This window comes from Hevea brasiliensis, chromosome 15 (genome assembly GCF_030052815.1).
Source record: "Hevea brasiliensis isolate MT/VB/25A 57/8 chromosome 15, ASM3005281v1, whole genome shotgun sequence".
Classification (NCBI taxonomy): Eukaryota; Viridiplantae; Streptophyta; class Magnoliopsida; order Malpighiales; family Euphorbiaceae; genus Hevea; species Hevea brasiliensis.
This window is the reverse complement of record NC_079507.1, coordinates 72,428,952-72,572,392: the sequence shown is the minus strand read 5'-3', so window position 1 is coordinate 72,572,392 and position 143,441 is coordinate 72,428,952. Positions and strand designations below refer to the sequence as shown.

At 33.6% G+C, this 143,441-nt stretch overlaps 16 protein-coding genes across 20 annotated transcripts in view; 7 read left to right on the top strand and 9 right to left on the bottom strand.

The window, feature by feature from the left end:
* LOC110669813 (ATP sulfurylase 1, chloroplastic) overlaps positions 1-1,727 on the top strand; it is a 4,169-nt gene extending 2,442 nt beyond the window's left edge. Inside the window, exons 2-5 of the mRNA XM_021831611.2 lie at positions 113-518; positions 712-972; positions 1,076-1,162; positions 1,336-1,727. Coding sequence (XP_021687303.2) covers positions 113-518; positions 712-972; positions 1,076-1,162; positions 1,336-1,473 — 892 coding nt within the window. The 3' untranslated portion in view covers positions 1,474-1,727. The remainder of the gene's footprint in view (positions 1-112; positions 519-711; positions 973-1,075; positions 1,163-1,335) is intronic.
* Positions 1,728-3,433: 1,706 nt separating this feature from the next.
* Positions 3,434-5,134, bottom strand: LOC110670229 (putative calcium-transporting ATPase 13, plasma membrane-type). The gene has a single exon (XM_058137199.1). The coding sequence runs from the start codon at positions 5,132-5,134 to the stop codon at positions 3,434-3,436; it is 1,701 nt and encodes a 566-aa protein (XP_057993182.1).
* A 17,917-nt stretch (positions 5,135-23,051) lies between these two features.
* On the bottom strand, positions 23,052-26,884 carry LOC110652289 (putative calcium-transporting ATPase 13, plasma membrane-type). The gene has a single exon (XM_058136866.1). The coding sequence runs from the start codon at positions 26,181-26,183 to the stop codon at positions 23,169-23,171; it is 3,015 nt and encodes a 1,004-aa protein (XP_057992849.1). The 5' UTR covers positions 26,184-26,884; the 3' UTR covers positions 23,052-23,168.
* Positions 26,885-40,113: 13,229 nt separating this feature from the next.
* LOC110651793 (putative calcium-transporting ATPase 13, plasma membrane-type) lies at positions 40,114-43,420 on the bottom strand. Its single transcript, XM_021807205.2, has one exon. The coding sequence runs from the start codon at positions 43,328-43,330 to the stop codon at positions 40,271-40,273; it is 3,060 nt and encodes a 1,019-aa protein (XP_021662897.2). The 5' UTR covers positions 43,331-43,420; the 3' UTR covers positions 40,114-40,270.
* Positions 43,421-48,914: 5,494 nt separating this feature from the next.
* LOC110651794 (putative calcium-transporting ATPase 13, plasma membrane-type) lies at positions 48,915-52,259 on the bottom strand. Its single transcript, XM_021807206.2, has one exon. It carries the CDS (start codon positions 52,138-52,140, stop codon positions 49,081-49,083), a length of 3,060 nt encoding a protein of 1,019 aa, XP_021662898.2. The 5' UTR covers positions 52,141-52,259; the 3' UTR covers positions 48,915-49,080.
* Positions 52,260-62,596: 10,337 nt separating this feature from the next.
* On the top strand, positions 62,597-66,797 carry LOC110634795 (uncharacterized). 2 transcript variants are annotated; one of them, XM_058136665.1, is made up of 5 exons: positions 62,597-62,691; positions 62,816-62,875; positions 62,962-63,159; positions 63,355-63,516; positions 63,712-66,797. In XM_058136665.1, exons 2-5 carry the CDS (start codon positions 62,833-62,835, stop codon positions 66,372-66,374), a joined length of 3,066 nt encoding a protein of 1,021 aa, XP_057992648.1. In that variant the 5' UTR covers positions 62,597-62,691; positions 62,816-62,832; the 3' UTR covers positions 66,375-66,797. The 2 variants fall into 2 exon arrangements, with proteins under 2 accessions (XP_057992648.1, XP_021639628.2); XM_021783936.2 differs by having other exon boundaries at positions 63,313-63,516.
* Positions 66,798-67,626: 829 nt separating this feature from the next.
* Positions 67,627-69,124, bottom strand: LOC110634826 (calmodulin-like protein 11). Its single transcript, XM_021783970.2, has 4 exons — positions 68,926-69,124; positions 68,684-68,841; positions 68,508-68,588; positions 67,627-68,005 (listed from the first exon to the last, which is right to left on the bottom strand). The coding sequence occupies exons 1-4, from the start codon at positions 68,999-69,001 to the stop codon at positions 67,868-67,870; spliced, it is 453 nt and encodes a 150-aa protein (XP_021639662.1). The 5' UTR covers positions 69,002-69,124; the 3' UTR covers positions 67,627-67,867.
* Positions 69,125-79,935: 10,811 nt separating this feature from the next.
* On the top strand, positions 79,936-80,572 carry LOC110636509 (S-protein homolog 29-like). The gene has a single exon (XM_021786243.2). The coding sequence runs from the start codon at positions 80,017-80,019 to the stop codon at positions 80,443-80,445; it is 429 nt and encodes a 142-aa protein (XP_021641935.2). The 5' UTR covers positions 79,936-80,016; the 3' UTR covers positions 80,446-80,572.
* Positions 80,573-81,534: 962 nt separating this feature from the next.
* On the bottom strand, positions 81,535-84,729 carry LOC110636214 (2-methyl-6-phytyl-1,4-hydroquinone methyltransferase, chloroplastic). 2 transcript variants are annotated; one of them, XM_058136399.1, is made up of 4 exons: positions 84,570-84,724; positions 83,759-84,187; positions 83,063-83,369; positions 81,535-81,964 (listed from the first exon to the last, which is right to left on the bottom strand). In XM_058136399.1, the coding sequence occupies exons 2-4, from the start codon at positions 84,145-84,147 to the stop codon at positions 81,809-81,811; spliced, it is 852 nt and encodes a 283-aa protein (XP_057992382.1). In that variant the 5' UTR covers positions 84,148-84,187; positions 84,570-84,724; the 3' UTR covers positions 81,535-81,808. The 2 variants fall into 2 exon arrangements, with proteins under 2 accessions (XP_057992382.1, XP_021641495.2); XM_021785803.2 differs by having other exon boundaries at positions 83,759-84,729.
* Positions 84,730-86,613: 1,884 nt separating this feature from the next.
* On the bottom strand, positions 86,614-90,701 carry LOC110636206 (protein LIKE EARLY STARVATION, chloroplastic). The gene is made up of 4 exons (XM_021785791.2): positions 89,980-90,701; positions 88,669-89,324; positions 87,795-87,985; positions 86,614-87,134 (listed from the first exon to the last, which is right to left on the bottom strand). Exons 1-4 carry the CDS (start codon positions 90,512-90,514, stop codon positions 86,750-86,752), a joined length of 1,767 nt encoding a protein of 588 aa, XP_021641483.2. The 5' UTR covers positions 90,515-90,701; the 3' UTR covers positions 86,614-86,749.
* Positions 90,702-95,606: 4,905 nt separating this feature from the next.
* LOC110636197 (guanine nucleotide-binding protein subunit gamma 2) lies at positions 95,607-99,528 on the top strand. Its single transcript, XM_021785778.2, has 5 exons — positions 95,607-95,961; positions 96,084-96,282; positions 98,879-98,931; positions 99,077-99,121; positions 99,222-99,528. The coding sequence occupies exons 2-5, from the start codon at positions 96,145-96,147 to the stop codon at positions 99,304-99,306; spliced, it is 321 nt and encodes a 106-aa protein (XP_021641470.2). The 5' UTR covers positions 95,607-95,961; positions 96,084-96,144; the 3' UTR covers positions 99,307-99,528.
* On the bottom strand, positions 99,471-104,817 carry LOC110636179 (uncharacterized). Of its 2 annotated transcripts, none has more exons than XM_021785760.2 (3): positions 104,567-104,817; positions 104,174-104,368; positions 99,471-99,996 (listed from the first exon to the last, which is right to left on the bottom strand). In XM_021785760.2, the coding sequence occupies exons 2-3, from the start codon at positions 104,363-104,365 to the stop codon at positions 99,637-99,639; spliced, it is 552 nt and encodes a 183-aa protein (XP_021641452.2). In that variant the 5' UTR covers positions 104,366-104,368; positions 104,567-104,817; the 3' UTR covers positions 99,471-99,636. The 2 variants fall into 2 exon arrangements, with proteins under 2 accessions (XP_021641452.2, XP_021641443.2); XM_021785751.2 differs by having other exon boundaries at positions 104,174-104,380; positions 104,567-104,813.
* Positions 104,818-105,842: 1,025 nt separating this feature from the next.
* Positions 105,843-112,025, top strand: LOC110636171 (pyruvate kinase isozyme A, chloroplastic). The gene is made up of 6 exons (XM_021785740.2): positions 105,843-106,659; positions 108,053-108,143; positions 108,279-108,472; positions 109,766-109,887; positions 110,271-110,749; positions 111,292-112,025. The coding sequence occupies exons 1-6, from the start codon at positions 106,096-106,098 to the stop codon at positions 111,591-111,593; spliced, it is 1,752 nt and encodes a 583-aa protein (XP_021641432.2). The 5' UTR covers positions 105,843-106,095; the 3' UTR covers positions 111,594-112,025.
* A 7,838-nt stretch (positions 112,026-119,863) lies between these two features.
* On the top strand, positions 119,864-122,362 carry LOC110636157 (uncharacterized). 2 transcript variants are annotated; one of them, XM_021785730.2, is made up of 3 exons: positions 119,864-121,132; positions 121,258-121,447; positions 121,542-122,362. In XM_021785730.2, the coding sequence occupies exons 1-3, from the start codon at positions 120,710-120,712 to the stop codon at positions 122,102-122,104; spliced, it is 1,176 nt and encodes a 391-aa protein (XP_021641422.1). In that variant the 5' UTR covers positions 119,864-120,709; the 3' UTR covers positions 122,105-122,362. The 2 variants fall into 2 exon arrangements, with proteins under 2 accessions (XP_021641422.1, XP_021641415.1); XM_021785723.2 differs by having other exon boundaries at positions 119,868-121,132; positions 121,252-121,447.
* A 10,804-nt stretch (positions 122,363-133,166) lies between these two features.
* LOC110648686 (GDP-mannose 3,5-epimerase 2) lies at positions 133,167-136,804 on the bottom strand. The gene is given in 7 exon segments (XM_058136054.1): positions 133,167-133,596; positions 133,701-133,908; positions 134,404-134,536; positions 134,611-134,740; positions 134,849-134,942; positions 135,402-135,812; positions 136,653-136,804. Coding segments are annotated over 6 exon segments (1,137 nt in total). The 5' UTR covers position 135,812; positions 136,653-136,804; the 3' UTR covers positions 133,167-133,434.
* A 248-nt stretch (positions 136,805-137,052) lies between these two features.
* Positions 137,053-140,357, top strand: LOC110648685 (armadillo repeat-containing protein LFR). Its single transcript, XM_021803009.2, has 8 exons — positions 137,053-137,273; positions 137,370-137,533; positions 137,900-138,042; positions 138,130-138,386; positions 139,172-139,277; positions 139,363-139,501; positions 139,583-139,710; positions 139,838-140,357. Exons 1-8 carry the CDS (start codon positions 137,093-137,095, stop codon positions 140,091-140,093), a joined length of 1,374 nt encoding a protein of 457 aa, XP_021658701.2. The 5' UTR covers positions 137,053-137,092; the 3' UTR covers positions 140,094-140,357.
* The last annotated feature ends 3,084 nt before the right edge of the window (positions 140,358-143,441 follow it).

Sequence of the window (143,441 nt, the reverse complement as noted above, 5' to 3'; positions counted from 1 at the left end):
TTATAGTTTTATTCCTCATCTGCTATACCATATGTTAGTTCATAGATTATGCCAAGTCATTTTGTGCTAATCAGTGAATTCAAATTCTAATGTGCCCTTTTTCTTTTTTCAGTATTGAGATCTACAAGCACCCCAAAGAAGAACGGATTGCAAGAACATGGGGAACTACTGCCCCTGGTCTACCTTATGTTGAAGAAGCTATAGCCAAGTCTGGTAATTGGCTGATTGGTGGGGACTTGGAAGTTATAGAACCAATTAAGTACCATGATGGTCTGGATCGGTTTCGACTATCACCTGCAGAACTCCGTGAGGAATTCACTAAGCGCAATGCAGATGCTGTCTTTGCTTTTCAGCTCAGAAATCCTGTGCACAATGGCCATGCTTTACTAATGACAGATACTCGGAGGCGGCTTCTTGAGATGGGTTATAAGAACCCTGTTCTTTTGCTTCATCCATTGGGAGGCTATACAAAGGCAGATGATGTTCCACTTAGTTGGCGAATGAAGCAACATGAGAAGGTTGGTGACTTCAAATCCTTCGTTTGTTATTCTTGTAAACTATGCCAAGTTATCTTGTCATCTGATTTATTTATGTTTCTATAGCATTTGTGATTTCAGACGTTTTCCAGAAACCTATGTTTGCCAAGAAGACTTGTAGAGAAATGTTTTGGGCCATTACTGATTTTGTGTGTTAATGATAATACATTTCTAGGTGCTTGAAGATGGAGTACTTGATCCAGAGACGACAGTGGTTTCTATATTTCCATCTCCCATGCACTATGCTGGTCCAACTGAGGTGCAGTGGCATGCAAAAGCTCGGATTAATGCAGGAGCTAACTTTTACATTGTGGGTAGAGATCCAGCTGGAATGAGCCATCCTGTTGATAAAAGAGATTTATATGATGCCGACCATGGGAAGAAGGTGTTGAGTATGGCTCCTGGATTGGAGCGGCTAAACATCCTTCCTTTCAAGGTGCCTTTTGAATGCCATACTTTGTAAACTTATCAATATTGAAGTCTTTTGTTTAATAGGAAAATGAAAATCAAAGTTATTACTAAACTGGATTTCATTGCAGGTTGCTGCATATGATAAGACTCAGGGTAAAATGGCATTCTTTGATCCCACAAGGCCTCAAGACTTTCTCTTCATATCTGGTACCAAGGTATGCAGCTAACTAGAACTTTTGAATGATAGTACAAAGTTGGGGGTAAAAAATCCAAAAAGAAACTATACAGAGATTGATAAGAGCAGGAAGGACACATAAAGACATAATAATTTAATTTTTTTCATTTATATTCATGCTTTTTGCATATAAGGTTTGCTTGCATTTTACAGATGCGAACACTTGCAAAGAACAAAGAGAACCCTCCTGATGGGTTTATGTGCCCTGGTGGGTGGAAGGTGTTGGTTGAATACTACGACAGTTTGGCACCGGCGGACAATGGAAAAGTTCCGGAACCTGTTCCAGCTTGATGGACTTGCTGTATAATAAGTAATGCCATCCGATTGGGAAACCTTAAAACTTATTTACACTCTCTGGTGAATTTGTAAATATTCTGTATCCGGCTATCTAATAAAATCACGAGGCTCTGGTGTGGGTACAGAAAACTTGCCTCGATCTGCAATTAGGTTTGCTCATTGTGGGCGCTCTAGAGTGTGGGCGCCTTTTGTCATACTGTGTCGTGCTACACTTCTTTCAAGGAAGTAGGTTGTTGGGTGTTTTTGTATTTTGATTAGTTTAATTTTTCAGAAAATCATATGCATCGACACAAACTTGAAAGATAAACTTTTGATTGCCCATGTGCACAAGGAGATTCAAGGGGCAATTACTCGACGAAGGTGGTTTATATCATGAGCTTGGGAGTGTTTTTAGTCTTTGAAGTAGCATTAGCACCAAAATTATGTGAGGGATTCTTTCACTGAATTAAAAACCTAACATTCAAATGACAACGAGAGGGCCTTACTATTGTTTTCTGGGGCATAAGAAGTGAATATACATTTGTATTTCTTTGTTGATTCCAACATGAATAACAATGGCTGCTGCTATGTGTATATTTGTTGGTCATATTTGCTAGCAATGCAACTTTCACAAAGGAACTTTTTTGAGGAAGCGACCGCCTCCTCTCGAGTGTCCAAGGTTTAACGCGACGGACGAAAAAACAAGGCAAAGTAGAAGGAATGATGATACAGCCGAATAATAATAATAATAATAATTTTTGAGTTAAAATCTCATTTAAAATCAATTGGGTATATGTATATATATATGCAAAGCTCTCAATCGATCTCTTTCTCACTTCTCAGGGGCTAAGCCCAACTCAAGGGATTTGTGATCCACAGACTAAGGAAGAAAATAAGCAATGGGCATTATGGGCTTAAATTTTGTTCAAGAAAAATAAAACCTCACATCACAGGTTCGCACTTTGGTATGGATTATTGTATATAGCGGCCTCTTAGGTGAACTGGAGCCCACCAACCATTTTCCCCTGAATTTCCATTTTCGGGACTCGCCCTTCTTGGTAAAGCATTTAAGTTCTTTAAATTTTTATGCAGTTGGACCTATCGTTATTACTATCATTTGCCATTCTTTTATCCGGGTTAGCCTCTTTATGATTGCAGTTTGAAGTTTTTCCTTTTCTTTATTGCTTAATCATTGAACCCAGAAACTGCAGTAGGGAGTACCTTAAAACATTTTCTATCTTGTCGGACGATTCTATTAAATGTTTTAAATTATTCTATTTGCTTTCATTAAAAGTTGAGGGCTATATTGACATTTATCCGACCAATGATTGGGGCAATTTTGTGATCATCACACAGAGCAAGAAGTCGGGCGAGGAGGATACTGAAGAGGAGCGAAGCCATGGTGGGTCTGCTAACCAGAAGTTGCCCGGCATTCGACCAGGTCCATTTTCTCAGGTCTATTATTTGCCCGTTGTTTGATATTCTTAATCTTTGTTGTTTGTTTTGATTTGCGCCCCACTGATCTACTACTTACTAAATTAGTTAAATGATGCATGAATTTAGCTTTATTCTTCTATTGATTTGCTATTCTCGTTCATTGATCTCATCCTTTATGCTATCTCTTAGCAATACAATATGCTACGATTGCTTTGGCAACGAGTCTTTATTGTTGCTAGTAGGATCATATCGATACATGCCGTTGGAACTAGGCGTTCATGCAATGCCCAAATTCATTCTGTGTCTAATGATCTGCTTCTTTTGTCCTAGCAAAATCACTCATATAGCAGTGTAAAAAATGCCCTAAATTTGAGGAATCTAAACTATGTATTCATGAAATTCTACAAATCTAAACCTTATCTTACCTATACAAGAAGAGTACTATCAAATGCCAATAGAAGACTTAAATTTATCATACAACTATAAAACAGACCCTAAGGATTACAAACTGTATTTCTGAAGTACTAATTCTTCCACTTTAGATAGGACAAAATGATTTGTTTGGGATGGTTATCCAATTCACATACCAAGCAACTGGCCATGACATAGCTGCGATTCCAATGCTAGCACCCCATTGCCCCCAATTCAGCCTTTTTGTACCTGCAAACCTCTTTAGAAATTCCACTATCACGACTTGAAGAATAATTATTACCCCTATGATGCTTATAAACAATTTGTTCCTATGTATCCTTCTAAAGATATTCTTCTTCTTTAGCTCTCTTGCATTGAATTTATTAAAAACTTGACAAAGAACAAAAGTATTGAACATCTGAGTGTCCTTTACTTTGTCATCCACACTGAAAATTGCTCTGCCCTTGAACTGTATGGTCAATAGGATAGCTATGTGGTAAATAGCTTGGGCTAATATGTTTCTCCACATGATGTTGGTTATAAGAGGTTTTCCATCCACTTGACACTTCATGAGCTCCTTAGATGGTTTCCCAATAGCAAGAGCCAAAGCAGCCAATGTACCAATGATCAACTTGACCCACAAAACTTGTAGTGCTGCAAATGGGATTTCTCCAGATGAGATGGATGCTACAATTTTGATGGTCGGTGGCTCACTAGCTGAGACTGCTGTCACAAAGTCAATCACTAGTGAAGTAATGCTTACTGTGAGCTGGAACCAAGCAAATATCTGGATATGGTTAAACGCAGCTCTCCCCCATTTCAAAACTTTGACAACAGAAACAAAATCACCATCCAATATGGCTATGTCAGAGCTCTCTTTGGCTACATCAGTGGCCTGAAGCCCTACTGAGATGCCTACATCAGCTTCCCTCAAAGCTGCTGCATCCACCGTGTCAGTACCAATTAGTGCCACTATATGGCCTTTTTTTCTAAGACATTGCACCAGTAGAAGCATGTCAGAAGAAGAGGCACTTGCCATCACGCAGATTTTATCAACCTTTGCCATTCTCTCCTCTTCCGTGTAATTTTGAAATTCTGCACCTTCTACTACTTCACTATCCATGCTCCGTTCGGGCTTGAGTGTGCCACATTCAGTTGCTATTGCTCTTGCAATTAAAGCTTCTTCTGTTGTTATCATTTTGATGTTCACTCCAGCAGATTGGCAATCTTCTACAGCTTTTCCAACCCCAGGTTGGCACGGATCCTTTACACCAACTAATCCTATGAAAGTCAAGCAGTCATCTTCTAGCATTTGACAGGATATTCTGTTTTCATAAAGATCTATGCAACTTTTTTTATGTGCAAAAGCAATGCATTGAAGTCCATCAATTGCCATTGCTTGAGCTATGTGATTCAATTTCTCCCTTGTATCATAATCAATGGCTTTGACAATCCCTGTTGTGTCATAATATTGCGAACACATGGCTAGTATAGCCTCTGGTGCCCCTTTCCAATGCACGTGGATTGTGTTATCATCATTCTTCTTCATCAAAAACCCACCACGTGTCTTGACTGAATCAAATGCTTTGTCGTGTACAATGCTGCAGGTTTCCTTTAGTTCCTGAGTATTCATGCCCATCTCTTGGATGGCCCAACAAATGATCGCCTTTTCTGTTGGAGTCCAGCTGAATGAGGAAACTTTTGAAGGGGGTTGAGTTGTGTGCAGACTAACTGCTTGGTGGAGCAATTCAATGACTCTTGGCATAACCTGCGAGGAGGCACCTTGTTCAATGAATCCTTCCCCTAACCAAAACTTTGTAACTGCCATCTGATTCAATTTTGTGTAGATGGTGGTGGCTGAGGCAATTGCCTCACAGGCCGAATGTTTTCTCACAATAGCCTGATTGTTTGTCATACTCTTCATTGAATGAGCAAAGAGTGATTACGACAGCCAGTGGTAAGCTCTCTACAACTGCTCCTGCTGCTATAGCAATTACAGTGGCTAGGATTCCCACCATCTCAGAGACAACTTCATGAAATTCTGTCTTGCTTGGCACATATCCGTTTCTCTTATTCCCCGTGAAGTACTGAACCAACCATACCAGGGAAACCAATGAAGCTGCCAACAAGCCAATTTTACTGGTTAAAGAAGTTACTGTTTGCAGCCGAGCTTGTATAGGTGTTGTTTCATGTGGATCTTTCCATTTTGTGCTAAGCATCTTGCCCCATCTTGTGTTCATGCCAACACGTATGACAATCATTCGGGCATAGCCATCCGACACCATAGACCCAGAACACAAAAAGGGATTCTGTAACACCCCTATTTGCATAGCCTGGTATATTTCACTCTTCCGGTAACCGGTGTCGGTCCGAATAATTAAGGGGATTAGAACCATGTCTAAGATAACTAGATAAGCCCTGAACACAAATAACTAGTAATTGTCAATTAGTTAAGTATAAATAAGAAAAACAGAACACAAGAAGTTAAATGAGCCGAGAGTCACAGCGATGGGTGACCTTCTCGGGAAGGACTTCGAGGTCAATTTAAACTCAAATTTCGAACCATAAAATGTGACGCCGCGGTCCTTAGGACCATTGCGAACACAGTGGAAAAGAGAAAATTACAGAAAAGAATTGTTAAGCAAGTCAAATAATTAGGTCAGGGATCCGGAAGAAATATTGAATTAATTGCAAACCAGGTCGAATCGGCGAGGGGCAATTTGCTCAATTGACCCCTAGAGCTGACTCTTGACTTAACTGTCAAATAAAATCGGAGAAAAGAAAATTTCAGAATTGTGAATTAAATTAAAGAACTAATGGAAAAATAAATAGAAAAAAAAAAGAAAGAAAAAGGTGAAAGGTGAATGACATCATGCATGATCTCATGCATGATGCAATAACTATTATAATTAATAAATTTATTCAAATTAAATTATGGTCTTCCATAAAGGATAAAAATCATAAAAGAAAGAAAAAAAAATAAAAGAGAGTCATCTTCATCCCTAGCCGTGAACCCACCTCTCTCACCTCTCCCTCCCCACAAATTCCATTAAAGCTCATTTTTGAGCTTGAATATTACAAAATTCCACCATAGAAAAGTAAGCCACCATAGTTAAAACTTATTTTGGCAACTAGAAGAGGATCTTGAAGAAGAAAGAAAAAAGAAAGGAAGGGATTGCAAGGGAAAGAAATTCTGCATAAGGTTAGTAAGTAAACTTGACATTTTTAGTTTAATTATTGTGTTTGTAGCTTAACTAACTTAGAATTATTCTTAAAATAAAATGAAAATAATTGTTGAAGGACTGGAAGTAAATTCGGCCAGCTAGGGTTTGCTATGGATATGCTTGTGTTTTGATTGAATTCAATATGTTAGGAAGCTTAATTGAATGTGGAAGTGATATTGGTATGCTTAGAATTGATTAAATGTAATAAATATGTGAATTAGGGTTTTGGCACTAGGGTTTGGAAGACAAAAATGTGATAATTTGTTAAATGGGTCGTAGACCTTGTTTGAGGTGAGAAATGGTCATTTGTGACCAATTGAGGTATGTTGGAAGTGTTGGAAGTGAGAGGAGATTCGGATTGAATGTGGACAGTATGCAGGCAGCAGAACCAAGGTCCCTTTCAGGGATCAAAACTGGAAATTTACAAGCCCAATTGGTGTGAAGCCAATTGGGAATGAAACTAAACACAAAATGACACATTTTTCATTTAGGAATATGCTCAAAAAGTGACCAAAATCTAGTGAACAAATTGACCAAATCCGGACTTAGGCAATCTGACCTGTACAAAAATGACCAAATAAATAGGCCATAACTTGAGCTAGGAAGGTCTAAATGACCTGAAATTTTACCAGTAGAAAGATGAGATATAAACCTAAAACTTTCATGAGAACACAAACCCAAATTTTACCCTTAACCAAGCCATTTAGTCACCCAAAGTTAGTGACTTAAAACTGCCAGAACCAGTTTTGGTGCCTAGAAATCTGAGTTAAGTCCAATCCAACAGCCATAATTCAAATGGCTATAACTTGAGCTAAAAAACTCTAAATGGAGTGATTCAAGAAAGGAAATAAAGTTAAGACAATAAGGAACAATTTCTATGAAGAAAATTTAGCCAAAATCTAACAGCAACATGACTAATGGAATAGTGCAACATAAGACACCAAAACTGAAAATTTGAAATTTTGCCTAAAAAACTTAAGTTTTGATAAAACAACCAAAACCAACAAATTAGGTAACCAAAATATGGTATGTGGGTGAAATTAGAATTCCCATACCTATTAAGCCTTAGAAAGTCAACAAATTGACTTGAATAGTGTAGTGAATAGTAACCCCGAAAAATAAATTTTAAAGAACGTCAAGTTTAGCATATTAAAACTAGGTATAAGTAGATTTGAATTTATTTTTGGAATTTTGATAAGTTGTAATATTGAAACACTATGAAACTGTGTGTTTCAGTGAAAAAGAATACCGGGAAAGGACCCGAGGGATCGAGTCAAGGCCAAGAGGCGACTCGCTTAAGGTTTGTGCACAACATAAATATGCTTTAAAATTCATTTACAAAGTGCATGAAATGTATATTATACTTTTGCTTTGAATTGTTGAAAGTTTATTTGTATATGTTTGAAATGACAATAAATGTTTAGTAAATTGTTAAGATAAGTTTTGAAATCACAGTGTCATGACCATATATTTGAACACCTCACTAGCATGACTAGTGGGAGAAATCAGTTTCGAATTTTGATTCCTTCTCTGGCTGAAGTGTTGAGGCGTATGCCAGTAGAAGAAGAAAAAGAATGGGTTCCCATATATTTGAGCTAGCTAGGCTTGTGATGTGACTTCTCCTTAACCTCTGGCTATTGAGATTATATTTGTTTTGAATGGCATGATATAACTGTGTGTTTTATGAAATTTGTTTTGAGACTTTTGCAATGAAATTATTTGGATTAAAATCTTATAAATCATGTTTTGAATTTATATTTCATGTTCAGTTTAATTTTTGAATAAATATGATTTAAATTCTGCATAAAGATTATTTTAGTATGTTGTGCACCACTGAGTCTTAGTACTCAGCGATGGCTGTTATTGCTGTCGCAGATATAGAGACTAGAGGAGCAGCAAAGTAAGCTGTTGAGGATTGAGGAACTAACTGCCTTGAAGTCTATCAGGTATATTTTATACCCTGATTGTAAAAATTATTTTGATGTAGGTAAATGTATGTAACTGTATGGACATGTAAAATTGGTTATGAGCAGTTATATAAAGTGGTATAAAGTTATATAAAACTTGTGATAAATTTTGGTTTGGATTTCTCTTAATGTAAATTTTTGGAATGTTGTATATAAATTATTTTATCTTTAATGAAATATGAATGGAAATATTTTGTTTTAATTTGAATGAAATTAATTTGTAGTATTTTGATGATTGTTGAATTTTGACAATTGAGAAATGATATTGAAATTGGTTGGGATGGTTGTGAAATTGATGAAGTTGTTGAGATAAATCTTTGGAAGTGCTTTTTACAAGTATTTGAAGAACTGTTTTCTCAAAATACAGATGGCACTCTGCCAAAATTTTTATAAAATTTACGAAAAAATAAAATGGGAAAAATTTTTTTACTAGTTTTAAATATTCGAATAAATGATTTTAATACCTGTTAGAAAATGCTCACCACTTATAAAAGTAAGAAAATTATTTTAAAATCTCTTGTAGGGTACTTAATGAGTTATCGGTAGGTGAAGTTCAGTAGTTCATTAGGTATTCTACGGGATCATGTTATGCCTTACAGAGGGGTAAGGTGTAACATGTTTTAGTGGTATCAGAGCAAAAGTTTTTGAAGTATGCTTTACTTATGAATTTGTGTCTTTTCTTTGCTAAGTACAACTGCTCAATGTCCTTATTTGTTACATACAGTGCATTACATCATAAATATGAACTAACGGAGGGAATTCTCCTTGTGTTATTTGTTCAGGAGATACCCTAACTTCAGACTAAAATGGAAGAAGGGGATCGCTCTGTTGAGCAATCTGTTGAAGTTGAGACACAAGGGGAAGCCCCCAGCTCTACAAAATGTTAGTGGGTCAATGGCACTAGCTCCACAAATACCGCAGTTTCCTACACAGTTTGCACAGCAGATGGCTGTGATGTTCCAACAAATGGCGGGGGGTATGCTTGCTCAAGCTCCACCCCAGGCTGCTGTGGTGCAACCTCAAGCTTCAGTTAGACAGTATGACAAACTGTTAAAGTATGGGGCTATGGAATTTAAGGGTACAGTAGACCCTTTAGAGGCAAAGCAGTGGCTAGAGAGGATGGACAGAGTATTCAAGAAATTACACTGCCAAGATGAACTGAAGTTTGAATACTCCGTGTCATTACTGCAAGGGGATGCGTATGATTGGTGGAAAACTATCCCCACGACTTAGCGAGAACACGATCGACACAGGATGACTTCATCAGAGAGTTTAGACAGAAATATATCCCAGATGCATATGTTGATCAGAAATTGGAAGAATTTTTAAGTTTGAAGCAAGGCAACAGAACACTGGCAGAATATGAGAGGGAGTTCTCCCACTTAAGCCACGATGCTGGGAGTCTCCTTTCTACTAGCAAGGCAAGGTGCAAGAGATTTGAGACGGGTTTGAAGCCCAGCCTACGGATGCAAGTTGTGGGATTCAGACATAGTAATTTCTCAGAGCTTATCTCTCAAGCACTTGAGTTGGAAAGAATTGAATCAGAAGTGACCCCAGCAAAAGAAAAATCAGAGAAAGCTGAGAAATCAAAGAAAGATAAGGGGGAAAAGTCAGTAGAGCCAAGTCCTAGTGTTACTTCTGGTAAGATGAAGAAATTTGGTGGACCTAGCAGAGGTCGAGGTGGAAGGTTTGGAAGGGGCCGATTTTCTGGATACAGACCCCCTAGGTCTGGTCAACAGTTGAGCAGGGGTTCACAACCTCCCCGCCCCTGTGAGACTTGTGACAAGATTCATGGGGGAGAATGCTATTGGGCAATAGAAGCCTGTTTTAACTGTGGAGGCAAGGGTCATATCGCAAAAGATTGCACTAGTGCTCCTAGATTTGGTCCAGCTCTTACGACTGCAGAAGGATCTATTCAGAGTCCTGCTCCCAGAGGTTCACAACCGTTTGGCAGAGGAAGAGGCAGAGGTAGAGGCACTGCTTACAGCGATCGAGAACCTTGGTCGATCGGCCAAGGAAGTGCTTCAGCCAGGGTTTACACAATGAGACAGCGAGAAGAGGCAGAGACTTCTGATGTTGTAGCTGGTACATTCTCTATCTCTGATCAAGATGTATTTGTGTTGTTTAATCCGAGTTCAACCCACTCGTATGTTAGTGCTAGCATAGTCAGTTCACTTGCTGTTCCATGTGTCAAAATGGGTTTTGAAGTGCTAGTAACTAGTCCATTAGGACAAGAAGTTCGGGTCAACAGAATCTATAGAGACTGTCCTTTGGTGATCCATGGACATGATTTTCTGTCAGATTTGATTGAAATGCCCTTCAGAGATTATGATATTATCTTGGACATGGATTTGTTAGCCAGACTTTACGCCATGATTGACTGTAGACTGAAGACAGTCACTTTTGGTCTCCCTCTGTATGGTGATGTAGTAATACATAGGGAGAGGCATTTACTGCCATCAAACATCATTTCGGCTGCACTAGCAAGAAGGATGATCAGAAAGGGGTGTGAAACATACTTGACACATGTGATAGACCACCAAGTGAGGAGTCCAGCACTGAGGGACATCCCTACGGTATGTGATTTTTCGGACGTATTTCCTGATGAATTGCCAAGATTATCTCTAGAAAGAGAAGTGCAGTTTGAGATTGATGTTATGCCTGGTGTGGAGCCAATCTCCATAACAACATATAGAATGGCACCAGTAGAATTGAAGGAGTTGAAAGTGCAGTTGCAAGAGTTGCTTGACAAGGGCTTTATCCGCCCTAGTGTGTTACCTTGGGGAGCACCAGTGTTGTTTGTTAAGAAGAAAGATGGCACTCTCCGCTTATGTATTGATTATCGGCAGTTGAATAAGGTGACAATAAAAAATAGATATCCATTGCCCCGCATTGATGACTTGTTTGATCAGTTGAGGGGTGCAGCTGTGTTCTCCAAAATTGACCTGAGATCAGGTTATTATCAGCTAAAAGTACAAGAACAGAGTATTCCTAAAACTGCCTTTAGAACCCGCTATGGCCATTATGAGTTCTTGGTCATGCCATTCGGGTTAACTAATGCTCCGGCTGCTTTTATGGATCTGATGAACACTATCTTCAAACCATATCTCGATCAGTTTGTTGTGGTATTCATAGATGATATATTGGTCTATTCAAGGAGTGCAGAAGAGCATGATAGACATCTGCGGATTATACTACAGACTTTGAGGGAGAAACAGCTATACGCTAAATTGTCAAAGTGTGAATTTTGGCTGAAGGAAATATCTTTCTTGGGGCATGTAGTATCGGTAGAGGGTATCAAAGTAGATCCAAGTAAGATAGAAGCTATCCTTAATTGGAGGCCATCCAGGAATATCACGGAGATTCGCAGTTTTCTGGGTTTAGCTGGATACTACCGTCGATTTGTGAAAGGATTCTCCATGTTGGCATCTCCATTGACCAAGTTACTTCGAAAAGATGTGAAATCTCAGTGGACGGATAAATGCCAACAGAGTTTTGATGAATTGAAGAAATGTTTGACTGAAGCTCCAGTCCTGACTTTACCTACTGCGGGTAAAGAATATACAGTTTACAGTGATGCTTCTCACAATGGGTTAAGCTGTGTATTGATGCAAGATCGAAATGTCATTGTCTATGCATCACGCTAGCTAAAACAGCATGAGAGAAATTATCCGACGCATGATTTGGAACTTGCAGCTATAGTGTTTGCTCTTAAGATCTGGAGACACTATTTGTATGGAGAGAAGTGCTATATCTACATAGATCATAAGAGTTTGAAGTATTTGGGCACCCAGAAAGAGTTGAATTTGAGACAGAGGAGATAATTAGAGTTGATAAAAGACTATGATTGTCTGATAGACTATCAGCCAGAGAAAGCTAATGTTGTGGCTGATGCCTTAAGTAGCAAGACTATGGCAAGTCTACGGGTTGCTCCTTTGTCTATGGTACATGAGTTAAGATCATTACATGCCAGCCTAGAGATTAATTTGCATGGCATGTACAGTTAGTGTTGATTGATCAGATCAGAATGGCTACTCAAAATGATGAAATGTATCAGAAGTTGTTGGAAGAAGTCAGGCAGGGCAAGAAACCTGAGTTCTTAGTTAGAGATGATGGTCTACTGCTACACTAGGACAGAATGTGTGTTCCTAATGATGTTTATTTGAGGCAGATCATTTTGAAGGAAGCACATGAGTCTCCTTTTGCGATGCACCCTGGTAGCACAAAAATGTATAGAGGGATAAAGGAGCATTACTGGTGGATGGGTATGAAAAGAGATGGGGCAGAGTTTATTTCCAAATGCCTAACTTGTCAGCAAGTGAAGGCAGAGCATCAAGTACCCGCTGGGTTATTACATCCACTACCAGTACCAGAATGAAAATGAGAGAGAATAACGGTGGATTTTGTGATGGGACTTCCGAGGACACAGAAGAGTCATGATGCAGTTTGGGTCATTATTGACAAACTAACCAAGTCTGCTCATTTTCTGCCAGTTCGGATGGACTACAGTTTAGAAAGATTGGCCAAGTTGTACATTGATGAGATAGTAAGACTGCATGGAGTGCCAGTATCTATCGTGTCAGACAAAGATCCTAGGTTCACTTCTAGATTCTGGGGTAGTCTTCAGAGAGCCCTAGGAACTCTATTGAACTTCAGTACGACATTCCATCCACAGAAAGATGGCCAGTCTGAGAGGGTAATTCAGATCTTGGAGGACATACTACGGGCTTGTGTGATTGAAATTGAGGGCAGTTAGGACATACACTTGCCTTTGATTGAGTTTGCTTACAACAACAACTACCAATCAAGCATTAGGATGCCTCCATATAAAGCTTTGTATGGCAGAAAGTGCAGAACTCCCCTGTGTTGGGATGAAGTAGGTGAAAGGAAGATGATTGGACCAAAAATTATTCAGCAGACCGAGGAGAAGATCAGGTTGATCAGAGATCGACTTAATACTGCATCAGACCGTCAGAAGTCCTATATTGATTCAAAGAGAAGGGATATTGAGTATGCAATGAGTGAGAAAGTATTCCTCAAGGTTTTCCCTTGGAAGAAAATTATGAGATTCGGTAGAAAGGGGAAACTGAGTCCTCGTTTCATCGGGCCATATGAGGTTCTGGAAAGAGTGGGTCCTTTGGCATATCGTTTGGCACTACCTCCAGAGTTAGAGAAGATATATAATGTTTTCCATGTGTCTATGTTGAGGAGGTATCGATCAGACCCATCTTATGTATTACCAGTAGAAGAAATTGAAGTGAATCCAGACCTCACATATGAGGAAGAACCCATAGAGATTCTGGCTTATGAGGTGAAGCAGCTACGGAACAAGCAGATACCATTAGTGAAAGTGCTGTGGAACCATCATTCAGGCCAGGAGGCTACTTGGGAACGAGAAAAGGATATGAGGAGACAGCACCCACAGCTATTCAGAAATTGATACCAGGTAAAATTTCGAGACGAAATTTATTTTAAGGGGGGAAGAATTGTAACATCCTTATTTGCATAGCCTGGTATATTTCACTATTCCGATGATCGGTATCGGTCCGGATAATTAAGGGGATTAGAATCATATCTAAGACAACTAGATAAGCCCTGAACACAAATAACTAGTAATTGTCAATTAGTTAAGTATAAATAAGAAAAACAGAACACAAGAAGTTAAATGAGCCGAGAGTAACAGCAATGGGTGACCTTCTCAGGAAGGACTGCGAGGTCGATTTAAACTCAAATTTCGAACCATAAAATAAGTCGCAATCCTTAAGACCATTGCAAACACAATGGAAAAGAGAAAATCACAGAAAAGAATTGTTAAGCAGGTCAAATAATTAGGTTAGGGATTCGGAAGAAATATTGAATTAATTGCAAACCGGGTCAAATCGACGAGGGGCAATTTGGTCAATTGACCCCTAGAGCTGACTCCTGACTTAACTGTCAAATAAAATTGGAGAAAAGAAAATTTCAGAATCAGGAATTACATTAAAGAATTAATGGAAAAATAAATAGAAAAAAAAGAAAGAAAAATGTGAAAGGTGAATGACATCATGCATGATGCAATAACTATTATAATTAATAAATTTATTCAAATTAAATTGTGGTCTACCATAAAAGATAAAAATCATAAAAGAAAAAAAAAATAAAAGAGAGTCATCTTCATCCATAGTCGTGAACCCATCTCTCTCACCTCTCCCTCTCCACAAACTCCATTAAAGCTCATTTTTGAGCTTGAATATTAAAAAATTTCACTATAGAAAAGTAAGCCACCATAGTTAAAACTTATTTTGGCAACTAGAAGAGGAGCTTGAAGAAGAAAGAAAAAAGAAAGGAAGGGATTGCAAGGGAAAGAAATTCTGCATAAGATTAGTAAGTAAACTTGACATTTTTAGTTTAATTATTGTGTTTGTAGCTTAAGTAACTTAGAATTATACTTAAAATAAAATAAAAATAATTATTGGAGGACTAGAAGTAAATTCGGCCAGCTAGGGTTTGCTATGGATATGCCTGTATTTTGATTGAATTCAATATGTTAGGAAGCTTAATTGAATGTGGAAGTGATGTTGGTATGCTTAGAATTGATTAAATGTAATAAATATGTGAATTAGGGTTTTGGCACTTAGGGTTTGAAAGACAAAAATGTGAGAATTTGTTAAATGGTGTGGTTGACCTTGTTTGAGGTGAGAAATGGCCAGTTGTGACCAATTGAGGTATGTTGGAAGTGTTGGAAGTGAGAGGAGATTCGGATTGAATGTGGGCAGTATCCAGGCAGCAAGATCAAGGTCTCTTTCAGGGACCAAAACTGAAAATTTATAAGCCCAATTGGTGTGAGGCCAATTGGAAATGAAACTAGACACAAAATGACACATTTTTCATTTAGGAATCATGCCCAAAAAGTGACCAAAACCTAGTGAACAAATTGACCAAATCTTGACTTAGGCAATCTGACCTGTACAAAAATGACCAAATTTGGCCATAACTTGAGCTAGGTAGGTCTAAATGACCTGAAATTTTACCAGTAGAAAGCTGAGATATAGACCTAAAACTTTCATGAAGAATACAAACCCAAATTATGCCCTTAACCAAGTCATTTAGCCACCCAAAGTTAGTGACTTAAAACTACCAGAACCAGTTTTGGTGCTCAGAAATCTGGGTTAAGTCCAATCCGGCAACCATGATTCAAATGGCTATAACTTGAGCTAAAAAACTCCAAATGGAGTGATTCAAAAAGGGAAATTAAACTAAGACAATAAGGAACAATTTCTATGAAGAAAACTTAGTGAAAATCTAACAGCAGCATAACCAATAAAACAGTGCAACATAAGACACCAAAACTGAAAATTTGAAATTTTGCCTAAAAGACTTAAGTTTTGAGAAAACAACCAAAACCAACAAATTAGGTAGCTAAAATGTGGTATGTGGGTGAAATTAAAATTCCCATGCCTATTAAACCTTAGAAAGTCAACAAATTGTCTTGAATAGTATACTGAATAGTAACCCCAAAAAATAAATTTTAAAGAACGTCAAGTTTAGCATATTAAAGCTAGGTATAAGTAGATTTGAATTTATTTTTGGAATTTTGATAAGTTGTGATACTGAAATACTGTGAAACTGTGTATTTCAGTGGAAAAGAATACCAAGAAAGAACCCGAGGGATCGAGTCAAGGCCAAGAGGCGACTCGTTTAAGGTTTGTGCACAACATCGATATTCTTTAAAATTCATTTACAAAGTGCATGAAATGTGTATTATGCTTTTACTTTGAATTGTTGAAAATTTATTTGTGTATGTTTGAAATGACAATAAATGTTTAGTAAATTGTTAAGATAAGTTTTGAAACCACAGTGTCATGACCATATATTTGAACACCTCACTAGCATGACTAGTGGGGGAAATCAGTTTCGAATTTTGATTCATTCTCTGGCTGAAGTGTTGAGGTGTGTGCCAGTAGAAGAAGAAAAAGAATGTGTTCCTATATATTTGAGCTAGCTAGCTAGCCTTGTGATGTGACTTCTCCTTAGCCTCTGGCTATTAAGATTATATTTGTTTCGAATGGCATGATATAATTGTGTGTTTTTATGAAATTTGTCTTGAGACTTTTGCAATGAAATTGTTTGGATTAAAATCTTATAAATCGTGTTTTGAATTTATATTTCATGTTCAGTTTAATTTTTGAATAAATATGATTTAAATTCCGCATAAAGATTATTTTAGTGTGTTGTGCACCACTGAGTCCTAATACTCAGCGATGGCTGTTATTGCTGTCGCAGATATAGAGACTAGAGGAGCAGCAGAGTAAGCTGCTGAGAATTGAGGAGCTACCTGTCTTGAAGTCTATCGGGTATATTTTATACCTTGATTGTAAAAATTGTTTTGATGTAGATAAATGTATGTAACTGTATGAACATATAAAATTGGTTATGAGCAGTTGATTAAAGTGGTATAAAGTTGTATAAAGCTTATGATAAATTTTGGTTTGGATTTCTCTTAATATAAATTTTTGGAATGATGTATATAAATTATTTTATCTTTAATGAAATATGAATGGAAATATTTTGTTTTAATTTGAATGAAATTAATTGGTAGTATTTTGATGATTGTTGAATTTTGAAAATTGAGAAATGATATTGAAATTGGTTGGGATGGTTGTGAAGTTGATGAAGTTGTTGAGATAAATCTTTGGAAGTGCTTTTTATAGGTATTTGAAAAACTGTTTTTTCAAAATATAGACGGTACTCTGCTGAAATTTTTATAAGATTTACGGAAAAATAAAATGGGATAAAAATTTTTACTAATTTTAAATCTTCGAATAAATGATTTTAATACTTATTAGAAAATGCTCACTACTTATAAAAGTAAGAAAATTGTTTTAAAATCCCTTATAGGCTACTTAATGAGTTATCGGTATGTGAAATTTGGTAGTTTATTAGGTATTATACGGGATCATGTTATGCCTTACAAAGAGCTAAAGTGTGACAGATTCTAACTGCAGTTAATGGGCACGAGACCAGAGTTCACTGTCAGATTTGATTTACCAAATTAAAAATGAATGGCCGTGTAAGAACAATCCATGAGCCGGAATTTTATCCCCAACGCTTAGACAAACAACATCTCCCACAACAATTTGATCGACTGGGATCTGCTGCCTCCACCCATTCCTGACAACTTCCGCCTTGATACTGTAACTGATTTGGGACAACTTGTTGAATTGTTTGTTAGGCCAGAAGTTACTGAGGGGAGATGCAATGATGACTATAGAAACAGCGAGAAAATGCTGCCTCCATCCCTCCATCCTTCTGCCAGTCCATGCTTTCTAATGCCAAACCCAATAGAAAATGCACTGCGCACAACCGCAAGAATGATCATTGGGTCTTTGAAGGCCTTTAACACAAAGTAGAACAAGCCTTTTGCAGGTGGCTTTTTATAGGTGTTCGAACTAAAGGTTATTTCTCGATTGAAAACATCAGCATAATCACCTCTCATTCCATTCATTGCGTCACTTTTAAGAGCTGCAACAACACCATCAACCCCACCGAAACTTCTAAGTCGGTCAAGATTTTCATCCTCCACAAGCTTAGAGAGACTTGCTTCATCAATGTGCTCAGTCTCTGACTCGACATCAATTGCAGTGTAAGACAGAGCGCGTGATAGTTTGCCATTTAATTGCTGTTTTACAGCGTTTTTGGCAACATAGAGTAGTGTTCTGGAAAAGAAGATGGCGTCAAAGGCTAGGCGCCATTTTTTGCGGTGTTTGCCATAGCTGATAAGAGGCTTGGACCAAGTTGTCGTGAAGCTGGGTGCTCATTATTGCAAAAAGCACCCAAGGGAACAGAGATTGGTAGATTCTTGATATTCAACTAAACAAGAACAAATTGGTGAACAGAAAAAAAAAAAAAAAAAGAGGGGAAAGAAACCAAAGTTGAAGATTTGCCAATAACAGTAAAAAAAAGACAGGAAAGTAAGCGTCTTTTTGGGAAGCACTGAATGCGTGCCGACTCTAGCGTATCCAAACTATAAACCGCCGGATCTGAAAGAGGAAGAGAAATGACAAAAAGGACGCATTTTGGCAGTGGCACAGACGGACTTATGGTGCACGTGAGATACCAGAACCATGAGATTGCAAGCAAAACTCTCTTCTTTAGTTCCCCTCCCTATCTCTCATCGCCACTGTCAGGTCAGCCATTACTTTTTCTCCTACCATTTAAAAAGGGAAAAAGAAAGGGATTTTACTAAAGAAAAAAATAATAAAAGAACTTTTTTTTTTTAAATGAAGTTGATGTTGCAAAACTGCCATTATATTTGCAGTAGCATAAAGATGTGATTGTCAGTTGTCACCGCAAGTGTCCTGTAATTGCATACTTGTTTTTCTGTGTTGGTCATGGGGTAGCTTGGGAGCATGCTGCTCTTCTGAGGTGTCACAATCCTTTAGTTTTAATTTGCTTATTTGAATGGGTAAATGCTTGGGTTTATTTTAGTTTCTCTTTTCTTATTGGTTGTTCTGTTAATTAATTAAGGCCATCTTTCTTTTATTCTTTAAAACCGTGTAAATGGCCTATTGTTCATGCATTAATATTAGTACAGTGTTTTGTCGAAAATAAATTACTGAGTTTATTTGAAAAATAAATCATTTTTACATTAGTGCGTCTAATATAAATTTAAATTTAAATAAAAATAAATTTAATTCTAATTAGATTAAATATTTATATCGAGATATGTATATAATTAATTAAAATATATATATATAATATATGAATCTATATATAAAAATTCAATTTAATGATAAATATATTTATTCGTATATGAGTTTAAACTCTCCATGAATATACTCTCTATACATTAATTTTTTGAATATAGCCAAATTTGAATTTCATAGTTTTTTTGTCATTTAGTATTAATATGATTTGCTCAAAATTGAGTCAAACAGTCAATGCTTAATCACAATACTATATGAAAATCAAGATGGTGTTTAATTAGACTATCTTAATTTCTTTCTCTTTTATTCATATTGAACTTTTTATTGCGGATCTTCATTTTTCGAGATTAAGATTCCAAAATTGGCTGGACTGAATTATAATCAAATAAAAAAAAATGTTTTTTTCTGATAGAAACAATTGAAGGTATCCCTTATATGCAATTCGTCTGTATAGTTTTTTTTTTTTTTTTTAAGCTGGAAATCTCCAATTCACACGTAATCTGTTAGGATTTATAAATCAAAAAAAAAAAAATAAAGAGGCTTAAAGCCATGTGTGGTTTGAATATCTGTTAATGATATTATCGATTTTTATTTTGATGAGTGATGTTCTTGTAGGCACATGAGAATGAAGTGAAGACTATTTAATGGAAGTTGGATGGAATTTTCATGTATTTTGCCGAATAAAGAAAAGGATAAAATCGTATCAAATACTTTCTCAATCTAAGTCCAAGTCACTATTAACTGATTTGATTTAGTGTCTAAAAGTCGAACGCCATCAATCCTGTCCTGTAGTAGTTGAACCAAATTAACAAAACATCAGTATTATAAATTTATTACAAAAAAATTAAAAATTAATGAAAAAAATTAAAAATTAATGATTTTCTTATACTTAGTATAATATATTTATATATTAATTTATAATATATTTAATATAATTATATAGTATATAATTATATAGTATATAATAAATTATATAATATATAAAATTATAATATAATATATTTATTTAAGTTCATAACTTTTGACTAGATCATATATTTTTATCTCTTTATTTATTTTTCTCAACTTTTACTATTAATAATAAACACTTTTATTTTTGAGTTTTCATCATTACATAAAATTTTTCATTCCTACATTTTATACTTTGCTTTTCATTATTACTTTTTATTCAGTAGACAAAGGAGCTAACGAATTAATAAAATTAATTGTGAAAGATTAATATATATATTTTTAAAATATAAAAATTAAATTATTAATTCTAATATAGCCCATATAAATTTAGTAATTTACTCATTTATCATTATGAAAAAAGCGTCAAAAATCAAAATGGCACTTACAACCTCCTCTTCATATTGAAACTGACATGACCAAACGTTATCGTCAAAGTAGTCGATACATATTTATTTTCTATTGGGCGGAATTTTTTTAAAAAAATAAAATTTGATATTTTATTAATAAAATTAATAATTAAAATATTCTGTTTAGAGATAATCTGGATAGAATAACCAGAAAGTAATTAGTCCTTTTTTATTTTGGACAAATAAAGAAATTTTCTGAATCATGTTATCTCTGTAGCCCATAAAAGATATTAAACAACCAAATATTAATGGAGAAATAGGCCACACTATTAGGCTCCATCGATAAAAGATTTTTACCTAAATCCGAGTATCTAACTAAAAGAAATCAATAATCCATACTATATTTCGAAATGTCAAATAACTCATTCAAATATTGAGAAAATAAAACAAAATCTCATTATGGAAGAAAAACAAAACCTCAGAGAAACAGGACTCCAATACTGGAGAGGAACAGGACTTCAACAATGGAGAGAAAAAGGACCCCAATACTAAGGAGGGAATATCAGATCTATTTCTAAAGAATACAAAGTTAAGGAGACAAACTCATATCTGTTTCAAACGGACACAGATCTAAGAGTTTATAAGAAAAAACTAACAAAAAAACATTAAAAAGAAAGAAGAACGATTTAGGGGTGAATCACCGATGAGAAATTTATCGGTGGCGGCCAAAAAAAAAAATCTAAAAGAGAAAAGAAGAAAAAGAGATGAGAGGAGGAGAGAAGAGGAGCAAGAAGAAATGAATTATGTCTTATTATAGAGCGAGAAGAAAGGAGTTATTTCTTATTATTTAACTTTTTTTTACATTTTAATATTAAAGAAAAATTATAATTAATAAATTTTGAATCATGATTAATTGGTAAGTTTATATTATGTGACAACTTAATTAAATTTAATTTTCTTATTAATCTTAAAAATACCAAAAAATTAAAAAAAAAAATCTCTTTTTCCATGTAGTAAAAATTGGATGCTTTCTAAAATTCCCGTAAAATGAATGGTCACTCGCTTGCATTTCAAATTTTAATGAGGTTGTTAGAATTGGATTATATAGTGATTTGAGCTAAATATTATTATGAAAGAACTTTGTGTAAAAAGTCACGTTGCACCGTAAAATTTTAAAATGTTCTATTATATACTTCAACTTCTTAAAATTGGTATTAAGAAATCTTAACAATCTGAGTTAGTATGTTGCGTGAACAAATGCGTGATGGAGTGAGTCGAATACTTAACATATGTTGACATGGAAACTCAAAAAAAATATATAACGATAAAAAATCTCTCCCTAGGGATTTAAATCGGATTTGAGAATTAGGAATTTCACTTCGTCTACTATGTTTTTGTTCTTGTTCTTCTATTCTTCTTCTGCCTATTTAAATGGGATTTTGGTATTCTAGAGATTTAACAACACCCACATAATCAATAACCCAATAGAGCTCTTCAAAATAATGCTTTGAAATACTAAATCAATTAAAAAAGAAAGAAACTCAGTCTTCAATGCAAATATAAAGGAGATAGTTAAAATATGTCTTATCCACACCACGATGTTCTACGAATGAGAGAAAAGAGTGGCGTTATAGATGGGTGTGAAGCTAGAGATGGGTGTCCTGACAAGGAATTTGTTCTGCTTTGACCTATTGCCACACCACTCTTCAAAACATTTGGAATAACACACCCTAATTAAGCTCACAAACAAAAGAGAGAAAATTGAACGAAATTGATCTTCTGCATCCATGTTGGAAGCTGTAGCCTTAAAGTAGATGTAGGGTGTGTTTCGTGGTATTGCTGAACAACAAGGAAAGGGAAGATGACCTAGAACCAAGGAGGAACTGCTATGGGGCGTATAAGTTAGTAGTATCATCATGATTTAGAATATGGAAGGAATTGAGTTGAGCTGCAGGGGAGAGGTTTTGATTTCAATGGAGTTATAGATGGATTTTGGGGAAGTCTTTCCTCTAATAGAAGTTGGATGGATGAAGAGAACAGGAAAGTAGCTTTGAATAAATATAATGTGTTTAGGGTAATTTTATAACCTTAATTATTTTATTATATTTTTCTTAAGTATCTTATCCACATCAACGTAAATAATTCATGTCAGTATGCTTAGTATTCACGCTCTATAATTTGGGATCATAAGAGTATTTTAATACTACTTTTAAGAAGTTGATATGTGTGTAATAGAATGTTTTAAAAATTAGGGATGGTATATAAATTCTTTGTGCAAAGTTTATGGGTAAAATGATGTATTTGGGCATTGATTTATTTTTAATATGAAATACGAATTTTAAAATATTATTATTTTACCATTTCATACTATAGTTGCATTTTAAATTCATATTTATCTTTTTTTTTTTACAATTTAAAAGATTCGTTTAATTTAACAATTACAATCAATTGTGATTGACTCAAAAAATTAGCACAGAGAAGAACCGAAACATTGTCTAGGTCTTTCTAATAAGGATTAAAAAACTTTTCATCCTGAATAATTGATGAAACAAACAATTACACATGATGGACAAAATTTAAAATCTGATGTAAATACAACATTTTCTTACACGAAATTATAAGATCAATACAGGAAATGATAATCCGAACTTTTATTTATCCCAAGAAAAAAGAATAACATTAGAAATTCTATTTCCTCCGCTTGATATAGCTGAATATGGGTTTCTCCGGCACAGGTAAACTCTTGACAACCCAACCAATTGGCCAGGAGACGGCTGCCATACCAATGCATGCAACCCATTGGCCCCAATTCAACCTCTCTGTGTCTGCGAACTTCTTCAGAAACTCCACCATCAGCACCTGAAGGACTATGGTTACCCCAATGATACCCAAGAACAACTTGTTCTTATGTATCCCCTTGAACACATTCTTCTTCGCCAGCTTCCTTGCGTTGAATTCATTAAACACTTGGCACAGAACGAAAGTATTGAAGATCAGAGTGTCCTTTACCCTCTCTGCCACTCCAAAAATGGATTCGCCTTTGAATTGAAGTGTCAAGAGAACAACTATCTGATACAAAGCTTGTGCCAATAGATTCCTCCACATAATGTTGGTGATAAGTGGCTCAGTTCTGCCCACGGGCGGTTTATCCATGAGCTCTTTGGTTGGTTGTTCTGTAGCCAGAGCCAGAGCACCAAGTGTGTCCATGATCAAATTCACCCACAGTAGCTGGACTGCTGTCAATGGAACTTCACCAGCTGAAACCGCTGCCACGAAATTGATTACGAGGGCCGCAACATTTACGGTGAGCTGGAACTGAATAAATTTTTGTATATTGGTGTAGACACATCTTCCCCACATCAAAACTGTGGCCACAGAAGCAAAATTATCGTCCAAAATGACAATGTCTGAGCTTTCCTTTGCTACTTCAGAGCCCTGAATTCCCATAGACAGTCCAATATCTGCGTCCTTCAATGCTGGTGCATCATTAGTGCCATCCCCAGTGACTGCCACCACTTGGCCCTTTTGTTTGAGGCAATGAACCATGAGAAGTTTGTCAAAAGGAGAAGATCTCGCTATCACGCATATGCTATCAACTTTCTCCATTCTTTCATCAGGTGTATAGTTTCGAAATTCTTCCCCATCTACTACTGCTCCACTGAACATATCTTGATCAGGCTTGAGTATCCCACATTCAATGGCTATAGCTCTTGCTGTGAAAACATTGTCACCTGTGATCATTTTGATGTTCACTCCAGCATGTCGACAATCTTCAATAGCTTTCTTCACGCCAGGTCTACATGGGTCCTTTATACCTACCAGTCCTAGGAGGGTCAAGTTGTCCTCTATGAGCTTGCTCTCTTGTATTCCATTTTCACAATGGTTTTGTGATATTTGTTTATGTGCAAATGCAATGCAACGAAGGCTGCCAGCCGCCATGCCTTGAATTATTTGCTTGAAAATGTTCCTTTCACTATCACCCAGATCTTTAATTTTACCGGAAGGAGCATAGTAACTTGAGCACATTGCTAACATCATCTCTGCAGCTCCTTTCCAGTGCACATGGATTGTGTTATCTAGCATTTTCCTCATCAGGACCCCACTCCTTTTCTTTGTTGAGTTGAAGGCCTCAACGTGGAGAATTGTACAACTCTGTTTCATATCCACCATATCCATTTCCAAGTACTGGGTGGCCCAAGAAAGAATTGCTTTTTCTGTGGGGCTACCTGAGAACTCAAATTCAGATTCTGGAGTAGCTCTGTAGACACTGCCTGTTGTGTTGAAGGCAACTCCTTGTTTGATCAATTCAATAACATATGGGGAAATTGAAGAAGTGGTGCTCTGTTCACTTGAATCGAGGCCTAGCCAAAATTTTGTTACCTTCATCAGGTTCATTGTAAGAGTGCCAGTTTTATCGGTACAAATTGTGGTGGCAGAGCCCATAGTCTCACATGCAGAGAGCTTCCTCACCATCGCTTGATCAGCCATCATTCTCTTCATCGAAAAAGCCAGAGTGAGTGTAACAGCCAATGGCAATCCTTCTGGGATTGCAACTACAACAATTGTGACTGCAGCTGCTACAATTCCCACCACAGCATTCACTATATCATCTGCCTTTGTCTTGCTGCTATTGAACTCTTTATTACCATTCTCATCTTGTGTATTCCCTGTGAAGTAGCGAACCAACAAGACTACAAGAACAAGGAAAGCAACAGCCAGGCCGACCTTGCCTATTGATGAGGTCAGCTCATTAAGCCTCTCCTGCAAAGGTGTCTGCTCATTGGTGTCGCTGCTGATATGGCTCATCATTTTACCCCATGTAGTGTTCATTCCTACTGATGTAACGAGCATTCTGCCATAGCCATCAGCAACCTTGGTGCCGGAGAAGAGGAAAGGATTTTCGTTGTGATTAACTTGGACATTTTCGCTTTCCCCTGTCATGATGGATTCGTCAACTTGCAAGGAATGCCCACCTATGAACAATCCATCAGCAGGGACTTGGTCTCCAATGTTGAGGCAGACAACATCTCCGACAACAAGTTCAACTATTGAAACCCGTTGTCGCCGACCTCGTCTCACAACATCAATTTGGATATTTCTGCTGACTTTGGACAACTTGTCAAATTGTCTATTTTGCCTGTAATTGCTTACAGCAGAGACAGCGATGACAAGAAACACAGCAACAAAAATGCTGCCGCCATCATACCAACCTTCCTTCAGACCGTGTTCCTTAATGCCGAAGCCAAGAGAAAGCGCTGCACAGCCCAAGAGAATAGCAATGGTTGGATCTTTGAAAGCTTCTACCACAAAATGGAAAAAGCTCTTTGATGGCGGTTTCTTATACGTGTTGGAACCGAATGCTTCCTGCCGTTGGGCGATGTCCTCTGCGCCGCCATATATGCCATCCTCTACGTTTGTATGAATAGCAGAAGCTACTCCATCAGTGCCTCCAAATGTGCGCAGTAGCTTGTTGAGATTTTTCGTTTTCACGAGCTCAGTGAGACTATCTTGATCAAGATTGAAGTAGTTGCGATCGGGCTTAATATTTAGTACAGTGTAAGATGGAGATAGGGAAATTTTGCTGGCCCTTTTCTTGGCTAGAGAGTATATGGTTCTAGAGCAATAAATAGCGAGAAACGCTAAATGCCGTCTTTTGCAGGATTTGCTCAAGGTGGTAGGGACATCAAGCAAAACAAAAGACATTCTTTCAAATTAAATGGAGGAAATGAAAACCAAAATAAAAGGATTATGGACTTCTATAAGATGGGAGCAAGGATTTTTTTTTTTTTAATTTTTTTAAAACAAAATTATATAGAAGAGGCGGAAAGATTTACAATAAATAATTTAAGATAAATACATATTTAAATTCTCATCTTTACGTAACATGGGATAAACATTCAATCATTGAATTATTAACTTGATGAGCAATGACAAGATAAATAAATACATTTTGTTAAAAAAATTATAAACCTCACTTTGTTAAAAAGGATTTGAGGACCAACGAATGTGATTATAAAATGCTTATTTATAGAATATGAAGAAACTAGTGTAGCTATGAAAGAAAATAAACTGGGCAAAAATTGAACTAGAAATTTAAGCGAACCAACTTCATCTTCTTAGCTATAGGCAGGCGTGAAATCGACCTTATACTATTAGCTAATTATATCACGATATATAAATTGTCAAGAAATATATATTATTATTGTTATCTCAAATGAACTTTATATCAGAATTAAATAAGGAAATTGAGTGCAAAAACTTACCCAAAAGTAGAGATTGTATTGGATCTCAATAACGACCAAAGGAAGAAAGAATGGTGATATTCAGACAGAGGAATAAGAGTTTTAACTTGGATTATAAATTGGAAGAATGAAATCTTGGAATATTATTCGGATGACAGTCCAGTAAATGACAACCTCCTCGCTCCTGCTGATATTTATAGAAATGTTAAGTCGGCAGTATTTATTTTTTACTTATATTTTTTTAAAAGACAAAATTATGACTTCTATTGAAGACAAAATAAAAAAAAAAAAAATAAAAAGGTTATCAGCGATAGCTATCGGCTACCGAGAATTAAATTACAAAAAAGGGACAGAGGTTAGTGTGTTTATTTCGTGTTTGCCAATCTGCCGGCAGTTATATCATTCCCACGGGAATTCAAGAAAAAATCGACAAGCCGCAACCTCGAACTTGCTCATGAATTTCCATGTTCCCACACAAAAGTCTTTGAACAGTCAAATTAGATCTCCAAATCCACCGGACTATCATCCAAACAATGGATAAGTATATATATATATATATTCCAAACTTAAATAACATTTAACCCTTTAAGAATTAACCCAATAGTCATTTAAGCTCCATTAAATAAATAAATAAATTTAATTTTAAAATTTTTATAATTAAGTTTATAAATAAATTTTATTAATTTATATTTTAATAAATAAATAAAATGATTTTATAAAATCTTTAAAATAAATAAAATATTATTAAAAATTTATAAATAGTTAAATAAAAATTCATTGGAAATTAAAGTATAAAAAATTCTTCAATCAAGCATCGAAAAGAATTTAGATTTTTCTTTCTTTTCTCATCAGCCAAACAATAAATTTTAATCTTAAAATTTTCTTAAAAATTTTTAAAATACCATTAAAAATATATAAATATTATTTTACATGTAAGATAAATAACAAAAGCCATAAATCCACCTTGCTAAAACTCACAAGTCACAACCATCTCAAGTTAATAATAGCTCTCACAAATAGCACCCAACCTAAACTGCATATCAAAATTTTTGTACACCATACATGGAAACGGGAGATAAAAAACAGTGAAAAATAAAATGAAATTATCACTTTTTTTTATTTAAAAATAAAAAAAAATAATATTTATTTTATCCTTATTATTTTCTCTTGGATTTGAAGAGAAAATAAACTAATCAAAAGGAAAAACTTGATTGTGAAAATTACTTATATATCTTTATTTTTTCATTTAAAATTTTAAATAATTTATAAAATTAAAAATAAAATGATAAATTTTAAAAAATAATATTATTTATCTTATAAGATATATAATGGAAATTTCAGGAAATTAAACAAGCTGCAACAAGCACAAGCATCCACAACCAAAAAACATTTTTTTTATTCTTTTTAATGGACCAAATAACAGTTTTAATCGTTATTGTCAGAGGCGATGCCTCGTTAAGAGCTAGCGGCCCCTAAAATTTTTCAAAATTTATTAATTATATAATATATTATAGTATCATATAATTATTTTCAATATATTTTTTTATTGATTATTAAATTTATTTTATGATATTAATAAATTTTATTAAATTTTAAAATTTAATAAATAATAAATTATTTATATTTTTTAATTAGTTCATATATTCATTAGATAAAAAAGAAGAATTAATATTAATATTTTTTAATTTAAATTTTAAAAATTAAAAAAATAAATTAATTCAAATAAATTTTAAATAATCATTATTTACATATTTTTTATATCAATTAATAAATACCTATTACCTTATGACATATCAATTAATTAATATATTTTATTTAGTAATTTTTTTATTAGTTGGCTTATTCAAATTACTAAAAAATAATAATAAATAACTGATAAATAATATATTTTTAAATTAATTACTTAAACAGGTAATATTTATTTATATACTTGTGTGTGTGTTTTATTGGTTTGTTTAAAATTTAAAATATTATTAAATTATCATCTCATACCATATTTTGAAATGAAATATAAATTTCAAATTTAAATTTATTTATGCTTAAAAGGTATGTTTGATTTAATAATTAAAATCAATTGTGTTTGACTGAAAACAATATCTATGTCCTTCTAATATCTGCAATCATGTTTAAGAAAAGAAATTTCATATTGAATTATATATAATTGATGAAAAAAAACTCATTAAATACATGGCGGAGAACAAAAGTAATAAATTTAAATTTTAAATAACGATTTATAGCGACAATTGCATAAATTCATTTTAAGAATTGAGATTCAAACACTGAAGAATAAATATCAAACCAAATTAAAATTAAAATATTAAAAATTCAATATATATATATATATATATATATTGTAACAACCCTGAAAAAAAAAATGATGATATTGAAGGGATATTGGCGTGTGACAATGGATTTCCCATTGTCACAGCCAGCTTTTTTATTAAAAAAAAAAAAAGGTTTAAAAGTGGGAGGAGGAATTTCCCCCCATTTTTCTCTTCTCTCTCCTCTCCTTCCCTCTCTTCTTCTTCTTCCTTTCTTCGATGACCGGCCTGCGACATCCCAAGCGGCTCCCCACCAGCCGGCGACCCTCCGGCGACGTCCAGGACCACCAGAAACGGCGGCAAGAGAGGGAGAAGAGAGAGAAAATGCGGGCACAGTGGGCAGCGGCTTTCCGGGCCTATTCTGGCTTCGTCCGACGTCCGATCCAGGCGATTCAGGTGGCGTTGGAAAGCTTGTTCCGAGACCTTTCTTTTGATACCAATTTTGCAACAAATGGAGGTCGGATGAGTGAGATATGGAGGAGAGAAGTTTCGGATTTTTCAAGCTTTTTCGTCAGATCTACGAAGATCCGACCGTTGGATCGACGATCCGAGACCACCTATGGACTGAGGAAGAGGAGAGGAACATGGTGGTATGATCAGATCAAGCAAATGTCGCCGGCGATAGACGGCCAGCCACCATGCGCGGTGGTTCCGGCGGTGGCTCCGATGGGCTATGGAGATAATTCAACTTCCAAAGGCTTCCTCATAAATTTTTGGAATTTTTGAGACACAGATAAACTTTGGATAAGACAATTTTTATTATTTCTCTGTATGTGGAGCATAAATACAGTGTTTCTTAAACAGGAAAAATTGGAGAAAAATTCTAAGAAAAATATATGATGAAAGTAAAATTATTTGGAGATATTCTATGGTGTTTGTTGAATTTTTGAGTGATTGTAGAATATTTTTGAAAAATATAGATGGAATTTAATTAGATTTTTAGCATATGGGCATATAAGATTATTTGAAATTAAGATAATTAAATTTTATATAATTGGTTGAAGCTTGAGGATGGAGGTTTAAATATGTGAATATTTAATTAGGTTGAATTAAGAATATTTTAGATGTTGGAAACTTAGGAAATTGAGTAAAATTCTTGAATAAAATATTCATGGGTGATTAGAAAATTACAATTCATATTGCCATAGCCTTATAATATTATTAAGGACTGCGGGGTAAAATTTTAGAATTTTTAGAGCTTGTTTGAGTGGATTCTTGAAAAATGTCAATTATAGGGACTAAAACGTAATTTTTAAGATTTTGAGTATTGTCTGATTTGGAGGGCCCAGGAGGGGCCATGTGATATTGATGAGATGTGGTTGTGGAAATTGAGAATTTAGAAGTGTTATTTGAGCCTTTTTGCAGGTTGGGTAGGTCCCAGGTATAGGGGAAACTCTGCCAAATTTCCGGCATGAATTAGGCTGTCTATTGCCTCTTTAGAGTTTTATCTTAACTTAGTACTAATAAATTTATAATTTAATTATTAGGTGATCGATGTCAGCTATTTTTTTGCATCCAGCAGCCACAATAGACATCGGTGTACTGTGAATAAAATATTAATTTTAATTGTAATTTCGATATTATTATATGTTCAGGCATGCCCATGCATCACTTATATGTATGTATCTATGTAGTTAAACTCTAGGCACGTTTTATGTTGCATTCATAACTGTGAAAGTACCATGTATGTTGTGGTAATTTGGAGCAGTGTGCGTGCGTTGGCGTGCGTGTGATGTGGTGTGGACGATGGATAGGACGGGTAGACACAGCTTGAGATCTTCACTGGGACCCCGATTTGGTTATTAAGTGGAAGTCCGAGCTGAGTTCTTCGTTGGCACAGTTAGAATTAAGAGAGCTATATAGGGGATCAGCTCCCATATATTATGATTGCTATTATTGGGTGTGTGAGTGCTCCAAATTACCTTTTTTTGATGTTATGATGTGCAATTATTGTTGATGTTGCATTTCACTCTACATGGTGCATTAGCTTTAGATAGTTATAGAGATTATGGTTAAAATTGATATTTTACTCTCTGAGTCGAACGCTCACTCCTGTTCAATATTTTTCCAGGCTACAGAAGGAGACATTTTTCAGAATAACCTGTCCCTTTTCTCTCAGGTTATGAAAAGATTAATTAATTGTATTATTATTCTCCAAATTTGTAATTTAGGACTCCGCATGTACTAGTAGTAGTATTAATCCTGTCAGAGACTGCATGAATTTAAGTTTTTGTATTAATAAATGAAAAATTTTATGAGTTTTAAATAGTTTGTAAATGATGTAACAGGGTTGAGCTGGGCTCCCCTAATTTCAGTTCTGATAATTACTGGATTAAGTTGGCCCGAAATGAAATTATAACAGTTTGATTTAAATTATTTTATATGCATATTGGGCCTAAATTGTGGGCCTGGTTATGGATTTGAGAACAGTAAGGCTTACTACGGGCCTCGGGGGCTTTAGACTGGCACAGGTCCTAGTGCCGGTCCGGCCCATAGGTTGGGTCGTGACAAAGCTGGTATCAGAGCTTAGGCTCTAGATTCATGGGAAATAATATAATTGGGAGTGTAAAAGGAGTCTTGTTACGATGTTACATGCGGAATATAGGATTCTGTTTCGTCTTTTTCTGTAATTCTTTGTTTCTAGATTCTGCGTTATACCTCGGGAAATATAAAAGTGCCTCAGTTAGTGTCTTGATTTTCGTGGAGTACATAGAAATGTGAAATAGAGTTAGCAGACAGGTTGAGGTCTATCATGAGGATACGTACTCCAAGAAATGCTATGTTTTTGTCAGTATGGGTTTAAATGGTGTGCCCATTTCGTGCAAGGCACAAGTACATAAAGGTGAGTCTTGAAAGTACAGTTGCCCTAGATAAGGATGAGGATACCATCTTGGCAACATCGTGGATGACCCAATGCAGTAAGTTTATGATAATAGAAGATTCAAGAGAGATAAGAGATTAAGAGACCTAGTTGGTCGGGCGTATCGTAGTAACTATACAATGTTCTCGATGTCCGCTCTGTAGCTGCATTCTGATGCAGGCATGAGATTATTGTGTAGAGCTGCGTACTTCCCTGTAGTGCTTATGATGAGGATGTTGCAGGCAGTCTCTGTTTTGGTATACTAATACCAGAACAAAGTTCTATATCTGCAGAGAAGTTGGGAACTCCTGGTTAAGAGTCTAGAGTTAGAATATTGAAAGGTCACAGTTGGGTGATAATTAGAGTCAGTGACTCAGTTACCCTAGCATGAGCTAGAGTTACAGTAAAAGTTGCCATCAGACCAGAGGCTTCGGACTAGTTGCAAAGTAAAGGTGACACCTATAGAGTGAGATCATCAAGTCATCAGTATGGAATTTTGGATCATTTTTGTAGTACGACAGACGTTTTGCTTAGAGCTTAGTGAGAATAGTATATCTTGTGGGTATCAGTATGGAATAAAGTACAACCCTACTACCTAGAGAAGGTCGAAACTATGAATTGATGATTTACAGAGCTATGATATGATAAGAGAGACATTAATTTGACATGGTTTTGGGCAAGGTGGTAAATTTAGTATCTTTGTTGCAGCAAGTTAGGGTATAGTCCTATCTTTTCAGAAGGGATCGAAAGTTATTACTAATAATGGTGACCAACAAAATAGTACTTGAGATAGAGTGTGGTAGAGAATAGTTGGCTCGGGTATCTTGCAGAGGATACAAGTTTCATTATAGGAATCATATATAATCAGATCACAATGGATGTAAATCCTTTGAATTGGATGACGGGTTTGGGTGCTCGGAATCTTAAGTTTTGGCTAATTGAGTAAACATGGAAAATAATAATAATAATAATAATAATAATAATAATAATAATAATAATAATAATAATAATAATAATAATAATAATAATAATAATAATAATAATAATAATAACAACAACAAATAAATAAAATTGCTACAGAATCAGTTCTCGAGGTAATAAGGGTATTATGTAAGCTAAAGGATAAGAATAAAAATCATACGATAAAAGTATGACTGTAATTTCTTGAGTTCTTTTCTAACTTTATATTGTTCAAAACAATAGTATAATCTAATTATAACAGTGTTAAGAGAAATAAATTAGCGAAAATAAGTTATAGAAGGCCAATGGATAGAGAAAGTGCAGGATGAAGGTTTGGACAATTGATTGCAAATGCAATATAATCTAAATGCCAGTGGAAGTACTAGCTAGAGTGGTCAAAGGACCAAATCTGAGTAGCACAGATATGTGATAACGCGGTAGAGACTCTGAAAGATATAGTCAGCAAGTACAGCTGTCATGTTAGGAAGAGGAATGAAACCAGGGATAGAATAGTCAAGTTCTATTTTTGGTAAGACAAAGGAAATAAATGAAAGGACAACCTGAAGGGCGCGTAACAAAAGAAACAAAGTTAAGATATAGGGTAGGCTAAGTGTTATTCTTGGCAAGGAGAATGACAATGATGGAAAACCCAAAATGGGACCACATTAGTGAGAACAGTGATGGAGGTATGGAATACAATAATAATGAGTAAATGCTAGAAGGTGTGCGATGGTATTGCGGACTACCTAATTAGGTAGAGAAAGAGAAGTTAGTAAGCAGTAAGTTGAATAAAAGTCAGTCTAAGGGATCAAATAGGTATGATGAATGGAAAGAATGATAGATATGAATCATTGGTCGAGTATAAATAAAGTTAATAAATTATAAAGTATTATGTCAAGAAGGAAAATGGTACGGTAAAGGGTTCATGCAGATGATACCTTATAGGTAGAGCACAATTGTGCTAGGAGATGATGAAATTTGGAGAAAAAGACCAAGAAACATAGGTTAAACGTTGTTATATGGACAATCGGGCGTAATTAAATATAAGAGGATATTTTTCTTTCTTTTTAAGTTTAGCTTGTGCTTTTGGTTCTAGAGGGTTATATAAGGAACAGAGACTGAATCAAGGAGACCTAGTTATTTAAGAGTTTGGTAGGCATCGATCCATACACAATTTCCTGAGATGAGAATGACAGTAAGTGCATACTTAGTGTTAAGTATGAAAGGACGATCAGAGTAATAACAGGAGTTAAATCGAGCTAGTTACTAGGGCTTACAACCCTTTTGAACTATAAGCTGGAGGAAGTACTAATTGCTAATGAGTTACAGTGAATAGAATTGTTGCTAATGGGAAAAGTTGAGACTGAAGTTTGGAAAGCCACGGGCAGTATATGTGATTATATTAAGGAGAATGAACACGTGAAGTATCTTATTTGGAATTAAGGCATGACACATATTTTCCACAGCCGTGTTAGTTCAGATGGAACTTATAGTTTATGGGGCTCATATTCATCTAGGATAAGCAATTTCCTACTAAGGCTGGTAGGGAATGATAATGTTCTGATAGTTAAGTTGGAAAAAAAAAAGGGATACAATAAAAATTTTCTATGGTTAATTATAAGTGTTACAAAAGGTGAAGAATGTGCTGGTAGGAGAAAATCGTAAGGTTAGAATTCTCGAAGTAATAGAACTAGTAATCAAGATAAGACTAAGAAATAAAATGAAAGTTAAAGTTGATGATGGGATGGACATTCTTGAAGGAAAAGGTGTAAGGATGAGATAGGACTAAAATTAAGGAATAAGTACAGCAGGTTGAAAAGATATCAACAATACCAAAAATAGGAAAAGGGAAGTGGATAAGATGCAAAGGACAGGAAGAAAGCTCGATAGAGCCAGTTATAATGATGAGGATAAGGAGGAATAGGTATGCTAGGAACACACTAAGGCATGTTTAAAATAAGTTATTATGAGATGATAGATTAAAGGAGTAGTGGAGCCTCGATCTGAGTGCCAATGTGTCAGAAGTAGGCCACATACTAAGAAGCTAAAGGAAGAAGTCTAGATATTTCCATTCCAGAGAAGGGGTGAGAATTGATAAAGTCGCATGGATTGAGTTGTCAGAGAATATAAACACTTTTGTTACCTAGAAGGAGAGACCCAGTTCACTTTCCAATATTGATAAATGATACACTTGGCCCTTGGAGGAGACTCTACCTGACTGGTTACATAAGATGGACAGAGATTGGTTTAAGTACCTTAGTAATGACACAAAAGGAGATTAAAAATTTGAAATATCATGGGAGTGAGAAGATTTATAGGTATTGACCACTGAGGGCATAAGAAGAGTGAAGATCTCGAACAGGATGCCTAGATTAGGTGCTACAGGAAAGTTACTCATAAGATACCATGGAACAAGGAACATAAGTTATGTCATTGGGGAAAACAGAGATTATTGAAACAAAGGGATGAGGACTGAAATCATCAAGAGACACGTTAGGGCATAATAAAAGTGAGGTAAGCGCCAAAGTTAATTAAAGTTATCAGATATCAAGTCGAGAGTAATAGAGTTATAATGAATACCTGAGATGACAGAAGAATGGTCAATGAATAGCCACAAGATAAAAGCCCTCTAGAAAGAGATGATGACAAATAGGACACTATAGTAGAATCAGAGAGCGGTAGAATGTCATATATAATATACGAAGAGTTTGAAGAATAAATGTTTTACCAATCTCTGCATAGCTAGAGGAGTAATGATTGTGCTTGTTCTAATAATCTTCTTTTCCATATCTCTTGTTTCTTCGAAAATTCGAGGACGAATTTTTCTTAAGGGGGGAAAATGTAACAACCCTGAAAAAAAAAAAATGATGATATTGAAGGGATATTGGCGTGTGACAGTGGGTTTCCCACTGTCACAGCCAGCTTTTTGATTAAAAAAAAAAAATGGTTCAAAAACGGGAGGAGGAATTTCCCCCCCATTTTTCTCTTCTCTCTCCTCTCCTTCCCTCTCTTCTTCTTCTTCCTTTCTCCGATGACTGGCCGGCGACGTCCCAAGCGGCTCCCCACCGGCCGGCGACCCTCCGGCGACGTCTAGGACCACCAGAAACGGTGGCAAGAGAGGGAGAAGAGAGAGAAAACGCGGGCACAGTGGGCAGCGGCTTTCCGGGCAGATTCCGGCTTCGTCCGACGTCCGATCCAGGCGATTCAGGTGGCGTTGGAAAGCTTGTTCCGAGACCTTTCTTTTGATACCAATTTTGCAACAAATGGAGGTCGGATGAGTGAGATATGGAGGAGAAAAATTTCAGGTTTTTCAAGCTTTTTCGTCAGATCTACGAAGATCCGACCGTTGGATCGACGATCCGAGACCACCTATGGACTGAGAAAGAGGAGAGGAACATGGTGGTATGATCAGATCCGGCAAATGTCGCCGGCGTGGCCGCCACCGTCTTGTGATGGTTCGGTGGCTCCGGTGGGCTATGGAGATAATTCAACTTCCAAAGGCTTCCTCATAAATTTTTGGAATTTTTGAGACACAGATAAACTTCGGGTAAGATAATTTTTATTATTTCTCTGTCTGTGGAGCATAAATACAGTGTTTCTTAAATAGGAAAAATTGGAGAAAAATTTTAAGAAAAATATATGATGAAAGTAAAATTATTTGGAGATATTCTATGGTGTTTGTTGAATTTTTGAGTGATTGTAGAATATTTTTGAAAAATATAGATGGAATTTAGTTAGATTTTTAGCATATGGGCATATAAGATTATTTGAAATTAAGATAATTAAATTTTATATAATTGGTTGAAGCTTGAGGATGGAGGTTTAAATATGTGAATATTTAATTAGGTTGAATTAAGAATATTTTAGATGTTGGAAACTTAGGAAATTGAGTAAAATTCTTGAATAAAATATTCATGGATTATTAGAAAATTACAATTTATATTGCCATAGCCTTATAATATTATTAAGGACCGCGGGGTAAAATTTTAGAATTTTTAGAGCTTGTTTGAGAGGATTCTTGAAAAATGTCAATTATAGGGACTAAAACGTAATTTTTAAGATTTTGAGTATTGTCTGATTTGGAGGGCCCAGGAGGGGCCATGTGATATTGATGAGATGTGGCTGTGGAAATTAAGAATTTAGAAGTGTTATTTGAGCCTTTTTGCAGGTTGGGTAGGTCCCAGGTATAGGGGAAACTCTGCCAAATTTCCGGCATGAATTAAGCTGTCTATTGCCTCTTTAGAGTTTTATCTTAACTTAGTACTAATAAATTTATAATTTAATTATTAGGTGATCGATGTCAGCTATTTTTCTGCATCCAGCAGCCACAATAGACATCGGTATACTGTGAGTAAAATATTAATTTTAATTGTAATTTCGATATTATTATATGTTCAGGCATGCCCATGCATCACTTATATGTATGTATCTATGTAATTAAACTCTAGGCACGTTTTATGTTGCATTCATAACTGTGAAAGTACCATGTATGTTGTGGTAATTTGGAGCAGTGTGCGTGCGTTGGCGTGCGTGTGATGTGGTGTGTACTATGGATAGGACGGGTAGACACGGCTTGAGATCTTCGCTGGGACCTGGTCCTTCGAGGTAGACACGGCTTGAGTTCTTCGCTGGGACCCCGATTTGGTTATTAAGTGGAAGTCCGAGCTGAGTTCTTCACGCAGCTTGGAATTAAGAGAGTCAGATAGGGAATCAGCTCCCATATATTATGATTGATATTACTGGGTGTGTGAGTGCTCCAAATTACCTTTTTGATGTTATGATGTGCAATTATTGTTGATGTTGCATTTCACTCTACAGGGTGCATTAGCTTTAGATAGTTATAGAGATTATGGTTAAAATTGATATTTTACTCTCTGAGTCGAACGCTCACTCCTGTTCAATATTTTTTCTAGGCTACAGGATGAGACATTTTTCAGAATAACCTGTCCCTTTTCTCTTAGGTTATGAAAAGATTAATTAATTGTATTATTATTCTCCAAATTTATAATTTAGGACTCCGCATGTACTAGTAGTAGTATTAATCCTGTCAGGGACTGCATGAATTTAAGTTTTTGTATTAATAAATGAAAAATTTTATGAGTTTTAAATAGTTTGTAAATGATGTAACAGGGTTGAGCTGGGCTCCCCTAATTTCAGTTCTGATAATTACTGGATTAAGTTGGCCCGAAATGAAATTATAACAGTTTGATTTAAATTATTTTATACGCATATTGGGCCTAAATTGTGGGCCTGGTTTTGGATTTGAGAACAGTAAGGCTTGCTACGGGCCTCGGGGGCTTTAGGCTGGCCCAAGTCCTAGTGCCGGTCCGGCCCATAGGTTGGGTCGTGACATATATACACTAAAGTTAAAGCATAAAAATGATCTCATAAAATTATGTTATTTGACTTATTAATGTACTTAAATATTTATTATGTGTTACATTTTATAAAATTAATTATTTTAAAATTTAATTTATCCTCTTTAATTTTAAAATTTCAATTTTTATTTTTCTTCTTCCTTTTATCAATTTTATTTTTTTGAAGTTGTAATATTTTTATTTTTATATATTTTTTAACCTTTAATTAATATATAAATTAATTTAAAATATAATACAAATCATTTATCAAAATTTAAAATTAAATGGTATTTATTTCATATTATCAGTTATTATTAAATAATTTATTTATTAATACTGTAAAATAAATTTATTTCTTATTTATGTTGAAGATTGATATTTAATCTCTTTTTTTTATCTGTTTATATTAATAATTTAATTATTTTATATTTTTAAATTTTTATAATTATTTTTTAATTATTTATTATATTTTATTTTTCAAATTCATTATGTTTATGTTTATAACAGTAAACTGTTTTTCAAATATTTTTTTATTATGTGTATAATTATAGACTATATTTAAAAAATAAATATTCCTATAAAAGATATAGAATTTAAAAATCAAATAACTAGAATAAATAAATAAATATAAAATTAACTATATAACTTTTTAATAATTTATATAAAAAATAATTTTTAAAAGAAAAATATTAAATATTAAATAAGAAAATTAAACAATAAAAATATGTAATTGATAAAAAGTATAAAAAATTCAGAAAAAACAAATTTAAGAACTAAAAAAAGAGGAAAATAAAATACAAATCATAAATTAAAAAATTATTTGACACATTATTAAATTAAAACATTATTATTATTATTATTATTATTATTATTATTATTATTATTATTATTATTATTATTATTATTATTATTATTATTATTATATTACTATAATGTTATTATTATTTCTTGAATATTACTATAATGTTTAAGATTTTTTTAACATATTTATTATCATAGTTATTATTGACAAATTATTTCTAATAATATATTATACTCTAAAAATATAATATTATATCGTTACATTTTTTATGAAAGAATATTTAGAGAAAAATAATTGATAATCAATTTAAAAATAAAGATTAAATTTAATTTTAATAGAGATATAATTATTTAAAATTTTAATAAAAAATTTAATCATATTTAATACAATTAATTAAAAATTTTATCATTAATAAAATTTTATAATATAATTTTAAAAAATAAAATTTTATAAAAATAAATATTAAATTATATATTAAAATAAAAAATAAATAAAACCCGCATTGCGGGAACAAATAACTAGATAAAACTGAAACTTCGACCATATTCTATTCGATTCTGATTCTTAACAAAAATTGAAATCCAATCAGACCCACACACCTTTATATTGGAATAGACACAAGCAAACGTTATCGTCAGAAGTCGTCAATATTTATTTCTGCACCAACGTTTCTTTTCTATTGGGCTGCATAGATGGGCCGCATTGAACCCAAACAACCGAGTGGTGTTGAGCCCTCCGTGATTGCAATTCTATTGGGCTGTTTTCATGTTTTTTGAGCATCTGTTTTGTTTCCAGATTCACACGCGCAAAGAGACGCTGATATTGCATTGCTGATATTTAAGGTTTTACAGGTATGGCTTCTTCATCTTATTCTTCCACTTGCTTACTCATATATAGCAAATTATATCAAGAATGCAGATATTGCATTGCTGTGCCCAAGTTTCTGGACTTTTTTATGCTGATAGTTTCCTGATTCAAGAGTCGTAATCAGAAATTATAGATTTTAGTGTAATTCATACAAAGAACAGCTCGATTCCTTTGAATGCCTTGTCTAGGATTTGGCTATAACATACCAATAAATCAAATCAACATAACAATAAATCAAATGGAATATATTATATCTGCTGAGGGAATAAAAAGAATTTATACAATCAATATCCATCTCTATTTATTTGGTATGAATGGCTATCTATTTACCCTAATAAAAGAATAATAAAACGGAAAAAAAATAATCAACAAAAAAAAAATTCAATTTTCTGAAGCATACTTCCTCCAATTTAGGTAGCTGAAAATTGGCTTTTCTGGAACAGGCATGCACTTGACAACCCAACCGATTGGCCATGTAAGAGCTGCCTTTCCAATGCATGCACCCCATTGACCCCAATTCAACCTCTCTGTATCTGCAAACTTCTTCAGAAACTCCACCATCAGCACCTGAAGGACTATGGTTATCCCGATGATTCCCAAGAACAATTTGTTCTTATGTATCCCCTTGAACACATTCTTCTGCTCCAGTTTCCTTGCATTGAATTCATTAAACACTTGGCAGAGAACAAAAGTATTGAAGATCAAGGTGTTATTTACCTTCTCTGCCACACCAAAGATGGATTCGCCCTTGAATTGAAGTGTCAAGAGAACAGCTATCTGATATAAAGCTTGAGCCAATAGGTTCCTCCACATAACGTTGGTGATAAGTGGCTCAGTTCTGCCCACTGGTGCTTTATCCATGAGTTCTTTTGTGGGTTGTTCTGTAGCCAGAGCCAGAGCACCAAGTGTGTCCATGATCAAATTCACCCACAGTAGCTGGACTGCTGTCAATGGAACTTCACCAGCTGAAACTGCTGCCACGAAATTGATTACCAGCGCAGCAACATTGACGGTGAGCTGGAACTGAATAAATTTCTGTATATTGTTGTAGACGCACCTTCCCCACCTTAAGACTGTGGCCACAGAAGCAAAATTATCGTCCAAAATCACAATATCTGAGCTTTCCTTGGCAACTTCAGTGCCCTGAATCCCCATGGACAGCCCAATATCTGCTTCTTTCAATGCTGGCGCATCATTAGTTCCATCACCAGTGACAGCCACAACTTGGCCTTTTTGTTTCAGGCACTGCACCATGAGAAGTTTATCGAAAGGGGAAGATCTTGCCATCACACATATTTTATCTACTTTCTCCATTCTTTCCTCATGTGTGTAGTTGCGAAATTCTTCTCCTTCTACTACAGCTCCACTGAACATATCCTGACCACGCTTCAATATTCCACACTCGATGGCTATAGCTCTTGCAGTGAAAACATTGTCGCCAGTGATCATTTTGATATTCACTCCAGCATGTTGGCAAGCTTCCACAGCTTTCTTCACCCCTGGTCGACATGGGTCCTTGATACCCACAAGTCCTAGTAGCGTCAAGCTGTTTTCTTTGAGTTTTTTCCCTTCCATCCCTTCTCCATGCTGTTGTTCTGATATTTGTGTATGAGCAAAAGCGATGCAGCGAAGGCTATTATCTGCCATTCCTTGAATAATTTTCTTGAATACACTCTTTTGCTGATCATCCAAATCTTTCATTATTCCGGAAGCATCATAATAACTTGAGCACATTGCTAGTATCATCTCTGCAGCTCCTTTCCAGTGTACGTGGATTGTGTTGTCAAGCTTCTTCCTTATCAAAACACCACTTCTTTTCTTTTGTGAGTTGAAAGCTTCGACATGGACAGTGATGCAACTCTGCTTCTGTTCCTCCATACCCATTTCCAGATCCAGGATGGCCCAAGAAAGAATTGCTTTTTCTGTGGGACTACCTGAGAATTCGTACTCAGCTTCTGGATTTGCTCGGTAGGCACTACCCGTTGTATTAAGGGCAACTCCTTCTTTGATCAATTCAAGAACATGCGGGGAAATGGAAGAAGTGCTCTGCTCCATTGATTCTTGGCCTAGCCAAAATTTTGTTACCTTCATCAGGTTCATTGTAAGCGTGCCCGTTTTGTCGGTACAAATTGTGGTGGCAGAGCCCATAGTCTCGCAAGCAGAGAGCTTCCTCACCATTGCTTGATCGGCCATCATCCTCTTCATCGAATAAGCCAGAGTGAGTGTAACAGCCAATGGCAGTCCTTCTGGGATTGCCACTACAACAATTGTGACCGCAGCTGCTACAATTCCCACCACAGCATTCACTATATCATCTGCTTTTGTCTTGCTGCCATTAAATTCCCTATTTCCATTCTCATCTTGCGTGTTGCCAGTGAAGTAACGAATCAACAAGACTGCAAGAACAAGGAAAGCAACAGCCAGACCGACCTTGCCAATTGATGAGGTGAGCTTATTAAGCCTAGCCTGCAAAGGTGTCAGTTCACTGGTGTCGCGGCTGATATGGCTCATCATTTCTCCCCATGTTGTGTTCATTCCTACTGATGTAACAAGCATTCTGCCATAGCCATCAGCGACCTTGGTGCCAGAGAACAAGAATGGATTTTGGGCATGATTAACTTCAACGTGGTCGCTTTCCCCTGTCATGCTGGATTCGTCAATTTGCAAGGAATGCCCTTTTACGAACAATCCGTCAGCAGGGATTTGGTCTCCTATGTTGAGACAAACAACATCTCCGACAACAAGTTCAAATATAGAAACCTGTTGTCGCCGACCTTGTCTTACAACATCAATTTTGATATTGTTGCTGACTCTGGACAACTTATCAAATTGTCTATTTTGCCTGTAATTGCTTACAGCAGAGACAGCGATGACGAGAAACACAGCAACGAAAATACTGCCACCATCATACCAACCTTCCTTTAAACCATGTTCCTTAATACCGAAGCCAAGAGAAAGTGCTGCACAGGCTAAAAGAATGGCAATGGTAAGATCTTTAAAAGCTTCTACCACAAAATGGAAAAAGCTCTTTGTCGGTGGTTTCTTATAGGTGTTGGAGCCAAATGCTTCTTGGCGACGAGCGATGTCTTGAACACCTCCACAGATGCCACCTTCTATGTCGGTTTTAATAGCAGAGGCTATAACTGCAACACCACCTAATTGTCGAAGTTGTTTTAGGTTTTTCTCTTTTACAAGCTCAGTGAGATTTGCTTGATTGATGTTTAAGGAGGTGTTGTGTGGGTTAATATCGAGTATAATAAAAGAATGGGAGGGGGAAAGTTTGCTGGTTTTTTTGTTTGCTATGGAGCCCCTGGCAAGAGATTGTATGGTTCTGGAACAGTAGATTGTGGCAAATGCCAAATGCCACCTTTTACTGGGCTGGCTAGTTTTAGAGGGCACATCAAGCAAGTATTCGATGCTTGAATGCAAAAAATTAGACATGTTTTTGGCGCAAGCTGGATTTTGTATGTCCTAAAGGGAATAAACAGGAAAAACAGAAAGGCGCGGAGGGTTTGAAGCCGAAAAGATATTTTTGTATGAGAAATTCAATAATCTGAGACCTGAATGAAATTTGGGAAATGCGTACATGTTTATTTATGCGTTGTCTTTTACGCGGTGCAACTGTGAACGCGCTTCTTATTATTATAAGGAATTGATCTGAAATTCGCCAACTTTTCAGAAATCTTATCCTGGAAAGTAAAGGAAAACTTGAAGCTTGCATTATCCTGTGAGCGAAGATATCTTACAAGCGGCGAAATTTTAATATGTACTGTATATATCATCCCTTTCAACGTTTTCCATTCAGATATAAAAAGAATCAATTAACTTATTTGATGTAGTATTGAGTAGAAAATTTCCCACCAAAGTGGCAAAATAGAGAAAACATTTACTAGTTAAAGATGGTAAAAAATATATGAAAATGAATGCCCATGAAATTGCCCAACAGATACAGGTTTTAGATTCGTAGTTTTTTGTTTTTCTGGGTTATTTGAGCATTTCATAGAAATACAAGAGCAGTTAAGAACAGATGGTTATGAAAAAGACCTACGTGATCATATTATGCTTATTTTCTTCTCCCTTTTGTCATTGATAGAGAAAGGCTTCTTTTCTTTCCATTTTTTAAAAAAAGGGCTATTATTGCATATACGCCAATGTACTTCGAGGGTCCGCTTGGTCAAATATATCGTTGATCGGCTATTTTTATCTTAAGCTTTATTTGGTTGAGGGTAAGGATCTGTTAGATATTATTATTAAAATTATGGAAGAAAAAATTATCTTTTTAAATATATTAATTAGAGAGTTTTAAAAAATTAAATTTAATAAATTTTAATTTTAAAAATATTAAAATAATAAAATAATTTTTTTCAAATAATTTTTTTAACAGCATCTAAAATAATACTTTTACTTAGAAAAGAGATTTCACTTTTTAAATGTAATACTAAATAAATATTAAATAAATTAAGAAACTTTAAGTTTTCAAAAAATATAAAAAAAAAATTAACTTCTTTAATTAGAAGTAAGTATCTATTTCATGGAGAATAAAAATGTCATTTTTTCTATATTTTTTTATAAAATAAGTTACTTATTTTAAACTAAAAAATTTACTTTTTTTGAAAAGTGATCATTTGACTTTAATTTAATTTTAATTTTGATTAAATTTAAAAGTTATATATATATATATGAAAATTATTAAGCATATCACTATAAAATTATATTTTTTAATAATTTTTTAAAAAATTCACCAGACAATTATCCCACTTATATCTACTATAAAATTAGTTATAAAGTATAAAAAATGAAAATAAAAAACAATGAATTATAAGCAATCACATTTTATTTGCATATTTTGTGTATTTTTATTATATCATTGTTGGATTTTATGAAAAATTATATTGAGATTTTTTAATAATTATAAAGAATATAAATTTTATGTGCTGTTAAATTTTGTATAAAATTTGATTTATAAAAGCATATAAAAGTAATTTTATTTGACTTGCCTTACATATATTTATATCATTATAATTATTTTAATTTCTTAAAAAATTATTATTCTAGAGTTTAACATTATACCACCTATTAAGTATTATCTGTTACATTAATAAATGGAGAAATGTTAATATGTTAATTAATTAAATCAATAATTATTATCACAATTATTAATATATTTTCTTATCTTTATTTGTTTTAATATTGAAGGTAGGGATGTACAATCCTTATTCTTTAAAAATGATTTGAAAAACCTAATTGATAAGAATCAAAATCGGAAAAAAAAAAAAGTAGATATTGTAAGAATTGAATCATATCAATTCGATTTAGTTTACTGTTTCGATATAATTCTTATTTTTTTATTAATAATTAAACCAAAAATTACATAAATAATACTAAATAAAATAATGATGAAAATTTTAATTTTATTTACGTGTTTTTCATATATATATATATATTTTTAAATTATATAATTTTGATATAATTATATATTTATCCATAATTAATATGAAATATATGTAGTATATTTACAATAATAAATTATATATGGTTTAAAATATATCTCATTTATCAAAAAAAAAAAAAAAAACAGTATATAACATGATGAAAAACGAAGAAAGAACAAATGGATTAGGGCTAGATGGCAAAGAAGTGAAGGAAGAATTGGGTTTTACAGATTTGGAACTTTCACAGAACTCTCGCTGGAATTGTGAAATAAATTGGTTAAGAATAGGTAGAAAAAAAACACCAAATCCATGCCGTTTTTATTTTAATAAAAGAATCGGATGATTCTATATAAGGCTTGTACTATCCCTTTGCAGGCTATGGAAAATCATTTTCTTGTTATCAAATAACTTCATACTAATTCAATCTTAACCCTGTTTAGTATAAATAAAATTTTCTATTTAGTTCAAATTTATATAATTTAATTTTAAATTTTAAATTTAAATATTTATTTTAAAAGTAATTTTATTTACAAATTAATTTTATAAAATTTATTATAATTAAATTAAATTCCATTAAAATTTACTAATGAATCATAAACTTAAAATCCTATTCTATCTCATTTCAATTCATTTTCTATTGTCATTCACTTTTTCTCATTTTGTATACATATTGATGTATACACGGACATGTAAATCGTTGGGCCACTCACAGTATTAATTGTATAAATTAATCAAATCAAACAAGCACAAAAATATAAAAAATTTTGTATAAGAAAAGTAAGCAACCACATAGAAAACTCTTCTGTATAGAGGTAAATCAGACTTCGAATCAAATCCAAAAACCAATACAATCACCCTCTAATTAATTAAAACTAAGAGATCTCTAATCCAAAAAATACTCAAATTATTTTTCTATCCAATCCTACAACACCCCTTACTCATAAATCAATACAACAGAAAAATAATTCTTCATATATGATGGACACTCACAAACAGCACCCAAATTCATCCATCCAACAAGACAAACTTTGCATCCACTCAACACAATATCAACCAATGTGATAAGGCACTATGAATAAATGCAAAAGAAAATGTATTGATCAAGTGTCAAGATACAATTAGAACATGTCTAAGAGCACATTGATCATCAAAATAAAACAAACAATGTGATCAGATTACTTGAATCCAAGTTCTTACAAGAAACAAGGAAGAAAAAACAAACTCACTCATTCAACAATGGTGGCAGATTATCTGCAGTATTTTCTCTCAAAAATGACTCTCTAAGTTCCCTAAAAAAAATAAAGAAGACAGGTATATATAGATGGGGCACCAACAAAATGTTGCCTAAATGGCACTAGAAGATAAAAGAAATAAAAATATCCTCCTTAAAATGTGGCATCTGGTATGGGAAAGAATATTCCAAATTTGAGATGGCTGTAATAGGAAGAACATTCCAGATTTGCTCAATTGGCCAAATCATCTAAAGCCATGTGTACTGATAAGATGACAGTCAAGTAATCTCAAAATGCCAGGCTGGCCGAATATAGGAGTGACATGTCACCTCGTGGGTGATGTTGTGACACACTTGGGTGATGACATGTCACCACTTGGGTGATGATGTGGCGCACTTGGGTGATGACGTGGCGCTGTGCTGCATATTACCTATTTGGGTGAGAATGATCCACTTGGTCTCCAATAATAAACATGACGGTTCAATGTGATTGGCATTTATCTCCTAGTGTCTCCAATACTCAATGAGTAGATTTTAAAGTTCCCTTGCCCTTGCTCTAGTAATGGGACTCTGAACAATGGTAGTGGTTCTGGTGGCTCCTCATCAAGATATTGCTCGAGTAAAAATGATTAGCTAATCTCAATTTGAGCTTCGTGCGGAGCAAAGAGAACACTAAAAAGAGCCTTCGGTTGTTGCTATTATATTCAATTTAATTTTGATTCTGAACAAAAACTGAAACCAAATCGGACTCACACACCTTTATATTGAAATAGACAGAAGCAAACGATTTATCGTCAAAAGTCGTCAATATTTACTTCTGCACCTAGACAGCCACGATTCTTTTCTATTGGGCTTGATAGATTGGCCACACATTAAACCCAAACAACCGAGTGGTGTTGAGCCCTCCATGATTGTGCTTGTTTTTATGTTTTTTGAGCATCTGTTTCCACAAACACAAACACACACACACACATAAAGAGTAGGAATGGTAAAGGATAGGGTACCTGCGAAAATCATCATACTTGAACTCGAAATCGATTAATATTATCAAAACTCGAACTCATTTCAAACCCGTTTAAAATTTATTCTCAACTATCCAAACCCGATTATTATTACCTGAAAAAAACCTGAACCCACTTAATTTTATATATTTTAATTAATATTTTTGTATAAAAAATTATTTTAATTAATAATTTATGTTTTAAAATTTAATAATTTTATAAAATATTTAAATTCTATTTTATATAAAATAAAATATATAAAAATTTATAAATATTATTATAAAAATATATATTTTATATTTAATTAAGCATTTATGTAAATAGGTTCGAATAACGGATACCCAACGTATAAAATCCGAACCCGAACCAAACTAATAACGGGTATTATTTTTCAAATCCAAATCCATTTCGAACCCGATTATATAATACTCAAACCCATCTTATTAGAGTTTAATCAGATCGAATACCTGCTAAAATCTAACCTAGTGCCATCCCTAACAAGGAAAAGCGGAAAGCAATTACTTGAGGTTTGACAGGTATGGCTTCTTCATCTTCGTCTTCAACTTGCTTATAGCAAATTTTATACAAAATTGATTACTTTTAATCTTATTATGTTTTTAATAATTTTTTTTTGGAAGCTATATCATTAATAATTTATTTTAAGAGTGCAGATATTGCATTCCTGTGCCGAAGTTTCTGGTCCTGTTTATGCTGATAGTCTCCTGATTCAAGAGCTGTCTTTTTTGCCCATCACCATTATATTTGCAACTGAAATTATAGATTTTAGGGTAGTTCTTACAATGAATTACTCTAATCCTTTGAACACCATTCTGGGATTTGGCTATAGCATAACCATAAATCAAGTCAAATGCTACACGGCCTGTCACACTTATCACTGTCTTGCTTTTTTTTATTAATATTTATATATATATATATATATATTATAATATAATCTTAAAAATTTAAACCTTAAAATTCTAAATTTTAAATTCTAAAATTCGTAACTTTAAACCTTGAAATCCTTAATTTTAAAATTCTAAATCCTTTCAAAATCTTACAATTCTAAACGCAATCCTAAACAATAAAATTTTAAACCATAAAAATATAAACCCTAAAATCTAAATTCTAAAAATCTAAAACTTTAAATCCTAAAATTTTAAACTGTAGTATAAACCCAAAAAATTTAAATTCTAAACCATAAATCCTAAAATTGTAAATCCTAAATTTTAAACTCTAAATTCTAATATTCTAAACTTTAAACTTTAAATTTTAAACCATAATTTTAAGACTTTAAATCTAAACAGCTAAATCTAAATTTAAATTAAGAAAAAAAAAAAAAGGGAACAGCGGGCCATTTAGAATTTTTCTAACAATAAATCAAATGGATGCATTCTATCTGCTGAGGGAATGAAAAGAACTTATACAATGAATATTCATCTCTATTTATTTGGTGCAAATGGCTATCTATCTACCCCAACGAAAGAATAACAAAAAGGGAAAAAAAATCAACAACAATACAAGAATCAATCAATTTTCCGAATTCTGCATCCTCCAATTTAAATAGCTAAAAATTGGTCTTTCTGGAACAGGCATGTACTTGACAACCCAACCAATTGGCCATGTAAGAGCTGCCATTCCAATGCATGCACCCCATTGACCCCAATTCAACCTCTCTGTATCTGCAAACTTTTTCAGAAACTCCACCATCAGCACCTGAAGGACAATGGTTATCCCAATGATTCCCAAGAATAACTTGTTCTTATGTATCCCCTTGAACACATTCTTCTTTTCCAACTTCCTTGCATTGAATTCATTAAACACTTGGCAGAGAACAAATGTATTGAAGATTAAGGTGTCATTTACCTTCTCTGCCACGCCAAAGATGGATTCGCCCTTGAATTGAAGTGTCAAGAGAACAGCTATCTGATACAAAGCTTGAGCCAATAGGTTTCTCCACATAATGTTGGTGATAAGCGGCTCAGTTCTGCCCACTGGTGCCTTATCCATGAGCTCTTTGGTGGGTTGTTCCGTAGCCAAAGCCAGAGCACCAAGTGTGTCCATGATCAAATTCACCCACAGTAGCTGGACTGCTGTCAACGGAACTTCACCGGCTGAAACCGCTGCCACGAAATTGATTACCAGGGCAGCAACATTGACGGTGAGCTGGAACTGAATAAATTTCTGTATATTGTTGTAAACACACCTTCCCCACCTCAAAACTGTGGCCACAGAAGCAAAATTATCGTCCAAAATCACAATATCTGAGCTTTCCTTGGCAACTTCTGTGCCCTGAATACCCATAGACAGCCCAATATCTGCTTCTTTCAACGCTGGTGCATCATTAGTTCCATCACCAGTGACAGCCACCACTTGGCCTTTTTGTTTCAGGCACTGCACCATGAGAAGTTTATCGAAAGGGGAAGATCTTGCCATCACACATATTTTATCTGCTTTCTCCATTCTTTCCTTATGTGTGTAGTTGCGAAATTCTTCTCCTTCTACTACAGCTCCACTGAACATATCCTGACCAGGATTCAATATTCCACACTCGATGGCTATAGCTCTTGCAGTGAAAACATTGTCGCCAGTAATCATTTTGATATTCACTCCAGCATGTTGGCAAGCTTCCACAGCTTTCTTCACCCCTGGTCGACATGGGTCCTTGATACCCACAAGTCCTAGTAGCGTCAAGCTGTTTTCTTTGAGTTTTTTCCCTTCCATCCCTTCTCCATGCTGTTGTTCTGATATTTGTGTATGAGCAAAAGCGATGCAGCGAAGGCTATTATCTGCCATGCCTTGAATAATTTTCTTGAATACACTCTTTTGCTGATCATCCAAATCTTTCATTATTCCGGAAGCATCATAATAACTTGAGCACATTGCTAGTATCATCTCTGCAGCTCCTTTCCAGTGTACGTGGATTGTGTTGTCAAGCTTCTTCCTTATCAAAACACCACTTCTTTTCTTTTGTGAGTTGAAAGCTTCGACATGGACAGTGATGCAACTCTGCTTCTGTTCCTCCATATCCATTTCCAGATCCAGGATGGCCCAAGAAAGAATTGCTTTTTCTGTGGGACTACCTGAGAATTCGTACTCAGCTTCTGGATTTGCTCTGTAGGCACTACCCGTTGTATTAAGGGCAACTCCTTGTTTGATCAATTCAAGAACATGTGGGGAAATGGAAGAAGTGCTCTGCTCCATTGATTCTTGGCCTAGCCAAAATTTTGTTACCTTCATCAGGTTCATTGTAAGCGTGCCCGTTTTGTCGGTACAAATTGTGGTGGCAGAGCCCATAGTCTCGCAAGCAGAGAGCTTCCTCACCATTGCTTGATCGGCCATCATCCTCTTCATCGAATAAGCTAGAGTGAGTGTAACAGCCAATGGCAGTCCTTCTGGGATTGCCACTACAACAATTGTGACCGCAGCTGCTACAATTCCCACCACTGCATTCACTATATCATCTGCTTTTGTCTTGCTGCCATTAAATTCCCTATTTCCATTCTCATCTTGCGTGTTGCCAGTGAAGTAACGAATCAACAAGACTGCAAGAACAAGGAAAGCAACAGCCAGACCGACCTTGCCAATTGATGAGGTGAGCTTATTAAGCCTAGCCTGCAAAGGTGTCTGTTCACTGGTGTCGCGGCTGATATGGCTCATCATTTCTCCCCATGTTGTGTTCATTCCTACTGATGTAACAAGCATTCTGCCATAGCCATCAGCGACCTTGGTGCCAGAGAACAAGAATGGATTTTGGTCGTGATTAACTTCAACGTGGTCGCTTTCCCCTGTCATGCTGGATTCGTCAATTTGCAAGGAATGCCCATCTACGAACAATCCGTCAGCAGGGATTTGGTCTCCTATGTTGAGACAAACAACATCTCCGACAACAAGTTCAAATATAGAAACCTGTTGTCGCCGACCTTGTCTTACAACATCAATTTTGATATTGTTGCTGACTCTGGACAATTTATCAAATTGTCTATTTTGCCTGTAATTGCTTACAGCAGAGACAGCGATGACGAGAAACACAGCAACGAAAATACTGCCACCATCGTACCAACCTTCCTTTAAACCATGTTCCTTAATGCCGAAGCCAAGAGAAAGTGCTGCACAGGCTAAAAGAATGGCAATAGTAAGATCTTTAAAAGCTTCGACCAAAAAATGGAAAAAGCTCTTTGTCGGTGGTTTCTTATAGGCGTTGGAGCCAAATGCCTCTTGGCGACGAGCGATGTCTTGGACACCTCCACAGATGCCACCTTCTATGTCGGTTTTAATAGCAGAGGCTATACCTGCAACGCCACCTAATTGCCGAAGTCGTTTGTGATTTTTCTTTTTTACAAGCTCAGTGAGATTTGCTTGATTGATGTTGAAGGAGCTGTTGTGTGGGTTAATATCGAGTATAATAAAAGAATGAGAGGGAGAAAGTTTGCCGGTTTTTTTGTTAGCCATAGAGACCCTGGCAAGAGAGTGTATGGTTCTGGAACAGTAGATGGTGGCAAATGCCAAATGCCACCTTTTTTTGGGCTGGCTAACTGTAGAGGGCACATCAAGCAAGTACTCAATACTTGAACGCAAAAAATTAGACATGTTTATGGCGCTAGTTATATTTTGTAGATCCTAAGGGACTGAAAACAGAAAGGCGCGGGGATTGAGGGAAAAAAAAAAGATATTTTTGTGTAAGAAATTCAATAATCGGAGGTGCGATGAAATTTGGGAAATCAATACGGTTTCTATTTATATGCTTTGTGCTCCGCGGAATGCATGATGGGCACGCGTCGCCTGGAAACTACCAGGATTTGGCACCCTGTGATTGTTTATTTATTTATTTTTGAAAGGTGTGTGTTCATTTGATTAACTATTTTTAACCGACCTTGTGTTTCTATGTAAGAAAGCGCTCACTGTTCAGAAACATATAAAAACTTGACAGCTTACATTGAGGGGGCAGCATGCAGATTCAACCTGTTGACAATTGAACGTGCTAACGTGTTTGCACAGAAAAAATTATTAAGTGTGATTAATTTACATATATTATTTTTTATAATTATATAAAATTTATTTTTTATATTATAAAAAAAATTTACTTTTTATAAGAAAAATAATATTATTTTTTAATACTTTTCATATATTTTATAATTAATTATTTGATATTACGCACATAATTTTTTTTTACGTGTATACATACTTATAATATATTATTTAAGTTTATGCATGATTCTATTAATTTATTTTTATTATTTAATGATGGAGAATTTTAACTTTGTTAAGATTTGAATCTTAATTTTACTTTTAAGATTTTTAAAAATTTTTAATGCCATCACTATTCAAGAAACATCTATATATATATATATATATATATATATATATATATATAAGGTCAGTTATTCCTTGATTGCTTAACACGAGTAGGAATATACAAATTTAAATCTTTAAATAACAACATTGATGGAAAAAAAATGGGACAGGCCAATTCCCTGATAATAGAAGACACATTTGACCATTTTGTAGTTAATAATATGAAAAAAAAATATTTTTTCAAACATAAAAAATTAATTATTTTTAATTTTAAAAATATAAAAGTTATATTTTTCAGTGGTTTTGATAGAGTAGAATAAAATTACTCATTTTAAAAAAAATTAATAAAAAATAGTTTTACTTTTCAAAAGGCTTTTGTCAGAGGAGGAAATTCATAAGCAACTTCGTGGATAATGTGGCTTGACGATTTTTTTCTTTGATTCCCACCAGATGTCGCTGGAAAAGAACTGCCTCCACTGCCGCAGTAATAATCCGTTTTAATTTGATAATACTATATTTATTTTTAATATTATAAAATTTAAATTTCAAGTTTTAATTAAAACTTAAAAAAAAAAAAAAAGCTTGCCTTGGCTAAGCAAATTGGTAGGTTGGTAAAACACAAGATATATGTAAAATCCTGAGTTTATATATTTTCCGTTTCATGGAATTGGAACCAAACCTAAAGATTCCTTTATTTAAATTTAAATTTTAATTTTTAAAATAAAATCAGAATAAACCAATTAATTTAAATTAACTTATACGTAATTTTAATTAATTAATTTTAAGTAGTTTGAAATTAAATTTAAAAGATTTCATTAATATAATAAGCGTATAGACGAGATAAAATTCAAAAGATAAAAAAAAAAAAAAAATCAATTTGCTCGTAAATTTATGCTTAAAATTCGAAGAAGAACACTGAAACCCCTTACAAAAATTTGAAGAATACAGGCAAATTTCACTCAGACATAAAACCAAAAGTCATATAAAATTTAAATCTTTGTAAAAAAAGAACAAATAAATAAATAATATATATAAATATTTTTTTAAAAAAAGAAAGGATTACTGTCGGCCATGAAAACGCCGGCAGCAATCTTTGGAGTCAAGATAAATGGGAACTTTGAACAAGATGGGAGGAAGAGTGGACCGGAAACTCGCGTATTGTTGCAATAAATGTAAGGAATTAAATAAACTCATCTGGTTCCCATGACCTTATCCCTATGAATCAGACGTGATTGGATCATATTTGTTGAAACCAAATGCTTCCTGTCGACGAGCAAGGTTGAGTGCTCCCATTGATGTCGGCGTCTATTGGTCTGATCGGCATAAATTTTAGTCATGAAAAAAAATTAAAACGATAAAATATTTTTTTCAAATTATTTTTTTAGTAACACTTTTCTTTTTTCCATAAAAATAGCCTCTAATCTCAATGCCAAATCGGTTTCAATGCATATGCAACAATATCGGTCCCACTATATATTTGAAATTGGTCAACATTTTTCTTTTCTACATGGTCAGAGATGCTTGATGAATCTTGAAGCATTTGCAACTGTACACTGCATTAATTTTGAGAACAAATTATAAAATATTTTAATAATATTATTTATTTATTTATTTATTTATTTATATTAATATATAATTTATTTTTTATAATTTTATAGTCTATCCTGTTATAAACACAAAATTTATGTATTTGGTAATGATTATCCGTCCAATATAAACAAAAATTGTATCATTTTTGCCGCCGCGTATTTTCTTGTTGAAGCTCTTGATTTTTTTTTCTTGACAAAAAAAGACTTGCAATGTTGTTGGAATTGGAAATTGCTGCGCCTCGTCCTTTTAACGCCTTCTTGGATAATCACATCTAATTTTAATTTTTTAATCAATTCATTTTGAATTTATATTTTAAATTTTTTAATTTTAGGATGAATATTGAATTAAGAAAGTCAATTAAATTTACTTATAAATAAAAAATTATAAATTAATTAATATTTAATTTAATTTATAATTTAATAAATTTATTTAAAATAAATAAAAAATTATAAGTGATTTTTAGTATACAAAAGTAATGCTCTTTTTTTCAAAGAAAAATAAGTCATTTTCATAATATGAAAAATAAATTTCATGTGATTATGAGAGATGATATATGTGTATTGAGTGTATCTAATACTTTCCCATTAAATATATATATTTTAATAAATTTAACTAATTAAATTATTTTTAAATATTTTTTAATTAAATAATTAAACTATTCAAAAATTATTCTCAAATAATTTGATTAAATAATTAATTTTTTATTTTAATTTAATTTATAAATTAAAAAATATATTTTAAATTAAAAATAATCAAACCAAGTATCCTTTAAGTTGAAGGTTGTAATTTGTTTCCGATACGCGAAACGTGTCTGACACGTAAATATTAAGCCTATAAAATTTTCGTGCTTGTTAAGAAAAATTTTATGACTAATCCAGTAATTGTTAGATGAAACGTGCTGTCATTTTCGTTTGAAACAATTGGGCAATGAAATTCGGCGCGTAAAATTTATAATGCGGCCTAAGGTTGCCTCTCATACTAAGGATAGCAAATCGACATGGTTATGCAAGTCCTATTTTTTATTAATTAATATTTGATTTAATTAAAAAATATTTTAAAATAGTTTTAAATATATTAAATTAATATATAAATCTCCTTTTTTTTTTTTTTTACTGAATCTCAACGTATATAATAAAAAAAGCAAATATTATAAAAAAATTCAATACTTTATGCGTGTTTATCACTATAGTTAAACTTTTTTGTAAATTTTAATTTAATTTAAAATTTTAATATTTATTATGTCTTCATCAAAATTTAGAGATTTGAAAGATGCTGATTTGACTGCTGGTGTAAAAAAAATATTAATTTCTAATATGTTTATTGATGATGTAGTAAAATTTTTTTATTTTTGCTCATCTGATAAAAAATTATTATTTTATATATTATTATTGATGTGATATAATTTTAATAATTAAAAATTTTAAATTAATTGATTAATTTTAAATTAACTTTAATCAAAAATTAATATTTTATTATTAAATAAATTATAAAAAATAAATATTTATATTACTTAATATAATAAAAAATAATTTCTCCTCTCTTCACTCAATTTTTTTATTTATTTAAAAATTAAAAATTCATATAAAAAAAGCCAATAATAACAATATTCAATATTTTAGCAAGAATAATAATAAACATATAATTGAATGTCTATATATTATTGAATGACAGTGAGTGAGAGGAGAGAGAGAGTGTGTGTGTGTTTTTGGGGGGGGGGGGACGGCGTATAGATATAAAGATATATTTTAGAGAGAGAGAGGTAGATACAAGAATATTATTTAGAGAGAGAAAGATGAGTGGAGGGTGTAAATATATATATTATTGGATGACAATTGGAAGGAGGAAAGAGATAAATATGGGTAGAGAGATATTTTTAATTTTAAATAAATAATAATTTATATATTTTCATTAATAAATTTTACAAATACCGAAAAAAGAGAGAGAAATATTTTTTTTGTTATACTAAATAATATAAATATTTATTTTTTTATAATTATATTAAGTAATAAAATATTAATTTTGATCAAATTATATAAAAAATAGTCAACTGATTATAAATAAAATAAACTTATAGAGTTTGCTATAATCAACAAAAATAGGAAAGTTTTAAATTTTTTTAATTATTAAAATTATGCAATATCAATGATAATATATAAAATAATAATATTTTTATCACGTTAGTCACCACATTATCAAGAATATAAAAATTCATACCATGTCACTTGCCACATCAATAACATGTTAAAAAAATATATTTTTTTTTCATGTCAATCAATATGTCAACTCCCCAAATTTCTAATTTTGACCGGCCATAATAAATACTAAACTTTCATTTTAAATCAAAATTAATAAAAAAAAGATTTTAACTATAATTGAAAAAACACAAAGTTTTGGAATTTTTATAACATTATGTTATCACTACCATTAATTTGACATCAGGTTTTTAGATCTTACAAAGCGTAATTCCCCTTAATTTCCTTATAATACTCAGGGGAAAAAATATCAATAGCTAAGAAATTCACCTAATTACGCTATGATAGGACTTGTAGTCTTAGCGAAATTTCCCATCATTTTGGTGAAGAATATATTGAACTTGCAAGTTCTTATATAGACCAAAATAAAAATAAAAATATTAGTCAATAGTTAAACTGTAATTTCTTTAAATACATTAAAATTTATAGATAAAATTTAATTTTAAAAAATTTGAAAGGGGTAAACAGTAATTTAAAAATAAATAAATAAAATTTTAATTTTGAAAATTTTGGTAGTTTCGCCCCTCATTGGCGAGAACTAACTTTTTGTAATACAAAATATGTAGTCCATCATGAGATCGCATAAGTGACTTCACATCAACATAATTAAGTTATTTTTCAATGACAAATTAATAAATATCTTAAAAAGTCGTTGTAGATGCCAAACGACTAATTAATTAATTTAGAAAACCAATCATCATAGCAACTTTTTTTTTTCTTAATAAAATGGTAATTCATTAATAACCACCCTAAGTTAAGCAAAGTATAATCCTTTTTATAAAAGAAAGAAATACATAATTATGGATAAATAAATTTTTTTTATTTATAATTAATATTGGTAGAGAAAATTGATTTTTCAAGTAGTAACTTATTAATTTTCAGTTTTGAAAATTAAAAATAAACTTTATACAATACTACATTTTCATAAATTTATTATTTTTGTAGCTTAAGGATGGTAAAAGGTCAAATATTTGTGGGTACTTGACTTGACCGAATCCTAATATGACGGATTTGGAATATGTTCATATTTGAAGAATAATATTCGTGATAGATTTATATTTTACACGTTGAATATCTATTTTATATGGCAATAATAATTAGATTTCATATGGGTTCAGATAACTAATAATATATTTTAATCAGGTTTGGGATGATTTCGAATATTAATAATATTAATAAGTTCAGATTTGGGTAGGATAATTTTTGTAAATACCTCATTCGTTGCTAACTCTACTGTAACTTACAAAAAGGATTAAACCATGAAATATGAATAGAGAAATAAATCGCACTACTAGGTTTCGTTGATAGAAAATAATTACTCGTATTTAATGATCCAAAATCTCTAATAAAAGAAAATCAATTATCTATGTGATGTGACTTATCCGCAAGTATACGGGTCGTCTCAAGTAATAAAGTGATGAATCAAGTATCGTTCCCACGAGGATTTGCTGTTTGATTACTAAACTATGAATGAAGCGATTATTTGGGCTAATGATTAATGAATAAATGGTAAATGTAAATGAGCAAGGTAAATTGATTAATCCAATTAAAATGGGTAAAGAGCAAACAAATAAATTCTAATTCTAGTTCGCAATTAAACTAAAATTAACAATGGGTAATTTAAGCAAAAGTCTAATTATGGTAAAAGTGATTCCAGAGTTGGGGGTTTATGCATAAATTAGTTGGGATTTGTCTTGGGCATTCCAATTTTTAGGGATAAATAGAGTTTGAAGGAAATTGATTCTAAATCCCTTTGATATCTTTTTCAAGCAAATCAAAGTGTATTCTAAAATAACCAAACCTATTTTCGTATGTATTTGATTACTTTAAAACCCATTAAGTTTTGTAACCAATAATTAATTCCTCTTAAAGTCCTAGTTTATTTCTAAATCTAGGTGATTTTAAGTTCCAATCCATGATTACCCATCAATGACTTTCACCTTTCGGTCCTTCAATCAAAGATTAACACAATACCCAATGGGTACCAACATTAGGCAAGTAAATCAAGCACACAAGGAAGGAATCAAAACTCATATTCATATAAAATAAGGAAATACCCAGTTCAAATCCACAAATTAATCTAAAACATATTTCCCAACTCTGAAATCTAAAGAAATTACTCACTCATGATGGTATTTACAAGAAATATTGATGGAAGAATATAGAAAAACATGATAAAAGGACTGAAATGGGAAAACCTGTGGAAGAACCAAGGTCTCTGGTTTCGAGCTCCAAACTCGTCCTCTTCCTAGAGAGAATGGCGTCTTCTCTCCTCTTTCTATATAATTTTCTTTCCTTTTTGTTTTTCCTCCCCTTCCTCTTGTGGCAAAAATAAGGAAATGATGAATTTATATGGTCCCTAAAAGTTGCCCTAAAAGTAAATAAAAGACAAAGAGTGGATAGGAAATGAGGTGTAAAATTATCCAAGTCGACTATTCACGTTCTTAGGGTTTAACCCTAAGCGACTTTTAGCGATTTCACTGGTCACACAGGTTGCAAATCTCACTTAGAGTAAAATGGACTTTTCGCTCATGTTTGACTTGTCCTTAAGCACTGCCGCTTTACCCTAAGCATGATCTTAAGCAAAGCCTCAAGCAAATTTCGGCTGGTTTGCTTTTTCAAGGTTTGATTTCTTTAACTTTCCTCCATGCTTAAAGAACTCCAAATTTCTTCAAATCACTTCCTATTGCACTCATTGATCTTCGATTTGCCACAAAATCCTATCAAAAACAACAAAATTACAAAAATCACATATAAAGTATTTAAATTTAACAAATAAGCTAAAATAAAGTTAAAAACATAAAATATACTAAAATATAAGGGCAAAATGGATGCAAAACTACCCTAAAATGCCTATATGAAATGAGTGTAACACTATGTTGTATTTCAAACTACCATAGAGTCTATTCAAATACCGAAGAAAAAAAAGACCCTTTTAAGAGCAGAAAACAACACACCAATAATAGAGAAAATGAGATTTCGCTATTGAAGATAGAATTTCTTATATATTCCTAATGAATATAGATTTGAGTAAAAAAATTAGATATATTCTAAACATAGATAGATATAAGAAATTGTTATAAAATAAATAAATAAATAAAATTAACATATGATAGCCATCGATAAGAAACTCACGGATGATCACTCAAGAAAGACATTTAAAAGAGAAAAGAAAAAGAAGAAAATAGAGAAGGATGATAGTATTATGTAAAGAGTGTCTAAAGCTCATGGTAAACTTCTTTGTACCCATTTAAATATTGGTTATGGTTAGTTTCTTATGTTTTAGTTACCATAATTTTAGATTTTTAAACATTTAAACATTAAAATTTAGTTAATAATTATATAAGTATAAAGACTAACTACATATTTCAATTGTTTGTTTAAATAATCTCTATACTTTGTGATTTACCAAAAGTTTTTTAAAAATAAAATAGGATACTTAGGTTTGTCAAGTCTAAACACTAATAACTAATTACAATTATCGATTTAATTATCTTCGATACTTAACTAATGCTACGCAGACCCATAATAGAGAGAAAATCATTATATTCCCTTTTAGGTAAAACGTCAATAAAAAGTTGAACATTCGTGATTTTCATCTAGCAATAAGATTGGAATCATATTCTTAGCTCAACAAGAAAGGAAAAAAAAAAAAAAGTAAAATTCATATTGTTGAGGACTTTTCTGACGTGATAGTGGAAAAAGAATAAAGCTAAAAAAGGAGACAAGAAATTCATAAAACACTTGCTTTAGGAATAAGTTCTAACTAAAATAAGGAAAATTTTATTTATTTCATATGTATACCTATCCAATTTATGATTTACAAATTATTTAAATTCTTTTGCTGAGAGAAACTCGAACATATTTAAAAAAAAAAAAGGTGACAGTTCAAAAAAAAAAAAAAGAAAAAGGTAATAGAACGATTTAGCGAGATGATTGTTGCCTCCTCCACAGAGGCCCAAAAAAAACTAATTATTGGTCTCGAAGCCCATAATCAGCTGTCGAATGATTGTTGGACTATTTATTCCTGAAGATAAAGGGCTCGCAAAGCCTATTCTCGACCGCTACCTGCAGTTATAAACAAAAACAACGAGTCCATTCTGATGATAGAAGGATGTTTAATTTAATTTATGAAATCAGTTTAAGTATTTGATATTTATAAGTTAATTTAAATTTATAAGTATTTAAAATTTTAAGCAGTTACGTATTTAGTTAAATTACATATAAGTGATTGATAAATAATTAATATATCAAATAAAAAATAAATTATAAGCATATTTATTATTAAAATGATTGAAAATAATATTAAATAATATTAATGATGAAATTTTAAAAATTAAATGAGTAAAATATAGTAAAATATTTGATCAAATTAAATCAAAATGAAAAGTTGGATGTCCCTAATTTATTTTTTTTAGCTTATAAGCTCAACTTATAAGAATAAAAATTGTTTTAAACAAACAGATCACTCTGTATTTAGATCTTATAAACTAATTTAATGAGCTTATAAATTAAGACAAACACCTTCTTAAAAGTCTAAAATCTTATGACTATAATTAATGGTATAAGTACATAATTAATTCAATTAGACCATATCATTTCTCATGAAGTCGAAATTATACTAGGTTATCAATTCCAATGTATTTAAATCTCAATTTTTAATGACAAACTTATATATGATCTAGTGTACCTGAACATCACTGGATAAGTTGGTCTGAAAAATAGGAAAGGCACTGCTCCGGATGGACAAACTGTGATATCATCATTTCAGCGGCTAATCTTTTTGTTAAAAAACGAAAAGTTGAGTTTTATGGTGGATTTCCACCAACTATTGATCATATTCCTCTCAATTAATTAGACAAAATAAACAAGAGGGTCCGATTTGCCAACTCTTAATCTTGCGCAAAGGAAGAGAGTTCCAAATAAATAATGTGGTTAGCCTTAAACTAATCTATGCCCCTGGCCACTCTGCAAGTAGAATAAGCTTTAAAACCAAGAAATCTTCAATGCCAGATCCACCTGCTCAAAGCCTTATCAGAACCATTATTCTATGCAGGAGAAAGAATGTGTGGCAGCCTGCTACTGTATGCAGCCCTCAAGTCATTTGTTTAAGCCTATGACCTACATGTGGCCTTAGGCAAAACAATTGATTTAAGGCCTTGATTTGAAACACATGATCTGATAATGGAGATTTCCTGAATTGAAAGTGGATTAAATCATAATTTGCCAAATTCTATCTTGGATTCTTTCTATGCCCTCGTAACATTTATCCATCACATGGACCGGTTATAGCCAGTCATGTAGGTCCTTCCCTTGAGAAATTTTATGGGCAATCTGAAAGCTCACATCCAATTTATGGAGGTAATTATGGATAGAAGGAACTTTTTCTCCATGATTTTCCACACATGCTAGCTCAAGTATAAACCGAAGACTTGAGATTTCATCAACCAACCAACTTATTTTAACTTGGAAAAAGCAATAGGGCTCCAAGACGTCTTTTGGTACTAAGACTGTCCTACAAAATTCATCATCAAGATTCAGGCAGCACCATGTACCCTTCAGTGTTTAACAGAACTCACCGCACAAAATCTAAAGCACTGCATAAGAGTTGCGGCGGCACATATAAAATTAGGTTACTGGAAAACCTAGGTTGTACTGACCCTAGATAAAACTCAAGAATTCAGGGTAATAATGAGGGCAGGCCACTGACATTGAACTTTAATTAGTTAGTAATGTCCCCCTGTAGACTATAGAATTCCTGATACACAGAATGTCAACATCACAGAAAAAGGAAAAGTGAAGAGCAGGATAAAATGTGCCACTGATTTTAGGTGATGGATCAGAATTGGCTGACAGGTGACCCAAAATGAGGCTTATGCTTTAAGCAATATAGATGAAAGCCATTTTATTTGGGTAATAACAGTCTGGCAGTCTCACAGAAATAAAGCTTTCCTTAAAGGTCTATAGCTGCAGGCATGTGAAAATAATCATCATCATCATCATGGTTTGTATTTTCAGACTTTTAGACTTTGAATTTGAACTCAACTCCCTTTAATTTGCTAATAAAAGACTAGCCATCGCAGTTGACGATTGTGAGTTATCATCTTATTGCTTCATTTACATTGCAGGATTTGGCAAATTGAATATGGGAAATGAGATGGGCAACAATAACACTTCTGGATTGCGAGGTATGGCTTGATTTCTTTGCTTAGCCTTCTACTTTTCGAACATTAATGCTTTTCTGTTTCTATCTTATATTATTTTGCTAATGCAGAAGAGGATAACACAACCCCTGAAGCTCAGGGAAAATTTTTGCAAGAAACTGATCATAATAGTGATGTAAAAGGAGAAAATTATGTGGTACCGACAACTGGATGTAAAGATTATCTTCAGACAGAGACAGGGTTAGACTTTGACGATCCAAACGGAGAAGGAGATACTCCTGCTCATAACCAGACATCTGATGGAACAGGTTTGCAATTTCTCAATATATTACATACATTTTTAATGTGTGTGTATATGTTGATTGTTGGAAATAAGGCCTTTTTTAAGCTGTAATGGATATTTTTAGTTCTTTTTATTAGTAGAAGTCTGTGTATTCAATTTAGGCCTTTCGGCTTTGTAGGTCAAAAAGAGACTGGAGTTAATCCTTCTGTTGAATCTGCAGAAGCTGAAAAGATATCAAATGAAGAAGGTGGAAACGATAGAGACATTCAATTTGCAGCTTCTTTTTCAAAGGAAATGAAAGGTCACAGAAACCCAACATCATCAGAGAATATTTTGGAAACGAGTAATAATTGTATTGAAAGGCAGCCTTCCTTCAAGAAAGGTATGCATAATCAATTAACTTAACTAATAATCGTTCTGATTCAGCTTAGTACAAGTCTATTGCATTTAGATTTCCTCAAATTATTCATCCTTGACAAGAAGTAGAAGCAACAAATTACAATAGACATATGAAACCGTATTAAAACCTATTTTAAGATCGTTTTTCATTATTATTATTTTGGTTTGCTATGAACAGAAGAAGAGGATATTCCAAATTCAACTTTTGTTGCAATATCCTCAGCACATGATTCAGAATCTGAAGATTCTGAAGAACCAAAGCCTGATCAACATGAATTTACAAAAGTGCATGCTGAGCAATCGGAACAAGATAGCACTAATTCATTGAGAGGAATTGCAGATGTCTTAGGAACAAGTGCTGAATACAGTAGCAAAAAGAACAGTCACCTGTTAGATATTTACATGTCTGATAACCTGGAAGGAACTATTGATTCTGCTACTAATCTAGATGTGGAGATAAGAAAGGATGATTTGTTGGCGAAAGAAATGGCATCTCAGGAAATCAATATGCCCAGCAAAGAGAAATTTGAAGTTATTTTATCATTGGATCTTCCAAGTAATGTTGGAGAGAAATATGGAGAGTTAGCTGGTAAGATGAATTGTAATGAAACTAATTTCTTGGAGTCAAAACAAGGAGCCAATCTGGTGGCTGAATCATTAGATTCCCATTTAGAAGCCTCCCTGCCTGAAGACAAAACCATGGTTCTTCCTAATATGGTTCTTCCCGACAAGGCTAAATTAATAGGAAAAGAATCGGAAAGTGGAGAAAATAAGCATGATCTTCGTTTTCCAGTAGGAGAATCCAATATTGAGAAGGCAAATGGATCTGAAACTGATTCTTTGAGAAGGCTTAATTGCAAGAACATTGAAATGGACGGTTCTGTTATCACTGCTCAAGATGCTGCTAGCAATGGGGACTGCCAAATTGAGGAAGTGAAGGTTGTTGAGGAATCTGACAACCAGGAGAAAAAAATGAACTTGGAACTCGGAATATTTGAAGCCGAGCCATCCATTGCAAATGACGAAAACAATGAAGAGGAATCAGGAGATTGCAGACCTGAGGCAAATACTTCTCATGATGCTGCTTACAAAGGGAACTGCCAAGTTGAGGGGGCAAAGGCTCTTGTTGAATCTGACAACCAGAATGAGTCTTCTGAAGAACATTGCAATGGACCTGAAGGAAAGCATGTGATGGTTCATGAACTTGGAATAACTGCAGCCAACTTATCCATTGCAAATGGCAAAAACAATGAAGAAGAAGTAGAAGATTTCAAACCTGAGGCATTAACTGCTCATGAAGCTGCCACCAAGAGGAACTGCCACATTGAGGAGTTCAAGGTTGTGGAGGAATCAAACAACCAGAATGAGGCTTATGAAGAAAATTGCGAGGAATCTGAGGGAAAGATTGTAAGTATTCCTGAACTTGGAATGGTTGCAGCCAAGTCATCCATTGCAAACAGCAAAATCAATGCAGAAGAATCAGGAGATTGCAAAAGTGATGAAGCATACGAAGGAAAGATTATAATGGTTCCTGAGCTTGTAACAGTTGCAGCAGTGTTGCCAGTCCCAAATGTCACAAACAATGAAGAGGAAGCAGAAGATTACGAAGCCGAGGAAGAGGAACCTGTAGAGAAGCACATTGTGGAGATAAAGCAGAAAATAGAAGTTCCATTTGTGCCAGTAGAACATCATCTATCATGCGCTTCAGCTTCTCTGTTCCTACCTGAGAATCATCAACAGGAAACTTTCATGAAATCTGAGGATTCCCAAGATAGCAGCAAGTCAACGTTGGAACTGAAACCGAAGAGCAGCAATAAGTTCAATGCTACAACGTTTTCCACTTTCCATGCTACAAGCTCTCCTGTAGAGTCCTTAGTCTCTGTGGTTGAGTTGGCAATTGAGAAACTTGCGGAAGAAGTTTTACCCCAAGTGACAGCAGCTCCAAGGATGGCCACAGATACTAAATCTTCAGCTTCAGCAAATGATTCCAGTGAGCAACATGAAAAAACTGAATTGTCTGTCTTTGCAAAGAATATTATTGAGGCACAAGAAAATGCTGTAAGGATGAGCACTGAATCAGTTACTGAAAACTTGATTCAAGCGGAGGTGGGAAAGTCTCCAAGTTCAATTGTGGAAAGCACAGTCCCTGCTGTGCAGTTAGCAATTGAGAAATCACAGCAAGAATCTCCACATTACAGCATAACAGTTCTAGAGACAGTGACACAAGCTAAATCATTAGCTTTAGCAAGTCAGTCGAGTGAACAATGTGAAAAGGTAGAAACTTCGGTCCACGGAAGGGGCGGTTATGAGCCACAAGAAACTGTGGGAAGGTTCAGCACCGAATCAATTTCTGACAACTTGAATAATCATGCAGAGATGCGGAAATCTCCAAGCTTCAATCTTGATCTCCGAATAGAAGCAAGGGGTGAAGAATCAGATCAGACTCCACTACTTCATGAGGATAAAAATGCAATTGAAGGCTTACCAATCCAGGCAGATGTAAGCCTTCAAAACTCACTTCCGCAAGCTCAATATGGCCAAGAATCATTGAAGTATCAAGCAATGCCAGTGGAAGAAAAAGTGATTACTCTGGAAAGAAACGACTCTGAGAAGTCAAGAACACCATTCCTAGGGTTCTTGAAAGAAGATGAGGAGGCTCGTGGTGCAGTTCTACCGAAGAAAAAAGAAAATTATGTTGCTGTAGAAAAAGCAACCAAGGATCCATGGAACTCATCTGCCACTAAAGAAGTCTCGCCAACGCCTCCAAAAGGTAAAGAAAAGCACAAGCGCAGGCCATCTCTCTTCACCAATTGCATGTGTTGTACAACTGTGATTAATTAAAAAGCTTAAGATCGAAGTTAACAGTTTTACAGTTTGGTATTCTGAATTAATTTGTTTCGGTATTGGTTTCCCTTTCTAATTCCAAGTTTTCAAGACGTGGGGTATTGATCAATGGAGAGACTGTTGATTGGTTTAGCATATTTGAGACTAACCAAGAAAGAGTGAGTATAACTTATGTAACCCTCATTAATTGCTTTGTGTTCTTTCTCTGTCTATACTTGTCCTAAACTTGCACAGCCCTGCATGCATTGTATTTTTTCATGCAAGTTCTCATTAGTTGAATCTCTTGATGTAATTTATTGGGGTGTTTGTTGGAGATAAATTGGAAGGTTTGGAGAGGATATTGTAAAATAGGCAGCTTTTGCTGCCTTTGACTGTATCATTTGTTTATTCATTGAAAATACAAATGTTTCTTAATGTTAATTTTGTATTTATTTTGAAATTGGACAAATAAACGCGAAAGTGAAATTCATTCATTTATCAAGTATGTTATATTATTAGCTAGTAAAATTAAAATTTATAGAAAGTAAATTTTTATTTAAAATTCTTTGTATGGAAACCGAGAATTAATTAGATAAATAAAATAATAACAAGAGACAGTGCTGAGGGTGCCTGATCTTTGCGTGAACAATGTCAATGTGAAAGGTGATCTGTTTCAGAAATTACTAGCGAACAGGTTGGTTTTCCCTGACAGGGCCATGGACATGGTGGTGGCATCCCAAGCAGCACATTTCCTGTCAACCAATCAAACATTTTTCTATTGCGGATTCCAACTTGTTTTTATCCCACACGTCTTCGGTTATCTCTACAAACTGACGCGGTGTATAGACCATAGGCATAGAAAATACGCGGAGTTGAGGACTAGTCTAATTCTATATTTCCCTCCAAGGAGGTCACCTCCATCCCATTGTTTTCAAGGAAAAGATGATTTGACGACATGATTATGATTTTATGTACTTTTCAAAAGGAGGAAGGGAAACTAAACAAAGTGGTAGTGGTAGGCCTACCATTGTCAAAGTCCACCTTAGAACCAAATTACAATGTAGAAATTCCACACCAATATATGTTGCCTTCTTTGGGTTATGGAGAATTTTTATTTAAAACTCATTAATCTTTAATTTAAATTTTAATTGCCAACAAAAAAGAAATTATTTTTTTTCTCACTTTCCCTTAATTAAACATATATTAAGTTAAAAATTTTAAATTCAAATCAATGACAGATTACATAAAAGATGAAAGATATCTATTCTGATGACATAAGAATAAGATTTAGATTAGAAATGAAAAAAATACAATTCATAATTGAACAAATCAAATGGTGACTTTTCAACTGATTATACGTTTTGGTAAGTGACAAAATCATTGGCAAGCTATCTAACACAACAACAAATGGAAGACGATAATACGACACTTAATTAGTTATTTCTTATTGGAGGACTAATTGGTAGAAAATGAAAATGAATGAATTTTAATATGGGCAAATACAAATATACTTAACCCACAGTCCTCATCATTTTAACAAATTCATCGTAATTAACTTGACCGTCACCGTCCAAATCAGCCTCCTTAATCATCTGCTCCACCTCTTCATCGGTTAGCTTTTCCCCTAAATTGATCATCACATGCCTCAACTACACATGAACAAACACAACAAATTACTTTTAATTTTTTGCTTAGATTCCCTTTGGTAATTAAATATTATTTGCTAAAATATCTGAATTTTGTCAACGCTAATGCTCGAGAAAAAAGAAAGAAACACAGTTGTCACCCAAATACACATCTATAGCTTTGGAAGTTCTGAATTATTATTAAAAATCATATACATAAAGCTAATTAAAATAATTTATTAATTTTCTTTCATCTTGAAAATGAGAAGAATGAGAGATTTTAAAGTGTCAATTTTCTCTTAAAATTAATTTTATGGTAAAAAAATAAAAATTATTAACTTATATATAGTAAAAAGACTTTAAAATTTTAATCTCATTATCTATTTTTTTAATTAATTATATTTATAATAAAAATAAAATGAATTATCGTTCATTATATAATTCATTAACATTCAATAAAATAGAAAAATATGTATGATGACAGCACCATAGCAATAAAGAAAGGCGATTTTAAAGAAAATAATACCTCATTAGCTGATATATACCCATTCTGATCCTTGTCAAATACTTTGAAAGCTTCTTTAAGTTCTTCCTCTGCATCAGTCTCCTGATTTAATAGAATTATAGGAAGGAAGATTAGATAATGATTATTAAGTGCTTGTCTACTCCATAATTTTTTTTTTCTAGAAAAAATTTATTTACCTTCATTTTTTTGGCCATCAGGTTCAAGAATTCAGCAAATTCAATAGTGCCATTTCCATCAGCATCCACTTCATTAATCATGTCACGTAGTTCTTCTTCAGTCGGGTTTTGATCCAAAGACTTGATCACCGTCGCTAATTCATCGACAGTAATGCATCCTGTACAATTCAATTTATATCAGTTAATTAATTATAAGAAGAAAAACAGAGTATAATAAGAACACAAGAGCAGAATGAACTGACCATCTCCATCCTTGTCGAATAAACAGAAGGATTCTTTAAACTCAAGAATCTGCTCCTCAGTGAGTATTTCTGCCATTTCTTGAATCTTCAAATTCAAAGCCTAGAGAAAAAGAAAGAGAGAGAGAGAGAGAGAGAGAGTTGAGTAATGAGTACTGTAGGCGTAGAGAGAGAAGGAGAAGAGGAAGCTTATGTCGAGAATAGCTCAATCTTAGCTGGGTTTATGTAGAATTCGAATGCGGCAAGTGTAGTTAATTTTTATTTTTGTATTTTATTTTTGGGCTAATATAAGAGTCAAATCAACCATAAAGTTTGACTAGAATGGGTATTGCGGTACTGTTATTCTCTAAGGCTGCATTTGGTATTCTACTTAAAATATTATTTTTAATGTAATTAAAAGAAATACTCCTTAAAAAGAATTTATTTATTAATTTTAAAATTTTTATAATTAATATATATTAAATTTAATAAAAAAATTTACTCAAAAAATAATAATCAAAAGTTGTCTTCTCTTGGGCCATGACCTTTAATTTTTTTTTTTTCCTCATCGCAATTCAAGTTATTTAATTTTACAGGCAGAGATGTGAACAATAATATAGTATAATAGATGGAAATGTAGGACAGCTGTAAGGGTTAGGTGTTTAGGAGACAAAGAGTTAAGTATAAGGAGAGGCTATGGGGAGGTGTGTACTTCTGCTACGTCCTCCTGCCCGAACTCCACGCTGCGCTACTTGCACGAGATGATAGGGAAGAAATGTTTTGAGGGGTGTTAAAAAAATCTCATCTAATTGATATAAATGAAAGTTTTAAATAATGTGATTAGTGAGTAGTAATGAACATTTAATGGAAAAGCAAAGCTTGTTAATGTTGATTGCTAGTACTATTAATGTGTGATTGACTGGCTGTCGACGCGGTTTGCCTTTAATACTCTTTCCAAAGCTAAGCTGTAGTCGGTCACCCAAACCCAAAAAACATGAAAAGGCCATCTAGATGAGCATTGACTATTGTCTATTGAGTCATTCGGGATCCCATCTCGATTGTAAATGAATGTATATATTTTCATTTTCACTTGGTAAAATAAAAAAATATATATTGAGTATTGCTGGGTGGTTTTGTTAGACAAAAATCTTTTTAAGTATTTAAAGCTTTAAGAGTTGATGAGAGTTAAATAAGGAATTCACACGTGCCAGTGCCAATGCTAGGCAGGGTCATGGTCCAAAAGTTAGACTTTGAAGCTTCAAAACAAAAGCAAACCTAGCTAGAGACTCTGAGGAATTGACCTGCAATTCTGAAAAGGCAAGTGAGATTTACGGGGACGCTTGACCAATCCCAAGTAAAATACATTTCAACCCCGTCTTTGAGATTAGGTTTGGGTATGAACCCATACACAAGCACATTTGATTTGAGACCACGAAAGCAACCCCACTTCAAGCCCATCTCATTTAGTAATATAATGAGACTTTGACACAGCATGATCTTCAGTTTTCCTTGTATCCATCGCCAAATAGGGCTAGTTCTGTGAACCTTAATAGATTGCAAGTTGTCTTTGTTAATGTATAGGTACTAATTAATTACGGGGCGGAATTGTAAAGAAATCGTGGACTATGTCTTTTCTTTATTTCTAATTAAAATATGGGTTTATGGATCGTTTCAATTTGTAGCTTCTCAAATGTTACTTTCATAGTTCAATTGCAGCAATTGAAGGTTTCTCCTTAGAGTTATGCACCCAAAATGAGGTAATAGTCCAGATCATGGTCTTTAGATTTGCAATGCAACTAATTGAGGATTATTATTGTTATATTCTTGTTCAAGTTATTGATGATATGTGCATAACAGAATACCCAAGGCAAGAACGAGTCATAGCCAATGCCAGTACATGTAAAAATTAAGATCACCACGTCATTACTAAAACCTCTTATAATGAATTTGGGCTGCAATTGAGGATTATTCACCTTCTAATTTGAATGGACATTTGCAATATAAAATACTCTTTGTTGATTTATGGGATTTTCAAATAAAAGCATTATTCTTCTGAATATTGTTTTGCCCAAATAAGAAAAGGAATTTATATTTGGCACAACCGTTTCCAATTGGGACTGAGACACTAAGTCATGTATCAATTAACATCATCCCTCTGTTTCCCTTCACTAGTATTTATCCAAGATCACACATAAAGCTGTATATCTTGAACTATAAAAAGACTGAACTATAGCCTCGAAAACCATAACATACCACACATCTTTGCAGCCAGAATCATGAAAGGTTCAACCGTTGTCGTCCCCCTACTTGTATTGATGCATAGGCCTAAGTTTATTTTGTTTACTTCGATTCTAGTTCTGTAAATATTGGTTTCAGAGGTAAGAGTATAAGTAAAGATTATATATTCATGCATAATACCGTTGTGTTTGATGAACAAGTTTTAGCATGGGTAACCCTTTTTCCTACCCAATGAAGCCTATAAGCCCTATATTTTAGCCTTAGGTACCTTGTAGATTTGCTATATTGGATTTATGGTCTTACTGTTCAAACTATAAATTTTAGTGATAGTTGAAATAAACTTAAATCTATGCATAAACTTAATGTGTATATAGGCTCAAGTCTATTTTGAAACCCGTGTTAGGTAAGATATTGGATTTATGGCCTTATTGTTTAAACCATAAATCTTAGTAGTAGTTGAAATAAACTTAGGCCTATGCATAAACTTAATGTGTGTATAGGCTAAAGTCCGTTTCGAAACCCATGTTAGGCAAGATAATGCCTACTTATGATTAAACTTTAAGCATAAATCTATTGTTTATAAGAAAAGGATCGTCTTGGACCACCTTCTATTGATGTGTTTAGTGTACTATAACTTAGGATAGAATTTTTCCCTACCCTATACATGAGTGCTGGAGGAACAAGGGGGCAAAGTTTCAGCTGCAGAGAAGATTTCAGTTTTGGTTTTGTTTTTTTGTTTGATTTGTATACCTCAGTTTTGGTTATATAAATATTGATCTCAAAGCGAAGAGTAAAAGTAAAAATTATACATTTATGCATACTAACATTCATGCATCATCATCATTGACCTCTAAATTAATTGAGTCATATGTCTATAGAACTAATCATGTCATCTGGAGGGAACCATCGATTGTGGGACGAAATTGAAAAGGTTCTGGTATTAAATAGACCTCACAAACAAATGCCTTCGCCACGATTGCCTTTGGTCTGCGAGAGACGATGCTTTCCACTTGATGAATTTTCCTGCCAACATGTGGGAAAAATATTATAACTGGGAATGTCATAATAAATGAGATACTGATTTCCCTTCTCTGGATATTGTCATATAGTTACATACTGTTGAATTTTGAGCAGAAAAATGAATTCTCAAGAACAGAGAAATAAAAGCCAAAGCAAAACAGAAGAAAAAACAAAAATCTTCTTCAGCAGAACCCCCTTACACTAAGAGATAGAATTTCATTCATAAAATAGGCATGAGAGAGTTGTTTACACTGATTACAAAAAACTAACTTCTCTAGCAACTAAAAAATAAGCAAAACATGGCTGGAAGTATGGTAAAAAGTTACCTAACACTGCTGCAAAAATACATCAGTAAAAAATGCATTTTTAGTACAAATTCCAGCATAAAATTAAGCAACTAAGTATTAAGGAAAAATCACATTTCAGTCAACACTCCTCCTTGAGATTTTTCCTTGATACTCAAAGCTTTTTCCTCAACTCTTCAAACCTGTTCTTGGTCAAAGCTTTAGTAAGTATATCAGCAAGTTGTTCTTCAGACCTATAATGCAGCAGCTTAATCTCTGAATTATTTACAGCCTCCCTTAGGAAATGAAACTTCACCTTGATGTGCTTGGTTCTTCCATGCTGAACAGGATTATTTGCAATGGCAATTGCAGATTTGTTATCACACCAAATAACTGTAGGCTCACATTGCTCTATTCCCAAATCTTTCAACAACTTCCTAAGCCAAATTGATTGGTTTGTAGCAAAGAAGAAATGAAATATATTCAGCTTCTGCAGTAGATTGAGCCACCACCTCTTGTTTCTTAGAATTCCAAGAGAAAGGACCTGAACCTAGAAAAAAAACATAGCCTGATGTGCTCTTTGAATCATCAACACACCCAGCCCAATCACTATCCACATAGCCTTCAAGTTTGACAGATCTTCCTTTTAGAAACCATATACCATAATCAGTAGTACCTTTCAAGTATCTCAACACTCTCTTAGCAGCAGCTAAATGCACTTGACTTAGTGAATGCATAAATCTGGATAATAAGCTAGTTGAATACATTAAATCAGTCCTTGATGCAGTCAAGTATAGCAGACTACCAACTAAACTTCTATACATTGAAGCATCTGCTTTCTCAGCTCCGTCTTCCTTGCTAAGTTTCTCATTCACAACTAGAGGAATTGCAACAGATTTGCATTTATCCATATTGTACCTTTTTAATATTTCAAGAGCATATTTTCTTTGAGAGACAAAGATTCCTTCAGTAACTTGCTCAATTTCTAGACCAAGAAAGTAACTCATACTCCCCAAATCAGACATTTCAAACTCAGTTTGCATTTTCAGTTTAAAATCATTCAATAACTGAAAATTTCCACCTGTCACTAACATATCATCAACATAAAGTGACACTATCAGCTGAGAGTCATCTCCATCACCACTCACATACAAGGTTGGTTCATTCTCACTCCTCCTGAATCTATTTTGGATCAAATGTGAGTCAATTCTTGCATACCAAGCTCTAGGATCTTGCTTCAGGCCATAAAGAGCCTTTTTCAGCTTATACACTTTGTCTTCTTGACCCTGCACCTCAAATCCTTCTGGTTGCTGCACATAAATTTCTTCAGTTAACAAACCATTCAAAAATGTAGATTTGACATCCAAGTGAAACACTTGCCATTCTCTTTGAGCTGCTAAAGACAACAATAATTTAATGGTATCATGCCTACCAACTGGAGCAAATGTATCTCCATAATCCACCCCTGGTTGTTGAGCATAACCCTTAACAACAAGTCTAGCTTTATATCTAAAAATAGAACCATCAGGATTAACTTTAGTTTTGTAAACCCATTTTACACCAATTACATTTTTTCCTTTTGGTTTGGAAGTCAATTCACAGGTTCCATTCTTCTCAATTGCTGCAATTTCTTCCTTCATAGCATGTTGCCATTCTTCAACTTGTGAAGCTTCTTCATAGCTGCTAGGTTCTGACACAACTAAATTACAGCTTTCATAAATCTCTGAAAGAGACTTGAACTTAGGAACATGTGCTTCACCATCAGAGTTGTACTCTTTTTCAGACTCAACACATTCATTGCTAGAACTTTCTGAATCAACTATTTGCTGAACTGAATTTGTTACTCCAACCTGCTCTTTTTCAAAGTTCCAGTAGGCTCCTTCATCAAATTTGACATCTCTACTAACAACCACCTTCTTTGTTTTCACATTGTAAATTCTGTAACCCTTGGATGTGGCTACATAACCCAGAAAGATGCCCAATTCCGCTTTATCATCCAGCTTGATTCTCTTGACATCAGGAACAAGCATGTAACATATTGATCCAAAGACCTTTAAGTGACTTGCAGAAGGCTTTGATCCAAACCATGCTTCAACTGGAGTTTTTCTTTCCACTGCTCTAGTAGGAAGTCTATTCAACAAGTACACACTGTAAATGTACCTCAAATTTCAAAACATCTTTGGTAGCTCTTTCTCTTTCAACATATACCTAGCCATCTCAACAACTGTTCTGTTCTTCCTCTCAGAAACTCCATTCTGTTGAGGTGAGTAAGCCACTGATAATTGATGTTGTATTCCAGCTTCCTCACAAAATTTGTCAAATTCATTTGAGGTGTACTCCTTCCCATTATCAGACCTCAAATTTTTAATAACATAGCAACTTTGCTTCTCAACCAAAGCTTTAAATTTCTTAAAAACACTGAAAACTTGACCCTTGCTACTTAGAAAATACACCCAAGTCATTCTAGTCAAGTCATCTATAAACAACACAAAGTACTTGTTTTGGCTCAAAGAAAGCACACTCATAGGGCCACATACATCAGTGTGTACAATTTCTAATTTCTTAGTAGCTCTTCTAACTTGATTCTTGGGAAATGATTGTTTATGCAATTTTCCAAATTGACAACTAGAACATACCTCATCACAATTAGAAATAACAGGCATGTCTTTAATCATATCATGAGATTGCATAAACTTCAAAGAATTCAAGTTATAATGCCCATATCTTTTGTGCCATAGCCAAGAATCATCAGATGCAGCTGTAAATACATGATCAGTACCATTGCCAGACATTATAGGAAAGCTATTATTAACCATTTTAACCTCCATTACTTTAGAATTATTGGAATCATAAATATGACACCAACAATCTTTGAAAGACAAGGAATAACCTTTTTTCATCATCTGAGCAACACTCAATAAATTTTGATCTAAGCTAGGAATGTAGAGAACATCAGAAATATGCTTAGTACCTTTCTTTGTTTGCATAGCAACAGTACCCTTGCCCATAACCTGAACCATCTCTCCATTTCCCATCTTGACACTTGTTTTCACTGATCTGTTTAAGGAGGTAAATAAGCTTTCATCTCTAGCCATGTGACTTGTACAGCCACTATCAATGAACCAAATAAACTTATCAATAGCTCTACATGATTGAGAAACCATGAACAAATGATCTTCTTGCTGCTTTGGTTGATCATCAGTAAAATTTGTGTGGAAACCCATATACATTTATTATTTATTATTATTTTATTTTAATTAGCTAATAATAATTTAATATATTTATAAATATATATATATATATATATATATATTATTTTTGAAATCAAATATATATCTGCAATCTAAACAACCCAGTTCAATAATAACTCTTATCCCACTCTACACCTAATAGAACTCTTGAAAAATATATATATACCATAATCATCTCTTCTGCTAAACTTTGCTCTTAAAACCTGTTTGTCACCTCCTTTTTCTATCAAATACTCTCAACAGAGAATCCCTAAATTTTTACTTCTCTATTCATCACCTTCGATTCTATTTTCAAGGTAAAAATTCTCATCCCTTGTTCAATAATGGGTAAATCTAATTTTATTTTCTTTTCTTGATCTGTTACAACTACTCTACAAATTTATTTTTTTGATAATTAATATTGAATTGAATTAATCATAATTATTATTAGACAATAATTAATTATTATATATATATATATATGTCAGTATAACCATTCCTCCCACATGCACAAATCCTCCACCGCAAATCCCCAAACCATTCGTCCCACATGCACAGATTCAAATGTGTATATATATATATATATATATATTATTTAATTTTTTTTTCTCTTTTTCTTTCTTATATTTTGAGTGTGTAGGAGATTTGAATATTCAATCAGTCAGTTGAAATTGTCTCTCTTCCATTGAAAATAACTATTGTCTTGGAAGTTCCAGGTGAGTGGTAATTATAGTACATGGCACCGTTTTAGTCCCTTTTAAAATTTCTTAGCATTAAGTTTGTTATTAAATGAAATTTTAAATCAATATTTTAACAATTATTTTATATGTGATTTTCTAAAGTTTTATTTTATTATTGAATTTTATTTCGATTTTGATTAAATAATTGATTTTGTCAACTATCTCTACATTAGACCCATTAGGATTCCGGGAACAGGCCTTTAATGTATTTATATTGATTGATATTTGACTATAAATTTACCGATGTGTTACTGAATTGATTTGAGATTGATTTGATTTTATTGACTATCTGAAATTATTGAAATACACTATTAGAATTGCACTATCAGTTATTGTTTGCTATCTGAAATTTTTTTATTGATTTTGATTGATTTATACAAATTGATTTTCTATTTTGAATTGGTACCTGTGCCCAGTATCTGTTTCTGTTATCTGGCCCCGCCGTGTGGACTATCACGGTATTAGGTTGCATTGTCGAGTCATGCATCATTGCAGTTTATGGTTTGCATTAGTATCATATGCATTGATATCTGTGAAGGAGGAGGAAAGTATTCGATATCCGTAGCGCTTACCATCCGCCTTTGGTGATGTGGGGTATCATCACCCCGTGCAATCGTACTACATAAAATTTTTATTGAATGAATTTCTTTTATATTTATGTTTTTATGAAGTTATTTTATTAATGATTTTTGACAGCATGAGCATGATTTTATTGAATAGAAAATTTATTGTGAAATTAATCAAGCGTCTGCCTGTTCCTATTCCGTTGTGTGCTATAATTATCATTCACTGAGCATCTAGCTCAAACCACGTTTTCTCGTCTCATATCCTGCTTTGCATCGAGAATTCTGCAGCTGATCCAAATATTCAGTCCATTTTCTGGAGAGGGACAACTTTGATTTGTTTTCATGGTATGCTCGAATTCATGTTTTCTCGGGCTAATAATTAGTTTAGTTTATTGAACAATTTAAGTTTTTATTGAAATCTGTAGAGATTCCGCAGTTTACCTATGGGATATTTATGATGTTTATTCAGCATTTTGTTTATTTGGATTTTGTCTATTTTTGGGATTAGTAAGTAACAATATATTTATTCAAGATATTCTGATAAGGCTTGCATTATTTAAGAATACTTAAATTATGCGCCGGTCACGGTTCAGAATTTTGGGTCGTGACAATTTGCTTGCTGGCCCTGTTGTTGTTTTTGAGCTTTACCTTGCTTGATTCTGCAATCTCTTGAAATGTGGCCATATTTTTTGCAATAGTGACATTGTATGGGTTTTACACCATTCTTCTGCCAACAATCCTTCTCCAGATGATTTGTTTTTTTACAAGTTGGACAAGGTGGAAATCTGCTCTTCTTGACAGCCTCACTTCTACTTTCAGGTTGTTTCCCTTTGTTGTCTCTCTCTTTTGAACTTTTCTTAACCTCCATCACTTGCTTCCCTTTCTGTTTGGCAACAAATGCCTCCTCAGAAGCATCTTCTTGTCTAATAATTCTTCTTTGCTCAATGGCTTGCAAGGAATTTATAAGTTCAGGTAAGGTGATCTTACTCAAATCCTTTGAATCTTCCAAGGATGAGATCTTAGGCTCAAATCTATCAAGTAGACTTACAAGAACCTTCTCCACAACCCTTTTATCTGGTAAATCTTCACCCAATAATCTGATTTTATTGACCACAGACATTAATCTATCTGTGTACTCCTTAAGAGTTTCAGATTCTTTCATCTTTAAAACCTCAAATTCCCTCCTTAAATTCAGCACTGATATTTGCTTTGAGCTTTCACTTCCATGGAACTCCTCCTTAAGTCTGTCCCAAGCTTGCTTTGCAGTTTCACAAGCCATAATTCTTGTAAAAATAACATCAGAGACAGCAGAATGTATACAAGACAAAGCCTTAAACCCTTTAGCACACTCCTCACTATGTGCTTTCAACTGAGCAAGAGTGGGATCTTCCCTTAAGGGACCTGGTTGCCTTCGATTTGATGACTTCCCACAGGTCAAAGGCTTTGAGATAAGCCTTCATCTTCACAGACCAAATAGAGTAACCTTCTCCAGAAAATACAGGAGGAGGTGGAGCAGAGTATCCACTTGAAGCCATCTCTCTCAACTTTCTAGTGTTTTGGTTCTTTTGTAAATGGGATTCTCACTTGTTTTCTCTCAATCACAGGCCCTCAAAGATCATGAGAAGCTCTGATACCACTGTTGAATTTTGAGCAGAAAAATGAATTCTCAAAAACAGAGAAATAAAAACCAAAGCAAAACAGAAGAAAAAACAAAAATCTTCTTCAGCAGAACCCCCTTACACTGAGAGATAGAATTTCATTTATAAAATAGACATGAGAGAGTTGTTTACACTGATTACAAAAAACTAACTTCTCTAGCAACTAAAAAATAAGCAAAACATGGCTGGAAGTATGGTAAAAAGTTACCTAACACTGCTGTAAAAATACATCAGTAAAAAATGCATTTTCAGTACAAATTTCAGCATAAAATTAAGCAACTAAGTATTAAGGAAAAATCACATTTCAGTCAACACATACCCTTCAATGGTGGGAAGGTCTTGAATGTGCAATAAGGTCGAACTCTCATTGTCTGTAATTCATCCAATGTGCTTCCAGATTCGAATTAATAGAACAAATATTTTGTTTCGTTTTCTCTGCATTTTATTCTGAACATCTGCCAGAATTGAAAATATTGAGTTTTCAAGTGAAAATGGAACTAAATGGACTTAACGGATTTCCAAGTAAATTGCAAATTAGTCCATCCTTAACTGGACATCCAGATCACTGATTATATATGAGGAAAGAAAAGAAAAGAGAAGAAAATATAAGAAGTGGATTTCTATTTACAGGAGTCCAATTAAGGAGGCAGGTTAAGCTGCATGCATTTCCTTGATGAAGATCACTTTTACTGCATTGCGGATATTACAGATTCACGTCAACATGAACAAATCTTCAATCCAGGAATAGGTTGCTTCTAGATTATCTTCATTCTCCCTGTACAAAACTTTACCTTACTGCAGTTTCTAGTCCCTACGATTAATAGGGTGCTTTTGCCTTGGGGTATTTTTTATTGGCAATTGACACGTTACATGGATTTCGACCTCTAAGCTCCTTCATATAATGGTTTCCCAAATTGAAATTGCAACGCAAAACCATAATGCTCACCCAGATATCATCATCTGTAGATTTGCAATTCAGCATGAGAATGACCACGTAATTACTAAAAGCTCTCATGAATTTGGGTTGCTAATGAGGATTATTCACCTTCTTTCAAGTTACTTTCATACAATTTGCACGATCATTATTGAATGGACAATTACAACTGAAAGTACTTTTTGTTGGTTTTTGGGATTTTGAATTAAAGCCAAATTCTTTTGAATATGGTTTTGGCCAAATGGAGCAAACTTTTAGTGGAACTATATATGTCATCATGCATGTATCATCCCCACTGTAAAAATTATTATAAAAAAAAAATTGTCCAAGATCAAACGGAGGTAGGAGAAACGCGAGGGAAATTAAAAGATGTAAAAGCTGTATAAAAAGATTGAACTATAGCCTTGGAAAACCACACCATACACCATTTATTGCAGCTAGAATCATGAGAGCTTCAAACATCCATGTCGCCCTCCTACTTTTATTGGCATTGGTTGCGAGTGAACCTAGCCATGCCTTCGACCTTGTCCCAAAGTTTCATGTCAATGTTTTCAATGACCTGAGCAACAATACCCTCTATCTGCATTGTCAATCTAAAGACGATGATTTGGGTAACCAAGAACTGATGCAGAACAAACACTTCCACTTCCAATTTCGCATTAACTGGAAGCGAACAACACTTTTCTGGTGCCATTTCGCTTGGGGTAATTTTCGTGGTGGCACTTACAACGTGTTCTGGGCTAAGAAAAACCTTGTAGCAAAATGTGATTACGACTATAAACATTGCAACTGGTCTGAAAGAGATGATGGTCTATACTTGCAGAATTATGCCAGGCATGCTGAGTGGGTAAAATATTATGATTGGAAACACTAATAGAGAAGATGGTTGATTTGCCGCCTCTAGACATTGTAGATAATAGTTACATATCCTTTAATGAAAGGAAGGCCTTGAATATGCATTAGGTCAACCTCCCATTGCCCGTGATGATATTATATGTAATATTCTCGATGTACCTTCCGGATGCCAAGTTCCAAAATATATTATGAGTAGTTACCTTCTGGGTACCTGCTTATAGACTTAAAGCGTTGTAATAAGAGTAAGTGGAGTTCTATTTACACGAGTCCTTTAATTAAAGAGATGGGTTAATGTTATGTATGCCGATTGTTGGTCACATGAATTGGCAATTATCACTTGATCTGAGCTAAAATTCATTAATGATGATTAATAAAATACAAGTGTATCTTTTCCCTAATTCCTCTCAGGTCATCTTCTCTTTCTGCTCTGTACCTTTCACTTGCTTGTATACAGCAAGTCATTTCTGGATCTTAAAGACAATGAAATGGTGATTTCTATCCAAGCCATTCCTTGTTTCTTCGTAGCAAATATCCTTCTGTCGGGGTGCAGAAATCCCCCTTGTCATGAAGAACTCTCATGACTAGCATGGTTAAATTATACAAATGCAACAACAGAATTTAGAACAGAGTGCTGCGGTTAGTATCAACTTTGTTACATGCTCTGTATTATCATTCCAATAACCGTACAGAGGCTGTAGAATTGGAATATAGAATGAAAAAAGAAGCATGTCATCCTTCTCCATGTTTAATATTCCTCATTGCGATTACTTTAGCAGTGATAATTTCAAAAGATAAATTAGAAACACAGGCTAATCAGTGTGTCAGAGATGCATTCATTGGCAAGACTTATGCAAGACATGGACAGTAGAATAAAGAAGGCAATAACATCCAAAATGACGGTAACAACTAATCATATCAAGATTTTATGGATATTATCAAATTATCATACTATTCTTATTGTAATCTCTTGATTTAAGTCTGCTGGCTATAATTATTAGGATATCATTATGACTTTAATCTCTTGATCTAAGCCTTGAACGTTGGCTATAATTACAGATTATTCCTTTTATGTGACCATGCAATCTCTATACCAGGAGAACACGTTAAATGAATAAAATAAGCAGAATTTCACTACAAATTGCAAGAGGTTCTCAAAGCTCCCTCAAAAGAGCTCTCATTTCCTTCCACCATAGGTCATTCAAGGAAAGGCCGAAACACCAACAAAGGCAACCCATCCAACATTGACGGAGATTACCCTGTTCAACGGCCAATGACTTAATCCTATTCTATGACACATAACACAGTGCTATAACCACAATTAATCATTCTGAAACAACTGCAGAATGGTAATCAATGAATTGATTCCCATGCTTCTGCTCATTTCAAATGGGCATGCCCTTTGGAACAATTTGATCTTTGATCCACATGTAGATGGGAACCAGCACAAAGTACGTGGCTGCTATGGCCCCGAGAATGAAGCGCAGAAGGAACATAAAAGGATTTACTGGCTTTCTCACATCCTCAGCCTTTGGACCAAGCTGCATCAAGATATATTCACGTTTAATAAATTTTAAAAGTGAAATGAACCCTGGAATAGTTATGAAGAACTTTGCAACATTCGTTGTACTTGAAGCTTAATGTGGAACAGGAAAAAAAAAAATCACCATAATGCAATGACCAAAGAATAAAACCTTATGCTTGCTAACCAAGTGCTTTATGCCTAAAACTGAAGAGTGTTACCAAAGAAACTACAAAAGATGGAGTTAATCCAATATTTATTTTCCAAAGTTGGTCGTCATAGATTGAATTGCTTAGGGCATTCAAAGTGAAAGAAAGTTAAATGGAAGTCAAATGCAAAAGAATGCCATTCTCACGATTAGATAAAGGGAAACCCATATACCTATTGTTCTTGCTTCCTTAGCCGCACTAACTGGCATTTCCCCTCATCAATCAACTATGGAAGAAAAGACATCATCACATTTTCCAGTTCTCAGCACAAGCAGAAGAACAGCGCCAAATTTCCTCTCATTTTGAAACCTCAAAACTGAATTGTTTATACAACTTATCCGAACTTGTTTTTCTTATTCCATAAGGCTATTCCATTTTCTTGTCCCTTCATTAATTTCAAAGACGTCTGATATTGCCCCAGGAAAATTACAATGCAGTAGAATATTCAATGCAAGCAGCAGGTTGAAACAAACTCAGTCCTTAAATCATCAGGACGAGGTCTCAAGAAGATTTTTGCCTTAAAGGCTTTAATTTCTAAACGTGAGAATCTGGTACACCAAATTTTAGTAAAATTCTTAAATGGAAGACCCAAAGTGGCTGATGGAAAAGTATTGCTACAAGCTAAATCCAATGATATAAGAAAAAAACAACTCAACGCTCCATAAATCTATTAACAATCCTAACACCATCATAGATTTCTTGGTAAATTTTAATACAACTGATAGATTCTAAGAACATGATCATTTCGAAAAAATTTTAAACAAAGTACAGGAACACAATTATGGGTGTTTGATAGATTAATCCAGTGGAATAATAATTAAACAATGACATCAAGCAAAAAATCAGTAGTTTCTCCCACCAAAGTTTCACATAAAAATATGCAGATGTTAAGAGATGAGGCATCTAACCTTCAGGGAAGAATCTCCAGAAAATGGCTTAACTCCAGTTACAGAGCAACCCATAATCAACCCATGCCGACGAACACCACGGTACCATTTTGGGCCAATTCTTTTCAATTCGATACGTATAAACCCAGCCTTTCTAAACCATTCAATGTACTCTTCTTCCTTAGGGAAGAGCATCCACATATCAGCAAAAAAGCGAGACAGCCAAAAGGTTGGGTACACAGGACCTATAATACAGGCTTTTCCTCCTATTTTCAGTACCCTGTATGCTTCCTTGATGCCGCGCAGTGGATCCGGCCAGTACTCAATGCTGAGGAACATAATCACAGTATTTGATAATATAGAGAAATGCCATATTGAGCAATTAGCAATAGAATTGACAGCTTTTTGAGGAATTAGAATCCCATTATTTAGAAACTAAGATATGGAAGATAATATCACGTTTGGTATTGAGAACCCTTAAAAATTTATGATTTTTATGGCACTAGCATATTCAACTTCTTTTAGTCATGTATCCCAAATTTAGTATGAATAATCTCATTCAGCTAAAGCCTATTAAGTATTAACAATTGGATTAAGGGGGAAATTTACTATAAATTCCCAATGACATTGTAGAGAATTTATCCCCAAAGAAATCTAGCATTGAAACAAAATTCAAAATAGAGGTTGAAGAACAGCATTACAGTGACTGCCTATTACCTCCCAGCAGACACATATCTATGCGCATAGTCAGTAGGAAAAGGAAGATCCTCTGCATCTCCTTCAATTATCTTGCATTCCTTCAAGGGCTCCTTCTGCTTAGCCTTTGCAAGCTGGTGAGGTGACTGGTCAAGAATTGTGATATTCTTGGCATCCACATGCTTAACAATACCCAAAGTAGTAAACCCAGTACCACCACCAACATCTACCACTGTCATACCCCTATTGTTAAGATCAGCTGGCTCAAGTGCCTCATCTCTCATATCCTCAGTCCAATGACCAGGGTTTATGACATGATCATACACAATAGACAAGAACCTATAGAACCAAAATGCCTCTTTCTTGTGTTGTATGAACCTAGGCTGTGAAGCAGGCCTTGAGGATGACATACTGCAACTAGGAGCTAAGATTCTGGAGCTTTGGGTATTCCTATTGTAGAATAATAAATTTTTCTTGGGTAAGCAACTAATATGGAAATCTGACCCTACATAGCCTAGCCTTGATGGTGTTATACCACTACTGAATTTGAGATTCTCAGCTCCATTGAGCAATGAAGCAGCCATCACATACCCAAGAAAAAAAAAAAAAAAAAAAAAAAAACACAAAAAACTCTAACCGTGGTGTGCTATTTCTTCATCAATGTAAAGCTATTAACTAGAAAGAAAACAGACACTCAATCCAGCTATGGAAATATAGTTCAATCCTCTTCTAACAATCAATTGATCTTAAATTACGGCCATGCAATAAACAGGCAACTGTAAATTATCATCTGCACTAGTGTACTGCAAACAGCTCAGGAAAAATGGCTTACCAAGGTAGGAGAAGGAGGGTTGGAGATTCAGACTCGAGGAAAATGAAATGGAATTTTCTAACATTGAGAAAGAGGGGCACCACCGCAATCTAGAAATTTAATGGCAGTGGTAGCTAGTGGCTTATGTGTTGTGAGAGATGGGTGGATCGGATGGCTGTTGTCAGACGTTCTCTGTCCTCATTAATTATATGAAACGGCAATATGTTACACCGTTTTTGATCCTCGTTAAAATGGGCTTTCATCTGATGTCTGAATAAGATGGTCCGCTTATGGGCTTTCGGAGATTACTCATCCTCCTTGATTACCATATGGTCATTATTATTGACAAGCTCATAGCATTTTCTTAAATTCTAAGCCAATGAAATACAATGGAGAAATTAGGTAGGGCTGTTATTATCAAGTTAGAAGCCATTGCCATATATGACCATTGCCATTCATAAAATATTTTGAAACTGGTTTTCATGGATATTCATTCATCAAGTATATTCCAGTGACCAGGTGCAATTATTTTTCCTGTATGAAGAAGCATATCCTGGCACCAAAAGATGTGGTAACCTAACCACCTCCATGGTTATTACATTTTCTCCAGTTGAAATTGCACAAAAACAGTGTCGTTCCCCATAAATTCACGTGAAAAGTGAAGTGGAATTTGCTAGCTGGTAATGCATGATTGTCATCTTTGGATTAATTTGCAATGAACATTTACAATGCCAAGTTAACAGGCCCAATATTAATACGAGGAATAAAGCCACACCCTTTGATAGCTCTAGTTGTTCATGGTTTTAATCCAAAGCTACTTCTTTTATTGGCAATTTCATTTACGTCCTCACTTATTATATATGCATGAAGCTGAGAAGGAGGACAAGGGAAATGCCACTGGTTATGATAAAAATGAGCTAGATTTTTGTGGGTGGGTTAATTACGGAAAACAATTAAAATAAAAATGTTATATAGAATATTTATTTATTTCCTCTTTGAAGATTATTAAAAAAAAGGTATATTTTATATGTTGACTTAAAATAATTTAAATAAATCAAATTTGGAAAATTGACAGCCTACTTACTGATTCATAAATTTTTATTTTTAAATTTAAATTCTTTAAATGGTATAAAGTTTAATTATTCAGCAATGATTGAATGAGATTAAGAGGGCGTTCAATTTAATTTATAACTCAATCAAATATAAACATAAGTAAAAAATTATAAAGAAATTAACATTTAATTTAATTTATAAATTAAAAAAGCTACTTAAAATAAGTTATAGATCATAAATAAAGAATTCCTTACTTATTACTTATTTAATTATTTTAAAACTACTCTTTTATTAAGTAAAATTATCTCATTCTAATAATTTTTAAAAATATCAACATTATCTTAAGTTTAACAATCGAAATATTCAATTATATGTACTTTTTAGTTGTTTTAACAAATTAAATTATTTTTTAAGTAATTTTTAACCAAACACTTAATTTTGAATAATTTTACCAATCAATTAACTACTTATTTTTAAACTAACTATAAATTAAAAAAAATAAATTTTAAATCAAAAATTAAAAATAAGTAGTTAAGTTAAATATGCTATAATGATTTCTCGTTCATATTTTATTAGTTTGTTCTAATATTTTATTGTGATTGAAAATTATATATATGTATGTGTTATTTATAAACTATTTTTTTTATTCACATATTATATTTATAAATTAATTTATTAAAATGACCCCACTTAAAATAATTGTTGGCTCTGCCCTGCTGATTGTGCATGTCCCTGCAGTGTTTTCGTCATAAAATTGCTCTATCAATTCTAATCCATGTTAAACTTTACAGATTTTGATAAGAAAGGATTGAACCCAACTCCGTGAGCACTCGCAAGTTTAGTTTGATAATATGTGCACTTTTAAAATAGGAATGTAAATGGGTCAAATTCTTGATAAAAAAAAAAAAAGTTTAGCTCGATTGCTTAATCAACCAAACTTGAATTTTATTTTTAGATTTATTTAATAAATAAGTTAAAACATATATTAGAAAACATATGATGAAAAAAATAATTCAATGTGAAAACGCCCAAGTGATTGTATTATGTTGACAAAAGAAAATTTAATGCAGTTGATGTGAAAAGGTTTCTACGGCTTCTGTGCAATACTAGAAAACACGACATTTATGCTTCATGTAGGACAGATGGCTTCAGAACTTCATGACGATCAGAGATGGCTTTGGAACATCCCGGAGCTGGATTGAGTTATCAAAGCAGTGATGGAAACCGAATTGTGGGAATCTCTCATACCATGTCTCCTGCTCCACATGTGTGTCCCAGTGCTCCCCGCTGCTGCTCCTCCCATACTTGTGAATCCATCCAGAACCATTATGGTGCTCACCCCAAGTGCGATTCCACCGTTCTCCATGCTTACCTTCCCACCACGTCTCCCCTTGCTTGACACCATGACCATTTGGATCAAAATGTTCATCCCATTTGTCACCCCACTTTGTCCAGATATCGCCCTCACATCGCTCAGCCCATTTGTCAGTGTATTTTATGGTGCCACCATTTCCGTCATACTTCTCGGCCCACCTACAACAGGTACCCAATACATCAACGAAATTCTCAAAAACAAGAATAAAATTAGAAAGCCACACACAAATTTATGACATATAAACATATGTGTGTATAACTAGCTGCAAAACCTATCTTTCAAAAAGTTGAAATTATAGGAACCTATTATCACTACAGTATTTTTTGAATCACCATTTCAGCGTAGCAAGCATATGTCACTGTACGTATAGCGTGAGTGCAGTGTGAATACACGCCTCACTTACATCGTATCACCTATATCTCTTACAGATTGGATATAAAACTGACTATGGCATATAAATTGAAATAACCCCACGGTAATCCATGTTAGACTCCTTGAGAACAGTAATGTTCCAAAAAGTCATTATAATATTATCCAATTAGTTTTGAATAAAATTAAATGCAGGGTCCAAATTGCAGTACAATATTTTAGAACTGCTGAGGTTTTATGACCAAGAGTGCATTAGAGATCTATTTTCCAGAATTACAATTAAAATGCCCGAATCTATTCATGTATTTGAAATAGAACCTATTTTGAGTGAAAAGGATATTTGGTTACTTGGTCCATGTCCAAAATGATATTTCAGTTGTTGATTACAACAAGTTCTCAAGGATAGCAGAAGAAAGCAAATTTTATCCAATCTATATACCATTTGGTACCTTTCATGCCATACATGAGCATGACCAGCCTCAAGCTGTGTAGTTGGGTCAACAGTGCACCACTTATGTGCCCATTTCTCTGTTTGATTAGAGGCATCATAATGTTCCAAACTTTCCTCTTTCCACTCATCATCTCTTCCATTCTTCCCCCACTTATCTGCTGTTTTCTCAAGATGCACAAGCCCAGATTCCTACAAGCATCAAATATACTATTTCAATTCATGTAGAAAAAGAATTTATATTCATAAGCATCATTTTTTTTTTAAATTGCAGATATAGTATTGCAGAGTAGACCGGAGGGCTGTGCATTTGAATTAATACACTGTACGTGTGATTAAGATCCAAAACAGGAATGTTTAGCGCAGAGTTTTGTTAAGGTCCCATGGACATGTTTCGTTTGGTGAAAAGAAAACATTCAAAAAATATCAGTGCAATACAAGCTAATTATGCTGTTTTGGACATGGCAACAAGATATTTCTTCTCCAATTTAACAAAGAGAAAAAATCATTAGTCATAATCACAGTTAAAAAATTGAAAAGCTAAATATTTTTTTTTTCAAAACCTGTTACCACAGACAATAAGTACTTTAAATGTTTTAATGTAAAGACTTCAGCTGTTGAGACTGCTACAGAACAATCAACTGGGCTTAAAGATAAATCTAGTACTTACGGACTCATTATCAAAGACCATTACAAGCTTGACAATCAATCCATGCGCTCTTGACTGATCAACAAAAGGATGAGCCAATCTGGGTTGTTGTCATGTTTGTTGTTATAATGTATCCATTTCGCCCAATTTGACTAACATACATTACAGAATCCAATATGCAGGAAACAGACAGGAAGCAAGTGCAATTCATCAAAAACATACTAACCTGCCACATTGCTTCTCTCCAATACTCACGCCATACATTCCCAGTTGCATCTCGTCCTGATTTCTCTGAACCAAGTTCCTTATAACCAAACTCATCAGAAGCTTCCCAAAACTTCTCTTGCCACTCAACATCTTGGTTAGCACTAGCACCTCTGGTCATTGTCCACCTGCAAATCACACCATCAGGTCTTCGCTCAATTCCAGACTCCTTCCACCATCTTGATCCATTTGGATCTACTCCACTAAATTCTTCGTCCACTTCATCAAGAACAAGAGCCACTTCTAGTTCATGTGCTTGAAATAAAAGATTAAGTTTGTGTTCTTCCTCTTTAAGAGAAGGCATATCCAGACCAGATATGGAGACCTCTTCTTTTTTTACCTCCATCAGTGACTGCAAAGGAGGAATAGGAGGTCTGAAGTTTGTCTCTGAAAGTTTACTCTCTAATGGAATATTGAGAAAACCTAAACATCCCTCTTTCATTGCCACAGGGCTTGCCAAAATAGAAGATACCAAAGATCTTTTAGCTGCCAGCAAGTCAACATCATATTGACTCTTCTCAGTATCAGGAGGAGGTATCCACGACCAAAAATCTGGTCCAGGTACTCCCTTTCCAGAAGTCTCAGATCGAGACACAAAAATGCTTTCATTATTTGGTGCTGCATAATAAAGGATATTAAAATCTTAAAGACTTCAACCCATACCATTGCAAAAATAGCTGTGCAGTGAATGTGACTGAAAGAAAGTGATCTTCTAATTGTTAACAAATTTTAAAACTGCCACACTCACATCCAAGCCCCAGCACCCCTTTCCAATCCGCAAAAGAAAGCGCACAAACATTGTATCATGTCAACTATCACATGCAAGGAATATGAGCAAACAAATGTTACCACGAAGGACAGGATTGTTAACTAATTCAGAAATTCATGATGGAGCATACAGAAGTGCTTAATGACTCCCACGTTTTGAATTATTGGAGGTCCTTCTCCCCTTTCTCACTCTGTCTCCTTGTTTGATAATTTGCGATTTATCAAGCTTTCAAAGTAACAGTAGTAATTATACTTTTTTCTTTTTTTATCTTCCACAGTAGTAATTATACTTATCAATAATAGAACAGAATACACAAATCAGAGCATATCTGGCTTTTTTTTTTTATCTGTTAACAGGTAAAAATTCCAACATCCCAAAATTAAGGACCCTTGCTGTCAAAATATAAAATAAAGACCCTGCACAAATCCCAAGCCATTAGTTACCAAGATTGATAAAACAATTCAAATACATAAGACTCAAAATTGAGTAAATAACCATTTTTACCTCCGTGTTTACTTTCCACTCCTCCTCCTCCCCCTCCCCCTCTGCCTCCAGTTTCCCCTTTGAGATTGCTATCGTCTTCGTCATTTGTCTTATTATTCCCAAACCGCCTCTCACTAAGAATGGAACGAACAGCCGCAATCGCTGCTGCAGCCCGATCAGTGACCTGCATTCGTTGAATCCTGTCCTTCTCCTCCTTGGGAACATCAAAAATCTTCTTGAAGTCCACGCTTTTCTTCTTCAAATTCACTCTCTGACCACCATCATTGTCAGCATCATCGCCATTGTCGATTCCGAACACTGTTTCGTTGAGCTTTTGGAACTCAATGTTCGTGTCTAGATCGACGGCGTTATTCCACATGTCCAGGTACGAGTTCCCATCATTCGAAGTCCTAATTCTCGACCTTCCTATGATCCTGGTTCTGGATTTATCAGCGAATAGCGATTGTTCCAGTGGTAAAAACAGGAGTTTGCCGGTTTCCTGGAAATGAGCAGAGCGTGAGGTTGCGCGTGAGCAAGCGCCGAGTTTGGATGCCATTTTGGTTTGAAAGAGTCGGGGAAGTGCGATCAGCAAGACGGGACTTGGAAATGATAGAGTGACGGTGGATTTTATTCTCTGGAGCTACGTCTCCAAGTTAGCGCTTAATACTTGACTTAGTGAGGTGTAATTATCATTATTTTCCCATTTTTTCAATCTTTATAGTTCTTCTTTCACCTTCTCTACAAGGCACGTGTCAAGTAGACTCCTTCAAGCGCCAAACCGTCCTCCATATAAATCAGGATAAATTGTGAATTGCATGTACTAATCTGTCTATTAATAATTTTAATTTATAAAATTTTTAAATTTTAATATATAAAAATAATATAATATCTTAAATTTTTATTAATTATTATATATTTTATTTTTATTATTTTTAAAATTTTTAATAAAAATTTATATATTTATTTATTTATTTCGATATCTAATGAAACCGGATTCGGTTGATATGCTTGGCGTTGATATGAGGATGGAACTAGTGTATGAGGAAAGTGACAGGTGATTTTGAGCTTGGAATGTAGGCTTTAATTATGAATCTTTTAGTTGAATCTTACTAAATATATTAGCTTAGAACAGAATATGAATTATAATTAATCTGACTTTTTTATTTGAGGATTTTTTTAATTTCTAGAATTGAGAAGTCAATTTAAACTGATTACGTGTAAAGTTTCCTGTAAGTGAGGGATTACAATTAACATCATTTATCATAGGATCAAATCAGCTATCCCTATTGTTCTAACAACTCTGATAAGTTCAAGTAAAGGGAATTAACTGCCTATTTGACCAGTTGGGATGGGGTAGATGTACTTGACAATTTTTTAATACAAATAATTTTATTAGTAACTCTTCAAAACTCTGGCAAATTAGGAGTAGGGTTTCTCTAACCATCTTGGATGTACTTTTAAGGTTTATATCAACTTTTGGATTATAAGAAATAAGGGAGTTGATATGATTTATCCGATCTTAAGATTTCATTGTATTCATAGTTTGACCGCCTCACGTCCTATGAATTCATTGTTATTATGATCATAATATATATATAAAATAAGTACAAATATATAAATATACGTAATTAATTATATATTAATATATTATAACTTATCTCATAATAATGGCTACTTATTATAGTGTTAAGAAGATAACTATTAAATAACTTATAAACTATAAATAAAATTGAGAAATTAATAACTTAATTATAATTTAAAGTAATTAAATAAATAATTAAAATTAGAAAAAATTTAATAGAAAAAGCCATGTAGTAATATTAGAATATCTTCCTATTTATATAGAATCCTATCAAATTCAATAATTATGACATAATTTTTATTTTTTAAAAATTTAATTAAAATATTTTCACAGTTTATAAAAGTTATAAAAGTTAATAGACTTATTTTAGTTTTAAATATTTATATTATTTAATTTGTATAATTAAAATAAAGTGATTAATGTTTTCTATAATAAAAATTAAGCATAAAAATTAAAAAGTTTGACTTGTTGAGTTCAAAAAAAAATAGAAGCCTGAAATTGTTTAATTGAATTTCTTATTCATTATCCGCAAATTTCAAGGGATTAATAGGCTTGGAAGTGCATTAAAAAAAAAAAAAAAAAAAACTTGGAAGAGGACACGCAAGTTTAAATTATATGCTTCTAGTTCTAGGCATCTTGTCTTTTACTTGGGAGATGCATGGCCAGCCCTTTCACTTCCAGATGAGTTTAAGAACGGGCCAAGGCTGCCATCGATTGAGCTCGGTCCTAATTCTTTCCTCCAAATCTCGAGTGTGTATATGCATACATATAATCCTTAAGATTAATATGAATTGCCTATTTGTAATTATTAGTATCTAATTGAACAAGCCTTCCACTTCCCTGCTGCATTTTTCTTCTTCGCTCTGAAAGAGAATTAAATTAATTTCCATTGCTAACCTTTCAACATACGCTAACAACCATGTCGAATAAACCAAATCTCAAAAAACAAATTGATTTATTGTTTTTTCAGATAATAGATTCCCTATCGTTTAAAATTAGTGCAATAACAGCGAATCAGTTCGGAAGATCATCATCCGCAGAACCTGAAAACCATATATTTCAAATAAAGGTCCCTTGACCAATTCAGCCACCGCAATCGCATCTCGCTCCACCCTTCAGAAGACAAAGGACACATATGGCTCAGGCGGCGGCTTAATTTGTGGTGGCGGAATATCCGGCGGTGGATGAGTCAGCGGTGGTAAAATATCTGGATCCAGCGGCAACCTTGGGGGCAGTTGATCAGGTGGTGATGGCCGAGGCGTACCCGGCGGCGGGAGTGGAATGTCAGGAGGCGTCGGAGGAGTCGGCAGCCGTGGGACAGAATAGTCCGGTCCCGGGGTGGGCACCTCTGGAATATTTGGAGGTTGCGTTTCGACTTCAGGTGGACCGGTTTCGATCTCCGGAGCGTTTGGAAGTTCCGGGACCTCAGGTGGAATTGAAGGTGGAGAATTAGACCTTCTAGGAAACTCTGGTGGGCTCTTGCCTGGGATTTCGGGTGGGTAATTAGATTGGTCATTCACTAGTAGCAAGCGAGAGACAAGGGATATAAGGTTTGGTTTGTCGTGTAAAGGGCTGTTCAGGATCTTTCCCTTTGAGAATGCAGAGGAAAGTACGAGAGAAGGATGGTTCGGTGGTTTGGTAGTGATAGAGTTCGGTGTATAAAACGGGATTGTTTTCTTCTTGAGGTTTGATGAGATTACAGAGAGTGAAGTGGACATTTTCACGGAAAGCATAGCTGATAGAGGATTGATGATGCTGAATATTTTTGGAAGGCTGTGGGCGTATTCTAAGAAACCAAACGCTAGAGCCACCGCTTGCTTAATTGGAAGAAATGGGGACACTTGTATCCCACGCACCATCATATTGAACTCCATCAATGAGCATGCGGGAGTCCCACAATTCACCACGAAGGCCGCAGTTTTCTTCATTTCCCAGGCTTCCTGCATAATTTTTCTGTGTTATTTTTCTTTTTAGTTGTTTTCTACATGAAGAATTACGCTGTTTCTGAACAACTTGTTAATGATGTTCTGCAGCTTTGATTTTTAATGAAAACACGTTATTTTATATATATATATATATATATATATATATATATATATATATATATATATATATATATATATATATATATATATATAAATACGCTTAATTGAATCAAGCCATTTTGCTCTCAATTCAGCAAGATATATGACTAGTATTTTTTATTTTTTTCTTTTATTTAATTTTAATTAAAATTAAAATTTTATAATTTCAAAATAATTTTAATAAATGTAATAAATTACAATCTTAAAAAAATATATCACTTTAAAATAAATTTAATAAATATTAAATTTTAAAAAATAAATTGAATTTAGGATTAGTTTCATATCAAATCCTACATAGAATAATCAAGAAACTCTAAAGTTTCTCCACATTTAGTCATGCAAAACTCTATAAGCAACGACATTAGCAACGCAATATTTGCGTCGTCCATTATTTATGCAAAGGTTAGCCGTTTACGTGCTACCATTCGTCGCATAAAATTTGAAAGAAGATGGTCTTATAGTTCCGTTTGACGGATGTCATTTCCGTCGCTAAAATTGTTGGCACAAATTTCTCTTTCAGCTATGGAGTACGGACGATTTTCGACGGTAAGATTTTGGGATACATAAATTTGCGTCGCCAATAATATTTAATCGCACGACAAAATCAGGTCCGTTTGTAACCACTTTCTTCCCCTCACTGCTCTACCCTTCTGTTCAGGTGAGTCCAGTCCAGCTCCTTCAGCCACATACTGTTTGGTTTTATTTTAATTCAATTGGGCTGACTTTACACACATGTTCTTCGTTCGAGCCCCAAATTGAAGCTGGGCCTCCCTGCTCAGTTTTGTTTATTGGCGGCTGGCACCAATTAGAGAATTTCCTTTTTTTTTTAATATTTTAATTTGAAATTTTAAAATATATTTGAATAATTAATTTGTTTACACTATTTGTAATTACCATTGAACCAAACTCAATTTTATATATATATATATATATTTCATTGTCTGTTAATAGAGTTAGTCACCAATCAATTTATGTGTGTTCTTAATTAATTTAAAAAAGAAAAATATGTTAATCGTTAATTGTAAGAATTATTAATTTTTGTATTCACTTATTGAGGTGTACACACATAAAATGTATGAAACATAATAACCTGAAAAATTCTAAGAAATGAAAAAGATATTTTTCTTGTAAAACAATTTAAATATATAAATATTTTTATATTACTTAAGGTATACTTTAATAGGTCCCGGTCAAAGCCAAGAAAATTAATAGAAGAAAATTAAGAAAGTTACTGATATTTTATTGATTATCCTTACTGCTGCTACAGAAGAATATAAATAGGAAAGAAATAAAACTACTTAGTCCTATTCTTAAGGCCTCACTTTAGCACAAAGATATATTATTGCCACGATCAACTGAGTGTTATTTGACTAAGTAAAACAACTTAAAAGATTAATGGCAGTAAATAAAAAATAACAGCAATGCTAAAAATAGAAAAGCAGTAGGACCCTTAGTCCAAATACTTCTTATTGGGAACAAGCAGTAGGACCCTTAGTCCAAATACTTCTTATTGGGAACAATAGCTCTGGATGACCTTCTGAGGGGCTTATCATACTTCACTAGAAATTACCTCATTTAGGACAAAGGGAAATTCTTAAGTTAAAGAATTTAAAATTATATATACATAATAATATCATATAAGCCAGAATATTAGAAGATGTTTAAAAAAAAATGGAAAATATTATATTATACATATTATATTTATATTTGTATGTTTTAATGGGGTAGGACTTAGCTATAACATTGACCATATAGAAAAACACCAGCGTGTGACTCACACACTACAAAGCGACAACGATGTGCCACGACCTTTGTAGTGGACTTCCATGTGTCGAGCACCGTGGCATGGCGTCCCTTTCCAACCCAACTTTCCAATCCCTCGAGTGTTTACACGCTCTAATTCCCAAAAAAATATTTATCATTATTTTTTACCTATATTAATTCGAAATAGATTATTAAGAATATTAATTTGATAATTTTAATTTTTTTTTAATTGGTGGAAAACAATAGGTTCGCCCATTTTTCCAAGCCCAGAGACCGAGAATAAGTTTAAAATTTCAAGTTTGCCACGCTGTCGACGGGAAGACTTCGCGTGGCGGAAAGGCTTAGAAAGCGGAGATACAGTACGCTGAAAGAGAGACAAAAATGACACAGAAAATAAGAGAGAAAAAGAGTTCCAGCTTTCATACAATACAACAAGAATAAACCTTCTCTCGCTATCCTTTATTCGATTAGAAAGCTTCACAAAAGGCCAAATTTCACTGACCTCCTCCATATCCATCTGGCTTTCTTTGAGTCCTTCAACAGATCCCTTCTGTTTCTGCTTTAATGGAAGAGGTCAGTTAGTTCCAGTACATGAGGTCCATCAGTCCATGCAGATTTCTGGGTCACCCTTATTTTCCTCTCTAATACCATCTTTCTTGTGATGCAACTTTTGTTTCTTTCTTCTTTGTCAAAAGGGGGAGTTAAGCTAAAGCTAGGGCTTTTTATATTACTGTGTGTCTGTGTTGTCTTTAAGAGATGCAATCGGATAGGTCCGATTCTTCGGGTCCAATAACCCAACGTGTCAACTCTTTGCCATCTGATTCTGATACCAGAGGAAAGCATAGGATACAAGCAGAGCTTAAGCGGCTTGAGCAAGAAGCTAGACTTTTAGAGGTAAATTCTTTTTTATTTATCCTCTATTCTCTCTGGGTTCTCTAATATTTCCCACTTCCCAAAAGATCTTTTCTTCTTTTTTTCCTTTTTTCCTCCCTGGTTAATTATTGTTTCAATTTTGTTTGAATGCACGAGCATATCTTATATGACGAATTGGAATATCTTAATTGGGCTTCTTCTTAGGATGAGAAAAACAATGGAATTGCTTAACTTTTGTTGGTTTTGAGTTCCAATACTTCAAACTCTCAATGCTGGAGCTTCCTAGCTATGAATTAAAATGTGATTCTGTGGCTGACTATTTGTACAAATTTTGAATTCATGGGAGACAAAGTATACACTTGTAAAGAGCAGCAGAACCGTCCTGATAGTACTTTTTAGTTAAACAAGAGGTTTTAACTGAAATGTCTGCTTATTTCTAGAAGATTTGTGGTTTTACTGGACTAGTGTGAGCAATTGCCAATTGGTTATTGTTTAGTTGATTGCTGCATTCCAATAATGTCAATTGATTATCCTGTTATAGGATCACTGCAAGAATTGCCTTGCAAAGCTTAAAGGGTCAGAAGTGATATTTTTTTGGTCAAGCATTAGAAGTAAATTTCATGCTTAAGTTTCTTAAGTCCCAATCATTTACTTTTCCGACTTATAATAATGCAGTCAGTTGCTTATTGTTTCTGTTAGATTAAAGACTTTCTGGTTTGGCCTGGCTGTAGCAAATATAATAGCTTTGCTACATTCTTTCTTAATCTAGAGCCAATTAGTATTTCAGCTGTGGTATTTAATGTCAGAGATCTATTCCAATAGCTAACCATGGCAGTTCCTAGATTGAATGTAGACAAGCACCTGCTTTCACAAGTTAGATGTGCAATATCATGTTCAGCTTCCAGCTAACAATTGAATTATTGTAACTTGTGATAGCCGTTTCCTCGTCTGCCAATTGCAACCACACCCACGTACCCTCAAAAAATTGATAAATAAAACATGCTTCCAGATCCGTAGCTCTTTCTGTGGTTTCTTGCTTGCAATAGTTTAGCATGAACATGACTCTACTTTCCATGCCTAAATTCATTCAAGGTGCCTATTCTTGCTTAAATTTCAGCAACAAAATAAATTTATCATGTTTCATGTTGCTTTTGGATGATCAGTGGCGGACCCATTCTTTTTTTTTTTTCTGGGGCCAACGAATAAAAGTAAACAATAAGATATTATTTAAAAAATTAAAAATATAATATTAATATCTAATAATTAGACTCGATAAAATCCAATACCCTTAACACTATAAAAAAAATTATATTATTAACTAATATTATTAAATACATATCTCTCTATATAACTAAAAGTCATTTATCAATTTATCATCTGTATGCTTATATCATTTTATCTTGATAAAGTTCATTGTTGAAAAGTTACGGTAGAATTTTAAAAGTATATAAACTTTTGAATACAATTTTTTTTTATCTCAATTAATTTTAAATTCCTTCAAAAAGAGGGTTTAGTAATTAAATTTATGAGGGGTCGGTGTATACAAATATGTATATGTGCAAAAGAATTTTCAAGAAAAAGAGGGGTCAATTGACTCCTTATTTTCTACACTACATCCGCCAATGTTTTGGATCACAAAATTAAAGTAAGTGGCTGGCTACAAAAACTACATTTTGCAAAATCTATATTGTAAATAACAGTTCAAAACCTGCATCAAGACATTTTTGTTTAAGTAATGTTGCTTGTTGATTTCTCATATGTTTTTGAAACTACTTGAAAATTTCATTTATATTGGGATTGCCTTTTTGGCTAGGATACTGCTCTCCAAAAGTAGATTTTCAAGTAGTGGGGAGAACTTTTCTGAACGTTTACTTAAGTTTGTGCCATCATTGAATATGTTTATGACAAACTGTCCTTACTTGGAGACCATTGGAACATCATTTCCCTATGATTTCAGTCACTTCACCCAAAAACTTAATCTTCAATGCTGTACCTGCATATATGAGAGATATAAAGGACAATAAATTTACTTCTAAGCTTTCAGGGAATTCGATTAACATATCAGCAGTCTTTTTTATTCACTGTGGTGATATACTTTCCATGTCATATGGGATGACCATGTCTGAAGATTTCCTTGTAAGAATGTTTTAGGGCATCCAAATTTTTATCTTAACATGAAAATTGATTGCAAGTATGCATGATGGCAGGTAAGACATGTTTCATAGGAAATCTTTCTGAATTTATGTGTGTTTGCTTGCTTTTATTAAATAACCCATCTAGAAAATCAGATTCAGCTTGCAGAAACTTTTCATGCTTCTATCATGAGCAAATGGAAGATATTTTCACTTTACATTATGAACTATTGCCCACTTTATACAACAAGGCACGTCTAGTATTTGAAAAATTCTTGGTGCTTTCTAATGAACTACTTCATATTTGAAGAATTCTCAGTGCTTGCAAATGAACTACCACATTTTCTTTTTAGGGTATGTCATTCAACACGAGTACAAATCAGTAAATGCTTTGTCACCTAGTACCTGATATCCTGCCTTGAGTGCTAGAAATACATGATTAAGACTACTGACTGGCTTTCATTTTTCCAATGATGCATGCACAGGAAGAGTTGGAGCAGCTTGATAAGATGGAAAATGCCACAGCAGTATGCAAGGAGTAAGTTCATGAAAAAATAAAAATAAAAATGATACGCAGAATGCTCATATGCTTAATATCCAATAATCGGGTTTTCAATTGATGCCATTTGTTATATAAGAGTACATTTTTATTTGTGAGCTAAATTTTGTTTTGTGTGCATCAGAATGCTAAGTAACGTGGATACTAGACCAGACCCACTACTGCCAGTGTAAATGCGCTTTTGTGATTTGTTTTTTCTGCATCAATTTTCAAGCGATTATCCATTTGACTTTCGACATTTCTAAGTGCCTGTTATTGTGGTCTGACAGAACAAATGGCCCTCTAAATCCATTATGGGATCGGTGGTTTGAAGGCCCGCAAGAATCACAAGGCTGCAGATGCTGGATTCTTTGATATTGATGGCTGATTTCAAGCATTAAAACTTCGATTGTTAATTGTTGGCGGAGGCATCAACTTTGAGCAACACTTTTGTCATTGGCAGATGTTTGATTGTGTAGAAAATAACAATTTTATAGCAATATTTTCTTCATTGGCGATTCTATAATGAAAATGCTTCATTGTGCAACACGACAAATTCTTCATATCAATTCAAATTTAAGGAACAATCTACAGCAATGGTGATGAGTACAGTTTGATAGTACACTGATAATTTTGTTTTAATCATCTTTCAAATCCATTACTATTTGAAAAATGAAACTTCTTTTCAAATTGCTCCCTTTATCTTCAACTTGGTGCCTTGCCAGTAACTCGCTGGGCAATCCACCCTAGGCCATCATACAGACCTTCACCTGTAAGAGCACAGCATGCTTGGATGTGCCAATCATGATTCTTTATGCTGTGAAGAGAGAAAGCATCGGTGATCTCAGCTGGGGTCATGGCATCTTTGAGGTCTTGTTTATTTGCAAAGACAAGTATAACAGAATCTTGCAGATCCTCGTGTCCGAGCAATCGGAAAAGTTCATCTTTCATAATCGAGATTCTGGCTCTATCCGTACTATCTATCACCACAATGACAGCATGAGTTCCCCAATAATATGTTGCCCACGATGTCCTGAGTCTATCTTGTCCGCCAAGATCCCAGACCTGATGACAACAAAGGACAGCCTTGTGTAACTTGCATGAAAACAACAGTATTCGTCCACATCATGACATTAACATATGATCAAGCAAGCAAGCATCTTTTAGAAAATCAATCACAGACAAACTCAAGCGAGTGCTTTTCTACAAACTACAAACCGGTAATACCATAAATTCAACCAATATCATACCTGGTCCACAAGGTTCTCTTTAAAGGAGTGAGAATATACCACATTTACATAGTTTATCAGATTTTTTTTTTTTCGTTCTTTTTTCGTCCTTCCATACAAGTGATGCTGAATTTTCACTTTTCAAGTGTTCCATGGAATAAAAGAAGATGCTTGGAATAATTTTTAACTGCCATGAACGGTGTTTCAGCACATATGGATTACAGTCTATTCAACTGGATAATCAAAGCAGGAAAATCAACTTATTCGGGGTAACACCAATAACAACAGCATATGCTACACAGCAATAATAAAGATAGTCAACTCCCAGCATCCAAATGCTAGGGGTTTCCATGTCCAAAACCTGTTTATCCATTTTCTTAATGAATTCAAGATCCCAAATGCTACTATGCAACTGATCCCAGGGAAGAAAGTATTCCTTTGGCCAATATCATGATTTTCAGACCCAGCCTGGTCTAAAAATCGATAAAGACAGAGGGTAAAGTGTTTAAAGTTCAACATGGGTTGAATCAGAGTTGAATCAATATACATTAAATCAATATTATAAAATTAATTCCCTCCAAAATTAATAATAGTATATTTTTACAATATATTTTATTAAAAGTTATTAAAATAAAGCTAGGTAAATTTTAATTGTAATAATATATAGGTAAATTTAAAATATATATTTAGAATTTTAATTTTTTAATAATAATATTTTATAATAAAAAACTAGCATAAAATTTTTATAATAAGAAATTTTATATCAACAAAATATAAATTTTGATGTATTTAAATTCCATATAATAATAAATAGATGAAAACTTTAATATTAGTCAAAATGATAATAGCTTGAATATAGACTATAGAACAATAGAAAAGAATGTGAATTATACTAGAAGGATTAGATCTTTAAAAGTAAAGGAAGCACTTAAGAGAATGAAAGTGGACAAAGCCTGTGGACCCTATGGAATACCAATTGAAGTGTGGAAGTGTTTAGGAGATATGAGAGTGACATGGTTAATTAAATTATTTAATAAGATTCTAAACTCAAAGAAAATGCCTGATGAATGGAGGAGGAGTATTTTAGTACCTAATTTTAAAAATAAGGGAGACATACAGAGTTGCTCAAACTATAGGGGAATTAAAGTCATTAGCCATACTATGAAGTTGTGGGAGGGAGTTGTGGACCATCGACTACGTCATGATACTTCTATCACTCTTAATCAATTTGGCTTCATGCCCGATCGTTCAACTATGGAAGCGATCTTTCACATTAGAAGCTTGATGGAAAACTATAGAAATGTGAAGAAAGATTTACACATGTTTTTTATTGATTTGGAGAAGGCTTATCATAATGTTCCAAGAGATGTCTTATGGAGTGTGTTAGAACAAAAGAGGGTATCTATTAGGTATATACAAGTGTTAAAAGATATGTATGAAGGAGCAACTACTATTGTGCGCACAGTGGGAGGGGACACGAGATTTTCCGATTTCAATTGGATTACACCAAGGATCAGCTATAAGCCATTACCTTTTTACATTAGTTTTAGATGAATTTACGAAACATATACAAGAGAGTATTCCTTGACGCATGATGTTTGCGAATGATATTGTTCTGATAGATAAGACACGAGAAGGAATCAATAGAAAGCTAGAGCTTTGGAGAAGTACTCTAGAGTCAAAGGACTTTAAGTTAAGTAGAACGAAGACAGAATACATGCATTGCAAGTTCAGTGAAGGCCAAACTAATAATAGGGAAGGAGTTAGTTTGGATGGAGTGGTACTGTCCCAAAGTAATCACTTTAAATATCTTCGCTCAGTCCTTCAAGTAAATGGAGGATGTGAGGAGGATGTTAGTCATAGGATTAAAGCCGGATGGTTGAAGTGGAGACGAGCCAAGAGAGTTTTACGTGATCGCAAGATTCCCAATAAGTTGAAAGGAAAATTTTACCGTACAGCCATACGACCGGCTATGTTATATGGCAGTGAGTGTTGAGCACTGAAGAAGTCGTATGCGTCTAAGATAAGAGTTGCAGAGATGAGAATGTTAAAGTGGATGAGTGGCCATACTAGACTAGATAAAGTTCGTAATGAGAGTATTAGAGAAAAGGTAGGAGCGGTGCCAATTGAGGATAAATTGAGAGAAGGGAGATTGAAGTGGCTTAGTCATGTGAAGCATAGACATACGGAGGATCCAGTTAGACAAGTAGAGCACATTAGGTTAGAGGATAGAAAGAAAAAAAGGGGTAGACCTAAATTGACTTGGAATAGAGTAGTACAATATGACTTAGAAGTATTACACATTTCTGAGGATTTAACCCAAAATCATTTAGAGTGGAGAAAGCAAATCCATATAGCTGACCCCAAATTTTTGGGATAAAAACTTAGTTGAGTTGAGTTTAGTTGAGTATGATGGATTTGTTTGCATATTTGTCAGTTTTTGTTTCTCAAAACCTTTGTTCAATCAATAAATTTGCATTTAGCTGGAAATGGAATGTTCTTTTAGTTTTATATATCAGCCCGATGGTTGCAATTTTCTTTCTGAAATAATGAGTACTGAAACTAGAAAAATTCTCATTTCACAGCTCCCAACCCAACAAGATTCAGGGGCCAAGAGAGTATTAGGTAAATAAATGAATAAGAGATCCTAACACCTCAAGGAAGACAAAAGCAGCATTTCATAATTATCAAGAAGTCAAAGTGGTCAAGGATTTAAACCCCTACAACTCTCTCTCCCTTTACCTGACTTAGAACACAGTTACCATTTTTTTTTTTTCATATTTTTTAGTAAGAAGTTATGAAGAGTTTCACTAAAATCACTCCCTACTTTATGGCCTTTATATGTACAGTTGCTCACCATAGATCTGCTACTGAGAATCAGAAATCTAAAGGACTTGTTGCGCCAACAAGAAGACCAATTTATGAAAGATGTAAGAGGATTGAATATTTCCATGTCCTGGCCAAACAAGGGCTAAATCCATTTAGAACTCTTTACCCCCTATTCCGTACTCATTCAATCATATGAGTAAAAGAGTTTTCACTAAACCACCCTCCACCTTATTGAAATGATTTATCTCATCTCTCCTTCATATGTATAGTTGCACATGGCTAGTGGAAAACTGATATCTAAAGGACTGGTTGGGCCAACTAGAAGCCTGATCCATTGAAGATGTAAGAGGGTTGAATCTTTTCCATGTCCTAGGCCAAAGGATTACATCCATATGGGGGTTCCAGACCCCCGATTCCGTACTTATTCTGCTGTATGAGAATTTGCATATAATGAAACTTGAACCCCTTATTCCCTACTCATTCAGCCATATGAGTAATTGCACGATGAAACTAACTTCTGGTCCTACCCTTACCAAAAGCCACTTTTCTTAAATTTTGAATACATATAGATATAAATCCTGATGACCAATGACTAGAACCTATTTCAGAGACGACTCACCAAAAAATTTCCATTTGAGAAACCCAGGTAATTGAATACTTTCTAAATTGCCAGTCCATGCAAATGATGCTTCTCTTTTCTATTTTAGCATATTTTCCTGCTACTGGACAGAATGTCAGACCAACAAAAATGGGCAACAGCAATTAGAAGACTAAACCCGTGGCCCTTGGGCATCAGTTGAAGTAGTGAAAAAGGTGGGATAGATTGGTGCCCGTACCCTGACCTAATACACACTGCAAAGATGCCAGATTTTGAAATGAAATTATCCTACTCAGTTGCATAGCTACCACATAAATGTTCAGTTTATGGAATTGAAGAATCACTCTCTAAAATGGCATTACATTTTGATTAAACAATTAGCTCCTACATCAATCTAAAAAAAGGCACACCATTTTACCTCTACGTCAAAGTTCATAATTCTTTTCCCTCTAAGCTACTGAAACTTTAAATAAACTAATATTAAGATCCGAATCATCAAATACAGAGACAGGCTTACATTAACCCAAAACCCAATAAAATTAAATCAAAAGGAGGCAAAATAAAGAATCTGAGCAAGAAAGGGCACCTCAAATCGAATGTTCTTGTAAACAAGCTCTTCAACGTTGCTGCCAACAGTTGGGTGAGTAGTGACAACCTCTCCTAAGTGTAATTTGTAAAGCGTGGTCGTCTTGCCTGCATTATCTAACCCAACCACCACGATCTTGTACTCCTTTGCAGGAAACAACATGAACCAAAACTTCGATATAAACGCTCCCATCTTCTATTTCAAGTGCTTAATCACACATCAAAAAAACAAATGCCTTCAATATATTTATCAAATAAAAAAAATTGCAAATTGATTGTGAAAATATCAAAATTAGAGCTATAAAACAAAATAGAATCCAATTAGTCAAGGATCGGGGCTGGGAGTTACAAATCTATATCTGAAAAAAAAAAAAAAAAAAAAAAAAGATCAAACCTTTGATTAAGGGATTTGAGATAGAGGGTACGAATATGATGAAAGATGGTAATGGCTTCGCGTCTTGCAGGAGGAGGAGAGGACCCAAATGCAAAAGAAAGCAGACCGCGATTAGATTGATTTCGTGTTGGGCATAGACAGGGCGATCTGTTTGCGAAAGTTCAGAATAAGGAATGGAATGATACACCTTTGTTTTTCTTTTCCTTCCCTTTCGTGAATGGGTTCGGTTGGAGAAACAGATGTGGACTATGGAGAGCCCTGCTGTCGGTGACACGTTGGCATATAAATGCCAACTATGGTGATGAGTGGAGATCCACGTCAGCCCACAATGGAATGTGTTTCTTGGTCATTTTGGGTCCATACGGTCATGCGGGCTTCTCGTTTTGCTTGCTATTAACTATTATGACTCCATTACCCAAAAGACTCTAAACATCCATTTTCCCACGCTTTTATTGGTCAAAGTTGAATTATAGTAATAGACTCCACTTTTTTAATTTTAATATAAATACTTTATATTTAACTATAAATAATTTTTTTTTAAATTTAATTATATATAAATAAAAATTTAATAAAGTAATCTATCTTACTTTCTGTTAAGAAAAAAACAAAGTAAAAAAGCTAAAAATCTTGAATCCATGGTCACCTGACTTTAATAATAATTTAATTTAATTATGTTGCCAATTTTCCACCTAACTTGTGCGAGTTGACTCATATTTTGCAGGTGCAAGATGATAAAATAATTATATTTTTTTCTTTTGATTACCTACCCCATCTCTAGCTTGCTACTTTCTTTGCCCGCATGGCACGTGGGTAGAATACGCTCACTACGTCCTCATACGCCATGACAAGTTATATTTCATATACACGTATATATATCTTCGTGTTTGGACCTCATCTATCGATATAAGAACCGATCACTCTCATCCATGCAACCAACCTTTCCCAACCTAACCACATAGTTATGATTCTAACATAATTTACCCGTTCTACACGTTGGACACCTCCAAATCTCAAGGGTACGTTTGGTTCTCATATTAAATATTAATTTTTTGTTAAAATTATTTTATGTTTTTGAAAATTATTCTAAATTTTAATTACTAAGAAATCTATCTTATTTAAAAACTGATAATTATTTAAAATTTTATTTATTATATTTTTAAAAATTTAAAATTCTTAAATTTATAATTTTTGATATTATAAAATTATGTTCATTATATTAAAATTATATAATATATATATATATATATATATTATTAAAGTAAAATAATAAATAATTTAAACATGCAGAGAGGAACCAAAACATTTCCCGTCTCCTTCGCTGGCTGCTATCTAATGTCGGCGACTTGTATAAAGCTCAGCTCAGTCCCGCTTCCTTCCCTGTTCCATCCGCCCTTTTCTCTCTAAAAGCTCCACCCTTTTATCTATATGCTTCACAATCACATTTCAACTCCCCAAACTCTGCCTTCCTCCTTCTTTCCTTATCCATCTAACAGAGACGTAGCCACCGGTCCTTGCATTTCCTGGTGACCATGTCACAGTCACTTCATTTCTTCACTCCAACAACTCGCTCCCCAAACTTTACTTTCCCTAAACCCTCTCTCCCAGCCTCCAATTGCCTGTTCTCGATCACTTTCTGGCCTAAATCTATCTCCGTCAAGGCATCAGCTTCATCAGATTCTAACTCTGCCCCATCATCTCAAGTCTTCGTTTCCAATAATGGCACAGGAGGAGGCGTGTTGGCGCCGGAGTATAGTTCCTTGGCAGTGGCTGATGTGAGTTCGATCGAAGTGGATGCGGTGACGGAGGCGGAATTGAAGGAGAACGGATTTAGGAGCACGAGGAGGACCAAGCTCGTTTGCACGATAGGTCCGGCCACATGCGGCTTCGAGCAGCTGGAGGCGCTAGCGGTTGGAGGCATGAACGTGGCGAGGATTAATATGTGTCACGGCACCCGCGAGTGGCACAAGAGCGTCATTGAGCGAGTTAGGAGGCTGAATGAGGAGAAAGGTTTTGCTGTGGCTATTATGATGGATACTGAAGGGAGTGAGATTCACATGGGCGATCTCGGTGGAGCTTCTTCTGCCAAAGCCGAGGTTGCAGCCTTTTTTTTTACGGCTGAGATTACTTTTCTAAATAAAAATATTATTTTAGGTATGATTAAAAAAAAATTATTATTTTAATATTTTTATAATTAAAATTTATTAAATTTAATTTTTAATTATTTTTTAATACATTTTAACTAATATATTTAAAAAAATATTTTTCTCCATCGCAGTTTTAAGAGCAATGTTAATAATGCCTTTTGACTAAAAGATTGCATTTTTTTTAGTGTCTAGTTACGTGTATATTGTTGATATTCATGTGAATTCCACTGAAGCTTTTGTGAGTGGTAGTTATTTGAGTATCAATTGCTTTATACGTTATTGATTTCCTAACCCTTTTTTTGCATTCTTAATTGAACAAGGAAATTAAGAAGAAATTAAAGAGAAAGAATGAAGAGAAAAGAAAAGACTATTGTTTTGTTTGGATACTTGCTAAAATAGAGGAGAAATGAAAATTTTCTCCCAATAAAATTATTTAATTGCCATAAATTTATGATTTTGTTATTATATGATATTAAGGTTGCATAAGTAATTTTAATATAATGGTACCTAATTCTCTTATTTTTACATTTCACTTGTTGGAGAGAGAAATATTTTGAATTCACGAAAGAAAAATTGAGAAATATAATTTCCTTTCATTTCTTCTCATTTCTTTTTTCTATTTGCTATTCAAACAAAGGAAATATGAAAAATTACATTTCTTTTCTTTTCTCTTCTCTCCGTTTTCCTAGATCCAAACAAAGGGTAAGTATCGTTTTTTTTTTCCTTGTTGTATTTTGTAATGTAATACGTAGAGAATGGCAAACTCAATCGAATTCCGTTGCTTTTATAGTCATTGGGAGCCATGAATATGCATATATTAGGATGAACTAAGAAGGCCTGCGATCATCTCTTCAATTAGGAATTTCGTTATTGCTTACTTGGTTCACTGTAGTGGTTTTCATGTAGGAACAACTGTTATTGTCTGAGATTCTTTTAGTCTTTAACACATTCATTAGCATCTGCAAGAGCATTGTATGGAAAGGTTTGTTCTGCAGATACCTGTGTTTGAATGTAAACTTGATTGAACTTGATACCTTATCATTGTTGATGAATACAGCATTGCTGTGTTTAATTTTTCTTTTTTTCTGAAGTGGCGTTGAGCATGGGAGGCTATTGAGCTGAAATAGATTCAGCATCATTATTACTAGTTTCCACTTGGACAGATGACATTACCTTGCTGATAGAAATTACGTCCTAATGATACTTCTGGTGCTGCTATCAAAATCTAGCATTGTAATGAATCATTTTCTAAAAGTTCTTGCAGACACAAATCTTGTTTAATTAAGCAGGTTCATGTTCACAAGCTTGGAACTTATTGTAATAAGTTTCTCTGCATGTGCAGGATGGTGAGATCTGGACTTTTAGTGTCAGAGCCTTTGACTCACCTCGTCCAGAACGCACCATCAACGTGAATTATGATGGCTTTGCTGAGGGTAATGTTCACAACATAATCGTTTGCTTGAAATTAATTTTATGAGAGCTGGTATCTTTTATTTTTTCTGTTCTATTGTTGCTGATAAGCATGTTAATTCTCAAGTAATCTTAAGCCAGTAATTCATGTGAGACAGATGTGCAAGTTGGGGATGAACTCATTGTGGATGGTGGGATGGTAACATTTGAGGTAATTGAGAAAATTGGTCCAGATGTCAAGTGTCGATGTACTGATCCTGGACTGTTACTACCACGGGCTAATTTGACTTTCTGGAGGGATAGGAGTCTAGTGCGAGAACGTAATGCCATGCTCCCCACAATTTCCTCTAAGGTTGGTGCATATTCTCTCCCCCTTTCCAGCCCTTCTTTTCCCTGCCTATTTTTTGAAAGTAAAAATATATTCATTTTTCATGTATCTTCAAACACTGAATTGTATATGAACAGTAATTATTCATGTATCTTCAATCAAGTAGAAAGGCTGAGAGTTTCCCACTGTATCCTTGGGATTTAGTGGTGATTATGACTCAACCTTGATAGCTATGACTCTTTAAGATTAAATACATACTAAATTTTCAAGTTCAACTGTTATAGATGTTGTGAGGGAAGTGATTATTTACATGAGGCATTGGGATTTAAGGTAACCTGATGTTATTTTTTGGCCGGAAGTTCAAAGCTCACCAATGTCATTCAAATATTGTTAAGAGAGCTAAATATTGTTATCGGGATGTGGCTAGAATCTTATTTTGATGATACAATCTTTTTTCCCCTTCACTGGTTTAAATGTTTTCTTCCTTAGATTAGTCATCATAACTTCAGTGCCTTTTTTATTTTTTTAGATCATATTATTTTCTGCTGGATGGAAAATTTCTTGCTAACTGAAGCTCTTTTTTTTTTTTTTTTTTTTTCATTATTCTCAAAATTGAAGCTATATTCCTCTTCTTATCTTTTTGCTTATAAATTTAAGAAAAAAACAATCTGCAAAACAGGATATGCCCACCAAAGCATGGTAGTTTGGATTGAAACGTTTTATATTTTGGGATTTATAAATAGCTTTCTTTACCCTACACATTTTAAAAAATCTCATTTTGATGAACTTTCTATCTGAAATTCCCCCTTTTATGATATATGCCATCATGATTCATGACATGATCCATTTATGTGCATAGTTTCTTTAGTAGTTAAGCTTTTGCAACCATCCTTTTAATATCAGATGATCATCGATCTCAATGCATTTAGAATTACAGAAAAGATTAGGAAAAAATGGTAACTGTACTTCAAGTAGAACTTATGGGTTTGCTTTTTTTATTTTAATTCAACATGTGCTGGAAGTCAGTTTCAGACTTGACTGTGGTGGATATGCTGCCTGATTAAACTTTGCAAAATAAATGGTGCCTCCAATGAGTGTGAGTGGATGAGTTTACATGGCTAACTCAGTTGTATGTGTTTTATATGCAAATGTGTACTGGCATATGAATCATGATAATATGATTTACATAAACTTCCATTGGCATGCATGTGGCATCTGCGTTCCTCTTTTGTGCTGCATTAAATATTTCTAGAATTTTTTTTGCAAAATGTGAAAAATTTCATATCTTCTCATGCTTAACCCTTTTTATATTTCCAGGATTGGTTAGACATTGATTTTGGTATTGCAGAGGGTGTTGATTTTATTGCAATATCATTTGTCAAGTCTGCTGAAGTGATTAATCATCTCAAAAGCTATGTTGCTGCACGGTCTCGTGATCAGTAAGCACATTTAACACTATATTAAATTTTCCTGTTTATGTTTGTCTATCATTAATAGCTACCCTTTGTTTGAATTTGACTGGATACTTTGTTGCCAGTTAGCATATCACTGCATGTTAAATTACTTGAACATGTCATGCATCTGTTTATGTGGTGGCCTGAGTTTGTCTTGATTTCTTTGTTGTATTGCTTGTGTGTCACTACAATCATTATAGCAAACCAATCAGTATTTACAATTGACTGTTATTCTTAAAATTGTTTTCAAGTGAAAATAGTATAATTTCATATGTTGCATGTGTTTTTCTTTTAGTTGCCTTTATAATAAAAATGTTTAGCAACAGTGACAATCTTTTTGGACTTAAAACAGATTTTTATTGATGCAGTGATATAGCTGTGATTGCAAAGATAGAGAGTATTGACTCATTGAAGAACTTGGATGAGATCATTCAAGCATCAGATGGAGCTATGGTAGCAAGAGGAGATCTGGGTGCGCAGATACCATTGGAACAGGTCCCATCAGCCCAGCAAAGAATTGTTCAGCTCTGCAGGCAGCTAAATAAGCCAGTCATTGTTGCCTCTCAATTACTTGAATCTATGATTGAATACCCTACACCCACCAGAGCAGAAGTAGCTGATGTTTCTGAAGCAGTTAGGCAGCGGGCTGATGCTTTGATGCTCTCTGGTGAGTCAGCCATGGGCCAGTACCCAGAGAAGGCATTGGCTGTTCTCAGAAGTGTCAGTGTGAGAATTGAGAAGTGGTGGAGAGAAGCAAAACGCCATGAAGCTACGCAACTCCCTGCTGTAGGATCTGCCCTTTCTGACTCTGTTTCTGAAGAAATTTGCAATTCTGCTGCCAAGATGGGTAAGCATTCTTTGGTTCAAGTCTACATACCAATTGGTGGATCTAGTGAATTATTTTATGATCAAATGATGCATTTTGGCATAAAAGGTAGAGGTGTGCAAGATTTTTTTTCAATCTAGTTTGGAGAGAATTTTTTTAACTGAATCAGACTTTTAAATATGATCTGTACAAAAATAAACATATATCTTCAAATTTGTTTGACTTGGCGTATATTCCATTAAAAACTCGGGGCGCTTCCTACACGAGTCACAGAGGAGAAATTTTTCTATCTTTCTAGGTGGATTTCAGGTTGTGGTTTCTTTTAACTAGCACCTTCTAGCTCTGCATTTATAAATTACCAAGAGCACTAATATATAATGTCTTAGCAGCCAAAAGGGCCAGTAATACAAATTTGATGTGCTATTGTACATATTCATTGGCTAGTGCCATGATTTTAGTAGTACTCCAGAACCTGAAAATTAAAGGCAGTAATTTTATGTGCATCTGTGTGTTTTTGTTCCTTAGATGATGGTCATGATGCAATTTGATTTTTTATTTTGCAGCTAACAATTTGGAGGTGGATGCTCTTTTTGTCTATACAAAGAATGGTCACCTGGCATCTCTCTTGTCTCGTTGCCGGCCAGATTGTCCAATCTTTGCTTTCACAACCACAGCATCTGTAAGGAGGCGCCTGAACCTACAGTGGGGCCTGATGCCTTTCCGCCTGAGCTTTTCAGATGATATGGAAAGCAACCTTAATAAAACCTTCTCCTTGCTCAAGGCTAGAGGAATGATCAAATCAGGTGACCTTGTTATAGCTGTTTCAGACATGCTACAGTCAATCCAAGTTATGAATGTTCCTTAGATTTCATTTAAAATTGCTGTCGCCATGGGAGACTGTTTTATCTATTATTTGCTGTGTCATTGTTCCTGGTTCTACCATGTGGTAATATTCTTATTGCTGGAAAGCAAAAGGAGAGTTGAAATAAGTTCGTCCAACTTTCACTTGGCTTCATGCTTGTTACTCTGACCGGATCCACCTATTATGCAGCGAGACTTGGATTGGATTCTGCCTGAGCAACTGTGATTTTTTTGGCAGGTGATCACAATTTTAACCAGCGACTTTATTTTATTTTAGAGTGACGGTGATATATTGCAAAATTTACCAATGAAGATAGAGCTGTAATTACGAACAGTGTACCCATGTAGTATTTTGTTGTTTAGCAACTTTATGTTCCCACATTTGCTTTGAGTAAGCATAATCTACAAAAACTGTTGGCAGATTCTTCTTTGATCATCTATATTCATCCTTTCAATTGCAATTCATCAATATCATAAACTACGATTACCAAAGAATTAATCACTCGAGCGAAATAGTTCTTGTTTTCACAATCAAGGTGTGCCCTGCACCTCGTGTTTAGCTCATTCCCAAAGTTAAAACCATATGTTCACGGATTAGGCATTTCAGAAATGGTCGCTGTTGGTTAGTTCTACTGAGACTATCCTTACTGACCCAAAGATTTGCTATTATTCGTGCAAGTTTGATATGCCCAACTGCACAGTGCAAGTCATTGGCTTGATTGAGACGATGCGTAATGGGGATTTTATGGTACCTGACTACATGCATCGATATGATGACTTATGGGTGTTTTTAGAAGCTGTGCAATAAAATCATTTAGTTTGTTGCGTTACCTTTAACAGCCACGGAAGAGCCCCTTACTGCTAGGCAGAGCCAGAGCCAGGGGGAACAGCATCAGAATCGGAATTTAATTTAATATCAGGATACGAAGAAAACATGGGTTGAAATATAAAGAATCTGAGTCCATGAAAGTAGTTGAAAACAATAAGTGGAGCAGAACTTCAATTTTCTCCGGAGAATTTTTGGGGTGTAAAATGCAGCACGAAGGCTTTTATCTACCTAAAAAAAAAAAAGACATTTATCATTGTCAAGCTTTAAATAAACAATAGACTGGGAGAATGGTGTCTTCAAATTTTCTGAATAGTATCCACAGGGAGATGGATAATCCAGTAATTTGACTTTATATTATAAAAAATAATAGAGAAATAAGAATTCAATTTAGTCTTTTTTTAATCTCATAATATTAGAAAAAGATTAAAAAATAAAAAATAAAAAATTCAAAATCTCGAAATACCTTCCTCCCTTTCCTCGAACAAAATGTTTACAAAAGGAAATCTCTGTAACCAAAGAGACAGACGCATCAGCTTTGTAAGTATCGTCCAGGCTCCAGAGTAGGAGTGGGTTCAAAATGATCATAGTTGCATTACATAATTCAATGGGCCCCAGCAGCAGCTTTGATGCTCTATTGTCAATCCAAATGAGAAAAAGTTAATAAGGGTACATGAAAGACTGAATAACACAACACCTCCTTCACCTGAAATAATAGTGACCCATTTAGCTTTTGTGCTATTGCTTGGTGCCACTGATTTTACTTCACATTCAATTCCATCTTATGACGGAATAAGCTTGCGTAATCAAACTAAATGACTTTCTGAATTTTTTTTTTTTTATCAAATTAATTCTTATTGAAATTTCAACTCAAAATCTTGTAACTCCATAAACAACTCAGCATAAGAATTCACAACTTGTGAAGATGAATAGTATGAAGTGTGAAGAACTTGGACACTGTCCCTTGTAGGATTTATATAATCAATTGACAAATAGAACATTCACGCGTGTGATGTTTCATCACTTCAAACATTATATTTTACAGAGTGGGGTAAGGAGAGAGGTTTTGATATGTGGATAGGTCATATCATACATGGGTCCAAACCTATAAGCCCCACAGGTGGCCTGGAGTCATTCAACCCACCCATTAAAAAGGGTATCATGCAGTGAAACAGTTGAGCTATGCAATTATCATTATTATTATTATTATTACAGTGACCTAAACCTCGTTGATAAGAAACAAATGGACAGAACAATATAAAGATTGATGCCAAGTTTGTATTTTCCCATTAAAAAAAGAAAACCCAAAACAAGAATCCAACCACAATAGTCACAAAAGAAGTGGGTTTTGGTGTTCAATGGACATGGACATGCCCATGCCCATCATTTTTCTTATTTAGCTTTCCTTATCAAACAACTTTATGTCCTCATCAGTCATCATCTCCATTATAAAATACATGAAAAAACTAAATAATTATATTTGTTGAGACGCAAGCTTTGTTGTGATTGATACTAACAAATGGGCATTATCTTTTATTAAACAAGGGAAAAAAAAAATTCCGCCATGCAGCAGCTCCTTGCCATGGACGATGAATCTAAGGCCATGAGTTTGGATTTTGCAGATGATTAGTCCCCATTTTATGAACCAATGGACCTCTTTTCACAAAACAAGCGACTGTGTCGTTTGATTGTGCTCATCACTTTCCATCCAGGTGGTTTGTATGCAGATATGATAACAAAAATATTTATCTTTTAAATTAAGTCTAATTTTATATTAAAAATTAATTTTTTTAAAAAAATTTATTCAAATCTTACGTATAACTCAAACACCTCATTTTAAGTTAATGTAGAATAATAAATATTTTGAGAATTTATTTTACAATAAATGAGATTATAAATTTTTTTTTAATTGAGCAAATAAATAATAAATTAAGGTATTTGATTTCTTATTACATAATTAATTCATAATGAATTAATTTAGTGCGTGATAATATTTTGTGGAATTTCATCCACACTAACCTAACTGCTTAAGTAACTATTAATTTAACTTAGTAATTACAAAAGCAACATCCATAATTATAAATTTTAAAAGGAGCATTGATTGAAAAGATTATCTTTGAGACCTTATCGATAAGCTAAAGAATATAGGCATTAACAAAGCAAAGCGAAGCATCAATCTATGCGAAAATAAACAAAAGCATATATATATATATATATATATATATCTTGAAGTGGGTCCCCATCCTTGGAATATCATAATTCATACGATCACGATCACAAAATATTAATTTCTTGGTAATGAATAATTTTAAGGTAAGATGGAGATGGATAGATTTGACTTTTTCTTTGCGAAATTAAGGGTTTGGTAAGCCAACAAACGGAAGAAGGTAAGGCAGTGACCGTTTTTGTGACGCCTTTTATATATATTTTTTAAAGAGATAAAGAGATCGTAGTAATATATTTTTAGTTATTAAATTAAATTAAATTATTTTATTAGTGATATGCGGCAAAAATAATATGATTTTCAGTTGAACTATATATTCAATATTTGTCCATTATAACCTTAAGATTCAAGATATTTTGAACATAATTTCTTTTTTTTTTATTTTTTATTTCTCCAACCCTAGAAAAGACTGAAAAGAAAAGCAAAGAAAATGATGTACAAGAGTATTCCTACCACATGAAATTTGCTTTAGCCTTCAAGAATCATTTCCCATGTCTATTTTTTCTCTGTCAAATGATTTAAGGCACTCAAATAATTCTTAATTACTGTTAATGACATGTTAAAACATCATAGGACTTTGTATCATACCATCCTTTTATTTTGATATTTTAGAAATTTTTTAAATTTTTGAAAGATTAGGATTTAATTTTTTTAAATTTATTATAATATTACATAAACACTCTGCCACTTACACGATAATTTTTATATTATAATTAAATATAAGCTATTTTTGTATTAATAGTTGGAATCCTTACTAATTAACAATTTTTTTTATAATGAATTTTATTATTTTTGTAAATTTAAAAAAATTATATTATGATTTGAGATAATAAAATATGTTTTTTTTTTTTAAATAATAACAGAAAACTTCATTAAGAAAGATCTAATAAGAGAACATCAGAAAGGAAATCAAGAGGGATATGACTCCATTCTTGAGGATCAGATTGAGAATAGCCTGTCGTTGCCAAGCGATGAATGACAGAGTTTGCTAATCGATGAGCAAAGACTGCGGAGCATGAAACTAGCTTTTCTTAAAAGGAAAATACAATCTGAAACAACAGACCCAAAATAAGATAAATTCTTATGTCTATTACTAATAGCCTTGATGAGGATCTGTTAGCCTGATTCGAAGATAACTTTCTGTAATCCATTTTGTTAAATATAAAGATTTAGTGTTTGGTATTAAGCTAGGTCTTATCTTTTTTTTTTTTAATATAGTATCAAAATCTACTTTTGTCTTGATATTGAGTTATTCCCAGATGTTCATACCTGAGCATGAGAAGAATATGTTGTATCATATCGACTCAAGATAAGAAAATTGTGCCAAATATAAAAACTTAAAATTCTCTCCCACTTAAATTAATTTTTGAAATTAAGCTAAATTCAGTCAATTTTTTTAACGGTTTGCCCAATTCAAAAGAATTATCTCCATCTATATGAAAAAAGAGAAAGGAATAAAAGAAATTGTTAGGCATGAATTGAGGCTATAAAGAATATAGTGTTATCCAAAATGGGGGTCACAATAAAGGATAATAGAGATACTATGGTTTTGCAACAAGTAGCAGCTAAAGTGGGGCAAATGTAAGGAAAGTATTGTGATTATATATGGGGTCTGCACTGCACATGGATCATGGATGAGACGCCCCTCTTCCCCATCTAAGGAATTGAAGGACCACTGCATCAACACCTCATTCATAGGCCTTCTTATTCTTCTTCTTTATTTCTGATAAAATTATGTGGACTTGATGGAAGATGACATTCATCAACTTTTACATGCCCCACTCTTGCCCCTTTTTTTTTTCCCTTAACAAAGCAAGCTTCTGTTTCTCTTTTCATTTTCTTCTTTATCTAAATATATACAAATAAAAATCCAATTCTACCTTACTTCTCACATTTGATTTACCCCACATTTGCTTTTCAATTACTTAACAAACCCATTTAAATGCTTGTCAATGAAACTTATTTTTTCGGTTTAATTAAACTAAAAAAATTTATGAATGAAATCTTACTTTAAATTAATGCAAAAAGGCGCAAATATAAAAAAGGGAAGTTAGGAAGTAAGCTCTATACATATTTATACGAATTTATAGAAATATTTATTAATTATTAGAGATATTTGGCTAATTAAAGGAAAGTGATGAAGGCTAGGATATAGCTAGTAAGTACAAGGAAAAGATTGAGATTAGGGTTTCAAGGCACTAAAATGATGATATTCCAATGTTAATTATGAAGGTAGGACCTCCTAACACAACCCTTAAAAGTCTTTCACCCAACCTTAAAGTCAGAAACTTTTCCTCAACTCGTCAAAAGTAATACATTGTAAAATTGAAGCCAAAAGCTAATTAACAAAACGAGCACAAGCTCCAAAAAAAAGAAAAAAAAAATTCTTAAAGATAAAAATTAGAAAAAAAGGGAGAATAAATCATGAATTACAATTTTTTAAAAAGAGACTCAATAATTTCAATAGACATCATTAAAAGAAGTTCAGCAAAGTGCAATCAATGGCATTGCCACATTAAAGTTATAACAACAAAAGCAAATAAGCCCAACGGATTGTTGACAAGTCTGCAGGGATCTATACTTAATCCATGGGACACGATTTTGTTTTCGCTCTTTCTTAATTAAGCTTTGCCTTTTAATTATTCCAAGCATTAAATAATAAAATCGGAGACCCAAATGGGAACTAGGCCCCAGCTAATGTTGGAGGAAAGTAGATACTCTCTGTGTACTGCTATTTTAAACTTTGTTTAGCTTTTTACTTGCCCAAAAATATTAGAAGTGGTTGCCAAGAATTCCGACTAAGGCACTTAAAGAAAGGAGGAATTGGGAGAATAGAAATTTAAATATGACACTTATTAGATGAGTGATATACCTTCCATCATCAAAAGAGAGTATATTCAATTTTTTATTTGAATCATGTTAATGTCCAGCGTCCCATATAAGTTATGAGTCGAGAGACTAGATCGCTTATAAGTACTAGTCTCTTCTCAAGCCCCTCGATTGGGGGGCTATGTTGTTGCCCAGTGTCTCACATTGATTAGGAGTCGAGGGGCTAGTCGCTTATAAGAACTAGTCTCCCCTCTCTCCCCCAGAGGTACCTTTTTAAGACAAAATCTCTCTAGGTTGCTGTTAGCGCTAGTCACTGAAATAATACTTATGAAGCGGAATCTAGTTCATGGTGCGAATTTGGCACATCAATAAATCATAAAAAGGAAAACAGGCAAAGCAAAAAAAAAAAAGAAGGGTTAAAGTTAAAAACTATAGTCATATGCAAGAAATTGGCACAAAAAAGAAGAACCCAAATATCATCTTTGAATCAGATTCCCAAATCCTAGTGAAGGCTCTGTATAGCAAAGCTCAAGATGTTTCTTATTTTGGTTCTTTTGTTGATAAATGTAGTATCCTTGGTAAGCTTAGGTTATGTTCATTGACTTTAGTATGTAGATCAGTAAATACTTTTGGCACATTTACTTTCCCCTCAATTTGATCTTAGGGAGTGGAATATTGTTCCTCCCGAGTTTCTTCATGATCTACTCTCTATTGATCTTGCTTTATGATATTTATTTTTTTTCTTAAAAAAAAAAGGGGCATTTATCCAGCCATAGTGTGTGGCTTGTCTCCTTGTGTTCCTATTTTGAGCCACAAAGAAAATCAGAATATTCAACCTATAATTCAATTTAGCTGTGTGGACAATAAGCAGACATGCTTGCAAATGAAGAATCATCCTCACTTTTAATCTCATTTCACCCTGGTAAAAAGGACAACCACCTCATTTACTATTTCTCTTCGTTTTTCACATGACAATCCCTTTAGACCTAACGGTCCATTTATTTCAACTCTTGACTAATCATGGTTTAGCAACACGTTGTTTAGGTTAGCATTAAGGTTTTCATTATGCAATCAAAGTAATTATTATTGTAATTTCACCTTCTTACAATTTGATATCAAATTGTACTTAATTAAATACTAATTAATCTAGCTAAATCTTGTCCCTACCAAGAATTTTAGGTTGAATTTACTTGTTGACCAAGTCTCAACAGATCCCTCCTTGCTAGTTAACAGCATAAGCCACTTTCACTTCCACTTAATTTAAAAAAAAAAAAAAAAATCTCACATAAGTCTAAACTCTGAATCAAACCAACTTCAAATAGGGTCAGTCAAGTGATCAAAGCCTCTCTAGACGAATTTCTCAATACAGTCCAAATCAAATAATGCCATTTCAGGTTCCCTCTTTGGACTGATACAAATATTGTTTCCGTTGACAAATAGTTTAACATAATCTCTATTTAAAATATTAAAATTTTTTAATTTTTATTTTACAAAATAATTTCATAGTAAAAAAAAATAAATCATACTTTAAAGGATGAAAATGAAATTCATTAAAAGATTAAGGGCAAAAAATAGCATAATTAAGGTTTAAAAGCATATATATTTTGCACCCCATGATGGATACTTAATAATTATACATGCAGCAACAAGCTTAATATAATTAGTGTTAATCATGCACAGTGATTCTTCTATTGTGTGTGTTTTGTCCTACTTGTGTACTGTAAAGTTAATATTTTCATAATAAAAATAAAAGAGGGTCAGTATCATAATGTAAGTGTGGAGCCTTCTAAACAATATCAGTAAACCCCACCGAGGATATATATATATATATATAATTATTTCCTGCGGTGTTCAGCGTTTACCATATTGTTTTATATTCTCAATAATGTTTCATTCCTTTAATTTTATTTTGCTTATTCATAGTTGTTAGCGCAATATTGAAAGCAATGGAAAATAATGCGACACAAAAATGAAATAAAATCTTTCTTTTATCCAATCAGCAAACGGTCCAAAAATATACCGACCATTTAAATTTTGTAATTCACTTAAAGAAAGGGAAAAATAACTGATACTGCACCGGCACGCTACGTGTCACACAATGTTAGGCGCCCACCTCTCAACAAAACCTTATGCACTTTCACTTCACTAGTTTACTTTACGCCCCCACTGTCTAGTCTCCTATATGCCTTCTGTTCAAATTTCAAATTTATCCCACGAATCATCCCCTACTTTTTCACGTATCTCCGCAACCACAGCGACGCAGTGGGAGGTTAAGGTTGTAATTTCAATAACTATAATCCCACGAATTCGATTGCTGGCACGTGGCATAAACGCGCAAGCTCCACAATCAAACCAACTGCGCGCTGCCGCTTGCCATGTTAGATGAGGATAAAAATTTGCCATGTCATAATCCATGTGGCAATTCAATGCCGAGTCAGCTTGGCCAATGCCGTTTCACCTATAAATGCCAAAGCCCATCCATTTTCCACTCAAGCGTTCTCCACTCTCCAAGTCTTCACCCAAAAATCACCTAACCCGACACGCAGGAAAATCCTTTTTTTCACCTTTCCCCTTCCTTAATTTCCTTTTGTTTATCCATGCCGGCGATTGTTATCTCGCCGGAGAAATGAATATTCCGGCGCTTACTTTTTCTGCATCTACACGCAATGTCTGTGCTTCCGATCATCCCCGCCACGTTTTCCACGAAAAAATCCTAAGCTGAAAGCCATAATCTTCCCTTGCATATCTTCCAAGTTATTTGATTTTTCTAATCACGGAGGAAAGGTACCAGATTTTGCTTACACATAAATTTTGTGTATGGGATTACGATTAAAATTTTCAGAGGCTTTTTGATTGGCTGGCGATCCTGTTGAGGATTCCAATTTCAAGGTTTTTCGTATTTTTATTTTCTTCTTTCGGTAAGGCGCTGCTGTTGTAGCTAATGGGAGGAGGGGAGCGGGACATCTGCATGAGTTTGATTGTTAACCTGTAGCATTGATTTTTTTTTTTTTTTGTCTGGTTCATGGGTTTTGTAAATTGTACCGGAAGAATCAGGACCAGAAGGAGTCATTGATTGGTCACTGTGTTTGTGAGTCTGTGCAACCCAAGTAATTAGAGAGGGCTCTGAATATGGAGCAGAACTGACACGAAGAGCTTCAACCTGAGCAGTCAATCCATTTTAACTTCTAACCTTCAGCCTTAGCCTCGGGTCTTCTCTGTTTCTATCATCTTCATATCTGTTATGCCTTTTCCTATGAAGATCCAACCCATAGATATAGACTGTCAGACGACGGTTCCCTCGCGGGCCGAGCCGGTGAAGCCGGTGTTGAAATCGCGTCTAAAGAGACTGTTTGACCGGCAGTTCCCCAGCGTGTTGAGAATTTCCTCGGTGGAAAAACCAAGCGTTGGTGAAGCACAGTATGGGACCAAGGACGGAGGAGGTGCAGGGACCGAGTTTGAGCCGAGCTCAGTATGTTTGGCTAAAATGGTGCAGAATTACATCGAGGAGAGCAACGAGAAGCCGTTTCGGGGCCGTCACCGATGTAATTGCTTTAATGGGAACACTAACGACAGCTCCGATGATGAATTTGATGTATTTGGCGGTGGTGGTTTTGGAGAATCGATTAGCAATGGATCGTCTGGCGATGCCTCTGATATTCTTAAGGTAAATAGCCCTTAAGCTCTTCCAAGTTACAATTTAAGAGCATTCGCCCTTTGTATTTTGAAGCTATACGACTCCTTGAAGGTCAAATGGCTAAAGAAATGTGTATGTCTGCGTGTTAGAACCAGAGTTTGATTCCCTGTGCCAGTGTTCACGAAAGAAACCTCTTAGCTGATGCTGCGATGATCGTCGAGAAGAACAAAAATCACAAGCAAAAGGACGATTTGAGAAATATCGTAGCCGATGGATTATCTTCTCTTGGCTACGATTCCTCCATTTGCAAATCGAAATGGGATAAATGCCCCTCTCACCCTGCTGGTACCTCTCTCTCTCTCTTCTTTTGGAGTCAAAAAAATTTGAAATTTGGGAAGGGAAAATTCTGAATTCTCTTTTACTAAAATATGGTAATCAGGTGAATATGAGTATGTAGATGTGAATATAGGAGGAGAAAGACTTTTGATCGATATTGACTTCAGATCGGAGTTCGAAATAGCTCGATCGACCGGTGCCTACAAAGCAATCCTGCAATCACTACCGTCCATCTTCGTCGGGAAATCTGATCGGCTGGGTCAGATTGTATCAATCGTGTCGGAGGCGGCTAAGCAGAGTTTGAAGAAGAAAGGCATGCACTTTCCTCCTTGGAGAACAGCAGAGTACATGCGTGCTAAATGGTTCTCTCCTTTCACCAGGCTAAAAGACGCCACTTCAAACACCAAACCCGAAAGCCAGAAAGACGAGTGTTTGGTTGCGACGGAGAGTAGTGACGCTTGCGGAGAACTCGAGCTGATCTTTGGTGAGAAAACGGCAGCGCTAGACACTGATCCATCATCGCCGCCGACGAAAATTTCCGGCGACGATGAGAAAGAAAGAGTGGATTCGGCGACGTGGCAGCCGCCGGCCGTCAAACCGAAGAGTATAGATAGAGGAGCTAAGATGGTGACTGGATTAGCTTCTCTGCTCAAAGAGAAACCATAAAAAATTTTGGATTTTTTTTTTTTAATTTCGAGGCATAAAAAAATTGAAAAAATATATATAAGTGAAATATATCATCGGATAGCGATACGAGGACGACCTCGTTAGCCTTTCTTTTTATCCAAAGCTTGCTTGGGTGTTGTAAATTGTAGTAGCCTGAGGTAGCAGTAGTAGTAGTAGAGAATCTATCACCAATGTAATAAAAATTTTTATATTACTATATAATAGAGAAAAAAAAAAAGATAAGTAAATTTTCTGAAATATGGAAGATTATAGAACACCTGATAAATTCTTCATTTCCCAATTGCAGCGGTGTAGATTGTAGTTTTTTAAAAGAAATTATTTATTTTTTGAGGCCTTGTTTCTTTATGGGGAACATGGTAGGATGAACTATTAAGCTTTTATTTGGTAATTTCTCCTCTTTTGATGTCATTCCTTTTAGAATTTTTGTCTTATAATTTAGATAATTTATTTTCTAAAAGAAAAAAGCCGATGGAGTGGCGGAGGCAGAAGAGGTGATGGTGTGGATGACGGCAGTGGGTCGTGGCGTCTCGAACGCCGTGAGGAGAGGCAAAAACGTTCATTAGAATGGCCGATGGCGTGATATCCGCTTCTCTTTTCGCGTGTTCGTAAAGCTTTTTGATGCACAGACTTGTATTTGTTTTTTTGGAATAGTGAAAACGCCTCTTTTAAGTTTTACCTCAGCTCTGCCTCGTGAATTCATTTATATGCCTAATATTCAATGTCATGCATAAATAATTTATAACTTTTATTTTTTAATTTAATTTTTAATTATATTTTAAATAAAAATTAATTATTATTATTATTAAATTAATTTTTAATTAAAATCTTTTATTTAATTTAATTTAAATAATCTTTTTATCTATTATAATAATAAATTTTAATTAATTTATAATGTAATTAATTAAAATATCTATTTAATTATATATATATATATATTAATAATAATTTTCATATTTTTTCGTTTAAAACATAATAAAATTACTTTATTCAAAAAAAATTAAAATTTCACAAAATTTTTATATTTTATCTTATAATTTTTATAAATTGATATTTATTTTTTCATATATTATAAAAAAATATATTAGACTAATAAGAAACTCCGCCTAAATAGTTTCCGCTTAGCCGGTCCCAAGCTCGGATAAATGAGGAGGGTTGCGGTAGGTGATAATCAGCGTAAAAATTTCATCACACCTTATGATATGGATTCAAATGATATAAACGTTGGGGCGTCCTCTACTAACGATGCGCTACATCGGAGCCCGGGTGTAGTGAGAAATATGCAAGGGTGTAAGGCGTTCAACTAAAGCGACGCGCCATGCCGGCGCTCGGGTGTGGTGTCAAGTGAGTAAGGGTTCCCATATCATAGACGGGTGTGGATAAAGAAATTAGTCCATATGATAGATAGTAGAACAGATAGTGGAACAGAACACAAAATAAACATAGAAAATAATAGAAAATATCATAAAAGGAGACAAATTAGGAAGAAATAGGGTAGGAGGAGGATCAGGTTGGTACTTGGAATGTTGGATCACTTACAGGAAAATTAATGGAGCTTGTGGATACCTTGGAAAGGAGAAGGGTGAATATTGCTTGCATTCAGGAGACTAAATTGGTAGGAGAGAAAAGCAAGGAAGTGGATAATTCAGAGTACAAAACTGTGGTTTACTGGAAAGGAAAGAAATAAGAATGGAGTGGGCATATCATAGACAGGACATTGAAAGACGCTGTAATAGCTATGAAAAGAGTAGGAGATAGAATTATACTATTAAAGCTAGTACTAGAAGAAAAAACAATAAATGTAGTTAGTGCTTATGCTCCACAAATAGGACTATAGTGAGAGTAAACAAAGGTTTTGGGAAGATATGGATGATTTAATGCAAAACATACCGAATGAAGAGAATATTTTCATTGGTGGAGATTTGAATGGATATGTAGGAAGTGATAGGCAAGGCTATGAGAATATTCATGGAGGTTTTGATTTTGGCAGTCGAAATGAGGAGGAAAAAAACATCCTGGATTTTGCTATAGCATATGACCTAATACTGGTAAATACCTACTTTATAAAAAGAGAGTCACATTTAGCGACTTTCAAAAGTGGGCAACATATAAGTCAAATCGATTTCCTCTTAACCAGGAAGACAAATAGAACTCTATGCAAGGATTGTAAGGTCATTCTAGGATTGGCTTTAACAAGTCAACATTGTTTAGTGGTCTTAGATGTCAAGTTTAAGAACAATTCAAGTAAGATCAGAAGAAATAGTGTAGCTCAAACAAAGTGGTGGGAGTTCAAAGGAGTAAAGCAAGTGAAGTTCAAAAATGAGCTTCTCGAGTCCGAAGCATGGAAGATGAATATGGAGGCCAATAATATGTGGATACAGATGGCATCAAAGATTAGAGAAGTAGCTAGAAAAGTACTTAGAGAGTCTAAAAGACATGGACTACCCTCAAAAGAGAGATGGTGGTGGAATGAGGAAGTACAAAAGGCAGTGAGGAGAAAAAGGGAATGATATAAGAAATTATCTAAATGTGATAATAATGAGCTATATGAACAGTACAAGATAGCAAAGAAAGAGGCAAAAAATGCAGTTAATCAAGCAAGAGTATAAGCCTTTGAAAAGTTATATGAGAAACTTGGAACTAAAGAAGGGGAGAAAGATATTTATAGATTAGCAAGGAGGAGAGAAAGGAAATGTCAAAATCTCAATCAAGTTAGGTGCATTAAATATAAAGAAGAAAAAGTGTTGGTGAAAGATGAGGACATTAAAGAAATATGGAGAAACTATTTTAATGATCTCTTTAATAATAGTCAAAATGGTAATAGCGTGAATATAGATTATAGAACGATAGAAAAAAAATGTGAATTATACTAGAAGGATTAGATCTTTAGAAGTAAATGAAGCACTTAAGAGAATGAAAGTGGGTAATGTAACACCACAAAATTTTAAATTTTATTATTTTATGAGTATTATTAATATTTTTATTTTATTTAAATTTTAAGAAATTATTTGAGATTTTTCGGATTTTAAAAATCGGGTTCGATTTTTCGAAAATATAAACTTTTATGATTTTTAAAAATTAATTTAAAGATCACGTGGCAAAATTAAAAATATATTTGGAGTCTACGAATTTTTTTGAGTTTTCTGAAATTTTTTCGGAATTTTTGGACCTCGTTTTCGGTCCCGAGGTAGAGTAAAAATTTAAAATTTTGTATTCAGAATCGAACCGGTCGAATCAAACCGGACCGAAACGGACCGGCTTTCTTCTTCATTTTCTTCCTCTCCCGCGCGCGTTTCTCCTCCTCCCCTTCTCTCTCCTTGATAGAGAAATATAGAGATGTGAAGAAAGATCTACACATGGTTTTTATTGATTTGGAGAAGGCTTATGATAGTATTCCAAGAGATATCCTATGGAGTGTGTTGGAACAAAAGAGGGTATCTATTAGGTACATACAAGTGTTGAAAGATATGTATGAAGGAGCAACTACTATTGTGCGCACAGTGGGAGGGGACACAAGAGATTTTCCGATCTCAATTGGATTACACCAAGGATTAGCTATAAGTCCTTACTTTTTTACATTAGTTTTAGATGAATTGACGAAATTTATACAAGAGAGTATTCCTTAGTGCATGATGTTTGCAGATGATATTGTTCTGATAGATGAGGCGCGAGAAGGAGTTAATAGAAAACTAGAGCTGCGGAGAAGTACTCTAGAGTCAAAGGGCTTTAAGTTAAGTAGAACGAAGACAGAATACATGCATTGCAAGTTCAGTGAAGACCAAACTGGTGATAGGGAAGGAGTTAGTTTGGATGGAGTGGTACTGTCGCAAAGTAATCACTTTAAATATCTCAGCTCAGTCCTTCAAGTAGATGGGGGATGTGAGGAGGATGTTAGTCATAGGATTAAAGCCGGATGGTTGAAGTGGAGACGTGCCACGGGAGTTTTATGCCATACGACCAGCTATGTTATATGGTAGTGAGTGTTGGGCATTGAAGGAGTCGTATGCGTCTAAGATAAGAGTTGCAGAGATGAGAATGTTAAGGTAGATGAGTGGCCATACTAGACTAGATAAAGTCCGCAATGAAAGTATTAAAGAAAAGGTAGGAGTGGTACTAATTGAGGATAAGTTGAGAGAAGGGAGATTGAGGTGGTTTGGTCATGTGAAGCGTAGACATACGAAGGCTCCAATTAGACAAATAGAGTACATTAGGTTAGAGGATAGAAAAAAAAATGGGTAGACCTAAATTGATTTTGAGGAGAGTAGTACAACATGACCTAGAATTATTACAAATTTCTGAGGATTTAACCCAAAATCGTTTAGAGTAGAGAAAGCGAATCCATATAGTCAACCCTAAATTTTTGGGATAAATGTTTAATTGAGTTGAATTGAGTTGAGACTAATAAGAAAATAATATTATTTTAAATATGTAAATATAATTTTTTATTATTAATATAATAAAAAAATATATTAAATTATTAATAATGAATTAAATTATTTAATTTTAATAATAGTGAAAATATCTAATATTATTATTAATTAAAATAAGATTTTATTGTATTATTTTTAAAAATATTATAGTTTGAAATTTTTGTAAAGTGTAATTTTTTTTTAAATCTAATATATTTTTTACAAAATAACTCTTTCACAAAAATTGTTATCACTTTATATAAATTTATGATATAAAATAAATACATTTCATAAATATTAAAATTTTAAAATATCATATTTTTTTTTGTTAATATAAAAAATGTTAACAATACATACTTTTTTAAAATACAAACCCATAATTTTGATATTTTAACTTTAATTTTTTTAATCATTTTTACTTTTAACTAAATTTTTAATATAAAAATAACACACACACACACACACATATATATATATATATATTCGCATTTATTTATAAAATACAATTTCTTTAATTTTATTAAATGTCCTTTATTTTTCATTAATTAGTTATTCAAATATTTTAAATTATAAATAAGTTATAAATTTTTTAATTATGTATATGTAGAATACAAATTATTTAATAATTAATCTTTTAATACTATAATAAGTAGTCATTATTATAAAATAAGTTATAATATATTTTAATTGAAAAATGTGGTAAAAGTATTCATATTTAATTTTTATAATAATTAAATATTTCTTATTTACTTGATCGTTTCAATTCAATAGTCGTAAGTTGGTAATAATAATAATAATAATAATAATAATAATAATAAGTATTAATTAATATTAGGGAAGTAAAATAAAAAAATATTAAATTATTAGCATAAAAATTAATACATGATAATTATAAATAAATCAAATCTCTATATTTTATTTTTATAACTTTTTATGTAGATTATATTTTAACAAATATTTTATAATAAAATAATAAAAAATATAATAATATAATAAAAATATTTATTAAAGATATAAAATAATTTAAGATTGATTAAATTATATAATATTTAATTATTAAATTATAAATTAATAGCTAATTTTCTTTAAATTAATGATCGGCAATAACCTATTATTATTATTATTATTATTATTATTATTATTATTTTGGAGGGTGACATATGAAATTTATAAAAAAAAATAATATAAATAATTTTTCAAATATTATATTTAATCACAAAAGATCTTAATTTTTTAAAAATGAAATTTAAAATAAAATAATAATTTAAATAATAAATATTCAGATAATACTGTAAATAATAATGATAATTAAAAAGAAATAAAAAAAATAAATAATAAAATGAGTTATTTATAGAGGGTGACACGTACCAAACTATTCAAGAAAAATGCCTCATGACATCTTCTTATTAATATCTCTCGATTTTATCTATATATAGATATAGATATAGATTTCAATGGTTTCACAAATGAGTGCCCACGGTTTAGTTTTTTTAATTTTTGGTTTTTCAATTGATGTATTTAAGTCAGATGGGTAGTTGATCCAACAAAATGATTAAAAGGTTTAAGATGGGCTAAAATAGGAGAATCTCTAAAAGATACAAAACGTTTTGAAAGACTAATGGGATATGATTTTTGGCGAGAAAAGTCTAATCTTCAATTGGAAAGGCTCTTATTTATAGAATAAATGAACCAATGTTTGTTTGATAAGTTACTACAAGCTGATAGTCTTAATCACAAGAGCCTGTCTCAGGATCTAATCAAATAATTTTAGGGCAATAATAGCTTTGGCATGCCTAAACCAGTTAGTAAAGGGTTATATCTAGTCGAACCGATGCAATAATCCACTCATTCAATTGGTCTATTTGAACTACTTAAGTTTTTTCAACATACTCATTGAAGTGCTATCATCTTAAATGAGTCACAAGCAATACAGTTATATTGAGACATTGCTAGTCTTATACTCTTTATTTTCTTTGAAGAACGCGGAAATGGGCTGATAAGGCTTAGCCACAATATAGCTGGTTCCAATCCATACAATTATGTTCTTGCTCATAGTGCCAAGTACTTTATTCTAAGGGTGGTTTCTTCGTTACATAACTTTCTCAAAGGTAGTAAATAATGTTAAAGCGACTCCTTATGTGTGTGAATGATGGTTACTGTCAACTCTCATCATGCGATAATTTCCCTCCAAGAAAAGCATCTAAGTTGTCATGTTCACTATATATCTGACTCCTTCTAAGCGTATACGAGTTGTGCAAATCCAAACTATAGAATGTATACGACTTCTTTCATGTGTACACGTGTCTTCAATCTAAGGTGTCATCTACCTTGCTCGTGTAAAAGGTACAACTCACTCGAACATGTATAACTATATAAGTTTTTTTTTTAATTATTGAAATATCAATTTTTTAAAAAGAAAAATTATGTAATTAATATAGTGAAGAGTCAAATTCATTTAAATTACATCAAAATTTTGTAATTTTTTTAATGCATAATTGAATTACATATATCAAATTACTGCATATAAAATAAACAAAAAATTTTATATGTGTGTAACTAGATAATTGACATTTAAGACTACTTTAAACCAATTAAATTCACTAGAATATATAGGAGTTGACGTAGGATAAAATATTAGAGGTCAAAATTTAAATGTTGAATTATTTATTTTAATTAATAAAATTTTATATATTTTTCATATTAAAAAATTATTAATATGCAACTAATAAAATTCTAAATTAAGGGATAAGAAAAAGAAAAATAATTATAGAGTGAAGTGAATAAAAATAAATATATAGGAGTAGAGTAAATTAAAAAAATATTATGAGGTGGAGTAAACACTAAAGCATAAGTGTTGAATTAAACTACTTATGCGGTTGAAAAAGAAAAAAAAAAACTGTGAGGGGTGAAAATGTAAATATAAAAGTAACCTGTTTGGCATTCTAACTTTCAACTCCCCTTTATTTTCCGATTGGGAAAAAAAAAAAAAAAATTCACACAATCATTGAATGTGGGGTAATCAGATAAGCGCAATAAGTGTAATAGATGAAGTAGGTGGGGTCGGCTTGCTAAGCCTAATGAGAGGTTGTGGGGTCTCTCTCCTTTTCTTATTTTTTGGGTGATGGGATAGGGCTGATGGTGGGGTCTGTTTCTCTTAAAATTATAAAACCAAATTTGCCCAAAGAAATATAATATTAATATTAATAATAACGCCTTTATGAAAGCAACCCACCGCCCTCTCTCTCTCTCTCTCTCTCTCTCTCTCTCTCTCTCTCTCTCTCTGATGTGAGATATGGTCTTGGAGATTGCTTGTGAGGTGTAATTTTGATTTACTGAGTTTGCCTAGCCTTCACGAAACCAGACCAGAGCATTCATAATGGAATTTGAATTCCAAGTGCTGCCCCTCATCCTAACAATGCTGGACTCACACCCTTTGTCTTATTTATATTTAGATAAAATTTTAAGTAATTTTTTTTATGTAGTCACATAAATGAAATTTCAAAAATAACAAGTAAAGTGGGTGATTAATGAAAAAAGTAAATATTCTTTTGAGGGAACCGTGTGAGAGATAATGAAAAGCCTACACACCTTAGCCTATATCCAATCATGATGTAACATGTCTGCCTACAGTCATACAATTTCTTCTTTATTCAAAGCATTTATCCAGTATGACATGGACTCACTGTCTGTTGACATGTGGACCTCTTTTGGTCCCATTTTTTTTTTTTTTTTTTCTTGAATGCGCGAAAATTCTCACGAAAAGCTCATAGATGCGATGCCTCATGATTATTACATTGGACCATCATGTTTCATAATAATGCCGCATCGATTATTTCTTTGAGATTTTATTGAATTCTGAAATCTTCCATCATAAGATTTGTCTAACTTTTTCATATATCGATTTTTTTTTAATTAATTCACTTTTTTCATATTATAAATTATAAATTTAATTATGAAAATGAATTACTAAATTCATTCAGTTAGATCAAATGTGTTCAATATCATAATCACACAAGGACGAAATGGGGAATATGGTTAAAATCTGCTGCTCACTGACTAAGATTATTACTATGAGATGCTGCACTTCGGCTACATAATAGCTGAAGAAATTGCAGAAGATATACTGATGCCACTGCCATCATAAATGAAATTTGCAGTATTTTAGTGCAGAATCAAATCCTTATAAGAATTTAACGAAATCTAATAAAAAAAAAATTGAATTATATGTGAAAATTGCTCCATATTTTGTTTTAATACTGAATCTAAAATTCATTCCGGATAAATAAATATTAGGAGAATATTCAAAACCCTAATAGAATATGCCAAAGCAGAAGTGAAGTTATGTCATTCAAATAAAATGGACTTCCACCTCAGCTTGCTTTATCCCAAAATGGGCTAAGGTTGAATCATTATCTGATCTTCCCCATTGATTTAGCCTGGATTTTTCTTGTTTATCAGCAACAAGTAGCGTAAATTCAAACACCATTTTCTTGTTTATTTAAGCATTTTAATGTTTGATAGTATGCAATAGCTGGGCCTTGAGATTTTATCAGAAACTGCTGAATCAATGCAAACCACCTGTCGATATATAAAATGTTAAGAGGAACCTTGCTTTGCGGTTGGTAGATTATATTTCTCTGTCACACACACAATAATAATAAAATGGAATTATACAATCTGGAGAGAAAAATAAACAAAAATATGACTATGAGACTTTTAATGGGGTTAAGCTGCTACTGTTGAAATCAAAAGAGGGTTTGAAGATTAATGGATTGACCTTAAACACCAACCAGGGGTGGAAAACTCCACTGTTGGGTGTATTTTTTTCTCCAAATTCTGGTATGGTATGGTATCTGGTTGTTCCACTGGTTTCCAAGGAATCAAAGTTATATTATATTCATATATGATAAAACCTTCCTGAAGCCTTACGAATCCAAATACAATTAATGACAGAAAAATAATAACTAATTATAAATTTAATAGTCAATGATTAGCTAATAATTAATGAATTTTCAAACAATTACCAATGAAGCAAGAATCTTTAAAAGCTAATTCGGTCTCTACCGGCTAGTATATCATGTAGGTTGACCAATAGTGATCGCAAATAAGCTTTTCGATTAAAAATCAATAAACTGATCCAGTAATCCTTCAAATTAGTACCCTAATGACCCATCATCATGTCTGCGACTGCGAGGCTCTCTGCTAGTGCTCCTCTGAAAATTATTTCCCATTACATCGACAATGTTCTAATATGAATTATTTTTCCGTGTTCAAGTGTGATTGATTTAATGGTATTCCTTCATATAGATTCAAATTTTTTTCTGTGATCAAATAGACTAGAATAATGTCATCATCTCCCTAAGTTCAGTTTCAAGCCTCACCAGTGCCATGTGGGGCTAAGGGCTGTCGCCTGTCAGACCTTTTATAAAAGCGGGCCTGTAAAATCCTTCAAGCGGCTCGCTTGTCAAGGGTACATTACAAACAATCGAGCCAAACCTGATCATTCTGAATTTCTGATTCAGAAAAGAGTTGGAAGCTAAACTCCAAAGTATGCCGCACCAAAATGGACTTGCCTTTTCACTTTTTCAGGGCCCTAAATAGCCCCTGTAACAATGCCTGACCAAATGGGCACACCGTCCACTGCATTTACATGTACCACAATTCCACAAATACAATGGCAAGGAAAGTCCCGTAAACAGCTGCAAGACCAAAACATGCTAATCATTTCATGTTTAACTCATGCAAGTTCGTAAGTAGCTGCAAATTGAAATAAAAGGGTGACCAATATACAAGGATGCTGTTACATGGAGTGCAATGATTGATGGGTATGCTAGAAATTAAATGGGTCATCTGTCGACGGATTAAAATGTTTCAAGCAGATGAGATCGATGGGCGTAAAGGTCGATGATGAGGTGACTATAGTAAGTGCTCTTAGTGCAGCTGGAATGATTGTTGATATTTGGTTTTAATATACAAATACAACAAGGAAGAGTGAAATGAGATGTTTATGTTGATTGTATTATTTTTTTATTTTTTTATTTTTTTCCGAAGGTTGGGCACTGACGGAGAAGACTCTGAAAACGGTATTCCATAGGTAGATGCTGGTTGTTTCCATGTGCTGGAAGAGGAGCGACGCGTAGGCGAGATGGCTACCATAATATAGAGCGAGGGAACGGAGGAGCTTGGTGAGGAAAAAGATGTCCCGAGTGAATTTGCTTGAAATGGTTTTAAGCTTTTGTGCCGAATTAGTAAAGGCCAAATGGGACGATCCAGCAGAGCATTTATTTCTGACATAAAATACAGGATCCGTATAGCAAGCTCTCCAGCCCGGCCTAATTATACTCCAACACTCTCGTACTAAACTCCAAAGGGCAACAAATTAGCATTTCCCAGCACTAAAAGATCTCCAGATTAGCAATTTTTTTTTTTTTTTTTGTTTTTTTGGCCAAAGTTTTTAGATTAGCATTTAATTACATAGATTATTGGTCCAATGAATTGTCCTAATCCAACTTTAACAGCCTAATCAAGATAGTTAAGTTTGGGCCAAATCTGAGGGGAAAAGGTCTTTCCCTGCATCGTTTGCCCCTTTCTCACATCTAGGAACCTATCTTGAAAACAAGAAACAAAAATGCCAGTTGGAATAATAGACATTCACTATGACAAGGTTTCCTGAACAATGTGTATCACAACAAATTGGTAAATTAAGGAAGCTGGAGGAATCAAGAAACAACACCACCATATTCATCATACAACAGAAACTAGCTCTCTTAGAAAAAGCTTGAAGGAACACTAAATAGAAAAGAGAGACATTATTCAAAGCAGCTAAAAGAAGAGACAGCAGTAAAACTAAATAGCAGCTCCCTAACGCCTCACTGAGTCCCTGGCACAACATACACACAAACTTTAGCCTCGTTCTTCGCCATCAGCAGCTCGTAGAGAGCCCAGTTGAACAGGTGCTTGAGTTCCCACTACTTTTGATGACCCATAAACAGTTAAATCAACACCTTGAGCTTTTTCTTTTTCAATCTGCTCCTTAATCCAGAAGTACGTGATTCTAAGCCCATCCTGTGAGGTTTAGCAAAAAAATATTTACATTTATACATGAGATTGATTAGCTATTAATTCAAGTACATTGACTGAAGAGAAAAGCCAAACTGCTTTTCCTGCACCTTTAATTTCATAGAAGGGGCCCATCCCAGCTTCTCTTTAATCAGAGTGTTATCTGAGTTTCGACCTCGCACTCCCTCTGGACCAGGAATGTGATGGATGGGAAGTTTCTTGTTCTCAAAGGTGAGGACAATCTCAGCCATCCCATTCATGCTGACCATTTCATCACTTCCAATATTCACCGGCTCTCGGAAATCTGACTTTGTCAATCTCAATACATGAACAGTTAAAATCAAGTCAGTGGATTAATCTCACCTTCTTTGATATGTCAATATTTAGGATAAAACCGCGAAACACAATAATTCACGCATGAAATCCTTAGGCAGTTCATGAGACATCATTCTGGAGAAAACAAGCTATTTTCTTTCCAACAGACTTTACACCCAAAAATGGGGTAAAGTCACCATGCCATTAACTTCCAGTTGCTAGGTTTAAGGAAAGGTCAAGATGGGGCCAAGGCAATGTGGAGACCACAAATAACCGATTTGCAAGACTCAAACCGAAAAGAGACTACTGAAAAAGTTCCAAAGTTAGCACTGAAAACGGTTTCTGGAGGCTTACAGACCGTTAGCACACCCTCATTCAGAAAGAATGTGTTTTAACATATTATGCAGTTTAAGAGCTATATTTACGTTAAGATGTCATGAAAATTATAGAAGAGCACAAATTTTTAGCAAGATAAATATCCAGTGAAGCAACATATACCTTAGTACACCCTCTACACATTCATCAATGAAGGTAAAAGACCGTGTTTGCAGCCCATCTCCCCACATCTCAAACATATCGGTGGAAGTGATAGCTTTCCGACAAAATGCTGCAGGGGCCTTTTCTCTCCCACCTAGAGCAAACAGCAACAATAATGATAATATATACAGTGCTGTAAAATATGCTATGGAAATAGTCAAACTTTACCTTTCCATGTACCAAATGGCCCATATATGTTATGAAGCCGCCCAATCCGACACTCAATTCCAAAGTCTTTTGTGTAATGCTTACATAGCTCTTCAGTTGCAAGCTTTTCCAAACCATAAGCATCTTGAGGCTAGAAAACAAACAGAAATCAGTCTAGCCAATATGTTATACTTTAAGTGGAGAGACCAGACTATATATAGTAGACTGAAGTGTGGATTAATTAGTTAAGAGGAAAAACCTCTGCAGGCCACGCATCAGACTCCTTCAAGTTCACATTAGTGTCTAGCTGTTTAAATTCAGGGTAAATGCAGGCACTAGAAGCATAAAAGAACCTGGAATTGGCGATATCAAAATTTCAGATATGTCTCATGTTCTACTAAAAATCAAAGACAATTAAAAAGAACAGGTAAACAATAGAATACATTTGAGATGAAGAACTAAAAATTTTTTTCCCATTATGAAATGACTGACAGCATCTAAAATAAAATTATGCTATTTTTCACAGAACAATTTAAGTGAAATTTCAGTAATAATTTCTTCCTCCTAGGTCATACATCTAATAATAACTCAGATCTCTCAAAACAATGCAAAACATTTTGCACAAGTCGTCAACTTTTAAACAAACACTGAAAACAAAATAGACTAGTAAGCTGTCCAAAAGAAAAGGAGTAGAATCAGAGTGTTAAGCGAAACAAAGAGAAATGCTGCTACCATATGTGCCAGCAGTGAGCACAAGTACAATGGAATTGATAAAACCATGTTTGGCCTACAGTACATCCAAGGCCACAAACCTCTTAACTCCATTGATCCTTGCAGCCTCAAGCATATTGAAACTGATCATTGTATTGTTATACATAATGACAGAATGATTCGATTGAATGAAGCCCATTCATCCCATATCAGCAGCAAGGTTGAACACGTGATCAACTCCAGATGTCACCTTGAAACAGTTATCCATCACCCTAAGATCTAGAAGATGAAATTCGTGACAGAACATGTCCTCTGTCATATGCTCATTCTTTTTCCAGTCTGAAGCAATTATATAATGCCCCTCACTCTTCAGTCGACTGGCAATGTGCGAGGCAATGAACCCACCAGCATCTGTAATTGAAATGCGGAGCTTTTCTGAAGGCCAATAGGGTTCCCTCTCAAGGTTCTCATAGGTGTATTCCCCATAAGCGGTTGCAACAGCACTTCCCATTCTGCAGCATATGCATCAAAAATTCATTAGCACTGGTATCAAGCTTTTGGGGAAAAAATGCATTAAGCCCTTAAGCAGAAATTACAAGGTAGTTGCACTCTGTGACAATCAACTGAGTGAAAAAGATAGAAAAGGAAATCCTAAAACTTGTGAGAAGGAATAACTGAACCATGGAACAAAACTTTAATTCAATTCAGGGATGCTAGAACAACAATTTAAACAGAATAATGTGAACAGATAATTGATTAATAAAATGAATAAACAGATAAACCTAATTAATCTCAAAGAAAATAAGAACATAAAAGTTGCATGCTTTACATGTTCTCTAATGTAAAGAGCAGGTATGATTGAGATATTATAACCACATAATTACCACTATGAACTATAATTTTTTTTTTTTTGAGATGTATGAACTAGGAAACTGAAGTTTGTGCGGAGTACTAAAAAATCTAAGTTGAACTCTGATATCACTATCCATGCTTTCTCCGCAACCACAAAGTGGATTAACAATGGAATAATTAAATACTTAAAAATAAAAGAAGACTCCTTTGTTCATACAAACCACCACACCAAAAACAAAAGCATGCTAAACTGCAGAAAATCACTCAATAATCAGAAGAAAGTAGAAATTGCCAAAATTAAAATGGAAGAATGAAGGAACGCCAATATCAGCAACAGAGAATCCATGGATGTTACTTCCAGAAAATAAATACAAGAAGTAAAGCACCACCTTTGAACCAAAAGAGTAACACTATAGGCTAAATCAAAACGAAGTCATGGCGAAGTATAAGGAAAGCATGCTTGAGAAAATTGATTCAGATATAGGGACTAATGGACAAACCTTGGAAGCAGAGAAATGATTGAGATAAGAGAAAGCGAAGGGAATGCGAAAAGCCATCCACATCTCAATTCTCTCTTTCGTTCCCTTTTGTTCTGCTCCAAAAGTCACGGATCTCTTTTACGGTGGACCGACCTTCGACATATATAATATATACTAAATAATTATTGAGTGCAGTTTAACACTAACCGTATGATTTCTGCACGTGGTAGGGACCCGGCCTGATGTCATTATTTAATTTTATTTTAATAAATTTATTGATTTTTTTTATGATTATAATAACCTACCGGCTTGGGCCGGATGCTCGCTTTCCATCGTCGTGTGAAAATTAACAAAAGCCCAGACCATTTAAAATCGGGTCTGTCGGATCCGGGTCACACAATCACTAAAGTAGATTCGTAATTACCAGATCGCCACAGCCAAGCAAGACCGACGAGACAGAAATGCAGAAGAGGGACCAGAACAAATCCGCTGGCTCAGCTGGTGGCGCTACCGCGCCAGCGGCCAAGAGGGGTCGCCCATTCGGCAGCACAAGCAGCAACACCGCCTCGGCATCCTCAGGCGACACCGTGGCTCCGTCCAATCTCCTTGGCCCATCGCTTCAAGTTCACTCCTCCTTTTTAGGTTGGTATATCAAATTACCGAAAACCTAAGCAGCCACGTGAGTCCGCTTCTCTGTTAACTAACAATCACTAATTTTTGTGATATTTGTTGTTTCAGATCAAAACAATAAGCGAATAGTTTTGGCTCTCCAAAGTGGATTAAAGAGCGAATTGACATGGGCATTGAACACTCTGACAATGCTCTCTTTCAAAGAAAAGGAAGACATGCGAAAGGATTCTCTAGCTAAAATCCCTGGCTTGCTCGATGCTCTTCTCCAAGTTGTATGTAATACTAAATCATTCTTTTAACACGAAATAATCCTATTTATGTGTATCTTAGGCTTTATCTCCATATAGATATGGTGAAATTTGCATTTGGAACACACAGTAAAAAAAGGGCTTTTGGGTTTATTGCATAATAGGTGCTTGCTTATCTTGCTTTTTAGTTAATAAAATTTGCAACTTGTAAGTTGAAATTGCATAATTTGGTTATGAAAATAACTTATATATGAAGAAATTATGCACATGTGACATGTGGAATGGTATGCAATACTGCTGCTAAAATTAAGAAGTAATTAAATGAAATTATTTTTTTTTTATATTTCAAAATTGGTTTAATTAAATTATTAATGTGTTTAAATGAAACAGATAGATGACTGGCGTGATATAGCTCTTCCTAAAGAGCTCAGCAGTAAGCCTAGGGTTAGAACACTAGGTGCCAATTCTCTGGTTACAGGATTCGGTAACAGACACGAGGCATTAGGATCAAACAACAATCTCACCCATCCCGGGTAAGTATAACATATTTGTTTCTAAAAGCATCAAAATTTGGCTTTGATAACAATGAAGCATGAATAGAGATGATATCTATTTGGCAGATTTGGGTCAGGTTCTTCTGTAACTGAAGTTCCAGGGCAGAAGAATGCAGCCAAAGTTCGTCCTTCGGAGTGGTGGTTTGATGAGGATGGACTATTTAATTTAGATGAAGAGGGGCGAGCAGAAAAGCAGCATTGTGCAGTGGCTGCTTCAAATATCATACGCAATTTCTCTTTCATGCCAGAGAATGAAGTCATTATGGCCCAACATCGGCATTGCTTGGAAACTGTGTTCCAGTGCATAGAAGATCATATTACTGGTAAGAAGTTTGCAAAAGCGAATTACTATTTTAATGTGCAGTTGATCTTTAGTGGATGGGATATGATTATTTTATTTGATGTCATTTACTCTTGTTGGACTCAATTTTGGATTTCCAAGCTGCTTGAGATTGGCATTATGGATCCTTTCCCTCCATTTAGCTTTGTGTAGCATCATTTTCATAGGATCCATATTCATAGAGGCTTAAATTGTTGTACACTGGCCTACAACATATCTATTTCTCCTTGTATGGATTTGGAATGGTTATGCCTGACGAGCTGTCTGAGGAGAAGCCTCATGGAAAATCCTTTGGCGTATATGCTAAGGCCAAGATAACAGTGAATGGGAAGAGTGCCTTCTGTAGATTATAGAACTGGAAGTTGACCTTGACGCATTTTCTCTCCTCTTCAAAATTTATTTCTTTCATTTCTTCATGAAGTCTTAATGCCCTTTTGCCTCTGGTGTGATGTGCTTTTCCAAAACCTGCTACAAAGTTAAGGTCTCTGGTTTTATAGTTGCATACAAAGGAATTAAATACTTGTGGTTTGCCATAAAGGAAAATGGAAAAATTCTTCCATTTGTTAAAACGGTTATCAGTTGTTATTTATTTGCTGGATCTCGTAATGTATTTGGAATTGGTATGTAACTGGTTGCAGAAATTAATTGTTCTTTCTTTCCTTCTTTCCTTATTTCGTTTTGGGTTTGGACTAATTCATTTGTAATGATAACATGGAATATTTAATTATTCCTTCTTTTTCGTTAAATGCTGGCAAAATATATTGACAGAGGATGAGGAACTTGTTACAAATGCCCTTGAGACAATAGTAAATTTGGCTCCACTGCTTGATCTTCGAATTTTCAGCTCAGCAAAGCCATCTTACATCAAAATAACGTGAGAAATCTTATATGCTGTTGCTTTTTAAAACGGGCTTGTGATTACTGTGTGATCAACTTTCCTAATTGCTTTTGTTGAGCAGAGAGAAGCGTGCAGTCCAAGCTATCATGGGGATGCTGGGTTCTGCAGTTAAAGCCTGGCACTGTGCTGCTGCAGAATTACTGGGGCGCATGATAATTAATCCTGACAATGAACCTTTCCTCTTACCCTTTGTTTCACAGGTGGAAATCGCTCAACTGACTGTTTATTTCATACATTTAATTTGCATGAAATTGTAATTTAGTGGTAAATGCACCCTGCAGATACATAAGCGTTTGGTAGATCTTATGAGCATACAGGCATTAGATGCGCAAGCAGCAGCTGTTGGTGCACTCTACAACTTTGCAGAAGTTAATATGGATTGCAGATTGAAGCTTGCTAGCGAGCGGTGGTAATGTTCTTTTTGGTTTCATAAATTACAAATCGTGCAAGGAAAAACTTTATAGCAAATGATTTTGTTGTTTGTTTATTGATGAAATGACATTACATTCTTTCTCTGTATAATTTATCAAATTCAGGGCAGTTGATCGGCTACTGAAAGTGATCAAGACGCCGCATCCAGTACCAGAAGTCTGCAGGAAAGCAGCAATGATACTGGAGAGCCTGGTCTCTGAGCCACAGAACAGGGCCGTGCTGCTTGCTTATGAGAATGCATTTGCAGAGATTCTCTTCTCAGAGAGCAGATATTCTGATACATTTGCAAGGATCTTGTATGAGTTGACATCTAGACCAAACTACAAATTCACAGCAACTCGTGGTGTTTGGGGCGTGTGATTAAAAGCCTGCATTACAAGATCATCTATATCACAGTCGCAAGAATGTTGTACTGAAACTTCATTAATGAGTAGATCTTGTAAATTTAATCAGACATGTAGGTTCCATTTGGGCATAGGTAATATGATAATTTTCTGTTTATTTTGTGTCTGTTTCGTTGTTGAAATCTTTTTTCGAGTGTAATGTGGTGTAGCTTGGTGTGATCAAACAAACACCGGCTTTCGTAGAATATGCAATTGGGAGCTAATAGTGAAGTTTTATTTAGGGATTAGCGTTATATGAATCGAGTTTAAATTTTAGTTAATCAAAAATTTTAATCGAAAATAAAATAATAATTAAATTGAATGGACAGAAAATTAAATTTAATTAAATTCAAAATATGTCAATGTAATTGAATTAACCAATAAATAAAATCTATTTATAACATTTTTTATGTATAATAATTAACAAATATGATTTATTTTTTATTAAAATAATTATAATTTAGAACTATTAATAATAAGATCTTAAAAATAATAATTATAAACATTATATTATTAATTAAATTTACTAAATCAAGATAATTGAATCAAGAAATAAAAATTAAAAAAATTTAAGAATTATGAATTGATAATTAAATTGAATTAAATATTTTTTATTAAAATAACTAAATCATTAGTTCGATTATTTATAATTATATTCTATCAGTGTAACTTTCTTTTATATATATATATATATATATACAAAAAAAAACAATTTTACATCATTAAAAAAAGAAAACGATAGAAAACCTCAGCATGCCATCTTAAAACATCGCTCATGTCATGCCCTTGAAGCTCCAATGGCTATAAGGATAACAAAATATAAAAAGATTTTAAAAACATAATTGTAAAATCAATATGCAGGTAAAGTAATCCATATGTTTCTATCCACCCTAATCTTGTCTTTTTGCCCCAAAAATAAAATATACCAATATTTCCCCTTATTTATAAAGGTTTTTCACTAGATTTTCAAATCTGACCGGTCATTAAATTAATAAAGTTAAAAAATTAAAAATTCAAGATTTAATTGAAATTAAATTAAAATTTAATTGATATATTTAGAGCATATTTAATTTATTTTATAAATCAATCATATCTACTTATAATAGAAAATCATAAAAAAAAATTACTTTTTAATCAAATAAAATATTATATTTTCCTAATGATTTTTAAAAATATTAATACTCTATTAACATCATCCTCATTTTACACTTTGATTAGAATGAGACAGAGTAAAGTAAAATTTTATAGAGTCAAATTTTCAAACATAAGATTTTTCATAATTTTCAAACCTTTATAATTTTTTAGTGTTTAGGAGAAAAAACTTTGTTAACTTACTAATTTGATGGGTTGGAAAATGGAGGTTTTTCCAAAATCTCTAAAAATCATACTTTAAAAAAATTTCTATCCTCCTAAATACAAGTTCAAGGTTTTTAAAACTTAAAAAACCTTTCATTACTCTAAAAAACCTCTTCCCAAACAAAGGATTAATAATCACAATACTCAATTATATATATATATATTTTGTTATTTTGATAAATTAAGTTCTTTTTAAATATATTTTAATCAAACACTTAAACTATTTAAATATTAATTTTAAATAGTTTTATCATTCAATTAACTTTCATTTTTAAATTAACTTATAAGTAAACAAAATATATTTTAAGTACAAAAACTAAGTCAAATGCTCTATCAATAATTTAAATATTATATATATGATGAAATTAAATAAAAATATTACATCATTATATTTTGACATGTTTTATAAATAATTATTAAAACAAATCTATCTATATAATATATATAAATGTATAAATGAGATGCAAACTTTTCAATGGACTACAACATCTTTAATTTTTTATATTATTTACAATAATAAAAATTTTAATGACATAAAAATAATTAAATTAAAATATTAAAAATAAATCTTATTCAGTCATATTTACATTGATATGACAAGCAATGCAACTCTATTATATATATGAATACCCTTATATATTTTATATAATTACTTAATTTAATTATTATAAAAATTTAATTAATTATAAAAATCTAATTAAATAAAATTTAAAATATTATTTTAATAAAAAGTCCGGATAATAATAAGAATTCATATCAAAATAAATTATTAATTAAAAATTATAAAAGAAAAGTTTAACAAAAGCAAAAGTAAGGGATTTTTCAAAAAAAAAAAAATGTAATAAAAAATTTTGATATAACTAATTTTTTTTCACACTTAAATCTGTTCATGCACCTGAAGGAACTGTATTCTTAATTGGCGATCGACAAAGTTGACCAGTTTTGGAGAAATTTTTAAATTATAGAAATTTTTAGGATAAAATACTATTTAATTTTTATATTTTAATAAAATTAATTATTTAATTTTTTATATTTTTTAAAAATATATTATTTAGTACGTATATTTTACTTTTATTAAATTATTTAATCTTTTTATTAATTTTTTTCATTAGTTAATATTGATCAAATTACTATTTAATCTCTTTATTTTAGTAAAATTAATTAGTTAGCTCTTTATATTTTAAAAAAATATATTAGTTAGTCTCTATAATTTGACTTCATTAACTATTTAATCTTATAATTATTTTTTATATATAAACTACATTAATCTTTTCCCCCATATTCCTCTGTTATACTCCCTTATTTATCTTTTTCAATGTTTCTTTTCCTCTATGCTTACACTCTTCTCTCTCTCATTTTCTTTTATTTTTCTTCATCTATTAATAAAAATAGTACAAACTGTTTACACAAAAAAATTAATCAATTTTATTAAATTTCTAAATAATAAAATAAAATTAATTTTTAGTAGAGAAAATATAAAAATAATAAGTAATTAAAATTAAAAAAAATGTAAATTCAAATTTACTTTTTACATAGCAAAATTTATATTCTTATCCAAGAATATATTTTTCAAAAAATATGAATCAATTAATTAATTTTACTAAAATAAATAAATTAAATAGTAGTATTTTTTAAAATAAAATAATTAACTAATTAGTTTTACTAAAATAGAAGAATTAAATAATAGTATTTTTTAAAATACAATGATCAATTAATTAGTTTTCTTAAAATAAAGAGGCTATATAGTAATTTAAATAATATAAATAATAAAAAAATTTAATAAAAAATTAAATAATTTAATAAAAATAAAATAAAATAATATATTCTTTAAAATATAAAAATTAAATAATTAATTTTATTAAAATATAATAACCAAATAATAATTTTCTTAAATTTCTATATCACTAATCGACAATGACATAAAAAAATCACATTCAATAAAGTGAATTGGGTGGTTCTCAGGTGTCAC

Bases quoted from the DNA above. Each gene is read 5' to 3' on its own strand.
- LOC110636197 (XM_021785778.2), top strand. From the start codon at position 96,145: ATGCAATCGGATAGGTCCGATTCTTCGGGTCCAATAACCCAACGTGTC. The intron at 96,283-98,878 runs GTAAATTCTTTT...ATGCATGCACAG, and splicing joins AAGAAGCTAGACTTTTAGAG to GAAGAGTTGGAGCAGCTTGA. The intron at 98,932-99,076 runs GTAAGTTCATGA...TGTGTGCATCAG, and splicing joins GCCACAGCAGTATGCAAGGA to AATGCTAAGTAACGTGGATA.
- LOC110634826 (XM_021783970.2), bottom strand. From the start codon at position 69,001: ATGGCAGAAATACTCACTGAGGAGCAGATTCTTGAGTTTAAAGAATCC. The intron at 68,589-68,683 runs GTAAATAAATTT...CTATTAAATCAG, and splicing joins TGATGGCCAAAAAAATGAAG to GAGACTGATGCAGAGGAAGA. The intron at 68,006-68,507 runs GTATTATTTTCT...GTTCATGTGTAG, and splicing joins GGTATATATCAGCTAATGAG to TTGAGGCATGTGATGATCAA.
- LOC110636171 (XM_021785740.2), top strand. From the start codon at position 106,096: ATGTCACAGTCACTTCATTTCTTCACTCCAACAACTCGCTCCCCAAAC. The intron at 106,660-108,052 runs GTTGCAGCCTTT...CTGCATGTGCAG, and splicing joins CTTCTTCTGCCAAAGCCGAG to GATGGTGAGATCTGGACTTT. The intron at 109,888-110,270 runs GTAAGCACATTT...TTATTGATGCAG, and splicing joins GCTGCACGGTCTCGTGATCA to TGATATAGCTGTGATTGCAA.
- LOC110652289 (XM_058136866.1), bottom strand. From the start codon at position 26,183: ATGTCTTTTGTTTTGCTTGATGTCCCTACCACCTTGAGCAAATCCTGC.
- LOC110670229 (XM_058137199.1), bottom strand. From the start codon at position 5,134: ATGGCAGTTACAAAGTTTTGGTTAGGGGAAGGATTCATTGAACAAGGT.
- LOC110636509 (XM_021786243.2), top strand. From the start codon at position 80,017: ATGAGAGCTTCAAACATCCATGTCGCCCTCCTACTTTTATTGGCATTG.
- LOC110648685 (XM_021803009.2), top strand. From the start codon at position 137,093: ATGCAGAAGAGGGACCAGAACAAATCCGCTGGCTCAGCTGGTGGCGCT. The intron at 137,534-137,899 runs GTATGTAATACT...TAAATGAAACAG, and splicing joins TCGATGCTCTTCTCCAAGTT to ATAGATGACTGGCGTGATAT. The intron at 139,278-139,362 runs GTGAGAAATCTT...TTTGTTGAGCAG, and splicing joins CCATCTTACATCAAAATAAC to AGAGAAGCGTGCAGTCCAAG.
- LOC110636206 (XM_021785791.2), bottom strand. From the start codon at position 90,514: ATGGCATCCAAACTCGGCGCTTGCTCACGCGCAACCTCACGCTCTGCT. The intron at 89,325-89,979 runs GTAAAAATGGTT...TTTATTATGCAG, and splicing joins AGTGGAAAGTAAACACGGAG to CACCAAATAATGAAAGCATT. The intron at 87,135-87,794 runs GTACCAAATGGT...TACCTGTTGTAG, and splicing joins GCTCATGTATGGCATGAAAG to GTGGGCCGAGAAGTATGACG.
- LOC110636157 (XM_021785723.2), top strand. From the start codon at position 120,710: ATGCCTTTTCCTATGAAGATCCAACCCATAGATATAGACTGTCAGACG. The intron at 121,133-121,251 runs GTAAATAGCCCT...TCTGCGTGTTAG, and splicing joins ATGCCTCTGATATTCTTAAG to AACCAGAGTTTGATTCCCTG. The intron at 121,448-121,541 runs GTACCTCTCTCT...TATGGTAATCAG, and splicing joins ATGCCCCTCTCACCCTGCTG to GTGAATATGAGTATGTAGAT.
- LOC110651794 (XM_021807206.2), bottom strand. From the start codon at position 52,140: ATGTCTAATTTTTTGCGTTCAAGTATTGAGTACTTGCTTGATGTGCCC.
- LOC110636214 (XM_021785803.2), bottom strand. From the start codon at position 84,321: ATGGCTGCTTCATTGCTCAATGGAGCTGAGAATCTCAAATTCAGTAGT. The intron at 83,370-83,758 runs GTAATAGGCAGT...TATGTTCCTCAG, and splicing joins AGATATGTGTCTGCTGGGAG to CATTGAGTACTGGCCGGATC. The intron at 81,965-83,062 runs GTTAGATGCCTC...ATCTTGATGCAG, and splicing joins CTGGAGATTCTTCCCTGAAG to CTTGGTCCAAAGGCTGAGGA.
- LOC110634795 (XM_021783936.2), top strand. From the start codon at position 62,833: ATGGGAAATGAGATGGGCAACAATAACACTTCTGGATTGCGAG. The intron at 62,876-62,961 runs GTATGGCTTGAT...TTGCTAATGCAG, and splicing joins TAACACTTCTGGATTGCGAG to AAGAGGATAACACAACCCCT. The intron at 63,517-63,711 runs GTATGCATAATC...TGCTATGAACAG, and splicing joins GCAGCCTTCCTTCAAGAAAG to AAGAAGAGGATATTCCAAAT.
- LOC110651793 (XM_021807205.2), bottom strand. From the start codon at position 43,330: ATGTCTAATTTTTTGCATTCAAGCATCGAATACTTGCTTGATGTGCCC.
- LOC110636179 (XM_021785760.2), bottom strand. From the start codon at position 104,365: ATGGGAGCGTTTATATCGAAGTTTTGGTTCATGTTGTTTCCTGCAAAG. The intron at 99,997-104,173 runs GTGCCCTTTCTT...TGTTGTCATCAG, and splicing joins ACAAGAACATTCGATTTGAG to GTCTGGGATCTTGGCGGACA.